The following is a 144179-nucleotide window of genomic DNA, read 5'->3' as shown; positions in this document are numbered from 1 at the left end:
CTAGAGAATCGGGAGTCCACGCTCCGTACGTGGGATGTCTTCTGCGGCGCATTTCTTCAAACGTTCGCAAGCGTCACTCGCAAAGAGAGGGCCGCTGCTCTACTCGAGACCCGGGTTCAGCTACCAAATGAAAAGGTTGGAATTTTCACAGAGGAGATGACCCGCCTTTTCCGTCACGCTGACCCAGACATGCCTGAGGAAAAGAAAGTTCGTTTCCTCATGCGAGGGGTCAAACAGGAGCTCTTCGCGGGACTAATGAGGAATCCACCGAACACCGTCCAAGAATTTGTATCCGAGGCGACCACCATCGAAAAAACGCTGGACATGCGCACCAGACAGTATAATCGTCGCCTGACTCCAGAATGCGCTGCTGCTCAAGCCAGTGACTCCGACGACCTGCGTGAAACGATCCGAGCGATCGTGCGGGAAGAGCTGCGCAAACTGTTGCCTTCGGCGCAGCCTCAAGTGGATTCGATCGCCGACATTGTGCGAGAAGAAGTCCGGCAATCGCTTCGAATTCCCGAAACACCGCCGCCCGAGCCAGAAACTATGAGCTACGCCGCTGCAGTGCGCCACAACGCTCCTCCCCGTCCACGCCAAAACGCCGCCCCGTCACACTTCCGTCGCCAGACGCCACCGCCGCCACCACCCCAACCGACGTCCTACCGTTCCCCAGCGGGCCAGCGCAGTGCACCGAGGAAGACTGACGTCTGGCGCACCCCTGACCATCGCCCGCTCTGCTACCACTGCGGCGAGGCCGGACACACATACCGCCGTTGCCAGTACCGACAGATGGGACTGCGTGGCTTTGCCGTCAATGCACCGCGTCCGCAGCCAGGAGATCGGCCACGTGACATCGCCGACTACCTGGCAGGAACTCAATGGACACCACGAAGTCCTTCCCGTTCGCCGTCGCCCAGCCGCCGCATGTCACCGCACCCCCGGCAGTACTCTGGCCCAACGCGGGGCCGGTCTCCTAGCCCGTATCCGGGAAACTAAGGGCAGCAACCGATGGAGGTGCGGTTGCTGTGCGACGAACTACCGAAGATCCTCCGACGACGACGCCGACGCGACGGAGCTTTTTGAACACAACCCCAACCAGGCAAAGCCCTGAAGGCAAAAGCTCACTTACCGAAGGTGGCCGGACGACGCAACATGGAAGCAGCGGAACAAGCCGACGCAGCCGTGACCCGACGCCACGCCCTAACTGTAATGCGAGACGGCGAACTAGCGACCTCGACGTTCTTATCGACGGCCACAGTGTGACTGCTCTCGTCGATACTGGAGCCGACTATTCTGTCATCAGTGGGTCGTTCGCCGCGAAGTTAAAGAAAGTTAGGACAGCTTGGAAAGGCCCTGAAATCCGCACAGCCGGAGGTCATCTCGTAACGCCTGCAGGAATCTGCACAGCGAGAGTCACCATTAATGGCCGTATTTATCCTACAGACTTCGTAGTCCTACAGCGTTGCTCGAGAGATGTCATCCTTGGCATGGACTTCTTATGCCTCCATGGTGCTGTCATCAACCTAAAAACAAGGTCGATAACGTTATCCACAGAAGAAGCACTACCGCCGCGCACGCCGTCAGGACACCATGCCTTGAATGTGCTGGAAGAACAAGTCACCATTCCGCCTCGCTCAAGCGTCATTATTTCAGTCGGCGCTCCTAAATCACCTGACTTGGAAGGCGTCGTTGAAGGCAGTCAGCATCTGTTGGTCACCCGAAATATTTGCGTCGCAAGAGGAATTGCAGAGCTGCGGGGAGGCAAAGCAACGGTTATGCTCACGAATTTCAGCAATGAGTACAAACATGTGAACAAAGGAACAACGGTCGCATACATCGAAGAAATTGTCGAAGCCACCAGTGCTTTCGCCCTCGCCGATTCTGCGGAACCTGCTCAGAGGAACCAAGCCCCTCCCATAGCTTTCGACGTCAATCCCAGACTTCCGAACGATAAGCAAGAACAGCTCAAGGCCCTGCTCTTGCAATACGAAGATTGCTTTTCGTCGTCATCGAAAATTCGGCAGACCCCAATCACGAAACATCGAATCATAACCGAAGAAAATGCCAGACCACTCCGTCAGAGTCCGTACAGGGTTTCGACGCGAGAACGTGAGGCAATGAAGAGACAAGTTGATGAAATGCTGCGAGATAACATTATCCAGCCGTCCAAGAGTCCGTGGGCATCCCCCGTGTTGTTAGTGAAGAAAAAGGATGGGACCCTACGCTTCTGCGTCGATTATCCCCGCCTGAACAAAATCACAAGAAAGGACGTGTATCCTCTCCCACGAATAGACGACGCCCTTGATCGGCTCCATAACGCCAAGTACTTCTCGTCAATGGACCTCAAGACTGGCTATTGGCAAATCGAAGTCGACGAAAGAGACCGAGAGAAGACGGCGTTTATAACACCGGACGGCCTCTTCTAGTTTAAGGTGATGCCCTTCGGTCTTTGCTCAGCGCCTGCAACTTTTCAACGCGTTATGGATACAGTACTGGCAGGATTGAAGTGGCAGACTTGCCTTGTGTACTTGGACGACGTCGTCGTGTTTTCCTCGAGTTTCGACGAGCATCTTCGGCGCCTTGAAGCTGTACTTCAAGCCATCAAGACGTCCGGACTCACACTGAAGCCAGAAAAGTGCAGATTTGCGTATGAGGAGCTCTTGTTTCTGGGGCACGTTATCAGCAAGTCTGGAGTTCGTCCCGATCCACGGAAAACAGCCGCTATCGCCGACTTCCCGCCGCCCACTGACAAGAAAGCCGTGCGCCGATTTCTGGGCCTGTGTGCCTATTATAGGCGGTTCGTGAAAAACTTCGCCCGCATCGCCGATCCTCTCACTAACCTTACCAAGGCCGACGTGGAGTTTAAGTGGGAAACGCCGCAGGAACACGCTTTCCAGGAGCTTAAACATCGCCTCCAGACGCCTCCGTTACTTGCCCATTTCGACGAATTCGCCGAGACAGAAATACATACTGACGCAAGCAGCGTTGGTCTTGGCGCCGTTCTTGTGCAGAGGGCTGACGGACTTGAAAGGGTTATTAGTTACGCCAGCCGATCGCTATCCAAAGCAGAAGCAAATTATTCCACAACAGAAAAGGAGTGGCTCGCCATCATCTGGGCTACGTCGAAATTTCGCCCCTACCTCTACGGCAGGCCCTTCAAAGTTGTGAGCGACCACCACGCCTTGTGTTGGCTAGCCACCTTGAAGGACCCTTCAGGTCGCCTCGCACGATGGAGCCTGAGACTTCAAGAATATGACATTACTGTCATTTACAAGTCCGGCAAAAAACACTCCGACGCTGACTGTCTCTCTCGTGCGCCTGTCGACCAACCGCTACCCGACGACTCGGATGACGACTACTTCTTGGGAACGATAACTACCGACGACTTCGCTGAACGACAGCGGGCCGACCCGGAACTTAAAGCCCTAATAGAATACCTCGAAGGCAGGACCACCGAAGTCCCGAAGGTATTCAAGCGCGCACTTGCGTCGTTCTTTCTACGAAACGGTCTTCTACAAAAGAAAAACTTTTCACCGCTTCGAGCTAAGTACCTCCTTGTGGTGCCTTCAGCTCTGCGACCAGAACTCTTGCAGGCCTTGCACGACGATCCGATGGCAGGGCACCTCGGTGTTTCCCGCACGCTCGCGAGGATACAAGAAAGGTACTACTGGCCACGTCTTACCACCGACGTCACTCGTTATGTGAGGACATGCCGGGACTGTCAGCGACGCAAGACACCGCCGACAAGGCCAGCGGGACTTCTGCAGCCAATTGATCCACCTTGCCGACCTTTCCAGCAGATTGGTATGGACCTACTGGGGCCGTTCCCGACGTCGGCTTTCGGAAACAAGTGGATCGTGGTAGCTACCGACTACCTCACCCGCTACGCCGAGACAAAAGCCCTGCCAAAAGGCAGTGCATCCGAGGTAGCTAAGTTCTTCGTCGAAAATATCGTCCTACGTCACGGTGCCCCGGAGGTCCTTATCACCGACAGAGGAACGGCATTCACTGCCGACTTAACTCAAGCGATCTTGGCATACAGCCAAACAACCCACCGCCGGACGACAGCGTACCACCCACAGACCAACGGCCTCACCGAGCGGCTTAACAAGACGATCGCCGACATGCTGCCAATGTACGTCGATGTCGAACACAAGACGTGGGACACCATTCTTCCGTATGTGACCTTCGCATACAACACGGCGGTGCAGGAGACGACGCAGATATCTCCATACAAGCTGGTCTACGGAAGGAGCCCGGCAACGACGCTCGATGCCATGTTACCCAACGTCACCGACGAAGAAAACCTCGATGTGAGCGAGTACCTTCAACGCGCCGAAGAAGCCCGACAACTTGCGCGTCTTCGTATCAAGAATCAACAGACGACCGACAGCCACCGTTACAACCTTCGACGACGCTTCGTGGAATACCAGCCCGGTGAACGTGTTTGGGTGTGGACGCCGATACGCCGACGTGGACTAAATGAAAAGCTTCTGCGACGGTACTTCGGACCGTACAAGGTGGTTCGACGTCTCGGCCCACTTGATTACGAGGTTGTCCCCGACGGCATCACGAACTCTCAACGACGCCGATCGCGACCTGAAGTCGTCCATGTCGCGCGCCTCAAGCCGTTTCATGCACGTAAACAAACTGAAACAGTGTTTTTTGTATTATTGTTGTATTGTAATTTATTCATTGTACTTTCTTGCATTATTATGTACCTTCATCTTTAGTTAAAGCATCGGGACGATGCCTTTTTTTAGAGGGGGGCAATGCCACGTTCCATTTCACAAGTTCTTGTTATCGTTCCGAAACACCACACGATTCTCGGCGCAAACCGCGCCTGCAGGTTTCGAGAAGGTTCCGGACATTAGTAGATCATTTCGATAAGATCACGCCCACTGTGCGAACGGTACAGATTGTTCTGGAACCTACGCCACCGCCAGCGATAACGCTAGAACATTCGACGGCAAGGGTATAACTGCCGACGCGCTTCGCCGCTTGTCGGTTGTTGATCGAAGGCCGACGCTGCGTTCGCCGCTATCAGTCCGAGACTGCTATCTGTGCAAGACTGCTGCTGTAATTAGACTTTCCCTTTACTGGGCACAGGTTCGCCCAAATAAACAGTTAAATCCCAACACGAAGTTTCCTGTCTTTGGCCACGTCACGACCCCGTGACAATACACCAAATAATTAAACGTATTATATTCGAATGCCTCATATACAGTTCAATGCTTGTTTGACTGCTTTCTCCTCGAGTAGTGCCATAATAGCGCTTATAGAAAGGTTTTAGTAAAGATTTTATATTCAAGTTACGAAGAGACTTGTGCCAGTCCTGCTACCAGAATAAATCAGGCTGGTGTAGAATTTCGCTCAGCGGGCTTGGTAGACAGCAGTGCTTGGAAATTTTGTAGCCTCGTGAAGTGTGAAGCTCAAGGAACGGCTTTCAGCTGTCTCATAATAGAATACCGAGTACTCTAATTCATTAGCCCCCCTTTCTAAACACGAACGGAGTAATTACAAGTTCGCATCACCAAGTTTGGCACGGCGTATGCTCTCTCATAGTCGAATACAACGTACTCTAAATCACCGAATATTTATTCTAGATAGAGTAGCCCTTAACCTTCCTCCGTCGTAGTACATGGTACCGCTATCTTCGCCTTTTCGTGTGAGCACTCGAGAAGGAGATTGATGTTCTGTAGATGTGTGCTTACATTTATATGCGTGTTGAATCCAGAGCGTTAGTTCACTGTCTGCTTGTTGCAGCACTGCATGAACCATGCATATACTGCAACCAGCCCAACTATCCCTTATCTAACACCAGGTGATGTTAGGTAACAGATACACGCAAGCACCGATGGCACTTCAGGACACACAATGATCGGTGCCTCCCCTGATAAGTAGTCACAGGCAACCTCTTCGAGAATCCGTGCATGTAGGGTGCAGTTCTACTAAACGATCTAGATCTGTCACTTCGGACCATAAAGTAGCCTCTCGAGATGCTTCTTTGAACCATCCGGCAATGAAATTTCTCGAATATTCAATGGTTAGCAATTTTATGTAACAATACTAAAGATTTAGTTTTTAACAGCATTCAGTCTTCCACGTATTCAGAAAACCTCCTTAGTTTGATTTGCCACAAGGCAACTCGGTGAATGCGCTGCCTAAGGGCAGGATGTTTGAATAGCATTTGGGCTGCCTTGAAGGTTTAGATTGCAGTGCAGCTCCAAGAGGACGTGACAAAAAAATGCTCATGCGTCAAAAAGTAAATGATTCCACACCATTTTGAAATAGAAGTTACTATCTTGCTGCAACATGAGAACAATATTCACTTGCCATTACAACTTTCATGCACCGGCGGCGTCGCGATTGCGTTGACCGAACGACGCTTGGCTAAAATCATAGGAGTTTTTTTACAAATTTACCTAGAAGAAGACCGGGCGCTAGTGCGCTGCTGGATGCAAGGGAATGACGGGATATGTGAGCTTTGAAGTTGACTCAGATTTCTGTACCCCAAAGACGCGTTTGGCTTCACCTTAAAATGATTTATTTCTTACTAAAAGAGCACGTAATAAGCTATTTATTTATGTCATTGTGCAGAAACCTGTTTTATTTAACACTGGAATAGTCTGCGCCGATGTACAATTCTATAAAGTGTGAGAAGCAACCAGTGGCCGCAAAACTTGGCCGCCAGACGACAAAGCAAGGGTTCCCTCTCCCAGATTTCTGCGGACATCCACCTTGGTACCCCTGAAACTTGGATTTATCGTCACCGCCAAGTTCTCCGCTTCGCCTAGACAACACCTTCGTCCAGGCGGGTCCAGTTTTGACAACTTGAGGGGCGTCCTTCACTCCCGGCTACAACGCCGCCCCGCTAAGGGCTCTCAGCCCGGCGATGGCGGCCGCTAACGTGGTTACGGGCTATGATCCTACCTCAAGCCAAGTGCTGTCCATGGAGATTTCATCCTCCGTAAACACTATGCCATCAAAAGACGAATACCTCGACGACATGGTGAGGCTGTGGCAACGCAAGCAAGCGAAATCGAAGTCTGCGTCTCAACAACAACGAGACGCCACAGCGGGCCACCATTCCCCAGCCTTGCAAGGAACACCGGCGCGCCATCCCTCCGGTGGTGTGCCTACCTCTGCTCCGTCCTCGCAGCCAGCGAAGCAACGCAAGTGGCGTCCGCGTCAAACTCCTCGCCTCTCTCGCGACGAGGGGAGGCGCTGCGGTCACCGAGGTGAATGGACGCTCTTCCCGTCAGCTCCGTTCTCATAGAATGATTTCGCAGCGAATACAGCCAGGCACCGCTCGGATTTATATACCATCTGATTTTTCTCGTCACCGAGAATCCGAAGAGACCATATTCTAAGGTGGGTGATCATTTTTTGAGATTTTACGACCGAAAACCAGCCACCACCAAGTACCGTCTACTACTCCTACGACCGGCGCTCCGCGTCGATTGGGGCGGCCTCACGATAGCCAGGCCTCGGCGTTCGCGCCATACAGGCCGTAATCATCAATAATGGAGGTATCGCAGCAGAATGAAGACGCCACCCGACGGGAAGACGAAGACGTCACCCAACAAGAAGATGACACAGGACACGGGTGGACAGAAGTTCGATACAGAAAACGTGCGAAGAAAGGTAGCCAGGAACGCCGTGGTAGCCCTAGCCTTACCCGAACACCTAGAACGCGCGGTGCAAACCTGATATCCCGGATAACCAGAGCCAGCAAAATGCCAACACTGCCGACAGGTGACTTCAAGATAGTTATAAGGCCAAGAGGAGGACTGCAGGTATCCAAGCTCAGCTTAACGGAGCTAGACAAAGCTGTGTATGAAGCGGCCGAGATCCCTTATGAAGAAAGAGAGACGGACACGATTTGTCCGAATAATTTTCAGAACATCTTGGTCGTTAGCACCCCAAACCAAGACCATGCAGATAAGTACCAAGGCATCAAGCTCATCAAAGCCAACGACAAGTTGTATGAGGTGGGAGCATACGAGACGGCCCCGGAACTCACTGCCAAAGGTGTAATCAAAGGAGTTCCTTTGAACGAAACCCCACGGGACATCACCGCAGCTATTATTACAGCCCGAAATCCTACGGCCATCGCAGCCAAACGTCTTGGCAACACCACGACAGTGATAGTCCTTTTTGACGGCAGCAGAGTCCCGACGCACGTTATGTACAGAGGAGTGCTCACACGCTGTTCACTATACAGGAAACAAGTTGACTTTTGCAAACAACGCAACAGACTTGGGCACAGGAGTGACGTGTGCTGGAGGCCAAACGACAAGCTATGTGCGGGTTGTGGAACGCCTGATCCGAGCGAGGACCACCACTGTCAGCCACGATGTCAGCTGTGCGGCAAGGATCATCCCACGGCTGACAAACTCTGCAAGGCCAAGTTCAAGACACCCTACATCGTAAAACAACGCAAGTGGTACCGACAACTTCAAGAGACGCTCGAGGAGAACTACCCCCCTAACACCAAGCCAACCGAACGCGGTAGGTCCAAACTCCGGATGAGGGCAACGCCTGGGTCCAGATCAAGGTCCTGGTCCTGCGCAACGCCCCGCGGCCACACCACCCAGTCTCCGGGACCGAGAAGGTGCACTACATACCGTTCCAGATCCAGGTCTAAGCCAAAGGGTGGCAATGGCCATCAAGGGAACCCGGCATTCACGGTGAGCTGGTCAGACGTGGCTAAAGGGAGGCGCCCTGAGCCTTCGGGGGAGACTGCGCATAATGCCAGTGATATAGCAGAGCTGAAAAAAGAAAACGCTGAGCATAGGGAATTGATATCACAACTTACTCGGGAAATTCAAAGTCTTAAAAACTGCACAAATAGAACTTCTAGTCAAATGCGTTCCGCGGCCCAAGAGCGCCTCGAAGAAATGCCAGATAACCGAATGGACGAGGACAGTACCCCGCCACCTCTTAAAAGGAAAGCTCAGGTGTCTAATGACAAAACTACGGCGCAAAGCTCGAACATTAATCAAACATTGTCCGAAATACAGAAAGTTAAGGAACAGGCAGAGGCAACCAACAACCTCTCGCTTGCAATATCTATGATCATGAATAGACTAGATAAACTCAAAGCTAACGTAGCCAATCTCAACCCTAGGACATCTCCGGTACTTCCAGCTACAAACCTTCCGATAAGCACTGAAGGAAATTCACACTTATCTCAGGGCACCGCATCAGTCGCTATATCAACTAATTTCATGAGGCCTGCCTCCTTTCACCCTCCTCCCTCTTCGATAGCCAACTCAAAATAGGGAAGCCGAGAAAACGAGACTTAATTATTTGGCAGTGGAATTGCAGGAGCTATGAGGGGAAAAGAGCAGTCTTGCAAGAACACCTTAGAGACAGAACCAAACCGGATGTTCTAATTTTGCAGGAAACCCATGCTTTAGCTAAGCTACCGGGATATCAGGCGATCGGCCCCTCAACAGGGGATATTAGAACACTAACCACTCTAGTAAGGAAGGGACTCGTAGCAATCTGCCACGACACCCACATGACAGAAATTGAACATATACTCGTACAACATGCCTCTAAAAGAAAAAAATCTCCGAGCATATTTATTCTGAATTTGTACAGCAATCCCACACGCATACGACAACGCTTCCTTCTTCTCTTTAAGAAGGCCGTAGATATAGCGGGACCCAATCCACTCGTCATATGTTGAGACTTTAACGCTCCACACAGTGCTTGGGGATTCGGATACACAAGAGCCAAAGGAAAAACGCTATGGCAGGATATTCAAGAAACAGGCTTAACTCTCATCACTGACCCCGACTCCCCTACGCGTATGGGAACTGGGCTTGCAAGAGACACCACTCCAGACTTAACGTTAGTTCGTAACGCGGGGACCGCTAAATGGAAAAACACATTCGATGATCTGGGGAGTGATCATCGAATATTAGAAATCAGGATAGAAACCATGGCTGCCGCAAAAACTCAGAGACAGATTAGATGGACTGACTGGGATAAGTTTCGGAAAGTCAGAAACGCGAAAAAACAAGACGCTATCAGCAATATAGAAGATTGGATCAAAGATGTCAATAACGACGTCAGCGAGGCAACGCGGAGTATCACTTCAAGTCCACCCCTAGAGGAGATTGATAGCCGTCTCGCACACATGTGGGAGGCCAAACAATCACTGCAGAATAGATGGCGGGGACAGAGGCACAACAGGTCCTTGCGCAAGCGCATAGCCAAGCTGAACAAACAGATCGAAGAACATTGTAAGCAGCTAAGCAAACAGTAATGGGACCAAGTTTGTAATAGTCTCAATGGCCAAATGAATGCTGGTCAGACATGGCGCATGCTCAAACACCTGCTAGACCCAGATAACACCAAATCAGCACACAAGCAAATCTTGCGTAAACTGGTGCACCAGTATAACGGCAGTGAGGAGGACTTTATCGCTGAGGCTAGCAACACGTACATTCCCGCCATGCCTGTCATAGAGCACGGACCATATTCCGGAGGCCCGAATGAGCTCTTAGATGAGGAGTTTACTGTGGCTGAAATCAGGGCCGCGCTACAGAAGCTAAACACCAAATCTGCACCGGGACCAGACGGTATCACTAACAGAACACTACGGAACCTTGACAACCAAGCCATAGAGAACATCACGCAATATATTAACGAGTGCTGGACCAAGGGCACTATACCAAAACAGTGGAAAAAAGCTAAAGTAATCCTCCTCCCCAAGCCCGGGAAACCCCCCGATCTTTCGAATTTACGCCCCATATCACTAACGTCTTGTGCTGGGAAGCTGATGGAACACGCTTTTCTAGACAGGATCAACACTTACCTTGAGGAGAACGAAATCTACCCAGATTCCATGTTGGGGTTCCGCACACGGCTCTCCACGCAAGACGCCATGCTGCAAATTAGGCAGCAGATTCTAGACAACAAAACAAGAGCTACCCGGGCGATCCTAGGGTTAGATCTTAAAAAAGCCTTCGACAAAGCATCGCGTACGGCTATCTTACATCAGATCTGCCGGTTAAGCTTAGGATCAAGAGCGTATAACTATGTCAAGAACTTCCTAACAGACAGAACGGCATCTATCGTAATGGGAGAACTGAGATCTGAGGAAAGGCCTATGGGCAGTGCTGGTACCCCGCAGGGTTCGGTCATATCGCCAATGCTGTTTATTCTCATAATGATAGGACTCCCGGCGCGGCTGAGCTCAATATACGGAATACATCATTCTATATATGCAGATGATATCACCATCTGGGCGTGTGAAGGTAGTGACGGAGAGATAGAGCAGAGACTACAACAGGCCGTCACCACTATTGAGGAGTATCTTGATGGTACTGGCCTCGAGTGCTCGCCAGATAAATCCAAACTCCTCCTCTATCGCCCCACACTGAAAGGCAGATCACCCAAGGGATACAACCGGGACCGTGCTTACGAAGAGATCCAAATTCACACCAAAAACGGCCGGACTATTCCTATAGTGCAACAAATCAGAGTCCTTGGACTCATCATAGAGTCTAAGGGTACAAACGGTGAAACCGTCAAGAGCTTAGTAACCAAAGTCACCAACGCAATACGGCTAATCAAGAGAGTCACCAACAAACACCAAGGCATGAAAGAGACTAACGTCATCAGGCTTATTTATTCATTCGCCATAAGTCACATTATATACGTAGTGCCATATCTAAACTGGTATACAGCCGAAAAACTCAAAATTAACGCACTCATACGAAAGGCGTACAAACAAGCTTTGGGCCTTCCAGATAGCACCAGCAACGAAAAACTGTTTCAACTGGGCTTCCATAACACTTTAGAGGAGCTGATAGAAGCGCAACAGATTGCCCAGTTGGAGAGGCTAGCCAGCACGAACACAGGACGGAGTATCCTTGACAAGTTGGGGATAAATTACCATAGGCAACAAGGAAGCAAAGTGTCGGTTTTAAAGGTGATCAGGGAAAAGATTCAGGTCCCCAATCTGTCCAAAAACATGCACCCCGAATTCAATCAGGGCAGAAGAGAAAGCCGCACTAGAACTCTGCTTAAGGCCTACGGCAGAGACAAGGAAGTGTTGTTCGTAGACGCAGCGGAGTACCCTAGTCACAAATCCTACGTTGCGGTAGTAATAAACACCAACCGCAAATGCGTAAACGCGTGCTCCATACACTCGGATAATTCAGAAATCGCGAAAGAGGTGGCCATTGCACAGGCCATAATTTCCCCAAAGTGTACGTATGTAATCAGCGACTCGCAGTCAGCAATCCGTAACTATGCACGAGGAAGAATATCTCCCGAGGCAGCCAACATACTCCTCCGCAAGGCAAATCTCTTATCATCCGAGGAATTCGAAGAAAGGTATATTATATGGTTCCCAGCCCACACCCCGTGTGCGTCCCCCATTCCCAACCTCAACGAGGAAGCTCACCGCGTAGCACGAGGTCTCACTTACCGCACTCGCAATGGAGCTTCACATGAGGTACTGGGAGGAGATGAGCGGTGGGAGAGGGACAGAATGTTTAGGTTCTGCGACATTATCCAATTCTACCAAAAGTCTAGGCGCAGATTTCCACCTCCTAGCACCACATTAGACAGATCTCAGGAGGTTGACTGGAGGCGACTTCAAACTAGAACATTTCCCAATCCAAAGCACCTAAATCGCATCTACCCTGAACTATACCCAGATGACTCGTGTAAACTATGTAGCAAGAGACGCGCCTCCCTAGAGCATATGTTATGGGAATGCACACAGATAAAGGACGCCAATGTAGTCTCCCCAGAACAGCTTGGGGCGCGGTGGAGAGCCGCGCTGATCAGCTCAGATCGCACAGATCAAATATGGGCCATCCAGCGGGCACGGGAGGCGGCTGAGAGACAGGGTCTCTCCACCGCCCCTGGTGCGGCTTAGGCCCACGCCTCAATCCGCTGGTTAAATAAAGTTTGCTCACTCACTCTCGCGACGACTACATCGTAGTAGCGAAACCTCGCGTTCCCTGCGAGCTACGCACATTCGTCCCGGCCGATCGCGCGGGCGACGCCATCCGCAGCTACCTCGGCGACCGGACTACCACGCAAATTTAGGCGTGGCCGATCTGGGAACAAAACATCTTAGTCTGTAGCACCACAATTTGCCTATGGCACAGCGACTCCTCGGGGACTTCCAGCTGCAAGTGGGGGATCAGCAGCTGCCCGTTCGGGGCCACGCCAAGGCACCAGGGGATACATGCAAGGGCGTCATCAATATAAACCCTGCTGAAAGCCCACAGAAGATAAACTCAGAACTGCATTGGCCTCGAGGTACTATCCTCGCGGTCCGCAAACTCGGAGATTCCGCGGCGGCGGTGGTGACTTTCGAGGGCACGAAGTTACCCCGCTTCCTCTTCTACCACTGCGTGGCGACGTATATCCGCGCCTACAGGAGAACTGTCCCTAATTTTACCAAGTGCGGTACTATCGGTCATCGACCACCTCAGTGTCCTCACCCCGCTCCAACCCAGTGTGCCAAATGTGGAACCCCCACACCTGCAGGTCTCAATACCCACGACTGCCACCCCAAGTGCCTCCTCTGCCACGGCGCCCATGAGACTGGGACCAGTGGCTGCACGACAAAATATCGAAAATATCGGAAACGCAAGCAGCCCTCAACATCTCCTCGAGGGACCACCTCATGTTCGTCACAGCCAGACAGCGGCACCAACCTGCATCATTCGGCTCCACCACTCCACGCCGACACTCAGGCATTCCCACCGCTCGAAGCACCAGCGGCGGTACCTCAGGTGAGCAGTTGGGCAGGGAATGCTGCTTCTAAGCCTCTCTCACCCCCTTCTGTCGATCCTCCTTCTCCCGAACTTGCGGCCCTTCGCCAGCAAGTTGCGGCACTTCAAAAGCGAAATTCTTTTTTAACTAAACAACTCGAACTCTTAATTAAGTGACTTCAACCCCAACAACAGTGTACTGCAAGGCCATCCGGTATTGCCTCCTCTGTCCAGGTGGCTACGCCAGCTACGTCCAAGCTTAGTCCTCGCTCTAAGTCCACTCCCATTAAACTACCGGTTGAAGCAGCCATGTGTACTCCAGCACTCGGAACCGGTGCCACATCTACTCCAGAAACTCTTAAGGCTCCTGGGGTACCTCAGGTTCTGTTGCCCGCTAACCAAACTCTCCCTAGCGAAGAGCGCGCCCCGCGTGTAGAGGAACGCCTCACACGCGTCGAAGCTTCGATTAATCACGTCCTCACCAGCTTCTCGGTCCAACGCACAGTAGTAGAGGTTACCCAGGCTACTCAAGCCTGGGCAATCACCCAGTTTCAACCCAAGGCATCGCGTTCCCGCTCCTGCTCGGTGAGCAGTGAGGGTACAGCTCCACGGCGTCGTCGTCAGGTGGCTACCACCACCCGCTGTCGGACAATCCGGCCTCCGTGCCTCTCCCTGCCTCTGAGGATTCCGAGCGGGACATGGAGGACCAAATATAAAACCTAAGACAGCTACCAATCGTACGTCCCGTTCAAACATTGCGTCTAAATTCGAGATCATACAGTGTAACCCTGGAGGCTTCAAGAACAGGCGAAAGCGTTCACATCTTTCCCTTTTCCTCAGCTCACTTGGCTCTCAGCCGGCCGTCTTGGCACTGCAAGAATTTGGCCCTGCTCCATTCCTTTCTGGATACTGCTCCTATGTAGGCGGCACCACCACATGCCTCCTCGTGCATAAAGCTTACGCGGCGATACAGATTGACCTCGATCTGGATCTTCCTTACGACTACTGCATGATATCAGTGCTGTCTCAGCGGAGGGGCCAACCATCAATACATATCTTAAACGTGTATGGTCTCTCTCGCCTTGCGAGGGCTTCGTTTGCGCATCTCTTCCATCGGGCGCTGCGTTTAGCGGCCCGACAACCACTGGTGATTGTCGGGGACTTTAATGCCCCCAGCCCTCACTGGGGTTACCACTACGAGAAGGCCCAAGGCAGAGAGCTCAAGGAGCTCATTTCCTCGCTGAGCCTGACGCTTCTTACCAACCCGGCACAACCCACACGTTCCGGCAACTCGGTCACGCGGGACACATGCCCCGACCTCTCCCTCACCCGTCACATCCACGATGCTACATGGAAAAATTTAGGCGAAACCCTAGGCAGCGATCACTTCTTACTCCGCATTTCGTTCACACCGTGGCAGAAATTGCGCCAACACTGGGGCCAAGCCCGTCTCACCGATTGAACTCATTTCAGAATGCAACCATTCCCCGCCGTCCTCTGCTCGACCGAAAATGCAGCGTGGGCATCATACGCCCTCCATATGAAAAGAGCGAACACTCGCACCTTTTCAACCTCTAGTTTGACTCCTGCAATCGATCCACACCTCCTACATCTTTGGCACGCTCGCCGCGGGCTCGTAAGGCGCTGGAAACGCAACAAACTTAATCGGAAACTTCGCGCTCTCATTGAGGCGCTCACTGCAGAGGCGGCCGCATACTCTACACAACTTTCCGATGCTAACTGCGCTGTTCGAAGGCTGCAAACCAGATGAGCTCTAAGAGTGCGTGGCGACTCTTAGAGCTCATCTGGCCTTTAGAAGCCTTCTCGATCCCTCCACCACCAGAGGAGAAACGCAACGCCAGCTCCACCGTGCTCTGCATGCCTTTCAGGGCACTGCGGATGAACTCGCGCGAGAACTTTGTGACCGCTACATCTGCCGCACAATTGATCCCGCAGGCCCAGCATATACGTATTCCGGCGCCCCTAACACCGACCTCGACGCCCCATACACGCTTTCTGATTTACGATTTGCACTCACGAAAATGCGACGGGGCACGGCTCCTAGACGCGACGGAATCACAGTATCGCTCCTGGCAAATCTTCCCGACCAAGCGCACCTCTCGCTACTCCACCTTATAAATTCGGTATGGGACGGGTCTCCGCTTCCAACGGAATGGACCACATTGGTCGTGACATTCATACCCAAATCGGCAAAGTCCGTTACTATTGAGGCACTGAGACCCATCTCACGTCTTGCGCAGGCAACCTCTAGGAAATCATGGTTCGCGAACGCCTTTCCGCCTACTTGGAGGCAGGAGGACCTTTGCCGACACGATGTTTGGCTTTCGCCCGCATCTGTCGGCGCAGGACGTCCTGCTCCAGCTTCAACACGATATCATAGAGCCGACTACTATGCGACATAACGATAAAGCCGTGCTCGCTCTCGATCTCCACCGGGCGTTCGACAACGTCAAACACAGCACTATACTCACTAACCTGTCTACCACAAATTGCAGGCAGAAGACTTTCAACTACATTCGCGCCTTTCTATCACATCGCACCGCCTTCATTTGCCTCAATTCTATCGAACACGGCCCGTACTTATTAGGCACGCGGGGTACACCTCAAGGGGCAGTCCTATCTCATCTGCTTTTTAACCTGGCGATGATAAACCTCCCCTCTCTTCTAAGCGAGGTCGAGGGAATACAACACGCACTATATGCGGACGATATCACAATCTGGACCAACACCAGCTCCTTAGCGCAAATCGAAGAACGCCTGCAAAAGGCTGCCCTTCTGGTGGACACCTATGCTGCCGTGATTACAGAGGGCAAACACGTCGATGACCTCTCCTTTCGAGCAGACACAGTAACGCACGCTGAAGAGGTTGTTATAGCTCTGGCCGCCTCTCACCCTGCCTCACGCACCCTCCTGACGGACTCGCGCTCGGCCTGTTCTCAGTACCTTCAGGGTTCCATATCCCCGCTGGCGGCTAGCCTACTACAGGCAGCCTTTTGGCGCTTTAACCCTCATCCCATTCGTATAGTCTGGACCCCAGGCCACTCGGGCCTGCCCGGCAACGAGGCGGCACATGCCGCTGCCCGCGCTTCTCCTGTCCGGGCCGTTGCCCCTTCATGTCCCGAGACGTAATCTGACAATACCAACCTGACGTGCTTTCGCGAAATTTTGGCTTATTACCGGGCTTCGCGCCGCCTCTACCCGGACCCCGCACGCGGTTTGGAGAAAGCAGACGAACGACTGCTACGCCGCCTGTAGACGAACACCTTTATCAGTTCGGTGGTCGCAGGGCACTTTTTGCCGGAAATCAATGGCACCTGCTCGACCTGTCGTGTCATCGCCGACGCATATCACGTCGTAGCATCGTGCCCAGTTAATCCCGTCCCTTTCTCATCCCCTTTTCCTATCCCAACTAGAGAGGCTTGGGAGGAGCACCTGCTCGGCTGCTCTACCTTGGCTGCACAACGCTCCTTTGTGGAGCGCGCACGGGCAGCTTCCAGCTCCACTGGCGTCCCGGAATAGGGTCTTGCCACTCTAGCACGCCGATGGGCCACGTTGGCACTCTCTAGTAGACTTTTTCTGAAATAAATATTTTTCATTACCACCACCACCACCCTCCCTCACTTTTATGTCATCTGTTTCTTCCGCCGCTTGGTTGAGCCGTCAAGGTAAGTGTACTTTTATTTTATATTATAATACTTGTAAATGAGATCCGCGCATGAACATTTTGTTTTAGATAAGCTTTATCTACGTAGTCATATCCCGTTTTGAGCCGAAGCCTCACTCAACGCCTGCCAACACAATCCTCGCAGACACATATACCGTCAATCCCAGTGCTCCAACGGGGTGCCTCAAAAATTTGCATAGACAGTTCCACCAAACTTTCCTCAATGTATTTTTGTAACAAACTCTATGGCTAAAACCTAACACGCGCCTTCCGCTCTAGTGACGTTGAGCTTTTGCGGAACGGGGAACGGGGCGCAAGATCGCAAAGCTAAATCTGTCTAATGCACCGCAGAATAATAGGGGCATCACGTCAATGTTGCGTAATTGAGCATGGTTCGGGAATGATTGTTAGATATACGGGGGGGCCAGTTACAGTTGAGCAGCGCGAGCACTCGTTTTTAAGGGCGAAGCTCCTTATGCCTCGGGTCGTGCGTCCGCTTTTAAAGGGCCACTCACCAGGTTTGACACTTTTGAGCTGACAAGCGCAATGCGTAGACGAGGCGTTCATGATCACGTCTGCCAAAATTTGCAACGCTACGCACCACGGAAATGGGTCAAATTTCAAGATGGAAGCTGCTTTCTCTCCCCTCTACCGGCGCACGCGTAGAGACTGAGAACATGACGTAGGCGTAGGATTGACCCTACGTGCACAGTGATGCGGCGACGTTGGTCCTCTACGTAGACGACTCTGCTCTGACGTTGTCAACAGTATACCACGTGACATGGCAAAATTATTTAACACAACATTCGTAGTTTATGTATTTGTTGCTTTAGGAGATGAATAAAACTTGAAATAAGTAATGAGACGCAATAAAAATTATGCACGTTTTTCATACATTTTTTCCCCTGAAATGCTATACGAGATGCGGCGCTAATGTGCCAGCGTTTCACATTCGTTCGTGTCCCCATGGTTAGCGCATTGAGCAGACGACCGCCGTGGAACGCTCCTACGCGTTCGCGCACTCATTGTGCTCATCTATTCTACCGCGTCTAAGCCAGAGTTTCCAAACAATACCGCAGAAACACGCAGAAGACCACAAAATAACGCTGGTCAACAAAGCAACGCCGCTCACGTGCAGGGGGGCTGGGCTTGTTCGGGCACGTCATGCGCACGTCACCTCCTGGTCAGATGCCGGAGAGGGTGGGAAGAGGTTTGGCTTGCGATGGCTTTTCCCGATGGCTTTTTGCGATGGCTTGCGATGGACTTCGTTTCGCGCCGCTTCAAAAAACCTGTTTTCTCCACTGGCAATGAATTGACTTAAAAAATTTTTGTGGCAAAGCGTTTCTCATCGGACACCCAACAACTTCCACTGTCCAACCAAAATTCGGTATGGGGTCTGGTGAGTGGCCCTTTAAATGCGAAGCATTTATTAGCGAACTTCGGTGACTTTGAGCGTATCTATCTATCTATCTATCTATCTATCTATCTATCTATCTATCTATCTATCTATCTATCTAGCTGCCAACGACATTTAGCTTTCCTGGCTGTTTCGATAATGATATCGATACCAAACTTGGTATGGCAATACATGACTGGACGAAGAACATACTTGACTAGTCATAATGAAAATCATGACATGTATGTCATGAATGTCATGATTTCCATTTCATGGTCCTGCAGCTCTTGCGGTGGTTTCTTTCACAAGGCATATTTCAAAACTGGTACGGTATGACATGATTTCCTTACGAACGCATTTGACAGACCCTAACATGAAAGTCATAACATGCGTGTCATGTAACAACATGACTTCAAGCAACGCTCATGATGTGCTAGGGGCCATTTCGCTAGCCTCACATATACCAAGTTTGGTATTATGATACGTGAATGATTGATGAAGCTATGTGACTGGTGCAAACATGATAATCATGAGATGCGTGTCATGTGAGCACATGACTACATACCACAGTCAAGGCACCAATACATTTCGACGTGACGCGGTGCGTGTGCTCGCCGGCGTTCATTCCGTTGCGCCACGCCGGCGTTGCCACTCTAGGCGCCGGTCCTGTCCTATACTCGCAGGCGCGCGCCGCGCTCCGTTGCTTCGACGCATGCGCGTTTTAGCGCGTCCGGCGTCCCTCCGTCACGAAAAGATGGAGATGCAGTGCTGTCTGGGTAACGCATCGGCACGAAACGCAGCATGTCGCATTTTGCGCCGGTTGTCGTCGGGCCACGCCGATGCACGCTGGTCCCGTCTGCCGTCAGACTATACAGTGCTCGCGTTTTGCTAACGTAGCGTGGCTTTCCCCAGCGTGTGCGCGCGTCAATGCTACATTGGAGTATACTGGGCCCTTTATGCGCTCATGGCCGTTTTGCTAGCTCCACATATACCAAACTTGGTGTTACGTGACGTCAAAAGACGATGAAATATATGACTGGTGCAAACATGATAATCCTGACACGCATGTCATGTAAGAACACGGCAACATGCTATGCTCATAGCGTACTCGCGGGCGTTTCGCTAGCTCCTCATATACTTATTTTGGTATCACGTGACGTGAATAGATGACGAAGGTAAACGACACATCCAAGCATGATGATAGTCCAAGCATGATGATGATCCAAGCATGTCATGATAATCATGACATGGAAGTCATGTACGGCATCATTTACCTCCACCTTGTAACGTTGTGCTGATTTTAAAGTAACATATCAACATTTATTATTCATGCTTCGCCTATCATCGATTCCAACTGTACGTAGGATCTGCCATTTTTTTTTCTTTTGAGGCATCTCTGCTGCCAGCGGTGACACCATGGCACAGCGCACAAGCATCATGATGATCTCTTGTTCTTTTCTCGAATCGAAGTGCTTGACGTTCTTGGGAACGCTGTGCGACAACAGACGAAAACCACAAATGCGGTGCGCTCGGTTTGCCCGCTCACTCAGCTGGAGGCGATCAGCTGATCGGTGGCGGTCTTCAGAGTTCTCGCTGTTAACGAGATCTGGACGTGACCCTCCAGTTTTGCGACTTCCAGTTGCTCGCATGCAGCCTCTGCCGGTGTGAACATCAGTCGCTTTTTGGCCACTAGTCGCGAAAGGTCACGCGACTGCTGCTAGTCGCTGGTGTGCACCAGCCTTTAGAGTCGGTACTCTACGATGGGAGCCGTCCCATTGTAGGGGATCAATCAGCTGTCCCTACACGAACAGGTCACAACCTCGGAATATGTAGATATTGTAGGTAACGGTTTAGAGAACTTGGCACTCTACTGTGCGAGGCCTGACAGTTGATGATGTCCTTAAAAAAATAAAGGTCGCTGGCTGGCCCAGACAAGAATGAACGATACTCGTTTTCAGAAAGCCAACAAAGCGCAACGAAACAGTCTTTTCTTGAAAACCTCGGCAGTCGCCCTGGGAAGAATTTGGAGTTTACAAGAAATGCTTCTTCGCTCTCTGTGTAGCAACGTCAGCGACGTAGTTGTAATCAACTGTGACTTGGGTAACCAAATATTTTATATCACAATTCCTTATTTATTGAAATTACAGCGTTAAAACACAAATATGCCGCTCCAGGCGTAATATTTTAAGCCATACTAAGAGGCCATTATGTTTGCTGAACGTGTAACGGGCACTCAGAATTGGTTGGTTGATAACTTCATTGGCAGTACTCCAGTACTTTTGCCGACAAGCCTTCATGTCTTACTATACTATGGTATATACATGGTATACACAGTGAACTAGAATATACCATGAACGTGAGGTGGTTAAAGGTGGAAAGTAGACAAAAAGCGCAAGCCGTAAGAAAGTGTGCGTGTGCCTACTCTCGTTCAGTCCTTGGAATGTCCGCTGGATGGCGGTGCTTCTATATGAGCATTATATGATGAAAAGATGCAAGGTGGTGGTACTTGGAGTGTTGAATAGGTGGACGAATGGACACACAGACAGATGCATGGATTGACGCAAGGATGGCTGCACGGATGGATGGACGCGTGGACGAACGCAGGAGCAGATCCATGGACGAACGCAGGGATGGACGCACAGATGGATGTGCGGTCACACGAACAGACGCACGAACAGATGCACGCACGGACGGGCGGGTGGACGCACAGGCGGCCACACAGACGCACGCATAGACGGACGGAAGCAAAAACGAATGGACGGATGGATGATTCGCCCCACTCTCTATCATTCACTCCTTGAATATGCTGCCATTTTTATCAGCAATGCTGATATAGTGGCGTTTTTTCAAGTGTCATCATCAGACCGAAAGTTATTTTAGCATGGCGTAATCAAATCTACGTTATTTAATTCAATGTTTGTTGCAATGTTGTTATCTTCTTGTTTCTAAAAGCAGTGTTTATGATAAGCTTTGGGCTGAGATCTTACAAAGAAGTGATAATAAAGGTTGAGCCAGTTCTGCAGGCACAATTAATAGGCCGTTTAGGCTGGCTCGTTTAGGCTGCCTCCATTGACCACTAACGCTCCAACCACCGATGATGGATTTTTAAACATTAGGCATTTGCTCTGGCCTCATCAAGTTTGAACCCCCAGAAAGGCTCTGTGCTTTCCAATATCAGAGCACCTATTACTACGTAGTTTACTACTCCATGCTAGTACTCTAAATCTATAACCCCTTTCTCTAAACAAACAGACCAGCAGTATGGAGGCGTTGCCTCTGGGGCGAACCGGGAGAGCGTATTGCTCTTTCATAGTAGAGCACATCACACTCTAAATCGTCGAACATTTGTTCTAAACACAGACTGGCAGTTTTTCTGCCGGCGGCGTTGTAACGCAACTTGTAATAGGGACGGCTTACTGCCCTCCCATAGTTGAGTAGGATGTACTCGAAATCGTCAAATATCTCGTTTAAGCATACCGAGGCAGAGAGCTCACAATTAATGTGCCTGATGGGCACTTTACGTCGTTTCTTTAGAATAGCACACGAGAGGGAACCGATGGCACGTACCATTCGTGCCTAAATGATGAAATCTTTGCATTTATTGCCAAATAGTTTACCAGTCTGTGAACTGATGCAAATGTATCCCACAGATATCTGTGAATGTAATGCAGTGAAATAGTAAATGATGACCAGCCTCAAAGATGGCACCCAAGACGACGCTGGTTCATGAAAACCACGTTTCAACCCGCTTAGGTCAGATGCTTCAGAGACCTCACTTAGTTTAGTGAATGAAAGGCATTCCCAACTGTTAACCACCTTGCGGCATGGGATGTGGCGCCCTCCGCCTCATGTCCGTAACGCAGCCGGACGGAAACCTTCAGTCATGTTCATCACGAATGTTCTGTGGCCAACACTTTCTGACGTTTGGTGATCAACATGATTGAAGTTATGATAAAATTACAGTCGCGTCATCGAGATACTGTTCGTTGAGTTCATAATATTTACTGGTGCTTTTTTATTGTGGAAACATAGAATGGCGCACCTGCGGAGACGTCTGCAGAGGTTGATGTTTTTTTCTGCTACATCACTTAACAACCTTCATGTTAACACATCTGAACGAAGAGCTAGTCACTTCGGTGGAAGAAGCGTTCCTCCTGTTCTGGCGAACGTGATCTTTTCTTGTTAGAGTTAGTACTGTTTGACTAAAACTTCCATTTTGTATAGTATATGTATTTTTTTTTGTTCCTGTTCATGAAGTGTACGTACATCTGCGCGTAGTCGTTTTGTGCACGCTAGAAACTTCTTTTACAGGTACAAACAGTTTTCATTGTACAAATGTATGTATACTAAGGTAAATAATGATTTTCTTCTTTCTTGAGTACAAAATATTATCAAACGAATAAATTTTTGTATGCAAGGTTCGATCAGAAATAAATTTCTTTTTAAACCAGTGTGCCGTTTGACGTACTCTAAATATTCGAGCATTTGTTGTAAACACGTAGCTCTTGGCCGTTTTTCTAGCGCAAACTTTCTGATATCTAAATCACTCGCCTTTGGTTGCAAGTACTCCGCACTCTTCTATGCTCGCATACGTATCCTTATAATTATGTGCACGTTGAACAACAGCGGTCACATGGTCGATGCAGAGCTGGAAGACGTAGAATCACAAAGCACAGGCGGAGTGCACTGCTAGTACACTTCTTTTACAGTTGGCAGTTCGGTGAACACGCACAAACTACGGTTTTCAGACACTCTCCTACTGTCTTCCTTCAACACTAAACAAATATAACTTATGCATTGACAACATACGTTGCCTTTCAAAACGAGAATGTGTCGAATTGTTTTTTGATTATCAACCTAGCTTTGGTGTTTCTTTTTTTATAAATGTCTTTTTTACTGAATTTTTTATTCCTTTGCTTTCTGTATGCCTATTTCAATATTGCGACCAGTGAAAATTCTTGCCAATATTGCTGCTGCCATTATTGTTCGGAAGGTGGGACCAGCCAAGCTGCCTATATGCAGCTTTCACAGCACCATCTTTCCTGTTTAAACATGTCTTGTGTCTATTTGACATTAAAGTTCACTTCACTTCACAAATGCGTCTTTGAGTGCTGCATGAATCGTATTATACTGCAACAAGCCTAATTATCTTTTATCTCACACCAGGTATTCAGACTAAACAGGAGTATTCGAGTATGATGTGTCTAACAATCCTGTCGTGCTTTGGTACATGCACATGCGATTACCGTTAATGCTTTCACGCTCCGCGGAGCCTGGGGCATATATATTAACTTTTTTTTCTGAAATGCATTCAGTTGCGAGTGTAGCCATGGTGTCACGTTCCATATGTGCCTTGCTGCGACGCGCACCTCCGACGACGTTACGAAGGGCACCTCGAAATTTCACCGCTGCAACCACTCTTTCGAAAGACGGCGACGCCAACACGGTCCCGAAGGCGCCACTGCTTCGAACTCCGCCGGGAAGGTCACTAGCCGTTTGGTAGCGTAGGTTTCTCAGCTCGCGACTGCTTCTGCGCAGAGCTGATAGACGAGCGGACGAGACGAAGGTGAGTTAAACAAGGTTCATGTACAGGATATATACAGAGGCGTTACAAATTCGGCACTGGGGCCGACAGAGACGCGAAGAGCCGAGCTCTTCTCTCTAACACATAGCTCTACTCTCAAATGGGTCTGCTGTCAAAGGGGTCCGCTCTCCACGCGCCGCAGAGCTTCTTTTATATGCCCCGGGTCCAACCCAAATGTCCAACCAAAAGCGCCGCTGGTCGCGAGGTCAGAATCCTCCAATGAGGTCGCCGCTGGGCCGCGTCCTCCTTTCTAATCGAATCTGGAGAGGCTGCGCTGCAGGTGGCTGCACCCAAGGGCGAGTGACGTCGCCGCGCATTGCGTCATCCGCCAGACAGGAAGACGCCGGTTGTTTACTCGTCGGGCTCGCGGCTGAGATGACTCACTGCACGTGCGCGCCCGAAAGGTGCCGTGGCGTGATGACGCCGTTGAGTTGTTGATCGCGGCAGGCGGGCGACGCGGGCTGGCCTTGCGACGCGGGCTGGCCTTGACACAGATTGCCTTTTTCAGAGGCACGGATGTTCGCTGTCGACTCGCAGGCATAACAGCACCCCCGCCGCCAGACGATGCGCCGGAAAGACGAGCTGCTTCCACGTGGCTCGGATGTCAGGCGCGCTCGTTCGCCAAGTACCTCCAGGTTCACCTCCAGGGCCATGGGGAGAATGCAGCTCCAGACTCTGTTCCGGGAACACATCCTATTCTTGAAGACGGATCCAAGCTCCACTGGCTTGTCGCCACAACTTGTCGATCAGCTTCGCTCGTCTCTTCCGACGAGCTTTGGTCTCAGCACTTGTCGATGGTTCTGCAACTCGTCAAGAACGGTTCGACAACAGACGACACACGACACAAGCAAGTGCCCTCGCTCACCCGACAGAACACCAGACAAAGTATAGTACAACATATACCTAGCTACGTGGCTATCAGAATTTTGTTCCATCTACATCAAGGGGCACATGTGGGACACAAGACTCCTAAAATAAGAGCTCAATTTTTTTACACGTACAATAACGCAACGAATTAGAATACCACATAAAGTTGGCTCCTTGAGACCACTTTGAACGAGAGCGCTCAGCTCAGGTCGTGATGAGGTCAAAATTTTGCCCCGAATCGCCAGCGAGAAACCGAAAGGTGGAAAAGGTACTAACTAAACGCACGGCTCAATGCGCCTGCATTAGCGTGTAGCTTTCTTTTTTTTAGCGCACGTCGAAGTTGTGCTGTTGGAGCATCATGCTCCATCTCAGTAACCGGCCACTTTTAGGCGACGATACCTATGCGGTACTAACAGGTGCTCATACTTGCGACGTTGCACAGGGGAACAACGATACGGCTTGGTACGGATTGGCTCCTCACCAGCTAGCTCGATATCGTGTTCAATCACCGTCGGGTTTCCGGGACGGTCCGAAAACACGTCTTCACGTCTTCAAACTCGGAAACAATCGTTCTCAGGTCCTCCTGCTCTAGGTTCAACTCCTCCAAGGTTACCTCCGATCCCCTTTCGATTACATCACTGGAACTCAAAATTTCTGCTCCCTCTTCCTCTGAAGCATTCAACAGTAGATTTACGACCGCTTCACGTTCAACGTATGGTTTCATCAAGTTGTAAATTTTGTTCGGCCACCTTCCTAATTTCACTTCATAATCGGTATCAGAAAGCTTCGATACTACTTTTGCAGGCCCTTCCCGATGAACCTCAAGCTTGTTCTATTTGGACGACCGCAGCAGCAATACCTGACTTCCTACTTCAAAAGCACGCTTCTTCACCGATTTGTCCTAGTACTCTTTCGACAACACTTGTGAAGCTTTCATGTGGCTTTCCACTTGCGCTTTAATCGAGAGGTCCTCACGCTGCTCTCGAATGAGCATCTCCCGATCAACCCTCGACAGCTCGCTCCAACTTTCCGCTACAGGCGAGAGCGTTGCGCCCCTCTCGCTCTGAATCAATGGCGCCATGTCGTCTCCCCCCGCTACGGAAACCGCGCCAGTCGCTTCGGTGACGGGCCGCTCGCGTGACTGCTCACATGACTCACGCGGAAAATTTCCTCTCTGAGATTCCGTCGACCCGCCGACAAGGTCACTTGAGAGTTCACCGCATTGAACAAGATCAAGCTCCTGCGAAAGCTTCCGCGCTTGCGATCGCGTGAGGGCCATGTGCGCTAAATTGGGGAAGAACGATTTACCCTGCTCTTTGAGAAGCTGCTCTGAGTTGTTGGAGAAAAGATAAGGAAAACGATCGGGAAGCGCGGCAGACACAGCCGCTTCGGTGCGAAGCTTACTGAACGGGCCTTCAATGACAACCGTAGCGATTGGTAAGCAAGCACTCTGCTCCTCGGCGACTTGCCTAATCCACGCGCATTCTCCTTTATAGTCATCCAGAGACACCAATGAAGGATGAAAAACGTCCATGGTTGCCGCTGAGTCACGAAGTACTAGACACTTGTTCCCATTCAGATTGATTTCTTGGATATACGGCTCCAACAACCGTATGTTCTTTTCTGATTCTGGGATTGTTGCAAAAGCAAACTTTTGCTTACAGTTTATCGCGATGTGCCCTTCCTTTTTGCAATTGTAGCAGATTAGCGGCTTCCGTTTGTTTTCCGATTCCAGGATAGTTGCAAACTTTTGCTGACAGTTTATCGCGATGTGCCCTTCCTTTCCGCAGTTGTAGCAGATTTGCGACTTCTGTTTGTTTTCCGATTCTCGGATAGTTGCAAACTGTTGCTTACAGTTTATCGCGATGTGCCCTTCCTTTTTTGCTTTCATCCTTTTCAACGCGCACTGCCCTGCTATGCAACTTTCGGCGAGTATAATACTCCTCAGCTAACTCTACTGCCTTGTTCAGCTGTACTTCACCAATTTTGTTCTGCAGCCAAAGTTTGACATCCTCCTCGATGCAGCGGTAGAATTGCTCCAATGCAACGCATTCCACCACTTTATCGCGGTCGTCATAAACACCTTCGCCCTTGAGCCATTCAATTAAATCGGCTTTAAGACGAAACGCGAAGTCAACATGTGACTCATTCCCCTTTTTAGCATACCGGAACCTTTGCCTGAAAGCCTTGGGTGACAACTTGTAACGTCTCAAGAGCACTTCCTCAACCTCGTCATAGCTCTCAAACGCTTCCCTCGACAAGCAAGTTATCGCGTCGGACACTTCGCCGGGAAAGAGAGCTATCAGGTTCTGCGCCCAAAGAGACCGCTCTAAAGCGTTTCGCTCACAGACGTGTTCAAACTTGACGAGATACTTCGCCATGTCCTCGCCTACTACGAACGGTGGCAGTTGGTCCCGAATTCTATAACCGCTGACCTGAACTGTTGGAGAAGCTACGCTAGGCGCCTGCGAACACTGTAGTATTGCCAATTCTATTCGTTTCAACTCGAGGCGCTCCTGTCTCTCGGCCTCCTCGCGGCGTTCTTGCCTTTCAGCTTCTTCACGTTCGCGAGCTTCTCGCCTTTCAGCCTCCTCGCGGCGTGCTTTGATATCCACCCAGGCCTCATCAACTTCCTCAGCCGACACTCCCTCATCCTTCATGACCTCAAGGATCGCTTGCTTTCGTTTCGCACGGCCCAAAGTAATGCCGAGTTCCTCACAAATTTCGATGAGTTCCTTCACTTTAAGGTTCTCCATCGTTCACTAACCTCTTGCTGTTTGCCCCTGTTAACAATTTACTTGCCGTACCCACTATAGGTCAACTAGCAAGACACGCAAGCAATTTTTCACACTCCCGTGTTTACCCCCTCCGCATTAACTTTGGTTTTAAAGCACTTCGACTTTGCTTGAAACAATCAAAGCTCACTTCAATGCTTCACACAGCCCTTCTCTAAACTACTACAACCTGAGCTAGAGTAGTCTGGTGAACTGAGGGGAAAACATCAGGCACTCACCGCATCGATGTCGCTCACGCCGGTCGATCCCGCAGCTGCCAACCACTGTTGCGACGCGCACCTCCGACGACGTTACGAAGGGCGCCTCGAAATTTCACCGCTGCAACCACTGTTTCGAAAGACGGCGACGCCAACACGGTCCCGAAGGCGACACTGCTTCGAACTCCGCCGGGAAGGTCACTAGCCGTTTGGTAGCGTAGGTTTCTCAGCTCGCGACTGCTTCTGCGCTGAGCTGATAGACGAGCGGACGAGACGACGGTGAGATAAACAAGGTTTATGTACAGCATATATAGAGAGGCGTTACAATTTCGGCACTGGGGCCGACGGAGACGCGAAGAGCCGAGCTCTTCTCTCTAACACATAGATAGCTCTACTCTCAAATGGGTTTGCTGTCAAAGGGGTCCGCTTTCGACGCGCCGCAGTGTTTCATTTATATGCCCCGGGTCCAACCCAAATGTCCAACCAGAAGCGCCGCTGGTCGCGAGGTCAGAATCCTCCAATGAGGTCGCCGCTGGGCCGCGTCCTTCTTTCTCATCGAATCTGGAGAGGCTGCGCTGCAGGTGGCTGCACCGAAGGACGAGTGACGTCGCCGCGCATTGCGTCAGCCGCCAGACAGGAAGACGCCGGTTGTTTACTCGTCGGGCTCGCGGCTGAGATGACTCACTGCACGTGCGCGCCAGAAAGGCGCCGTGGCGTGATGACGCCGTTGAGTTGTTGATCGCGTCAGGCGGGCGACGCGGGCTGGCCTTGACACAGATTGCCTTTTTCAGAGGCACGGACGTTCGCTGTCGACTCGCAGGCATAACAGCCTGTTAATCCCTTAAAAGGTCGCTACTGAATCATACATTATAATTACCAATGCCTGCTCGTGCCGTTGCTTGGTTCATATATATTGTCATAAATTGGCCTTTAACTACAGTTTATCTTAACCCGACGGTCCCGCTGCGGTGGTCTAGTGGCTGATGTACTCGGCTGCTCACCTGCAGGTCGCGGGATTGAATCCCGGTTGCAGCGGCTGCATTTCCGATTGAGGCGGAAATGTTGTAGACCCCTGTGCTCAGATTTGGTTGCACGTTAAAGACACCCAGGTCGTCGAAGTTTCCGGAGCCCTCCACTACGGCGTCTCTCATAATCATATGGTGATTTTGGGACGTTAAACCCCACATATCCACCGTCAAATCTTAACCCGACGTGACAGCTGTATCATAGGAGCACATATGTAATGTTTATAAAAATGGATAGCCATCCCTGCATCCTGAATTGACGCTTCATAAACATTATAGTCTATTTGAAAGGCAGCTGCGAGACCTGGCATGACTCAGGATTTGGAAGCAGAATCCCAAGATTGGATTGCTCCTGGGACCTTGATATATTTTTTTACAATCGTTGCGTCAACGCAGCCAATGCCAGCTTTTACTAACGCCTTACCCAAGCGTTTTATTGCCGTTCCTGGGTAGATATAAAGTTTCTATAATGTGCGGCGCATACCAGCATTCGTGTGGCACATACCCGCCTGCAGGTACGTGACACTGTTTGGCGGTAACTGTTTGACGGCGTACGAGATGGCGTTACGACGTGATTCATGCCGTGACAGGTGAGCAATCACGAGAGCACCCTGACGTTGGTGGCTAGATAAATTGATATTTATTTATTTGAGAAATTGCTGCCCTTTAAGAGGGCTATTGCAGGAATAGAAATATACAGTACAGAAAAAAGTTGCAACAGAACAGGTACATGAGGGGTAACAACAGGATAACAATAAAAATATTTATAGCAATAAAGAAGTTAAGCTTTTGTTACTCAATGATTTTTAACAGGAATTGTCACAGAATCATACAGGGCGAGTGATTCTGAAGTGAGTACCTAAGAGATTTCATAATTCTCTTTTGCGGGGGAAGAAACTATACCTAAATGCATGTGTGCATGAAAAAAAAACGTAGCAAGATTGAGCTCATGGAAGTTACGGGTAGAAGAACGCTTGGCAAAATTTTTTATTCTACATCACGACGTACTGAAGGAGGTTGCAAAGCAGGTTCCAGCTCACGTAATGCTAACGACGGTGAGAAGTAGCGATCGTACCTGCGAAAAACTAAAGCGTGTTTTGGGGGCATGTGTAATGAGAAAAAATACGGGTGCGCGCGGTACTAAATACTGTTCAACGGGCGCCGAGCGTAACTTGTTTTACTGAATAAGACAAGAGAGCAAGTTGCACAATTTCAGTGGGTAATTTCAATAAACATGTGGCTATCACTGTTTTTCATATGTATGGTTCAACTGTGTGACAGACAGTGTTCCTTGTTTACATGTCTACTGCTAAAGTCACGTTTGTCAATATGCAGTGCAAACTTACTTTGTTGCTGTTTTTCTTTTTTGCCATTTGAAGCCTCTCGGTCGCCTGGCGACATTGCGGAAATATTTATAGTACCGTTACGCTGCCGTGTGTGCAAATACCACCTCGCAACAGCAGTGAATAAGCGCCCATAACCTGCGGGCGAGCACTGCGACCACCCTCACCCCGCCAGCAATGCAGCGGCCGTATGTCTCCGTGCAATGATGACGATAGCTTAAGTAGTGCCGTCTCAGCGTCAGATGCTTTAGTTCACAAGACCATCACTACCATTATTTCCGTTGCACTGTCAAAGATACAGTTTCTCTTCTTTGAATGGTAGTATAGGTGTTCTGTGGGAAAGCGTTGCCCTGCGTACGTGTGGTCGGGCTTTTACTGTCTCGCTCAATGGAGGTTACCTCCAAAGTGCTGCACAGGGATGGGGGAGGGAGAGGAAAGAAAGTATGGGAGAAGAAAAATAAATAAAAAGGAAGCATCCCTACCTATTCGCGCGCGCGCATCGCCTCTCTGCCAATTAAGCAAAGCCGTCTAGGAAAGGCATAGGATGGATCTAAAGAAACATCACGTGACATTCTTTATTGTGAAGTATAAAAAACAAATCCTCGGCCTGCACCATATAGCAGGCAATGCCAATTAGAAAAGAAAAATGAGTATGGCAGAGCCAAGTGAAATTTTGAGGTTTATCACGTGACATATTCTTCATTGTGACGTAAGAAAGAGAAATCGTGAGCCTGCACCATAAACTTATAGCAGGCAACATCACGTGACAGGCTCACGGGCTCATGTAGAGTTCAGGGTCGCAGCCAAGTTCAAGCTACGAACGCCTGAACAGCAAAAAACTTTCCAACAGCAGCGCCGACGGCTATTTACCGAGAGAACTCGTGTTTACCGCGCATATGCAGCAGTGCGGTTACAAGAACAGGACCGGAGAGCGATGCGCAAGCAGCAAAAAACGCACCGAGGATCCGGAAGCTTTCAAAGCCGAAAGGAAGCTTCAATGGGAGTCTAATAAGCGGCACTTTGGGCAGAACAGCACCTATATACGAGGCGATGACGGAAATAAGTTCACCGGGGCCGACCCCTACCTTTAGCTGGTGTTTCTCGAGGGACTTCTACTAGGACGTCTGCAACCATATGTGGCTAGTAATTTCAGCTTTGCTGGTTAACCGTTGGTACGGAGTGCTTAGGCGGTGTTTTTTGAGAGTGAGTGAGTGAGTGAGTGAGTGAGTGCGCGTGCGCGTGCGCGTGCGCGTGCGCGTGCGCGTGTGTGTGCGCGTGTGTGTGTGTGTGTGTGTGTGTGTGTGTGTGTGTGTGTGTGTGTGTGTGTGTGTGTGTGTGTGTGTGTGTGTGTGTGTGTGTGTGTGTGTGTGTGTGTGTGTGTAGTGCACGACACAAGCGAATGTCGTGCACTATACCACTGCAAAGGCTTGCTGCTGTTCGGATTCATTTGACGTCAACAGTGCATTGCACAACCAAAAGTGTAGTTCTGCGACCTTATTGGACATTACAAGCGTATCGAGGTGCTTCACAGAAGAAAGTTATAAGAGAAAAAACTGCAGAAACTCCTTTTGGTCACGTACGCCTACTTCGTATGCTCTACGTTCACACCTATCAATGTAAATTTGCCTACATTACCAAGGTACTTTCACGGGCATTGACTGAAAGTCAAAATCATCCCACTGTGGTGATCAACACAAAAATGACAAGTGGAGCATTCGTGGTACTAGCGTTGTGATGTTTTCAGCGTTCCTCGGATAGCACAGATATATTGAAACCACGTCTTTGGATCCGCTCCAAGTATGATGTTCGGTCCAGGGCGACGCCTGGGCTCAGCACTCCGCCCCTGCGCACCACATTATCGAGTGTTTATATGAGAACCACAGGAATTTATTTTCTGCCACAAGCGGCAGGCTAATAGTCGCGTCAAAGCACAAATTAAATTACCTTACAAGAGCATGAGAGGCATGAGAGACTTGAGAAAACCATGGCGGCACCTCTGACTGGTTTAGTAACGGCTGTCACACTTTTTGAGAGCTCCTCATGAAACACACGGTGATGTGCAGTAGATTCCGAAGCCACTAACGGCGTTAAAATATCTAGACAACAAGACAATTAACTTCACAAGTTGCTGAACAGGACATGTAGCGCTTGACGAAAATGGCTAGTCTGTAATCGCGGACATAGGCGTATTGAAAAAGCAGCCACAAAATGCCACTACAGAAGCTAATGTTCAGCCTGTGCTTCCCGCGCCAGTCTTGAGTTGAACTCATTGAGGCATTGAAGCACCTCGTCTTCGTGTCACTCTCCCACACGTGCTCCCAAGCATTGTCCTCGAAGATATTGTCAGCCCTGTGAGTAAGCTCTAACAAAGTCCAAAACAACATGGGAGTAGACGTGTACTTTGGAAACAACGAGAATAATAATTAATAATTGCCTTCTTCCTCATACAAAATAAAAGAAAAGAATGCAGACCAAAAGCTACAAAAATGTAGCTTGAGTGCGGCTGAGGCTCAGGAGCTTTCAGCTCATATTCTTGCATTATGCTTCCGCAGTTTGTGTAAGCAACGTGTTGAATTAAAATTCATCCAGCCATCTTAGGTGAATGCACAATGAACCCTAAGAGTTGATGTATACATATTGCAGCGATCGACTTGAGAGCCAGATGGACGGATGGACAGTTTTCTAGTAAATGTGCAGAAAAATGTTTACGCATTTTAAATAAACATAACATTGAAAATTCAATAGATCAGTGCTACTACTTTGGCTTGATTATCAGACACACGGCCAGGTGTGAATTTATGGTGTAAACGTATGGTGAGAACGTCAAGTGTGAAGACACACGCTCAGCATCGAAAGTCGGTACTGTAGTGGCCTAATTATGGATTGTTCCAGCGTAAGCATGTCAGCTATATAAACAGAAGCTAAAGTATCACGTAAGGAGCTTTAGCTTGAGACGATCAATGCATGCCTTAACTGCAGTAAAGAATGCAGCTTAATTCACTCACTTCACTATCATCTTGTCTTTCTCCTTGAGCACAACCACTGCGGCTTGCACCATGCACACAGCTGTTGTCAGATACGCTGGATCTGCAATTTTATGAGAAAGCATGAAGTTACACCTGCTTTTCGTGAAAACGTCATTGCACTGCGGCATCAAACGCTTGACCGTAGAGCTGCTCAGAGCAAAAGTGGTGAAAGCCATGAGGCTGCATTCAAGTGAAATATTTCATAAAAAGTATAAAAATAAAAGAGTGACCATGCCTTTAAAATAAAGAAAGCCATGCATGGTTTCTGAAGACGTGGAAACAGATTCCGAAGCAAACAAGTAGTCTTCGTGTAATATGGTACGTTATCAAAGATGCAGTGCCGTTCCGGGCAGTCCACTGAAAAGTTTTTTTCTGATTGCCGGATGGTCCAATCCGGCTGGTAATTTCCGTTCGCTTTTCGATGAAAGTAGAACGCAAACGTTCACTAGTATTGTCAGAGTACTTCAATCCTTTCGAATACTGAGATTACAGGGGAGAGTGTGTGGTCATTACGCTATCGTTGATGTTATCAGAAGATTTTGAGTCGCATGTAAGAGTGAAACATTCAGCCATATTTCGTAAGCGCTTTAGGAAATACTCTTTAGACAAGTGTCAATCATTGAGCCTAAGAAGACAGCACAAGGACGGTACGAATGAAAAGGGAACGAAGACGGCCGCTGATCGCGAAATGAAAAGTTTATCGACAAAGGCAAGGATGTATAGGCTTTCAAAAAACTGAAAATAGATTAGACTACAATATTTAGTAACTTGTGTGACATCAAATGGTGGTTTATTCTTCAAACAAATCAAGTGGCAGAGTGCTTACACATTGAATGTTCCTTTCGTGGACGGCAACAGCCTCGGGTATTTCTCGTGCGCGCCTTGAACGATGGCGCTTTAGGAGAGTGACGTCAGACTAGGGGTGCACCCCTGTCTGGCACAACGTGCGACTATATTATGACCAGCACCCGTTTTTAAAGGCCGGTGCTGGTTTTTTATATACCAGCACCACTAGAACACGTGCTGGTTTTCAATGCGAAGCATTTCTTAGCGAACTTCGGTGACTTTGAGCGTATCTATCTATCATTCTATCTAGCCGCCTACGACCTTTAGCTCTCCTGGCCGTTTAGTTAATGCCAGCAATACCAAACACGGTATGGCATAACATGACTGTATGAAGAACATATTTGGCTAGTCATAACAAGACGATCATGAATTCCATGATTTACATTTCATGGTCCTGCAGCTCTTGCAGTGGTTTCGTTCACATGGCATGTTGCAAAAATGGTATGGTATGACATGATTGCATGTCGTACGCAAGTGACCGACCCTAACATGAAAATCATAACATGCGTGTCATGTAACAACATGACTACATGCCACGCTCATGCGCTCGCAGCGGTTTCGCTAGCATCACATATACCAAATTTGGTATTACAGTACGTGAATGGATGACGGAAGCGTAATACTGGTGCAAACACGATAAAGATGATATGCGTGTCATGTAACAACATGACTACATGCTATGCTCATGATGCGCTCGTGGCTATTTCGCGAGCTTCACATGTACCAAACTCGGTATTACGTGACGCAAATGGACGACATAGGTAAATGACGCATCCAAACGTGATAATCACGACATGCGTGTCATGTAACAAGATTACTACATGCCACACTGATGATGCGCTCGCGGCCGTTTTGCTAGCTGCACAAAAACGAAGTTTGGCGTTACGTTACGTCAGTGGATGACGAAGGTATATGACTGGTGCAAACTTGATAATGCAGAAAAGCGTCTCAATTAAGAAAATGACAACATACCACGCTCAAAGCGTGCTCACGGCCGTTTTGCTAGCTCCACATATACTATGTTTGGTATCACGTGAAGTGAATAGATGACGAAGGTAAACGACACATCCAAACATGAAAATCATGACACGTAAGCCATGTACGGCATCATTTACTTCCACCTCGTAACATTTTGATGATTTTTGAGTGACATATGGAAGACGAAGTGTTGCTGTAGCTGAGTGTTTGCCGTTCATCTTTAGACTTTTCTCCTATTTTCGCATTTATACTGGGAACATAGTTCCCTATTCGGCGGTGATGGAAGTGGACTCATCTGCACACCCTCCCGATTTGCCGGCGACAGCGCTGGCAGCCTCAAGGAAGCAAAACTGCCTTTCCAGTGACAGCGAGGCTACCCTTAGTAACACTGCCGAGAGCGCCGACAGCTCCGACGACGATAACGTGACCGTCATGAGCCAGAAAGCAAAGCGGAGGATGCTCAGGGCATCCATGGACGCATGTGTTGAGAGGGCCCCGCAAAGCCCACCGAGGTACACCGTCCTATTGCCTACGCAACCATTCATCAACATGAGACTACTGAACAGGCAAGCTGTATCTTCAGAGCTCGAGGCACTGTTGCCGAACAGTATTAAGGATATCAGAACAAATCTCCGGAAAAATGTTGTACCAGTGGACGTCGCTGAAGCGTCAGCGTTAGATTCACTGAGCATAGTCACCGTCCTCGGTGGCATGAATGTTCACGCTATCATTCCTCTAGGAAATCAGGCAACTACGGGTGTCATATATGACATCGATGTGACCATCTCGAACGAAGATCGGCCGATTCTTATTAAGCCTGCTAATGATGCGCCCCAAAGACTACAGGTGTGCCGTCTAGGAAAGTCGAGATGTGTGAAGATAGACTTTAAGAGTGATTGCCTGCCGACACATGTTAGGGTGGGTCATTTCCGACATGCTGTGCGGCCATTTGTCCCTAAGCCGCTTCAGTGCTGAAAATGTCAGAAGTTTGGTCATGTGAGCACTATCTGTGGAAATCCTACAACATGTTCTCGTTGTGGTGCACCCACTCTGCGGACAACTGTAAGGGTAATTCCTATAATTACCCGAATTGCCAAGGACCCCATGACGCCACATCAAAAGAGTGTCCGAAAATAAGGCCAGAGATTTCGGTTTTGAAGAAAATGGTGAGGGACCGTTCGACTCACCGAGAAGTCGTTGTTGTCGTCAGGCGACATTGTTCTCGTCGCAGACGCTCGTCTAGAAAGCCTGCCCACAGTATCAAGCCTTCTGTAAAGCCTCCTTTCGTTGAATCGGCGTCACCACCACCACCACCGGACAGAAGGAACACGTGCACTGAGAATGCTGCCCCTAAAAAGGAGGCTCTGGAAGAGGCATGGCTATCCCTTCCAAGGATAACCCCTGCATAAAAACTGGAACGTGCACCGGTAGCACCACTTTCAGCATCTCGCCAAGATGAGGCGACAGAGCGTGACCATGAAATTTGACGATGATCAAGTCTCTCATCAATGCCATTCGCACGCTTATAGGCAACACGAACACGCCTACAGCACGATGCGCAGGGCAAGTATTGGATGCCCCGAGTCTTGTGCTTGCCAGCTTTGCATAGACAAAATGGCTCGTTCACTGCCTTCATTCCGAGACGAAGTACGTAATGCGACAGTTTTACAGTGGAATTCCAGAGGACTTAAATCACGGATCTCATGTTTTCGACACTACGTTTTCCGCAACATATTTCCTCTATTAGTAATATGTGAACCAAATTTGTCAAAAGCGATAAAGCTTTCTGGCTACGAAGCCTTCACTTCATAGACTTGTGGTGAGCCCAGCAAAGTAATTATATATATCCGCACAGATTTAACCTACATTCCACATTTGGTGCAACCCCATAACGGAAACGGAAACCCCATAACGTATGCCTCCACGTTGCAAAGAAGGTAGCCTTCACGCTTATCGGCGCATACATTATGCATCTGGCCAGTTTGATGGTGAAAAACTACATGACATCTTGACCACTACACCTGGGCTCTGGATTGTTATTGGTGATGTAGGGAACTATGCGAACGACGACGAAGCAGCATGAAACGGCAAGCCACAGCGTTGGTGCACGCGCGACCCGAGCTTGCGTTTGTTTTGTATTTTCGGCCTGTTGGCGTTCCTCGCTCTTCTGGCGTTCCTCGGCCTTCCAGTAGGTCTGTACGTGAATAAACTGCGTGACATCTGGTGGAGGTGTGTGGACTCCCGTACAAACCTGGAACTTCGCTCCCTTAAACTTCCCCCTCTACGTGACACGAACATGGCCACCGAGACGCCTCTCCAGGTGGGACCTTCGACCGTCCATGTCACTTGCGGTGCCGTGTATCCTCAACGAGACCCTCCTATCTTCACGGGCTTCACTGAGTCGGACGTCGAAGATTGGTTGGCGAGGTACGACAAAGTCGGCGCAAGTAACAAATGGGACGACTCAAGTAAGCTGGGCTACGTCACATTCTACCTTGCGGACACCGCGCAACTGTGGTTTAATAACCACGCAGCTGACATTACTACGTGGTCTGCATTCAAGACGGCTATTACGGACGTCTTTGGACGACCTGCGGCACGCAAGCTTCAAGCCGAGCACCGTTTACGTCCCCGTGCGCAGCAACCAGGCGAGACCTACACGGGCTACATTGAAGATGTGTTGCATCTATGCAACCGCATCAACTCTACCATGCCTGAGGAAGAAAAAATCAGGCACATATTGAAAGGCATTGACGACGGCGCCTTTCAGATGTTGCTTGCAAGAAATCCCCCCACCATTGCTGTCCTCGTTTCCCTCTGTCAAAGCTTCGATGAATTGCGTAGGCAGCGCACAATTGCTCGTCAAGCCCTCACGACGCCAGACACGCTCGCAAGCTTGAACCTAGCTGCCCATCCTACCGACCAGCAGCCGCTGCTTTCGACAATCAAGGACTTCGTCCGCGAAGAGGTAGCGCGCCAGCTGTCACTGCTGCCACTGACACATGAGCCCACGCAAGCTTTGGCACCGGACCTCCAACACGTCATTCGGACCCAAGTCGCTGAAGCCCTTCCGCCGGTGCATCAGCAACCACCAGTCACAACGCCTCTCACGTACGCCGCCGTCGCTGCTCGGCCTACGCAACAGCGTATGCCGTATGCTCAACCTGTCACGCCACCCTATGTCGTGCCTACAACCCCAATTGCGGCGCCGTATCCCTACGCGAGATCTTCAGCTCCATTTTACCGTCGCTCAGACGCTTGGAGGACGCCGGATAATAGGCCCATCTGTTTCGCCTGTGGTATCGCTGGACACGTCGCCCGCCACTGTCGCCGAGATCCCCCTCCAGTCGACGCCGTGGGCAGGCCAATGGCGTCGTCGTCTAGGACGCCATCAAGGTACACCACTGACGGTCCTCGACCCTACGCAAACCATCGGTCACCATCGCCACGACGACGCTCCCTGTCACCTATGCGTCGCCGACCTGCTACGGAAGAGGGAAACTGATCGCTGCAGCTCCGGAGGCAACAGCTGCATACAATTCGAACTGCCTAAGGCCTCCATCTTTCTCGCCGCAAAACGTTATTGACGTCAATGTTGAGGGGACCGCCGCACAAGCGCTTATCGACACAGGGGCCGCCATTTCCATAATCTGTGAGACTTTATGCCGCAAGTTGAAAAAGGTGACGACGCCTCTTTCGGGCCTGATGCTCCACACGGCCAACTCGCAGTGCATAGAACCTACAGCTGTGTGCACTGCACGTGTCATTATCCGAGGTGAACTTTATGCCATTGAATTTTTTGTGCTGGCATCCTGCTCCCACGAAGTCATTCTTGAATGGGACTTTCTTTCGCGTCATCGGGCCATCATAGATTCCTCACGTGCAGAAGTTGCCCTTACACCGCTGCCAACCTCTTGTTTGGTGGATTCTCTTTCTGAAGCTTACAAACTTGTCGTTGTTGCAGACACGGAAATAGCACCGAGAACATCCGCCCTTGTAGCCCTGACCTGTACGGCCGCTCCTGCCGGAACTGTTTTGTTCACTCCGTCTGACGTATTTACCCGCCGCCGTAGCCTACACCTGCCCTTTGCCGTACTCACCGTGGAATTCGGTGCTACCACCATGCTCGTCGCGAACTCGCTATCGTCGCCAGTTACCTTACTTCGCGGAGAATGTTTGGGTAACATACAAGACGTTAACTTCTTGCGCCCTCTAGAGTTCGCCGAAAGCCCACCTCACCTCCAGCTCAATGCTATGACGCCACCTGTGGCCACACTGCCCGCGCCAGACTCATTCCAGCCCTCTGTTGCCGCTGAGCTATCGCCGACACAAAGAAGCGAACTCTTGTCCCTTCTTCGAGAGTTCCGTTCTGTCTTCGATTGCGCTCAACCATCTTTGGGTCGCACAGCGAACATCACGCACCACATTGACACCGGTACTCATGCTCCCTTACGCCAACGACCATATCGAGTTTCAGCGGAAGAGCGCCGTATTATCAACGAGCAAGTCGACGATATGCTCAAGCGTGGTGTCATCCAGCCATCGCAGAGCCCTTGGTCGTCCTCTGTTGTACTTGTGCGCAAAAAGGATGGGTCTATCCGATTCTGTGTCGACTACCGCCGGCTCAATAAGATAACTCGGAAGGATGTGTACCCGTTGCCACGAATCGACGACGCTCTCGATTGCTTGCAAGGGGCAGAATATTTCTCCTCCTTAGATTTACGCTCAGCATATTGGCAAGTTCCAATGGCTGATCCTGACCGATCGAAGACTGCATTTGTAACACCTGATGGGCTGTATGAGTTTAACGTCATGCCGTTTGGACTCTGCAACGCCCCAGCTACCTTCGAACGGATGATGGACACCATCCTTCGCGGCTACAAGTGGAACACGTGCCTTTGCTACCTAGACGATATCGTCGTTTTTTCTCGCGACTTTTCCACTCACCTTGTTCGTCTTCGTGCTATTCTCACAAGTCTCACCTCTGCTGGCCTTCAACTTAACATCAAGAAGTGCCATTTTGCCGCACGTCAGCTCACTATACTGGGTCACGTCGTCTGCAAAGAGGGTGTTCTCCCGGATCCGGCGAAACTCCGCGCCGTGGCCGACTATCCGAAGCCCAATTCCATCAAGACACTTCGAAGTTTTATCGGCCTGTGCTCATACTTTCGTCAATATGTGCGCAACTTCTCTTCCATCATCACGCCTCTTACAAACCTGTTGACAACTTCCAAAGGCATTTTTGCTTGGTCAAAAGAGTGCGACGAATCCTTCACCGCGCTTCGGCGGTTATTATTATCACCTCCAATACTACGTCATTTTGACCCTGATGCGCCTACGGAGGTCCACACCGACGCCAGTGGTGTCGGTCTTGGTGCTGTATTGGCTCAACGAAAACCAGGGTACCAAGAATACGTGGTCGCTTACGCGAGTTGAGCCCTCAAGAAAGCCGAGTGTAATTATTCCGTCACGGAGAAAGAGTGCCTCGCAATTGTCTGGGCTTTGACGAAGTTCCGCCCATACCTTTATGGCCGCCCTTTCGAAGTCGTCACGGACCACCACGCTCTATGCTGGCTATCAACGCTCAAAGACCCGTCGGGGCGCCTTGGTCGTTGGGCGCTCCGCCTACAGGAATACGACATTCGTGTTGTATACCGATCCGGCCGCAAGCACTCCGACGCTGATGCGCTATCCCGCTCGCCGCTACCGGCTGACCCAGCCTCCTCGTCACCTTCTTCAGCTGTCATAACACCAATCGACTTCACAGACATGGCATCGGAACAACGCAAAGATGTGTGGATTTCCCAACTCCTCGCCTTTTTGACTGATCCGTTAGCTAATTTAGTGTCAAGAACTATCCGCCGTCCAGCCACACATTTCGCTATTCGAGACGACCTACTCTATCTGCGGAATTACACGTCTGAAGGTAGGAAGTGGCTGCTAGTGATACCCAACCACATGCGCTCGGAAATCTGTACTGCTTTCCACAACGACCCGCAAAGCGCTCACGCTGGCGCTCTCAAAACGTACAACCGTCTACGTCAGCGGTACTACTGGCGCGGCATGTACACATTTGTCCGCAAGTGCGTACGTGCTTGTGCTGCATGCCAGCGACGTAAAGTCCCACCTCAACGCCCTGCCGGTACACTTCAGCCTCTGCCTTGTCCAGCGCGTCCGTTTGACCGCGTCGGTATCGACTTATACGGACCACTTCCCACGTCGTCTTCTGGAAATAGGTGGATAATTGTCGGCGTGGACCACCTCACGCGTTACGCGGAGACGGCAGCACTACCCGCAGCAACCGCGAGGGAAGTTGCGTTTTTCATCCTGCGCAACTTTGTTCTTCGCCATGGTGCTCCCCGCGAACTTTTGAGCGACCGGGGGCGTGTTTTCTTGTCTGACGCCATTCAAGCGTTGCTCGCTCAGTGCAACATGGTTCATCGCCTGACGACAGCATATCACCCGCAGACGAATGGCCTCACAGAACGATTTAATCGCACTCTCGGTGATATGTTGACGATGTACACAGCTTCAGACCAGACTAATTGGGACAATGTCCTTCCATTCGTCACGTATGCGTATAACACCGCTACGCACGCGACAACAGGGTTTTCCCCTTTCTTTCTGTTGTACGGACGCGAACCATCGTGCACGCTGGACACTATCCTCCCATACACGCCCGACTCCTCTGAGTACACTGCAATTTCTGATGCTGCCAGGTACGCAGAAGATTGCAGACGATTGGCCCGTTCTCTGACAACCGAGGACCAAGGCCACCAGAAGCTACGGCTTGACACCGACCGACATCTCTCTACTTTCACGACTGGTGCTCTCGTTTGGCTCTGGGTTCCACCGAGCACTCCTGGCCTTTCGTCGAAATTACTGGCACGATACCACGGGCCCTACCGCATTCTCGCCCGTACGTCACCCGTCAATTATGAGATTGAGCCATTGACACAGTCTCATGACTTACGCCGTCGTGGCCGAGAAATTGTGCATGTGAGTCGCCTGAAGCCGTATTAGGACCCCGCTATAGTGACTACGCCTTAAGTCGCCAGGTTGGCTACGCTATTCACCGGGGGCCAATGTAGGGAACTATGCGAACGACGACGAAGCAGCATGAAACGGCAAGCCACAGCGTTGGTGCACGCGCGACCCGAGCTTGCGTTTGTTTTGTATTTTCGGCCTGTTGGCGTTCCTCGCTCTTCTGGCGTTCCTCGGCCTTCCAGCAGGTCTGTACGTGAATAAACTGCGTGACAGTGATTACAATGCTCAACACTTGCTTTGGGGAAGCACAAAGATTGATTCCAGAGACCGGAAATTTGCTGAATTCGCCTCACGCCACGAAGTTAACGTTATGAATGATGGCAGTCCGACGTATTTGCGTGGTTCGAGATATAGCAGTTGCTTAGATCTTGCATTGGTGTCACGGTGATTCACCCAACAAGTGCGACGGTTCGCTGATATTGAGACCCACGGCAGTCATCATAATCCAACGTATCTGAAGGTCACAGGTTTTGCGAATTCCTCCTCATCAACAGAAGAGTTAATTGAACAATGTACAAAAAAGTGTTGAAGATGCATGCGATGATAGCGCGTGCGACCTCGGGGAGGTAATGAAAAATGTGATAGAAGAGGTTACTTGCGCCTTTAAATACACATCAAAGCGTGCAGATTTTGATATAGAACCTGAACGACTACGAACGATTCGTAGGCGGGCTGAGAGGAGGTACAGGCGCACTAGTTCGATTCATGACCTCAGAGACGCTCGACGTCTACAAAGGAAAAACCAACATCGAATGGACAAGCTGGAGGATTAATGGTGGACGAAATTTTGTGAATCACTCGATCCTCGCAAGCCTGCGTTCCATATATGGAGGACGGTGCGTGGGCTTGGCTCGACTCCACAACAACGTCCATTCAGCACATTGGCTCTCCGTCAAAGCCACCTGCAGGTAGACGTTGCTGAAGATTTCTGCGTGAGGATTGCGGGCACTGTGGTTACCATGAGTGACGAAGTTCTCGGGGATGTTCCTGTAGCACGAGTTTCTGAACTGAATATGCTTTTCTCACTCGAGGAACTAGATGCAGCTCTAGCCACCTGCAGACGTTCATCGTCACCGGGGCCGGACGGTATTACATACGCTGCTTTATGCCGTCTTGGAAGACGCGGCCGAGACCAGCTACTAAAATGCTACAACCAGTCATGGAACGATTGCGTCGTTCCTGAAAGGTGAAAACTCAGCCGCTTGGTACCAATCCTCAAACCTGGGAAGTTACCGCTTGATCTGACATCATATCGACCCGTTGCGCTATCCAGCTGCGTGGGGAAAATAATGAAAATAATGGTTCTGACACGCCTCGAGTAGTACCTTGAACGCTATATATACCCAGAGGCTATGGCTGGTTTTCGAAGAGGCCGCTCTTCTATTGATAATGTCATCGACCTCGTAGCCTCTGTGCAACAACAGAAATACCTCAAGCGCATCTCGGTTGCCATGTTCCTAGATGTGAAAGGTGCATATGACAACGTAACGCACGATGTCATCCTAAATAACTTGGCGAACATTGGAATCGGTGGAGAAATGTTTCGATGGATTCGGAGCTACCTACAGAGAAGATCCTTCTTCGTGCTTACTGCGGAAGGCCGCACTGTTGATCATTATACCGCTCGTGGCGTTCCACAAGGCGGGATTCTTAGCCCTATGCTGTTTAACCTCACGATCATCGGCCTTGTACAAAGTCTACCACGATCAGTCAATCTCTCTACATTCGCTGATGATACATGGATCTGGGCTTCAACAGTGACACGACCCCAGGTACGCGCACGGCTCCAAAAAGCTGCGAGAATAACGTCAACGTACCTCCGTGCTCGACGCCTCACAATTTCCACCAAGAAGTGCGCCTTAGTCCCTTTTACCCGCAAGCCCATGATCTATTATCCTGTTTCCATCGACAACGTGAACCTTTCGTATACAAGACGTCATCGATTCCTGGGCGTCATTATCGATAAAGATCTCTCGTGGAGTGCTCACATCTCGCACTTGAAGAAGAGGCTCAGCTCTATCACACACGTGATGAGATTTCTCGCTGGTCAAACGTGGGGCACATCAGTGTCATCTATGCTTCAGCTGTCCAGAGCGTTCTTCTTGGGATATTTGCGGTATAGCACGCCCGTGCTTTTCAACGCCGGAAAAACTAACATCAGGGTCCTGCAAAGCATGCAAGGCCGAGTCCTCTGCACATGCTTGGGGCTACCTCGGTGCGCTAATACGTTAGCAACGATTGGTATTGCTAAAGACCATCCAATCACGACATATATAACTGTCGACACACTCCGGACACATATCCGTCACATATCCAGAGTGCCTAACCACCACCTTGCTAGCTTGCCACTAGAAAGACCAAAGGCAGCGTTTTTCAAAGTTGTTGCGGCTTACCAGAATTCCATCTCGTGGAGATTCTCACCCGCAACCATACCACTATCTGCAGAGTGGTGCATGAAAAGACCCACTGTGCACCTTGAAGTGCCGGGAATATCTAAAAAGGCAAGCCTGTCATCTGCAGCCCTCAAGCAGATCTCACTGGACATTTGTCGTATGCTAACTGAATTCATGTTTACACGGACGGTTCGGTCTCGGCAAGTTCGACAAGTGTTTTTGTCATACCATCTCGATCAATCACTATCAACTTCAAGACATCACACGTCGCGACATCTACGCGATCCAAGCTCCCCACTCTTTGAGCCGCTGTAGAGTTTGTTACGCAAGAATTCCCCAGTAGATGGGCCATATTTTGTGACTCCAAGGCAGCTCTTCAATGCGTGCGAAGTCTACGACATGAAAACTACCACCAGGTGGTGTATCGTATTAATTACATTTGTCATCGCACCGCTGATCAAGGACTTGACATTGTTTTGCAATGGTTGCCGGGCCACTGTGGCATGACTGGTAACCACCTCGCCGACGACGCTGCCCGATGTGCCCACGATGGAGCACCCACACTGCTAATACCCTTGTCAAGAGTAGACGCAGCTAGAGAACTTCATCACATCGCGCATAATGCCACGCTTGCGCACTAGAATTCTCCACCTAACTCCAATCAACGCCCTAAGAACCCTAAGTCATTACTCCAGAAACAACTGCCACCCAAGATTTCTCGACGTGACGCTACAATGCTGTGCCGGCTGTGGACTGGGGTAGCGTTTACTAAGTCATTCAGCCATCGCATTGGCATGGCAGATTCATCCATGTGTGAAAGCTGCAAGTGTATAGAGACTATGGAACATCCCTTGTGCCAATGTGCCCAATTTGATAAAGATCGCCGGACTCTCCAGTGTGCCTTGAATAGACTCGACGACCGGCCATTTAATGAAGCAAAGATCTTAGGAGCCTGAACGCGCAGCACATCAGCACAAAAATCCACACGAGCCCTCCTGAGATACTTGACAGCAACTTCATTGAGGGACCACCTGTGAAACTCGGCATTGTGTGTGTGATGTGACATGTGTCTATTCTTCTCTCTCTTTTTTACTCCCCTCCCCCTCCCCATGTGTAGGGTAGCAAACTGGACGCATAGTCTAGTTAACCTCCCTACCTTTCCTACATTTCTTCTCTCTCTTTCTCTCTCTCTAGAGTGACATATCAATCTTCCTCACTCGCGCTTCACATATAATCGATTTCCACTGTACGTGATCTGCCATTTTTTTATATACTGGCAGCGCTGGTACATGCAAAACAATGAAAAATGACAGAGAACTAAGAGTGGGCGATCCCAGTGTTAATGTTTGGATTCCAATAAAGGGTACAAACGAAATCTTTTTTTATAATTTATCGAGGTTTAACATTTGCCATACATTAAAGAAGAGTACTTTTGCTAATGGTAGCGTTCTATAGAAGAAGTTGAGAATATTATTTTCGGAAAACATTAGAGAAAAGAAATATATGGAAGGCAACGAGATATAAAGTGATCCATAAATATTGAAAATTGTTATACTGATGTTTTATTATACATTCTGTAATTGCATACTGAACCTGAAAATTAAGTACATGGAGCTCAAGTAAAGCACATTTTGACGACATTCATGCACTGTTTTGAATATATGCTACAGTTCTCATATTCCAGCACCGTGTTTCTTACATTGTAACAAAATAAATCCAACCTGTGTACTGCTGGGGCAATAATGTACACCGCTACCACATATAAGAAATTCTCATTTTCTAAAGAGCAGCTGTGTTACTAAGCTCTTGAGTAACAATGAACCTTTCTAAGTTTGTTTCGCATTATCTCTTTACCCTAACTACACGTGAAAAATATGTGCAAAATCATTCACTATTTCCTTGGAGGCAGATCTCTCCATCGCAAACTAATGGGTAGCATACTTAATCTTGATGCCCGTTTGCATTCACTTGAACAACAGTGTAGTGTTCAATAAAGTTAATAGCAGCCAGTCTCCATGTGTAAAATTAGTTAACGACTAAGATGAGTAGGATTCATTGTATATCGCAAAATAGCAAGCATAAGTTCTGATTGGTAAAATCAATCATATTAAACTGCTAACAGGTGCTGCTGCCCGAGCGCGCAGCTGGCGACAGTTCACACTAACAAAATGTAAATGCTAGTGTAGGCACGTTGAAATACCCATGTAACGTTAGCGGGCGAATACACATGCTTTTCGAACAGCTCAGGACGGGCTGCAGTCACTGAAATGCGTGCACCTCATTCTAGAAATAACCGAAATCACTCACAGCGGAAGGACATGGGAGAAACGTATGTGGTTTTGGGGGCCTGAACATATCTCTGACAAGCTGATATCTCCAAATTTTTGGGAAGCGAAACACCCGCGGTTTACCGAGAAGGGCTCAAATGATACCAGTTAATCGGTCTTGCGGCGTGTCACTCCACGAACCAAAGTCCGAGAGTATTTCCAGGGCTGTCTCGAGTTCGTGAAGCTCCGCAAACTGTTTGCTGACCCAATGTGCACTCAGACCTATCAATATGGCGCAAGAACAGAAGTTGAACGCTTCGCGCGTCGATCAACATTTTGGTTGATGTATAAGCCCGAGAGATGAGCTTTCGCGTGGCGGTGCTGTGTTGCAATTTATACGTATCTGCTTTCACTGCGTGCGGCCACGATTTCAATTCCACTGTTTTGTGTGATTTGCCTGTTAATATCACATATATGCATGAATGCATCAGTGTACATCTACTTACCTGCAGTAATTAGTAGTGCCGTGTCAGGTTTGCCAGACGCAGTTGCGGTTTTTTTTTTCAAATATATTGCTACGAATGATGGTTTTCATTTTTACAAAAGAATGTTGTGAATGCGAATCATCGGCGAGGCAGAAATACAGACGTCACGCAGGCTCGACACAGGATTTCGCATCTGTGCTCCTGACTACATGTTTTTTTGTACAGTCACTGTATGCTAAAAGGTCACACGACTTCATGATTGCGAACCATGACACAGGATCAGTTAACTATTTACATGGGGGGGTTAACAAAATGTGGAGAGAGTGGCACGTTACTTTTATCTAGATCCAGCCTTGGTGGCAATAATATGATACTAGGGACGTTCATGATTGTAATATGAATGAATCTATTGACTTTTTACTGCTATCATGCAACAACCATTTCAGAAGAGAGACGAAACACCCAATGACGTAGAACCTGCACAATTCGTATTTCATCTAATCACCCCTGCGTATCTGTGTCTGTTGCTAATAAGGTAACCTCCTCGTCCAAAGAAATTAGTAAAGAATAAGCGTCAATTTATTGCATGCACCCTGAAAATCTTCTACTGATGAACAATAGCTCACGCCTCCCCCCCCCTTGCCTGTCTAAGCGTGAAAAGCGTGCAGCCGTTGTATATTACAGAATAAACATGTGGCTATAGTGGGCTCAATCTTCTGAACCAACAATAGTGACAACAACAGAACAATAAGTGAGAACAACGTGCAGGGCCGGCACACACCGCACACTTTCAGTCACAGTCAATCCTCTCTCTCTCTCTCTCTCTCTCTCTCTCTCTATATATATATATATATATATATATATATATATATATTGTAATGACGAAAACCGAAACTGGAACTCTCTCTGGCACAGACTCGCATGCTAGGAGGACGAAGACGAAGCAGAATAAGAACAGCCGGCCTGCAGCAAAGGCGTTGTGTCTTATTTCTCGTCCTTACAATGGCGCAGTCGATGAAGAAGACGTCATACGTCCCGGCTTCGTCATCCAGGACGCCCGCCGACGTGCAGATGCGGTAAGCGTCGCTTGGGGACGGCGTCAAGGCCTCCTCAGCAGCTGTTCACCTGCCGCCACTGCCACCACCGTTCGGGGATGGCGCCAAGGCCTCCTCGGCGGCTTTAGTATACCCATCACCGGTATTTCTTCATGAAAAGGGACACCGTCTACGCGTCCTTCGCCACGGATTGTGCCGTGAGCACAGGTCGACAAGTGAACCCTGCGGCACAAGCCACCTGTCCGTACCCTCGTGGATCATCGGCAGCGTGGTTCTCTCATCGTAAAAACGCTGTTCACGCTTCCTCGATAATGGAGCCGACAGCCCTCCTGCAGCCGGGAGCACCTGTGCCGCCATTCGGGGACGGCGTCCAGGCCTTCTCGATGGCTCCTGGGCAGGCTTGCCCCGGCCCCACCACGACAGTACATGGCCTGTCGTTGACCGGGAATGCCGTTCACGCTTCCCACTGCGACAACGTCCTGCTCAGTGCTTCATCGGCACCTCAGCCGCTCAGGGGTGCTGTTCAAGCTCCCTCGGCCGAGGGTACCACAGCAGTGAGTACGCTGATCGGGGAACACGTCCCCACTGGCTCCGCATGTGGGCCGCCCGAGAGTGCCACCGAGCTTTCGCGCACCATTGCGCGACTCCGCCTCGAGGTCGGCGCCCTGACAGCGTCGAGTTCTGCGATATTCCCTGCTGCCTTGCCGGGACTTCACATTATCGATGAGGCGTTGGCCGCGGCCGCCTCGCAAGACCATTCAACAACTTCCCCCGAGAGCCGCAGCAAGCTCCAGTATACTCTCGCGGCTCTTTCACACCAACTTGGCTGTGTGGCGTCGCTATTTTCTGGAGCTTCGCCTGCCGTGACACCACCACCGGCTGCCTCCGAGCTACCCGAGTTTCGCGGCTTCCAGGACGATGCCGTCGATTGGGTGGCTACCATCAATGCTCTCGGAGCTCGCAAGGGATGGAGCGACAATCAGAAGTGGTGCGTGGCCTTAGACCGCCTTCAAAATCCTGCTGCTGCGTGGCACAGGTACGAAGGCGTGCGGCAGCAGTCCTGGGCGGACTGGAGCGCCAAGCTCATTGCTGCGTTTGGAAGAATTGAGTCTGACCTCACTGCTACCTCTCATTCTACCCTCGCCACTACCGAGCAAGGGGCTATTGAGAAGCACAACGACGAGGCAGCTGCACCCTCTGCCAACCTGCCCTACCTCGGAGATCAACCTCACGAGGCGCCGCGCCCCCCTACAGCTGTGCCGCGTGCCCCCTCCCCGGACAGCTTCCCAGAGTACCCTGCGGCAATCATCGAGACAAGCTGGACGGTGTACTCCTCCGGGCAGATCTCTGACTCCGCGTCGACACCTGACACACAATTACCCTTGACCCAACTTAGGACCGCCTATAAAGCACAGAAGCCAGTGAGCCAGCCTCCAAGCTGGTCAGCCCCAAATGGCCTGGATCCATTGACCTGCTGCGTGACGACGGCGGCTCTTTCACAACCAGCCGGAGACCAAGCACACGTCACAACGGCCAGTTTGACCCATAGTAAGGAGCCGCACCATCCCCTGCCACCTTTGCCGTCATTGGCCGAGTGCGTGGACGCTCGTAACTTGCCAAATGCCGTCTCCCCTAACGAGCCACAAGTGCCTACTCCACCTGAGGAGGATGCCATCGAAGTCATTCCGGTGCAGTTCACGGTTGCTCCGGATGGCGAGGCAACTGGCCATGTCGACATGAACGCACGTGACGGATTGGCAAAAACCTCCACTTCGACCAGCAGTGCATCAGCGAAGACGCTAGAGCACGACTTGCGTCGCAAGTCTACGCGCAAAGTCTACACAGCGATGTCGCTGATATCTATCGATATAGCCCATCGTACCTTCCCTCGCTCTGAACAACGCAGGCGTCCCCGCTCAGTGTGGGCCGCAGTACTGCATACTGGTGTCCCTGCAATGTCATCCAAGCAGCGAAGGGGTAGTCATCGCGATGGTCCGCCACCAATGCGATCACTCCGCACCAGCCAGTATCACCTGCTGGGTTTACATTCTCCAGGTGACTACATTAACTTGCCGCGCGGACGCGACCTGCAACGACCACCTCGACACAGCCAGGGTCGTCCACCAGAGTACAGGACAGTTCCACAGGACAGCTCGAGGCGTGCACATGACAGACTACCACGGCACTCCCAGTGCCGCCCTCCAGAGAAAATTGCCCTTTGCGCGCTAGCAGTCATGGCCGAGTGTAATGACGAAAACCGAAACTGGAACTCTCTCTGGCACAGACTCGCATGCTAGGAGGACGAAGACGAAGCAGAATAAGAACAGCCGGCCTGCAGCAAAGGCGTTGTGTCTTATTTCTCGTCCTTACAATATATATATATATATATATATATATATATATATATATATAAATTAAGGGAAAGAAGTGTATACCTAAGGGCTCGTTTTTCCGTGTTTTAACACAATATTTATGAGATCTAGCAGACAGTAATGCCAAGGAATGTACAGGGGAAGTTATTAGAACCAATGGAATGTAAAAAAGAAGAAAGAAAAGTGGATGAAAAAATGACCAGCCGTGAGCAGTCCACTTTTCTTTCTTCTTATTTACATTGTATTGGTTCTAATAACTTCCCCTGTACATTCCTTGGCATTACTGTCTGTTAGATCTCATATATATATATATATATATATATATATATATATATATATATATATATATATATATATATATATATATATATAGAAAGTATTAATTCAATGGGCCAGTTACTCTTCGTGAAGGGATATGGCACAACGGGAGCGTTGCCAACAAAGATAAATCCCAATAGTCTCGGGAGGGGTCCTCTCTTCGTCATAGGATGAGTTATACTAACACAGACGTTCAAACTTCGTTGCTGCCGCGTCCCTCTCGCCTTGAAACATGTTTGCGAGAGTGAGAGAGAACTAAAAAAAAGCACTGTGAACACTGAGCACGAAACCAGACTGTGCACATCCAAATGTCGGTGTAAGTCCACATACGCTTCTTATCCTGTGCTGGACAGCTCTAGACGTGTGTCGGGTTACCTAAGATTGTCGCCGTGGTGGCGGGAGGGGCCCGCGACGTGGTGCGTAAGGAAAGAGTTTCCCCTTAATGGGTTGGTTGGCTCTTTGCCCTTCATCTATCTCTCTCTCTCTCTCTCTCTCTTACCTTTCATCTTCGCCCGTTTTCCCTCAATGGCTGTCAAGTGGTAGGCGAGCGTAAACACTTTGTATATACACGAAAAATATATATAAAGAAGAAAAAACACAAGAAAGGGCAGTGTACACGTACGAGTCAGAAAAAAACAAGCATCGTCTCCAGCTATGAATCTGTCACCAATTTCCTCCAGGCTTACTTCTCGGAGACAGGAAAGTCTTCCGGGATCCTCGTTTATGCCGGCTACTAATGTTCTAAATTGGAAAATAAAGTAAGCCTCACGCTGTTCGCGCTCGCACATGTTTGAGAAACCTGACTGTAAAAGAGTTACGCTGATATTTTCAGAACTGTGGTTTGGCAAACGCAGATGTTTAGATAAAGGCAGCTTCGGCAATGAATTGGCGTGGTACTGGTGATTATTAAACCACAGCCGAAATGGCGTGTCTGTTTGGCTGATATATTCTTGTCCGCAGATGTTGGAATGTAGCATGTATATTACGTTACTGGAGTCACAAATAAGGCTTTGAGTTATGCAGAATTTGAAATCCGAGAAGTTCGCTTTGGATTCACGTGTTGTGACCATCTGTGGGCATACCTTGCATCGAGCTTTTCCGCGGGGATGGCACCCTGACTGAATTTCGGAGGTGTTTGCTTCAATTTTCGTCAAGCCATCTCACGTGGCGTACCGCAGGGATAAAACCTGGAGGACATCCTTCTCAGAGCAAACACAAACCCCTCCAAAATTCAAGAGTACAGTATAGAGTAATTAAACAATTCAAGGGTACAGCATCAAATACTTGTGGGTATTCTTTATGGGACATCATCGCAGCTGTTCAGTACATTTCTAAACACAAATGCAGCTCTTCGGTACTGAACTTGAGCGCTGCAGTGTAATCCTGTTAAAGAAAATCTTACCTGGCCCTTCCATCCGGATGGTGACGGAATGGTCCATCCTTCCCCTGGGATGGTCGCCAGGATGAGCCAACTTTTCCTTCCATCCGCGGCCACGGGCCGTCAAAGTGAAAGAACAGCCCAATGCCTGCAGCATGATTATTAGTCAATGCGCCTTGAAAAAGTTGAGGCTCCCGTCGAAACGCCGGGAAAACACAAGAAGTTGTTATGCGCTCTATATATATATATATATATATATATATATATATATATATATATATATATATATATATATATATATATATATATATATATATAACCTGCGACGAAGGGTGCCGGTTGGCCCGCGGCAAGTAATAAATTCATCCACTTTTTTATTTATTCACATATGCATTGGAATTAGGTCTATCAACTTTCCTTATACCTTTCTTGCATTATTGTCTATGAGATCTCATCAATATTGTGTCTAAAAATAAAAAACTAGCCCTTAAGTGTACACTTCTTTTCTATATGTTCTCTAGCCGCTAATCTTCTTGCGATGACGATCGTAAACAGAACATTAAAAAAGAAAAAAAAGACCTGGCCCATTTTTTGTGCGATTCCTGCGCAAATCTTTATTAAAGCTCGTCGGTAGACCACGTTTTCTTTTTATTTGCACGGGGACAAACAGCGCGCGCACCAGCGACAACGCAGCAGCACCTGTATGCACCGTGGCTTTTGCCTACCACGCGAAAACAAACGCGTGACGACAGCACCACCACATGTATAGTAGAATTTGTCTATACACTTGCTAAACACGTTCATAGTCTTTTAAAGCACAGACAAAGCATAATTCACTTTCAAAATTTCAATTCGCCTAGAGTTATGCCAACGCCAGTGCAAACGCTCGCTTCTCAGAGGGAGCCATCGGTCTGCCTTAAAGGTACACTCACCAGGCCCCATACCCAATTTTAGTTAGACAGTGGAAGTTGTTGGGTGTTCGATGAGAAACATTTTGCCACAAAAATTTTTTTGTTCATTACGAGCAGAGAAAACGAGTTTTCTGAAGTGGCGCGAAACGAGGATGGGAGAAGGCGAGCTCGAAACCCTTGCCGCTCCTCCGCGTAGCCCTCGCAAGCCAAATCTCTTCTTCACCCTCTCCGGCATCTGACCAAGAGGTCACGTGCACATGACGTGCCCAAAGAAGTGCAACCCCCGAGCACGTGAGCGGCATTTCTTTGTTTACCAGCGTTATTTTGTGGTCTTCTGCCTGTTTCTGCGGGATGGTTTGGAAACGCTGGCTTAGACGCGGTAGAATAGATGAGCATAATGATTGCGCGAACGCACAGGAGTGTTCCACGGTGGTTATCTGTTCAATGCGCTGACCGTGGGGACACGAACGCATGTGAAACGCTGGCTCATTAACCCCGCATCTCGTAGCATTTCACGGGGGAAAATGAAAGAAAAACGCGCACAATTTTTTTTATTGCGTCTTATTATTTATTTCAAGTTTTATTAATCTCTTAAAGCAACAAATACATATGCTATGCATGTTGTGTTAAATAATTTTTGCCATGTCACGTGCCACTGTTTGCAACATCAGAGCAGAGTCGTCTACGTAGAGGACTAACGTCACTGCTTTGTCGTGTACGTAGGGCCATTCATACGCGCACGTCATGGCCTCATTCTCTGAGCGTGCGCCAGCAGAAGAGAGGGGGAGCAGTGTTCATCTTGAAATTTGACCCATTACGGCAACGCGTAGCGTTGCAAATTTCGGCAGACGTGATCATGAACGCCTCGTCTCCACATTGCACTTGTCAGCGCTAACTTGTCAAACCTGGGTAGTGGCCCTTTAATTTAGGAAGTGGTCGTGATGCAATGCTAATGAGGGGTCGCGCAGCTCGCTCACACGCGCCTCCGAGCACCTTTCTTCCGAAGGTGCGATAGACGTTTTTCCCGCACCGATATCATATGTCTATCAGATTCGCTGCTTCATGCTGCTTCTTTCTGGCTCGAGACAATGCCACCGCCGCATCACAGAGCAGCGCATGGATAAACGTTGCAGTGAGGCTTCCGCATTAGTTGCCCCGATAGCGCCCCCAACGGCAACACCCTTTTTTAAAACACCCTATATTTCACAAAGCCAGCTTGACTAATACTTTAAATACAAAGAATGCAAGACGCCGCCCCTCGGATATGTAAACAGCTTGATAAAAAAAAATTACTTCGTATGATGTCCTTCATGAGGCACTGCATGGGGGGCTACTCTCCCCCAGAACCGCAAAGCACACCTGAAGGCTAGGCGATGGGAGAGTGCGGGGAAAGGCTAGAGGAGAGTATGGTGAACAGCTCGACCGGGCGCATTTGGCCGGCATTGATAAAATAGAGGAGGCGTTGGTTATGCGAACGGTCACATGGCTGAAGCGCCTGTGGTGCCCTTTGCACTTTCGCTCGAAACCAAGCACACGTAAAACACTCGACAATCGCACGTTCCACTGCTTACTCGGCTCTCACTACACCGATCAGCACGAATCATGGCTAACGCTGCACCTTCCATTAAGCACACTTTTCAGTGACCACAAACAAATATGCGGTGAGGTACTGGTTCGGCAGTAGCACTGGTATTTTATTGGCGCAAATGCATGAGCTGGGCTTCTTCAAGGTGTGACCGTATTATGATATTGCGCTTGTCGTCGATACATGTGCTCTCTTGCTCGAGAGAAACTTTTCCGGTATGTCCGTCAACTGGGTTCTCTCTCTTATCCGGTATTCACTCTCGCAAGCTCATCCGCAGCGGCAGCGCCGCTTTTACGACTGTCAGTTGCCGTGCATCCTACTAAAAAAATCACAAACACAAAATTTCTTTCATGGCATCACTGGTGAGGTAATCAAATATAATGAAATTACGAAAAATTGAGAGGAAGAGGGTTGCGCGGAAGCCCTCATTCCCCACTTCGCATGCAAGCGTAATGCGCTCGTGCCTTCTTTCAAACCGCTGGCCGCTTGGGTGATGCTGCCACTAGTATAATTTTGTTAATTATCTTTTTAAATTTTGTTCCTGTGTTCTGAAGAGACGAAAGATTAGCTCATGTATTTGTTAGTACGACAAAAGTTAATCGACACGAGTAATTGATTGATTGATATGGGGGTTCAACGTCCCAAAACCACCATGTGAATATGAGGGACGCCGTAGCGGAGGGCTCCGGTAATTTTTCCCTCCTGGGGTTCTTTAACGTGCACCCAAATATATGCATATGGGCCTACAGCATTTCCGCCTCCATCGGAAATGCACCCGCCACAGCCGGGACATAGAATTTGTAGTAAACATGCGATCTACGTCCGACGTTGATACAATGCACAGTATTGGTTTAGCATCTCATCGACGCTCAAGTATACCTTTCTGTTGCTGCTCCACACACATTCCCAGCCAACAACTCTTCTGTGAGTAAAATGAGCTTTTTTACTGCACGTTCTGTTTAAAAAACGGACATACACGTAGTGCAAAAATGTATATTTATAAAAACAGCTTATCTTACAAATGATGTAGGCACATAATCAGCAAAATGAGCCCAAAATATCCAAGCCAATGCAAAAATTATCAACAATCGCGAGTAGGAGAAGTCGCATTTATCTTGGTCACCTTGGTTCTGATGGCACGCATAGTTTTCTAACAGAACTTGAGCATTGAACGAGACTGAAGTTCAGAGGCACAGAGAGGCTTGAAGCGATCAGATGTTTTTCGAGAAAGAACGTTGCTGAAAACAGTGTTTCGGCAAGCGGAATTGCCTTCGTCAGGGCAACAGCGTTGCCTTGACGAAGAAAAGTTCACTTGTCAAAACGTTGGATTCATCGACATTCTCTGCACTAAATTTTAGAAGCGTTTGGTTCATCGGTGTATTTGAGTGGAAGTATTAAAAGTAAACACTCACAAATTTTCAATCCGCAGCTGCAAGAATTTCATGAGGAGGAAGCGGCCTACCAGTGCGCATTTATTACTCATACACGCAAAAAAAAATTTATGCCAAGGGCAAGTCTAAGTCACAATACAAAAATTAAAACAGCTTATTATCATTTGACACCATTTGAACTGCACGCTATATGTTAAAGATGCTTAAAAGCTAAAACTGTGTAGCCGAGCCAAGTCGAATTCTTTGCAAGCTTTTCAATAAACAAATTTTTTCCAAAGCAGGTTGGCTTGACCCATTAGTCAAGCGACACTGCGCTTCTCTCAGTCCAGCCAGGCTTGTAGACAACTGGGTTTACTCATGTGCTCATGCAAAATTAATACCTGCTCAATTAATAGGTCCTAATTCTTGTGCTCACCCGTTGCCTTTAGGGAACGTTGAGGAACCTTCGTGGAACTAGAAATCCCCGGGCTAGCGCACCACACCACCGCGGAAAACATGCCTTGCCTGATTTAGCCATCTTCGTTGAATGCAAGGTAGACTTGTTCGGTGTAGCTCACTGCGGCTTCCGTTCTCTGCCCGCCACAACTTGCTGTCTTATCTTTCCCATAGTTGTCACGCTGGCCGCACCACCAACGAGCGAGATAACTGAGTGCGATCGAACTTCTAATATCGCTGAGCGAGGGGAGACAAGGAGCGGAGGCAAGCCAATCACTTTCCGCGCTTCGCCTGATTTAAAAATAACAAAGTAAGGAACAACAAAAGACTTGTAAACAAAAGAGAAGTTCTTTGCAGTGGTATCAAACTTTTTTCTTCGTAAAAACGTGCGCAAGCCAATAAATGCGAACATTCACATCAACTTCACTCCGTTCAACCGGAACTTAAGATGCCCAGTAACCGGTATACGAGCGTGAATGTTACTTGAAACCAAAACTGCCGCCGAGTTTCCGGAACCTGGTTCGAATTGCTGATCCTTGTGATGTATTTTCTCGTTGAATTGTTGGAGTGTGTCATTCTCGTTGTCGTTGTTTTTACCTGTTTAACAGCTGCCAACTTCGAGATGAGAGAATTGTCGCAATGATAAAGGCACCTACGAGCCATCGCCACTCGCGCAAAGAACGCAGATGTGCGTAACAACCCCCGTAGAATTCTGTTCGCATAATATCGGGCCTTGAATCGTCCATCCCCGTTTAGTGTTAGTCGGAACTAAGGTTGAATTCTTCTCGTATGGGCTGACTTTGTTAAGCATAAATTTGCATATCTGATACGCCCCAACAAGCAAGCTTATGCCAGCCTCTGCTTTCAACAAAGAAATCGCCGTCAGATCAGTGATAAACTTCTTTTGATATATCAACTTTTCTGCAAGCTTCTTTGTTGACGGAAGTTTCATCAGCTGCTCACAAATGAATAGAACGTCCATGGCTTCTACGTCATGTCCGAAATGGTCATAATAGTTGGTTCATCAACGTCACCTTTACAAGGTGCCCCGTGTGCTCAGATTTGGGTGCACGTTGAAAAACCCCAGGTAGTCGAAATTTCCAAATCCCTCCACTACGGCGTCCCTCATAATCATATGGTGGTTTTGAAACGTTAAACCCCACATATCTATCTATCTATCTATCTATCTCCTCCAAATACTATTGCGCTCACTTCAATGGTGCGCAATGTTGGCAATTGTAGTCTCTTAGACGCGTCTTAACAAATGAAAGCTTGTCGACTTCCATTGCCAAGTAGCCCTCAAATAAAGCTAGGGTCGCATTTCCTCCAAAACTATGCAGGGAATGACCACGTTTTTTTTACGTTGCGATGACGACTTATTCTTTTTGCCCTGGTTATTCTTTATGACCCTAGTTTCGTTTGAGTGCATTTTTTAGCATATTCAGCGTTGCAAACAACCGTTGCGTGCCTTCCGGTAAACTTTTAACGAAGTTACACGACGATGGCGTTCTTTAGAGCGAAGTCCCTTGCTTTACATTTGAAAAATCTCAGGGATTTGGCTAAGCGGCTCTTTTTCTCGTGTATGGCAAGGTCGGAAGAGCATGACTTCGCAGAGTGGTTTGAAGAAAGAAAAAAAAATGGCAGATCCCACGTACAGTTGGATTCTATGATATGCGAAGCATGAATGAGAAATATTGATATGACACTTTAAAATCAGCAAAACGTTATGAGGTGGAAGTAATGATGCCGTACATGACTTCCATGTCATGATTATCATTTTTGGATGAGTCGTTTACCTTCGTTATCTATTAACATTACGTGATACCAAATTTACTATAAGTGGAGCTGTCAAAACGGCCACGAGCACGCTCTGAGCGTGGTATGTTATCATGTTCTTACATGACATGCGTGTCAAAATTATCATGTTTGCACCAGTCATATACTTTCGTCATCTATTGACATCACGTAACACCAAGTTTGGTATATGCGGAGCTAGCAAAATGGCCACGAGCGCATCATGAAGGGCCCATTATACTCCAATGTAGCGCTGACGCACGCACACGCTGGGCACAGCGAAGCTACGTTAACAAAACGCGCGCACTCTCTAGTCTGACGCAAGTCGCGACCAGCGTCCGTCGGCACGGCCCGACGGCAACCGTAAAGTCCCTGAAAAATAAACTAAAGTAGCGCCATTCGTGTCAATGTGCAGACTCCTCTCCCCTCGCGTGCATTGCAGATAGTAAACGACGCTAGTTGAGGGGCTGTATGGCTCCTGGCCGCAAAGATGAGCTTGTGCTCATGTTTCCGTTAAAGCGCATCTGGGCACTGCGGTTCTAGGTGATGCACCGAAAGAATGATTGAGAAAGAAAAATTATATAAAAAGTAACGTTAAATACGACGATGTGACGTGTATATAAGCAAGTGGCAGGCAAAGGACATCACCGCAAGCAGGCAATACTCAACGCGATAGCCCACCGTTTGGATGCAGACGCGCTCAGCGGTGTCGCTCTCGATGGCAGCGCCACTGCTGTCTGTGTGATAAACTCGGCGGTGCTAAGAATCTGCAGCATGACGCACTAGCCTTTGTGAAGGTATCGCCAACGCCATTTTGTTTGTCCACTTTCGCGGTGTTTGTTTGTGGCTAGGCGTGCGCGCTTGGTATTGTTGTGTAGCCGGAGTTCGACCGCGCATGAGGGTGTGCACGCTAATCCTGCACGTTTCGGGATGCCGACCTGTTGCGCCAGCGGTTGCAAAAGCAGGTACAGCAGAGGAAAGAAGCTACTTTCGCTTCCGCGAGGAAAAGACAATGCCGCTCGGCAAGAAGTGTGGCTCCAGCGTATCGGAAAGACTGACTTGGACCCTGTATCGTCGCGGCTTTATGAGGTTAGTACCGGCGAGCTAAACTCTATCGTTTCGCTTGTATTCGTGTTTATAGTGTTGCGGTACTGTCAAGCTCGAGCATCACACAAAGAGAGTAACCGCGTCGATGATAAACGTGCATGCCAGTTGAAACGCGTGCCGCGTTTAGTGCCGTGTAAACGTTGCGTCTCTGGCTTGATCCATGCCGACCGTGGCGGCTGCATTTTCGATTGAGGCGGAAATGTTGGGGCCTGTGTACTTAGCATTATATGCAGCAGTGCCCGAGCTGCCCAAGTGTCTGGCATATCCAGTGCGCCCGCGTGCTTTCGCATTCGTAGTTTCCTGGTGGACACTCTAGAGGCGCTGCTGTGGCTGCTGGGAGAGGAGGTAGAGGCGAAGGGTTGCGGTTGGCGCTACTTTAGTTTATTTTTCAGGGACTTTAGGCAACCGGCGTGAAATGCGACATGCTGCATTTCGTGCCGATGCCACGCAGTAACATTACTCTATGCCGATGCGTTACCGAGACAACACTGCGTCTCCCTCTTTTAGTGACGGAGGGACGCCGGACGCGCTGAAACATGCATGCGCCAAAGCAACGCAGCGCGGCGCGCGCCTGCGAGTATATGGCAGAACCGGTGCCTGGCGTGGCAACACCGGCGATCACGCGCACCGCGTCACGTCGAAACTTATTGGCGCCTTGACTGTGGCATGTAGTCGTGTTCTCACATGACACGCATCTCACCATTATCATGTTTGCACCAGTCACAATACCTTTGTCATCCATTGGCGTCACGTAATACTAAATTGGGCATATGTGAAGCTAGTGAAACGGCCAGCGCATCATGAGTGTGGCATTTAATCATGTCGCATGACACGCATGTCATGATTATCACGTTTGTATGTGTCGTTTACCTTTGTCGTCCGTTCGCGACGAGTAATACCCAGTTTCGTGCATGTGAAGCTATCGAAATGGCCGCGAGCGCATCATGAGCATAGCATGCAGTCATGTCGTTACATGACACGCATTATGGGCAGTACCAGCGCACAAACTCAAGGAACAAACCAGCGCACAAACTCACGTACGCGAATTTGCCTTTGCACTGCCACACGTGTGGATGCAGGCCCTTGTTCAATGAAATGACAGTGCTCTTCAAACATAGCGATCAGATCACAAGAGAATTAGTGGAAGCATTCTACATCAAAAAAGAAGGGTAGTCTTGCGTCAGTCAGACATCAATATCTTAACATGAAAAAGAAGAAATCTTAATCAGTAGCATGTTTGTTTGATTGGAATATGCCGCGCTTGCGCAGTTACCCGTAGCACAAAATTGTTAATGACGTTGACACGATCCTTCGCCGGGCCTCTGCGCATGTTCCGTGCGTTTTTATCTTATGTGTTCAGATAACTTGTATATTTCAATAAATTCTTCAGTTGAGAGTAAGCGCTTGTTTGTGTCGCTTTTCTTCGTCCCGTGAGTTTGTGCGCCGGTACTGCCCATAATGTATAACAAACTAGCCCAACTATCAGTCCTGCTTCATGACACGCATCTCATTTTTATCATGTTTGCACCAGTATCATAGCTTCGTCATCCAATCACGTTCCGTAATACCAAATATGGTATAAGTGAAGCTAGCAAAACGGTGGCCAGCGCATCATGAGCGTGGCATGTAGTGATGTTACATGACACGCATGTCATGATTTTCATGTTAGGGTCTGTCGCTTCTGTTCGCCATGCAATAATGTCATACCATACCAGTTTTGAAACAGGTCATGTGAACGAAGTCACCGCAAGAGCTGCAGGACCATGAAATGGTGTGACTGTTTGACATGTAATGCATGACATTCATGACATACATGTTATAATTTTTAGTTATGACTAGTCAAATACGTTCTTCATAATCATGTTATGCCATACCAAGTTTGGTATCGATCTCATTATCGAAACGGCCAGGACAGCTAAAAGTCGTAGGCGGCTAGATAGATACGCTCAAAGTCGCCGAAGTTCGCTAAAAAATGCTTCGCATTTAAAACAAGTACCCTTCTGATTCTTGGCGGGGCTGGTCAGAGCATATGCTGTATGTAAAGTTCTGGGGAGCATGCCTTGCCGATAATATCAGAAACGTGACCATAGGTGTCCACAATGGCACTTCTCTCACAAGCCTCTACCACTATGCGGACGTAATGAAGAAACTCCTGAAGATCCGTCATGCTTCAAGTGTCTGGACGAACGTATGGCGGCTTGGTTGCTTGAAGTACTCTACCGAGTTGTCACCGAGGATCGCTATTGTGAGCACCTCGATGAGAATGGTGGCATAGGAGAGCTCCGGGCATCCGAGTGCCTTAAGTTCTGTAATTTTGATGTGGATGGTGTCCAATGAGTTGCGCGATGAAGCCACTTCGCTGGATGACTTTACTGGCTTGAACATTCGCAGGTTAGCCAGGTATCGTTGTTCAATTATCTTCTTGTTTTTTAATCTGTTTCTGAGAAGGGTGATGGTGTCTTCGTAGAACCCCTCCATGGCTTTAATGCGTCGATGGCCTTCGATGCCTGTCCAGTTACTACGTTCTTCAAATAGTGGAACCGTTCTATCTTCGTCAGACTCGGGTTTTTGTGATCAGCGTGCGTAAACATGTCTCAGAAAGGTGCCACTGCGTTGGGAATCCGTTGAAGTGAAGCATCTGAAGTTTGCAGAGAAGAGAGCCGCCGAGCCAATGTCTCGTTTGATCTCCAAGGACACGGCTTTCTGCAGTGGTGGTACTTTCGTTCTCAATGTTGTTAGTTGAAGCACTGTCGTGTATTCTTGGCGCTGACGCCTTGTGCTCGCCCACGTAGTGACAGAGCAACGACAGCGAAGCAGCAGCTTTCTCCTCGTATTCTGCTACGGAAGCATAACCTTCGGCGACTTGGTTGTCGTGAGCTGTGCTTCAAGTGCTTAGTTGAGCGCCTGCGGAAATTCGTGGAATGCGTTTAGCCCGCCGTGGACCACACGAAGATCCTATGAGGTGACATGACTGTAGTCGTGTGCCGTCATGCTTCGTTTAATAAACGCATGTGCAGAGCTCACTTAGTCACTCGCTTGCCTTGGATGCGCTCTATCTTCGTTGCGGGCGAACTCTTTTTGTAGTCTTGCTTGGATCGCAGAGTCCCGGATTTCTCGGCACCACAAAATGTAGCATAAAGGTGTATTCGCCGGTTGAGGGGAACAATACAAAGCTTCATTGATTCAGACAAATGCAAAACGCGTGCATCCTAAGAAAACGTTTTGCACAATGGGTGAGCTCTCCTCATATGCTCACGTCCTTTTCTTTCTTCAACCACACAGCTAAAAATATTCAAAAGAGCTATGTGTAAACTCCCCTAGGGCAATCCTACAGCTACAGCTGCAATGTATTTGCTACGCTGTAAACTTTTCTAATTCTGGGACTTATGGAAATAACCACTATGCCATTATTCGTAATTCCGCAAACAAACCAGATAGATACCCGCTACTCAGAAGCCACCATGTGCACTTTGTTGATGTTCTGGCTCAAGATTCAGAAGTAAAATTTGTGAGTCAGTCGAACTGGATGGGAACCTTTAGAACACCCATTGGTTACGCGATTTTCGTTGTATTATACCAAATTGTCCTTTTAAATTTCTACCGCTCTAAATTACATACCCTAACGTAATCTGATTACGTTAATGTTCTTCGGTTCACATTACTCGCTGCAACTTTCGGATCATTTTATGGTTATGTGAAAGTTGAAGGTTCACTTTTCGCGAACGCCAACCTGTCCTTTCATGCATTCTATTTTACTAAAGTTTATACCACAACTACCGTATTACAACTCAAGGCCACAAATATTGCTAGTGCAATTTCTTCGGCTTCATTGTCGCTTGGCATAACAAGGTTGTATATAATTAACAAGCTTGATAGTACACAGAAACAGAGACATCGACTCAAACAGCAATGGTATAAATGTTCAAAAGACGGTTTAGTATTTTACATACCTGTTCCTTGGAGTGTCCGCCTTGTTTCACGCAGCCAGCAGTAAATATTCCAGGAAACTGCAGCAAAGAAAGTAACACCACGCTTGACGTCGCTCCAACTATGCAGCATACCCTCAGCATTATTTCACTCGCTACGTCTAGCGGAGCTACTACACACCTCAAGAAAATAGTGGGTCCGAACCAACCTTTTGATATCAAGACAAAACTTGCTGAATTCAAGCATTGCTCTGGATACCTGAAAATATTTTAGTGTAGGTCCACCTTTTTTTTCAGTATTAACGAAACGACCCCTTATTTCTCACACATGAAACTCGACTTGTAGTCAAAACTAGCAAAAAAAGTTGACATAAGAGATTTTTACAGTCGGTATCTTTGTAATTCAACCAGTGCCAGCTACACTGATATATTCTATGTGTCCAGAAACAATAGGCTGACACACTGTAAACAAATAAGAAAGAGCATTAAGAAACCGAAAAAGAACATTTGGAGATAGCAGTGAATACAGGCGACGACACTTCGCACTCTGTCCGAAATGCTGCACACGCCGAAACGTTTCTGTGAACAGATAAAACTTCGGAAATGACCAGAGCGTCGTCCACAGAACAATAATCATGAAACGGGATTTCGTTTTTACTGGCAGTTGTAGGCACTGAAGAACTGAACATACGCATCATACTTGCCTTCTGACTCAAAGACAACAAACAGAAAACAACGCAATGAGATCGAGTAGAACATAGAGGAGCTCCCAATGAGGATGAGCATACGTGAGCGTGATAGATTTTGATAGAGACACGAGTGCTAAGAGAGAGAAATGAGAAAAAAAAGGAAGGCAGGGAGTTTAACCAGATGCTAGTATCCGGTATGCCACCCTACACTAGTGTTGGGGAATAGGGGGTTGAAAGAGAAAGGGATAGTTAAAAAATAAATAAGAGAAAAACACCGACACACACGCACACACAAAATCAGTCCACTCAGAGGCGTTCCGACAGGCCAGTAGTTCGCAAGAAGCCCAGTAGCGCTTGCACGGCTTTCTTCTGTGACGATGAGTCATGACGATGGCGCAGTATACTTTCTTCTGACAGCGGCTGGTCATCTAACCTGTTTAGTTTATTGGAAAGCTGTTGTCTTTCCAGGTCGTATTTCGGGCAGTCACACAGGATATGTCTAATGGTTTCTTCATCTCCGCAGTGTGCACAGTCGGCGGTGTCGGTCATACCTATGCGGAACGCGTACGCACGGGTAAACGCGACTCTCAACCATAGTCTGCACAGAGCAGTAGCGTCGCCTCGTCGAATTTTTGTTGAAAGCTGCATGCTTAACGTTGGATCAAGGGATCGTAATCTTGCATGCGTAAAAGAAGGCTCACTCCAAAGGGCCATGGAGAGTTGGCGAGCGAGCAAGCGGGGCCTCGTAGCAGCGTCCGTCCTTGAGAGAGGTATTGACTGGCTGTTGTCTTCTGTATGGGCTGAACGGGCAGCTTGATCAGCTCGTTCGTTACCGATAATTCCACAGTGGCTTGGCAGCCACTGAAATACAACGTGGTGCCTTTTCTCTGTTATATGATGTAGCATTCCTGCTGTTTCAAATACCAACTGCTGGTGTAGACCACGGCGTAGATTTGACAGAAGTGACTGCAGTGTCGCCTTGCAGTCGCAGAAAATCGTCCACCGTTGCGTGCTTTGGTCCTTAATGAAACGCAGCGCAGCGCGAAGCGCTGCAAGCTCTGCTGCCGTTGTTGTGGTTGCATGAGCTGTTTTGAATTTGATGGTTGTGGCGTGCGTAGGAATAACGACCGCCGCAGTTGAGCTGTTTGGCAGGACGAAGCCATCGGTGTAGACGTGGGTGCCGTCTTGGTACTTCTCGTACAGCAGAAGTAAGGCGAGCTGCTTGAGGGCTGGTATTGAGAAATCTCGTTTTTTCTGGATGCCTGGTATTGTCAGGTTGATGACTGGCTGTTTGAGGCACCATGGAGGAACTGAAGGTCTCGCCGCGGGCGTAAAACCAGTTGGTAGAGAGTCACCATGTGCGGTTATTGTTAGACAAAAGGAAGTATGAGGTCTATCTGCTGGTAGAGAGGCTAGGTGGTGATGGGGTGTCCGGCCCACATGCCTTATGTGTGTCCTTAAAGCTTCAATTTCAATATGGGTCTGCACGAGGTGGTCTTTGGCTATAGCTATAGTCACCATTGTTGAGGCACCCTGAGGCAGACCTAGACATATTCGAAGAGCCTGTGCCTGAACGCTTTGTATCATGCGTCGACTTGTTTTGCTGGCGTTTGATAATGCAGGCAGACTGTATCGTAAAAAGCCAAGGAAAAGCACCCTATACAGTCGTAACATAGCATTATGCTGCATTCCCCAAGTCTTTCCAGCGAGAAACTTGAAAATATGGCATATTCCTGTCAATCGCTTTTTCAAATACGACACATGAGGGCTCCATGATATGTCTCTGTCGACTATGACACCCAGAAATTTGTGAGATCGACGATATGGTATATTTTGACCGTTAATTGACACTCTGTAATTTGACATGGGTTTGCGCGTAAATGCCAGAAGAGCGCACTTTTCGGAGAAAAATTCTAGGCTTCAATTGCGTAGATACAAATCAGTTGCAGTAGCAGCTCTCTGTATTCTCGCTCGTAACTGCAGGCGAGTTACCGCAGATGTCCAGATGCAGATGTCATCAGCGTATGTTGATAGATAAATATTGTTTCGTAGGTGCGTATGTAGAGCGATTATAGTGTTATATTGAATAGCACGGGGCTCAGTACACCACCCTGAGGGACGCCACGACAACTGAAATGTGCAGACGTGTTCCCGGTCTCTGTACTCACAAAATAGGATCGCACTTGGAGATAACTGCGTATCCACTTAAACATTCGGCCACCCACTCCAATCTCTTCTAGTGCGGTGAGGACGGCTTCATGTGTAACGTTATCATAGGCTCCTTTGACGTCAAGGAACAGAGAGGCGCAAAGGCGCTTATGGCCTTTTTCGTGTTCAACGTACGTGATTAGGTCGATGACGCTATCGATCGATGATCGACCACGTCGAAAGCCAGCCATGGCATTTGGGTAGATCTCATGATACTCCAAGTACCATTCGAGTCGGCCGAGAATCATTCTCTCCATCACTTTACCCATGCAACTAGCCAATGCAATTGGGCGATAAAAGGAGAGTTCCAATGGTGATTTGCCAGGTTTTAGCAGTGGTACTAGACGACTAGTTTTTTAACTTAAGGGGACAGCGCCCTCTAGCCAACAATCAGTATATAGCTGAAGTAGAGCTATTCTCGCGCGCTCACCCAGATGACACAGGGCTCTGTAGGAGATTCCGTCAGGTCCTGGTGCGGAGGTACGTTTGCGTGAAGCGAGTGCTGCCTTGAGCTCCTGAATGGTGAACGGGAAGTCCATACAGGAATCATGTGGTGGCAGACAACTGCTCGAAAGTGGTGAGCTGCTAAGTGCTGTAGTTTGCCCTGATAATCCGGCACAGAAATATTCAGCAACGTCCACATCTAGTCGATTTTGGTGAAGGGCTAAGGCCTTGAATGGTGACTTATGAGCGGGGGATGACCGCAAACCTCTAACCGTCCTCCATATCTGCGATAAAGGCTTATGAGGGTTGAGTGACTCGCAGAAAGTATTCCAGCGTTCAAATTATAGCTTGTCCAACCGACGTTTGATCTTCTTCTGCATACGTCTAGCAGTCCGTAAATCTTCTATGTCCTTCGTGCGCCGGTACCTTCTTTCAGCTCGTCGTCGCAAGGCTCGACGCCGCTCCAGCTCTATGTCGATATCCTTGATTCTTACAGGGCATGGGATCGTACACGCAGTCTCTTTTACAGTGCTCTTGATGGCCTCTTGTAAATAGGATATGTGTTCTTGGAATTGGTCTTCCAAACGAGACAAATTTTTTTCAGTCCACTCTTTTAACCATGTCGCGCACTTTAGGAGGCGACAATCCTCTGATCTTGATGTACGTTGGAATGTGATCACTCCCATGCGTTTCTATATCCGTGAACCATTCAGTATGTTTCACTAGGCTTCGCGAAACGAAAGCCAAGTTGAGACAGCTACTGTATGTTGAGCCACGTAAAAATGTAGGACTGTCATCGTTCAGTAACCAACGTTTGTTGTCGGAGGCAAAAGACACCAAGTTTCTGCCCTTCAAGTTGGTATTCTGACTTCCCCATAATGTATGATGAGCGTTAAAATCCCCAATGATAACACACGGGTCAGGAGTTAACGCTACGATGTCTCGTAGTCTTTTTCGATCGAAACGGCTTGATGGTGATAGGTATGCGCCAACCACAAAGATGTTGAGCCTCCTCTTCTTCACTCTTAAGCATACGTATTGGTTTCCGTCATGAGGTGGTACAGGTTGAAGGATGTAAGTGAGGTCTCGGCGAATGTACACCAGAACCTTGCTGCTTTCAGTAACAGTAGACGACATAAAAGGTTCGTATCCCGAGAGTCGTATTGCACTCGATAAGTTAGGCTCACAGATGACGATTACGGGAAACACATTGACGTACACAAAGGGACGAAAGTCACCAATACGCGATCTCAGTCCCCTGGCATTCCACTGCAGTATTGCTGGTTTACGAACCTCATCCCTGAAAGACAGTGGTGGGTTAGCCATGGTCTACTCTAAAGCTTCTAGCACTAGACTAAGCGCATCGAGTACTTTCGCATCCAGTACTGACTAATCGCATCCAGTACGAGTGCTAAATACTTTCATTTTGCAAAGCGCCTGAAATACATCACGCGTACCATATTAGAGTTGGAAAAAAATGGGCCGATGCTTCAGCTTTGCCTCCCGGGGTAGAACGCAATATTGTAATTTGGCCTCGTGTGTATCATCTTCTCAACTACTAGTCTGCTTTATTTCTCGGGGCAGTGGCCTGATCCACAGAGTTTCATAAAATTAACTAGAGGAGACTCTGTCGCTGCGATCATTCAGCGACCATGGGAATGATGGGTAGCAAAAACATTTGCCTAGTCTTCGTACTCGCGAGCAGTGGATCGTATTTGCGGCTTCGTTTATTGCTGTGTTTCAGTTTTGTTTTGAAAGAAAGATTCAACCTTTCTGAACTTCGTGACCCGCTTTGAAAAGTTAAGTCTAAAAGAACAAGGTGGTGAAGCGCAACCGCTGAACATTTGCTGCTTTTTGTTTCCTCAGAAAACAGCTCCAAGCCACACGAACACACATGAAGCCGAAAGCAGGCCAAAAGTACAAAGACTAGACAAATGTGTGTACTACCCTTCATTCCCATGCTCGCTGAAGCGCCGTGCGTTGCAGCTCCCATAGACACTAGCGCCAGAGTTTCCTCTAGTGTAAATTAGGAAACTCCATGGCCTGAGCCGTGCCGTGAAGAAAGAAACAACTGTGCGCTTAACATTGGCATTTGTATCATTGCATGTATCATTGTGTGTATCAAGTATCTCTACTATCATTGCATGTCAACTGCAAGCAAAGTTTTTAGGTGCCCCCTACACACAGACACTCACACAGAACTTTAATGGGCTCTGAGAAATGCTACTCCTTCAAAGCAATGTCACGGGCCGCTCCCACGTAGGAACGGGAAGGCCTAGCCTCACCGCCACATCGTGTGCCCTCTGGGCAGCCAGTAGCTGTGGTTGTAACTGTGAACTTCGTAAGGTTGAGTCACAATCTTCTTCTGTGAGCCGGCTTGGGCTACGTAACGAGTAGCACCGCCAGAGCTTATGTTCCATGTCAGTAACCTCACCCCAATCAGGACAAGCAGAGGCAAAAGCCTCTGAGCAGACCATGCTGAGGAAAAATAGACTTGAAAGTATCCACTAAGCCATGTTTTTTTGCGAATTAGTGAAAAGTTTACAATGCGTCTGTAGGGCAACACGAGAACCTACACCGCCGTTCACTTAGCTGCTGGTTCTGCTTCTGATGAGCAAATACGATCGTTTTGTCATAGGTGGGCCTTCAAAACATTCACATGCTACTTAGTTCACATTATTGGGTACAATTATAAACACTGATGGTTTGGTAACGGACCATTGCCATTGTATTCAGTTTTACATTCCACAATATACTCCACTTGTTCAGCAGCATCTTTACTTTTAAGCAATGTTCATGACGGGCTGCATTTTGGCAAAACGATAAAATCGAACCAACAGTTTCTGAGATTTCTGGTCATGCTCCCGCCGCTAAATGAACAGTATTATCTTTGTAGACATGCTTTACCAATACCATATTTGCCGTACTCACCCGCATGAGCAGCCAGCGGCCGCATCTGCACCAGCTGAAGAGGAGAAAAATAAGGGCCAGTAGAGCGAGTCCTACGCCCTTTAAGACGCCCGGCACACAAAAATACGTCTGAACTTGAACCTGCATTGCGAAATATTACCTCTAGGTAACTGCAAAGTCAATGGGCTGCAAAAAATGCGGCAGTGTTTCCAAAGCAGTACTTTTTTTATGGGTTAGTATGGTTGAGAGCTTCTTTTTGTCGGGCAATAGAGGGCGTACTATAATTACACTATTTATATACCCGGCTATGACAGGAGGACCCACAATACGTGCGTAACTCTATCGCCTCAGATACCAAATGCACAATCGGTGAAATCTTTAGCTATCATACATGAGGGGCAGTTCTTTCTGTTTATTTGCCGTACGACTAAATTAGGTTCAGAAAAAATAGATGTGGACAAGTGTATGCCACATCTCACATGTCAACGACGTAATTTTCCGTAACTTCGTTCCATAATATGGCGCTATTAGACAAAAACGGGGCCACTGCGCACATTAGTTGAAGTTTTGGCCGACTGTACAAGATACTTAACTAGGCGTAAGCATATAGGGATTCGCTTGATGTGATTGTGGCATGACGCTGTTACACAACTTGTGCATAAGGGATACTTTGCCAAAACGAAGAGTATGCACCAGAACAAGAGGGCGTTCCCGGCGTAGGTGCACGTACCAAATAGATTACCAAAAATAGTAACAGTGGTGAGGATGTACGGCGAAAATAAAGAACAAATACAATGCGTCAAAAAAGGCTGACATAAACAGGTGTAGATTAACCAGAAACAGCAGTGAAAATGTCCAATGAATGTGTACACCAGCACGTACAAAAAGGGGCAAACATGTGCATAACAACATGCAGCAAGCAGGAAAAAATGAGAGAAAGTGGTAACTGCAGTGAGACATATCTATTACGAAAAATACGCGCTACAGACCAGTTATAATGTCCGAAACGAAACACTGCAACTCAAATGGCTTATTCGTTACGTTGTGAATGTAAGAATACTTGCATTTTCGTCTATACCAGGTAATACTGGCAAATTTTTCTATTAGAAACGATTTTACCACCTCTGTTTTATTGTGAGGTTCAAAACCACATTCTAATATTGTAGTCGTTAGTTTATTAAGTGAGTGTCCTAGTATACTTACGTGTTCGAATAGAGGTAGGTCGGGAAGTGTGTTAACGCCCACTTTCGGTTATTGAATTGCAATCTTAATGGGGTTTCAGTCTGACCCATAAACTGATGTTAACAAGCTTATCACTCAAGCAGATATGTGCAGTTACTGGTGCCGCAGTCAAAGTTTCCTTTGTTTCTCATTGTAAGATTTCGCGCTGTGTTCTTAACTGATACTGTGGTCGTCATGTGGATGCACACTCTGCAGCGTGCCTCGCGGCAGTGAGGGCAGCCAGAATGAACGAATGAAACCGTTGTTTTGGATGACGTCCGCAAGTCCTTCACCCGTGGTATGCTACGTGTGGTGGATCATGAAAAATGTTCTTCGGGTAATCAGCCTGCATGAGCATTTCGCCATGCTTCTTTGAGGTGCAGTTAACGTTTGGTGTCGATGCAGGGTGAGTTAATACCATGTTAGCACATGGGTACTTTGCAGCTTGTTTGCTCAAGTTAGGAAGCTCGTGTTGGTCTGCTTTAGTTGCACGGTCTAATGGTCCCATCAAATACATCAGGTGGGTACTTCTGTCCAGCAAGCGCATCGCTCTTTTTGTCGCAGGTAAAGCAGAAGTCGGCATCTTGGAAGCACAACCTCGCAAATCGAAGGGCTTCACTGTATGGGGTGCTTTGTTTTGTTATGCTTGACGTGGCTGCTTTTAAAATGAAGATCGCGGAGCTTGACTGTGCCACTTCGTTGTTAGTTAGTTGTCAGATGGCGCATCGGCATCTCGAGAAAGCTTATGGTGGAGTGTGCATAGGCTAGCAAGAAGGAAATCAATAGATGAACGTTATTGAAGTCAGCAATCGAATACTTACGTTCTGCCTTTCTATGATGCCATAATAAATATATACGAAGACATTGTAGTACAGTGACTTAGTGCACATCTGTCGAAAAATTGTTGTCTAGTTGATCATTGGGTATGTTTGCGTAATTTGGGCCTATCTTCGTGCGCTTCGTAACGCTCAACTGTACGTAGTGTGTGCCGTTATATTCAGCGCTCTTCAGTTTCCTGACTATATCAACTAGGGTGTCAAGTGTTCAGCTGTCAAGAGGTTCAATAAAGCCTGATTCATCATAAGTGTCAATTACTGATCGAACGCCATCATCACAAGTAACCTTAATGTAGAGGATAGCCACAGCCAATGTGACGAGTATCGAGTTGTCAGCTAGCCACTCCGAGGACGAAGATGTCCATTAAAACATTGTTAGTGTCCTTAAGATGGGATGAAAATCAGGTAGGAATACGGCTATAAAATTATCGACATAGCTAGAAAGCAGCTTGGTCAGAGTGCCAATGGTCGACTATGGTATCTTGTGTAGAAAAATAATCTATCTGCAACAGGATATAGAGGTATCAGTGACTGTATACTTTTGCTTATGCAACCATCTGCAGTAACGTCCTTGTGTGTGTAGGCAAGCATGCATTGCTGTTCATCAATTTGGTCATATTCTGGACATTTATGCCGAGGGCTATCACCAAACTCTCATATCTCCGGCAATTCAGTCGGAGGTGCTCAATATTACTAACGTGCACCCTTTGTCGGCTCGCTGATGTCCGAGAGGCATGTAACTTCCTAATATATTCTCGTTTTTCCACGGACAGGTTGTGCCTCAAGGAAATGCTCTGGTCACAAGCTCAGCCGAAATATACATATCTAAATACTTGTCTAGTTGGTGTGCTGCCGTTCAACGTTGACAAGAAGGTTAATTTTTTTCTTTACGCTGCTGTACCATGATTGATTTTACGTAATCGTATCTTCCGAGCGAACTTATCGACATTTTTGACGAGCTGGATCATATTCATTATGCCCACTATAAGTGGGTCAGAAGCTGAGACCGTGAGACAGAACATACATTTCTGTACGAGACGGTGAGGCGACTAGCACTGTTGCCGCTAGTGGAACCAGAACAATCGGAAGACTGATTCATTGTACCATTGGCTGTGACACCAGTTGAACGCTATCGAAAATTCTTTTCCCCGCTGTATTTCGCTCAAATATTTACTGCCTTCTATCACTCAGATCCTTCAAGCGAATTCCAAGGAAGGATTCAAAACTGAATGCTGAAAATTTAAGTGGCTGTAACGCGACAGACATCAGAACAATACGCTAGAAGAAATGTTTGAAGAGCATTCCAGAAAAAAATCACAGCATATTCACGGAGTGAATGATAATGAGTTGGACGAAGCGTCCGGTAGGGCGGACGGACGCACAGATGGACAGACAGACTGACAGATGGACAGAAAAATTGAAGTGCCGCCATGCAGTTTTATAAGATCTTTCAATCAACTACAAGTACTACCATCTAGTGAACAGTTCAAGACTAAACTAGAGGTGGCTACCTACTAGTACCATATTTTATAGGATGTACAGACACACGCCTTAAAGAGCTTCACCCCTAAAAAAAGGTAAGGACCACTTCACTGCTCACCGGCTTTAAGCCACATAGTTGATGCCGAAACATTTCGCTGCGAGCCATCACCGGCCGGTCACAGCCCAAGTACGGCACACACCAGCTCTCAGCCGCATCATTCCAAAACAATGCGTACCTGAAAATAAAATCACTTAAAGTTAAAGGACCTACGAAACAACTTCGTCAAGGTCTTTCAAAAAGTGCATCTCGCTTTCGGATAACTCTTCTGAAGAAGGTACGCCCACTGCAGTTCTATTATTTGCATCTTTTTGTTTCCTCTGTTTACCACTTTACAGTGGACCAACTCGAAGACATCGATTGCTCTATGTAAAACTTGGCTGATAAGAGAAGTGTGGGAAACGAGGTGAATGCTTTTAAGTGTGGCAGCAGGGGCTTGTCGGGTAGTTTATTATCGAAACATCGTTGCAGTGCAGTCAAGGACACGGACAAACGGGACAAACATCGAATGACACCCGGTACAAAGATGTTTTACATGCAGCTGCAAAGTAACATTCAGGAACGTTGTTATAGAGAATAAGACTAAGTTAAATTTAGAAGCTCGTAGCATATCCGCCCTTACTTACGTACGCGTCTGCAAGATTCGGTTACCTTGTGCGAAAAAGATATCAAGCAAGCATATACGTACGAGGCGGTTTTTCGTGTGGGAAGATTGTGCATGTGTGAACACCATAGCGCTGAACGTCGAAGATTATTGTCAGTCTATGCAGATCCAACGAGAGGCTGTCGTCTGGTGGCGGTAAATCTGGTCGAGCGAAATATTCTTACCATACAGTATGTATTTCGTCAAAAGAAGGTATTACGCATGCACTATGATTATAGAGATTCCACCACAAGAAAAAAGTTATGGAGACGCCTTTTTATTGACGCATATGCTCGTCAAAGCGAATGAACCAGCGCTGTATCAGGCCTCCCAAAAAATGTTCAAGCTCACCAAGAAAGCCTCGTTATTGATAACGTGGCGTGCCTTCAACAACACACAGAGAAGTGCAATGGAAAGCCACAGCCTTCTAGCAAACTATAGAAAGTTAAAAGTCTTCCTACACTAATTAAAATATGCGCCATAAAAACAATAGAAAGTTGCGTAGCCACAGACGCAACTTCAGATGTGAGAGTTACTAAAACCTACTCAGGGCACCGTGGTTATGAACTAAGCTCATTGCACGAAGCGACCTACCTCGTTCAAGCTACCGCGTAAAAAGCACCATTCAAATCACCTCACCGGCGACCAGACTCGCTAATTCGTTTATTTTTCCCAAAGACTGCGATAGTAAGTTGTCGATCGACACCCAGGACCTTGGTGAATGAACGCGCAATCATAAAGAAGACGTCGAAGTAAGACGTCAATACGTTCAAAGGTACGGGTCATCCTCTGAACCCGGCAAAGATAAAGCACAGAGTCTGCCAAATACACCTGGCACTGGTATGTAATGAATCGAGTGGATGTAAAATCATAACAGTTTCGTAATAAGGTGTTCCTTAGCCAAACACTTCACTACTCCGGTTTATGCACTATGGGCATCCGAGGGTCGGTCGCCTTCAATCTTACTCACCTTCGAGCCAAGCGAGATTGGCGTTCGGGAAGTGGTTTGGTAAACACCCTCTCGCGGTTCTGCTGCCGAAGTGGTACAAGTTCTGACGCATGCGCCACCATGTGGATAATGCTCTCCCAAGTGCCGTAGTTCACATTCATGCCCTGCACACATATTTGCGCACCACCATCATCGGGAATTTTCAGCTGCTGGCACTATCGAAGATTGAATGGCTGAATTATCTTTGTAATTTGCGTATCTCTACATTCTATGACCCATTGATGTTAGAATTGGTTACGTCTGCCACACATCAAGTGAGTGTGTCTACAATGGTGCTTCAATAGTTGTGGTTGAAGCTGTGGAGTGCTACCACACACTTTATTTTTCATTTATTGTACTTTACATGCCCCATTTGATTATGAGGCACGCCTGAAAGCGAAACGGCTGGTGAAGCTTGACAAACCCCGAAGCTTTGTCATGTTCCTCATGTTAGTGTTTTTCTTTTTGTGTCAGCCGTTTGTACCACCAGGACCAAGAAATTAACCCGAATCCTAAGATTTAGCCGCGAAACGCGTTAGTCATTATCACAACCAGTATATGATGGCGGCCACCGCATGGACTCCACAGAGTGAAGCATTCATGTCCTGGAACGTACCACAAAATCACAATTAACTGGAGACCTGGTCGTTCGGCGCACCAACAAGCGCGGGTTGTCATCCAAAGACAGAGTCACAACTCGGAGTTGACGAACAACAAACGTATTTTATAACTCGGGCAGGAACAAACACTTAGCACGCAGTGGCACGCACACTAGATTGATAAGATAACAACGAAGCTAACTTGCGTTTGATAGAACCTGGAACGTTAATTTACTATCACTACGTATACAAACTCCATAATGCAAACAGAATATTTCAAAGTACTTAGGACCATTTATATTCACCTGGCTAGTTTGCGGTACGGTCCACAGCGTAATCTTGCGTCATTTTTTGAAAACAGTTCTTCCGGAAACACAGGGCACACGTTGACTAAAGGGCTTGATGTGGCTACCCTTCCGCAGTAGGCTAGCTACACGAAAACTTGCTTGTATATAGGCTGACTCCCGTCCTAGATTTATTTCATAGTGTTGCCCTTCAACCAGCTGCACTGGCTGACAGTTCGGTTGCCCGTATTCACTTATTTTCATCGGAGGCCGAGTTCTGGATTGTACAACGAAATAAACCCGTACACAGTAGAAAATTATCTTGAGAATAAGCAACAATTTCCCTGAAGGTTCGTGTTGCGACAGCTGACCCGTCGGCAGATGCCGCCTTGCTTGACGTTGTGGGATGTCTCAATTTTTCGAACTCTTCTGCTTTGCACGTGCGCTAGGTTAGAGCGGCACTCGATGTCTGAGAGGCACGCTGATAATAATATGTTTTGGAAGCTTGAAAAAAGAGCTACAATTTTTAGTTTTACTCACCAATGGACCTTGTTTTATCCTCATGTAGGACTCAACCTCTTCCAAATCACCTGCAGGAAAACATAAGCATGACTAACTATTCAAATCGACCTAAACTATAAACTCGCTGTCCTATGCAAACGCTCATGACGTAAAATCTGGAAAAACAGAAACAGCCACTCAACGGTCGCACATGCATACGTTAGTTAACTGATAGCGCCCTGCAAATTGTCCGATTCAAGGACTCTGTAAGCACCTAATTCATTGTTGTGCAATATTAAGCCTTTTCCTCCCATTGACGGGTATATTTTTTCTGATATTTTGAAGCAAAATGACCCATGGAAACTATACTCATCATCAAGTAAAATTGGGCCACATGAAACCAATGCAGCGCCACCAACCGTGCGGCAATCACTCTACTTGTAGGGTATTCACAGAATTTCGTGGGCAGCATGGGTTAATTGGGCAACAATACAATTACGTTATCAGATGCAAGACAATTTCAGCATTTGGCTCAATGTCGATCAATAAAAAATACGGATATTAACGGAACACCTCCGATGCTGACATTCTTGAAGAGGTCCCCTAATTAATTCTTTCTTTGACTAAAATTAGGTGTTTTTTATTTCAAGGTTTAAAATGCATTGCGAAATATACCGAGTACTCTAATTATTATTAACCTTTTCTAGACACACTGTGTCTATGTCCTCTTGTTTGTACGTGCCACTGAAGTGATTTTGTTACACCAAACAGCTGTACTCATCTGAAGAGCTGTCACTAGTATGCAATAAACTTAGTTGTTTTAAACACAGCTTGAACGCTAGGACAGTCTTCATTATTCGAGTATTTATATGTTTAAACTTGAACAGCTTCTTGCACTCCCATAGTAGTACACCACACTTTAAATCGGGGAAATTTTTTTTGTTCTAAGCAACTTAGTGTGCAAAATGTAACTGTCTTCTTTCGGCGAGTATTGCATCGTCCGACTTTGAAGCACATATCGTACTGGACAAAGCGGCTCAGAAGCTCTCATTGCCCTTCGCAAACTTGTCAACCACGTTTTCTAAACATTGTTATGCACTGAATAAAGGTTTAAATGCAGAGAGAGAGAGAGATAAAGATACAAGGAAAGGCAGGGAGGTTAACCAGACGCACATCCGGTTTGCTACCCTGCACTGGGGAAGAGATAAAGGGGAGAAAAGAGGTTGCAGAAAGATGAGAAGGTAAATCATAATGTAAATTAAATGTAAATCATTATGAGAGCGCCGGCGTAAAAGACCATGGTGATCGATGAAGCAGCGTCGTCGTTCTCCTCCTCTTCTTCAGCTTCCCGTGGTTCCCGCTTGTAGGTATACAGTTTTTTTCTAATAATCCTCCACTCTAAGGCGAAGCCCTCCGGGTGAGTCATTCCAGAATCTTTCGTGTGAATGACTTCAGGCGGCCAACATGCGTCACCTGAGTCTTGGTTGAACGACGGCCACTTAAAGTGAGGCACGCTATCTCGTAATTGACCTCTCTTCGGCGATGTAGTATAACGAACAGTCGGTTGTAGTCTGAAAGAAGTTTTTCGTTAAAGCCAGATCACAGTACGGGAGTCCAGAGCTATACAAACTCACTGGGAACATAGGTGACGTGTCGTCGTTGACTGTCGTAATGTGTTATACAGTATAGTCTTGCGCGGCCAATGTACGTAAGCGTGCAAGTAGCCGAGTCTCTTTTCACGACACAGCGTCTGGGTGATAGGCATATCATCCGGGCTAACAAAAGGAAAGATAGTGGCCAGCGTGTGGTGCAGTGAGCGAGTGTATAACGAAGGAACAATGGGCTATAACCTGTAATTTCATATTTCACAGAGTTGAAGCGTAAGTTACGAAGGGGTGTACCAGTTCTTGTGGTCAGATGCGACGTACATCGACAATGTTCGGTTTGTGTGCTCATTCAGTTCATTAGTTTGTGGGTGACAGGCTGTCAAGCGTCTCAACTCAGACACACAAGAGTAAAGTAATTATTCGATAACATTGGCAGTGAACTGGCGACCACATTCTCTTATTACTCAGGAAGGCCCGTGCCGGATAACGATGAAATAGAGTATAAACTCGGAAGCCTAGGCTGCCATCGCGGAGGATAAGGCCGCCATCTCGCAATACCACGACATGTAGTCAGCACATACTATTATCCAGTCGTTGCCTCTTGACGAACGTGGGAACGAGCCGATCAGGTTTATGCCGACCTTTTCAAAAGGAGTGCTAGGGGGCATTATCCGTTCCACGTGGCCGACCGAAGCGGAGGTAGGTCGCTTTCATGGCTCTGACATCTTGTACAACTAGCTACATAGGTCTCAACTGTTCTGCATATTTGGGGCCAGTATAATCGGTAATTGGTGCAACTTAGTGTTCACACGGACCCTGAGTGACCAGACGTCGAATTATCGTGCACAATACGCCGAATATACTTGTGCAGCAAGTCAGGATCCACCAGTAAGAAGCGAGCACCCGTCGTTGACAAGTTTGTTTTGTAAAGAAGACCATCTCTGATGCAAAATGGGCCTTCTGTTACCGAGCCTTGCGTTGGAAGGAAAAGACCTTTCAAGGTGCAGTCTTTGCGCAGCTCAGCAGCGAATGTCCATGCATCGGGGAAGTCAGCTGATAGGGAAGCCACAAGATGGTCAAAGTTGTTAGCTTCGCAATCAGTCGTACGTAGGGGCATCCTGGAAAGGCAGTCCGCGTCCGCATGTCAGAGGCCACTTTTTTTTGTACGAAACAGTGAACACATATCTTGTAGACGAAGGGCCCGATGAGCGAGGCGTATGAACAGGTCACGAAGGTTGACCAACCAGCACGGGGCATTATGATCTCTGACTATGGTAAACGGGCGACTATAAATGTAGGAGCGAAACCGTTGCAAAACAAATACTCCTGCGAGATATTCCTGTTTTGTTACAGTATAGTTGCGTTTGGGATTGCTAAGAGAACGTCTTCAGTACGCTACGACATGTTCTTTCTTGTCAGAGCATTGAATGTGAACGGCCCCGATGCCGATACCACTTGCGTCTTTGCGAATCTCTGCTGAAGCAGAAAGGTCTAAGTGCTTGAGTATTGGTTATGAAGTGAAGAGAAACTTCTGGCGAAAAGCGGCATTACACACAAGGGTCCACTGAAAGGGAGTGCTCTTGCGTAGAATATTCGGCAGGGGGTACAGATATCCGCAAACCGGGGTATGAACGGCCGGAGACAAGAGCAGAGCCATACGAAGCTACGAAGTTGTTTCACAGATTTGGGTAGCTCAAATGATGCAACGGCTGTTGTCTTCTGTGGGTCAGGCTTTACACCATCTTTATCCACAATATCTCCTAACACTAGAGTTTGGTGCTCTGTGAAATGACATATTCTATAATTTACCCCAACCCCCGCCTTTTTCATACAGTCGGGCACAGTATCCAGACGAGTGTTGTGCTCCTAAAAATCACATCAGACAGGTAGCGCATACAATTATGCCATTTCAAACCCCACAGTATAATGTCCATGAATCTTTTGAATGTCGCAGGTGCATTACACAATTCGTATGGCATCACTTCGAGTTCGTAAAGGCCATCTGGGGTAACTAATGCTGTTTTTTCCTTCTTATCTGGTTGCATCGAAATTTCCGAATAACCAGATTTAAAATCAACGAAAGAAAAATGCTAACAGTCTAGGGCGTCACTATTAGGTGGTAGCGGATAGACGTCCTTCTTTGTAACGCAATTCAGTCGGTGACAGTCTACACGGAATCTCCACATACCATCTTTCATCTTCACAACAATCACTGGTGCAGCCAACAGACTCACCGATTCTTGAATCACCCCCTATGTTAGCGTCTCTTGTACTTACTCATTGAAACTCTTGCGCTCTTATCGCACCACTTTGTAAGTTTTCTGCCGTATTGGAGTCAACAATGAGGTGTTCATCCGATGACGTATTCTAGAAGATACACTTGAAGTCTTCTGGCTACTTTTAAAATGAAGTCGAACATTTTAACAAGCTTGAAGGAGACGTCGAGAAGGGTGCTACGTTCGCTTTGGTGTAGTGATGGCTGAGAATTTGTAGGAGTTTTGAACACTCAAAGGCAACATGTCTTCTAGGCGCTGAGAGAATACATGTCTGTTTTTGCGTGCATCAATAACAAGTGCAATAAGTTAACGCGGACGATTCGGGTTTCAATACAGCGAGTTTAATTCCAAACACTGCAAGCTGCATTGAGCTATTGATTGCCCACACACATGTGCTTCCGTTAGCTGCTGACACCACACAATGGAAAACTACAATTTCTTTTTCACACAGGCTAAACGAATTGTTTCGTGTATGGCGTCGAATATGGCAATGTCGTTATAAGACAGTGGAACGTCCATGGCATAGAAGGCAAGAAGGATCATGTCCAAGGAAACAACAAACGAGCAGTCATCACGGGATGAATCCCCCAAACGCGCAGCAAGAAAACTACTGCGCGTGGAAAGGTGCCCACTCCTGTAGTCGACTGTTGCTCTACACTCCAGCAAAAAAAATCTATTCCCAAAATAACATGCGTGAATTGCACAATAACATAAAGTTTTGTGGGAAACACTTTGCTGCACTAAGACGCATTGGCAGTGCAAACTCTCACAGGACACAACGTGATACGACTCACACCGTGGAATGTCACACCACTTTTCAAAGAAAACATCCCCTTTGGCCCAATAATGTTTTCAATATTTAGACTCATCACACAGTCACTCCGGAATCTACAAGGGCCGTGGTACATACGTCATCAACAAACACGTGAACACACTGACGAAGGAATACCAGTTCATAATGTCCGAGGTCCTGCAGACTAGTTATCCGGTGGTGCTGATTGTGTGCGACACCGCGGCGATGGGGATCGTGGAGCACGTGGAGTTGATTGCGGAGCCACGCTTCGATCGGAGGCCGGTGACGGGTTGCGTAAACCGGCAGGCGTGCGTGATGGTCCTGGCATAGAGTACCTGTGGTCAAAGGCTTGGTAGCCATGGGCAGTGGTTCTCGCTCGTATGAAGGACGACAGTTGGAAAAACGTGATATATTGCCGCAATCACTTGCCATCCTTATCGCTTTGCTTGTGACGCACGTGGTTAGTATGTATCTGCGCTCCATCATGAAGGCGCGATCCGTGAACTTATCGTCTTGCCCCGTTTTATCGGAAAACACCCCTCGCGAGTAAGCCAAGGGCAGCCGTGGGCATCGGTGTAGTAGTTCGCCAGCTGTAAGGCAGTTCACTTGTTTCTTTCGGGCGCAGGTCAGCCCAGTGAAATAAAAGCTTGTTACGGCTTGCTCCCGATCCTGTCGTGCACGTTCCTTCATCGTCGCGGCTACGTGACAACTGGTGGAGGTGCGGGGTATGCACCAGGTCCCTGAGCCGACAGCTGCACGGAAAGACGAGGCCCCCAAAAGCAGCGACGCGACTCGCAGTAGCCGCCGCCTACAATGGTTGCTACCGGAACCCGGAACACTGCCGGAGTACACTCGACAGAAAAAAGAAGACTTCACGTCAACCATGAGCCTACCAGCTGCGCCCACCCCTGTCATCTTGCAACAGCCTCGAGTGCCTCCAACCTTCCACGGCTCGCCTGCAGAAGATGCAGAAGATTGGCTCAACCAATTCACTCGGGTGGCTTCACTAAACAAATGGGATGACGAGATGAAGGTGAGTCACGTTTTCTTCGCACTCGACGGCCCCGCTAAAACGTGGTTTGAAAACCACGAGGCCTCTTTGACTACGTGGGAGGTGTTCAAGACTGATTTCTTGTGGACGTTTGCCAACATGCTGCGCAAAGAAAGGGCTGAAATTCTGCTACAATCGAGGATCCAAAAGCCTAACGAAACTGTGCCTATATACGTCGAGGAAATGAAGCTCCTCATCCGCCGTGTGGATCCGAACATGGCAGAGGAAAAGCAGGTGGGGCTTCTAATGCGAGGAGTAAAAGAGTCCCTTTTCGCTGGCCTAGTTCGCAACCCGCCGAAAACCGTTGCCGAGTTCACGCAAGAGGCATCCACCATTGAGAAGGCCTTAGACTCCCTAAACCGCCAGTACAACCGTACAGTGCACATAACTTTCATGGACCCTCAAGCAACGTTTGCAAGTACCAGCGATTTCCGTGAAATAATACGCGAAGTCGTCCGCGAGAAGCTGCGGCTACTTATACCATCACCCTTGCAGCCTCCAGAAGCGTCACTCACGGATGTCATACGCGACGAAGTTCGCATTGCTTTGGGTGTTTCTCGGACGGCGACACAATGTCAAGAAAACCAGGGAATCAGTTATGCTGCCGCAGTACGCAGCCCAAGGGGTACCGCCAACATGCGCCGTGAGCATTACGAACCACCCCAGCGATCGCCATCACCCGTCCACTCACCTGTTTTTTTGGAAGCGCCGCGAAAATCAGACCTCTGAAGAACCCCCGACCAACAACGCCCACTATGCTTTCACTGTGGTGAGCCAGGGCACATCCTCAGATACTGCCCTTACAAACGCATGGGACTTCGTGGTTTTGCCCTCAACGCACCACGACCGCGACCCGGACAGCGATCACGTGAAGTTGAAGACTACTTGCGCCGTGCCGAGTATCCGCCCACCCGTCCATCACGATCACCATCACCGCCATACAGCCGCTACACATCGTCAGGCCGTGGCAACGCGGCGGCAGCGCGAGGAAGGTCCCCGAGCTCTCGTAGGGGAAACTGAGTAAAGCAGCCTTTGGAGGCGAGGTTGCTTGCCGGCGAATGGACGAAGAACCTCCACTGATCATACCGCACGACGACGGCGCCCCGATGAAGACACCACGGCTGCTACGACGACACTTCGCACTAAGCTCGATGGCACGCCCCAACCCCACTTGCAGCACTCGCAGAAGCCGTGATTCGACACCAAGACTGACGTCCAACTCGAGATTAAGAATCTTTGACCGAGACGTACTTACAGACGGCCTTTGTGTAACAGCACTTATCGACACAGGAGCCGACTTTTCTGTAATAAGCGGAGCCTTCGCAGAGCAACTAAAGAAGGTAATGACTAGATGGGATGGTCCCGTGATCCGCACAGCCGGAGGCCATCTCGTGTTGCCAGCGGGACGATGCACAGCACGAGTGACTGTCAGTGGACGTACTTACCCAGCGTGCTTCATAGTCCTGCAGCAGTGTTCCCGCGATGTCATCTTGGGCATGGATTTTCTGACAGAACATCGAGCAATCATCGACCTTCAATCAAGACAGATCACACTTTCCACGGGCCAAACCATTCAGTCGAAGACCACCCTAGGGCACCACGCCATCCTGCGTGTTCTAGATGAAGAAGTAAGCATCCCGCCAAGGTCAAGCGTCATAATACCAGTGGTTACAGGCAACACCGAGGATGTTGAAGGCGTGATCGAGGAAAACGGGCAGTTCCTCTTAGACCGACAGCTTGGCGTCACGAGAGGTATCGCTTACTTCAAGAATGAGCAAGCTGACGTGCTCGTAACCAACTTCGGCAGGGAACACCGACACCTCAACAAAGGCAGCACGATTGGCTTCTTAGATGAAGTAGGGGACATTCCAGGCACGTTCGCCATCTCCGACAAATCCCACCAAGACTCTTCAATGAAAAACCAGCCGCGTGTGTTCGACATCAACCCTGAGCTTCCCAGCGACAGGCAAAATCAGATCCGCATTCTCCTAGAAAGCTACGCTCACTGTTTCGCAACCTCCTCCAAGGTGCCGAAAACACCCTTGCCAAGCATCGGATCATAACCAGCGAGCACGCCCGACCTCTCCGCCAAAGCCCGTACCGTGTGTCGCCGCGAAAGCGTGAAGCAATTCGGAAACAAGTGGACGAAATGCTTCGCGATGACGTCATTCAACCTTCGAAAAGCCCTTGGGCAGCCCCAGTCGTTCTCGTAAAGAAAAAAGGACAAAAGCCTCCGGTTCTGCATCGACTATCGCAGGCTAAACAACATAACGAAGAAAGATGTCTACCCGCTCCCAAGGATAGACGACACCCTAGACCAACTCTGTCATGCCAAGTACTTCTCGTCCATGGACCTCAAAAGCGGATATTGGCACATTGAAATCGACGAAAGGGACACAGAAACGACGGTTTTCATCACTCCGGACGGGTTATTCGAGTTTAAGGTCATGCCATTTGGGCTTTGTTCCGCACCGGCAACGTTTCAACGAGTAATGGACACGGTGTTGGCAGGCCTGAAATGGCAAACCTGCCTCGTGTATCTCGACGACGTTGTAGTCTTTGCGGCAACCTTTGACGAACACATGCGAAGACTGAGGGCCGTACTCAATGCAATCAAGTCTTCAGGACTTACCCTAAAGCCGGAGAAGTGCCGCTTTGCATATCATGAGCTGTTATTTCTTGGCCATATCATCAGCCCTGACGGTGTACGACCCGACCCCCAGAAGACGTCTGCTATCGAGCATTTTCTGCGGCCGACAGACAAGAAAGCCGTACGAAGGTTCCTTGGCTTGTGTGCTTACTACAGAAGGTTTGTGAGGACTTTTTCATGCATAGCTGAACCTTTGACGAAGCTAACAAAGGCTGATGTATCATTTCAATGGGAAGCGCCGCAAGAAAAAGCCTTTAAGGACCTCCAGCGTCGTTTACAGTCCCCTCCCATCTTTTCACACTTCGTCGAAGATGCCCAAACTGAAATTCATACTGACGCAAGCAGCGTGGGCATAGGCGCGGTCCTTGTCCAGAAAAGCAACGGGTTCGAGAAAGTGATTGCATACGCTAGCCGTTCGCTGTCGAAGGCGGAGAGTAACTATTCAACTACTGAGAAGGAGTGTCTCGCAATCATTTGGACGACATCGAAATTCCGTCCTTACATTTACGGACGACCATTCAAGGTTGTGAGTGACCATCACGCCCTCTGCTGGCTTGCAAATTTGAAAGATCCCTCCGGCCGCCTCACTCGATTGAGTCTTCGTCTCCAGGAATTTGATGTCACCGTAGCATACAAGTCTGGGAGGAAGCATTCGGACGCAGACTGCTTGTCAAGGGCCCCTGTCGATGAAGCCCCAAAGAACGATGACGACTATGACAGCTTCCTTGGATCTATCAGTAGCGGCACTTTTGCGCAACAGCAACGCGCGGACCCTGACCTCAAGCGTCTCTATGAATACCTGGAAAGCAAAACTTCATCACCCCCTGCATCATTCAAGCGCGGACTCTCATCCTTCTGTTTTCAAAATGGCATCATTGTAAAGAAGAACTTTGCGCCCAATAAGACTACGCATCTTATTGTCGTTCCCAGCAACCTTCGAGAAGAAATTCTACAGGCTTCCCACGACGAACCGACTGCTGGACACCTTGGATATGCGCGCACTCTTCGCCGAATCCAAGAGAAATTCTACTGGCCACGACTGCCCACCGACGTCGCGCGGTACGTAAAGACTTGCCGTGAATGCCAACGAAGAAAGAGGCCACCGACCAGGCCAGTCAGCCTGCTGAACCCCATACCACCCCCAGCAAAGCCTTTCCAACAGATTGAAATGGACCTTCTCGGTCCCTTTCCGACATCAACTTCTGGCAATAGAATGATAATCGTACCAACTGACTACCTCACCCGTTATGCCGAAGCAAAAGCCTTGCCGAATGGAACAGCAGAGGAGGTCGCAAAGTTTTTTGTAAACTGCATCCTGTTGCGACACGGTGCCCCCGAGGTCCTCATCACGGACAGGGGAGCAGCGTTCACGGCAGAGCTAATGCAAGCTATTCTGCACCACAGTCAAACCAGCCACCGGAAGACTACTGCGTATCATCCGCAGACAAACAGCCTCGTAGAACGGCTGAACAAAACTATCGCTGACATGCTTGCCATGTATGTCGATGCAGAACACAAAACCTGGGACAGCATCCTTCCATTCGTCGTATTTTCCTATAACACTGCAATACAAGAGACCACACGCATGACGCCTTTTAGCGTCGTCTACGGCAGAGAGGCAGCTACAACGTTGGACGCCATGCTCCCAGATGTCACAGAAGAGAACCTCAACGTCGCCACCAACCTTCAACGTGCCGAACAAGCCCGACAACTTGCACGCCTGCGGAATAAGGAACAGCAGTCCATCGACGCTCGACGCTACAACTTACGCCGCTGCCATACGGAATACAAACCCGGTGACCGCGTGTGGATTTGGACCGCCATTCGCCGCCGAGGACTCAGCGAAAAGTTGTTGTGCCGTTATTTTGGACCTTACAAGGTCATACATCGTGTTAGTGAACTGGACTATGAAGTTGTCCCCGATGGCGCGACGACACCGCAACGGCGCCGCGCTAACCCAGAACTTGTGCATGTCGTGCGCCTTAAACCTTATTACACGCGGTAATAGACCATACAGTTTGCAATGTCAACTGCGAATTTTGATCTTCCTTTTTTGTTTTCGTGTGTTCTTATGACACTGTTCTCGGTTTTCAATGTTTGCTCTTTTAAGCATCAGGCCGATGCTTATTTAAAAGGGGAGTAATGCCGCAATCACTTGCCATTCTTATCGCTTTGCTTGTGACGCAAATGGCTAGTGTGTATCTGCGCTCCATCATGAAGTCGTGATCCGTGAACTTATTTTTGTGCCGCGTTTTATCGGAAAACGCTCCTCGCGAATAAGCCGAGGGCAGCCGTGGGCACCGGTGTAATAGTTCGCCAGCTGTACGGCGGTTCACTGGTTTCTTTCGGGCGCAGGTCAGCCCAGTGAAATGAAAGATTGTTGCGGCTTGCTCCCGCTCCTATCGTGCACGTTCCTTCATCGTCGCGGCTACGTGACAATATGGCCCAAGACACCACAGCTGTAGCACACAGGCAGAGGTCGAGACGCTTGCGGCTGCTCAGAGTAACCAGTCCTCTGAGTAGGCTTAGGGGGGGTAGTAACGCCCATCATGGGCACCATAGCCAGCCGATATCCGCTGAGAGAAAAAAGGTGGATGCAAGCGTCGTTCGTCATTGTAGGGCTGTCGGTACAAAAAAAAGTTTGCCGTGTGCCTCCGCACGATTCTTTGGGATGTGCCGAGTTAGCCATTGGCTGCCATGGAGCTAGAGAAGCTGGAGTTTGTGTGGGTTGTGGGCCTCGCACGCAGCCGTCCTGAAAGTCGCTAGCGCCTTTAGGAACGTGGGAGATTTACTGACATCGGAGCAATTCTCTTACAATCTGCCGAATTATCGACGCGAGGTCATCTGCCGAAATGGTGTCGGCACTAGCCACCGTAAGGATGTTAGAGATGTGGCCAAGTTTCGGTGCTATTTGTCGCATTTTCAGCATTTTGAATGCGTGACAATGCTTCACAACGTCGGACACAGTGGTCATGATCTATTTTTCGATTAAAAATTATTATCTTTCGCCGTACCTTTAAAAACGTGTCCAACTTCATGCTCTTCAGCCATCCTGGCATTCACTGTAGTACAGTTTCAATATTTCTTCAATGTACGCGGTACATGTCTCTCATGGAAGCTGCGTCTCTGAGCCAATGTCTGCTCCACCCACTTCTCCTTCGTGGTGGATACTCCAAAGCACTTTTTTAATTCTTCAGCAAAACAATCCCAAGATGTGAACATGTCTTTGTGACACCCGAGAGCTGTGTCAGTTAGTGAAAACATGGCTGAGTTTTTCTGTCGTGTCCTAGCAATGTTTTGCTTACCGTCTTATATTTCTTCAGCCAGTCGCCCACGTCTTCGGCAGACGTCCCACAAAAGTTCGGTGTAACCCGGCTGTATGGCAGGGAGCCCATCGGTATCGCCATCGAAGCACCGGGGTCCTGGTTCTGGGACATCTCGATAGGCGATGGCGGTAGTCTGGCAAGGCGGTGGCTGCGGTGAAGTCTAGGTAGTAGTGCTTCCATCGTCGGGTTCATCGTACCCACCTTCCACCAATGTGTTATGCGCAAAGGAAAGGTTTAAAGGAGAAGTTTAATGAGAGCGGAAGAACGAAAGACCATGGTGATCGCTGAAGCAGCGTCATCATTTTCCATTTCTCCAGCTTGCCTTGGTTTCCACTTGCAAGTATGCTTCTTCGTAATAATATTGCCACAGGCATGGAACGAGGTTTAGCCATGCCAATGCGAGTATGTGCCAAGTGTGAAAGAAGAAGAGGACGGTTGGTGTGTGCTCGTGCTCTAACGTACGGTTCGGCTCGACGTCCAGTGCTGCTCCTGTGAACAGACGTTGTGGTCGTTCTGTGATCACGTGACATTTTCTGGTGGAGGTGCTGGGTAGTGTTGTATGCACTGCAATCAGCAGCAAGGTCCCGACACTAGCCGCGACTTGGAAGAACCAGCTGACCTACGGCGTAGCAGGCGACAACTAGGCCTACCTCCTGAATTCGGACCATTTCCTCAACTCGGCAGTACTATGGCTAGTGCGGGAACGCAAACCCAAGAAACATCAACGCTGCCTCTTCCATGGTTCTTCAACGTCCCGCGTACTCCGAAGCCGTTCCACGGTGACCCTTATGAGGACGTCGACGACTGGCTCGACGACTACAACCGTTGCGGCAGCGTCAACGAGTGGAACGAGCAGCGAAAGCTTCGGTACGTCTACTTTTATCTCGAGGACTCTGCGCGCACTTGGTTCGAAAACCATGAAGCCACTATGACAACCTGGCCAGAGTTTTGCAACCAGTTGCGAAATACTTTCCGAAGCTCTGACCGGAAGGAGCAAGCGGAACGGCTCCTCAATTCCCGAAACCAGCGTCCGAACGACAGTGTTGCCATGTTCGTTGAGGACATGACGCGGCTGTTCAGGCGAGCCGACTCTTCAATGACGGAAGAAAAGAAGGTGCGCTTCCTAATGCGGGGAGTGCAGGAGCAGCTGTTCGCGGGACTAGTGCGGAACCCTCCCGGCACTGTAGAGGATTTCCTCCGCGAAGCCACGACAATGGAGAGAATGCTAAGGCAGCGTTCGTACCAGTATGAACGTCCTGGCAGTCTTTGGTCAGTGTCGTCGGCCCTACACACACCTGACGTCACGACTGTAAACGACCTGACGGAGCTCGTGCGCAGTATTGTGCGCGAGGAGCTGCAAAAGCTGCACGTGGTGTCTTCTCCGCCCCATGTTGCTGCTTTAACGGATGTCGTTCGCGAAGAGGTCCGGCAGCTGGTGCACCCCATGACGACTCTGCGTGCAGCCGAAGTCCAACCCATGACGGCCCCGCGTCCCGCCGAAGCTCCGCTATTAACGTACGTGGAAGCACTGCGTACTCCTGCACCGGCTGTTGGCTATCCGTCCCGTCCGTCCACCCTGCAGACGGCACCGTCGTTCTACTCGGGACCACCGCAGTACGGAAACCCACCCTTTACACGGAAATCCAACGTATGGCGTGCTCCCGACAACCGGCCTCTATGTTATCACTGTGGTGAACCAGGTCACATCTACCGTGAGTGCACCTACAGGCACATGGGTCTTCCCGGCTTTCGCCCGGATGTTCGTCGACCCAGAGATGGTGAGCGGCCCCGTGCTATCGCCGAATACTTGGCAAGCCAACAATCCTCAACCCTTCTGCGTCGCCAATCCCGCTCACCATCTCCACGGCGTTCCACGTCACCTGGCCAACAATCAACCTTTGCGGACGTCCTTGCAGGAAGATCACCTAGATCCACAAGCCCACGCCGGGGAAACTAAGAACAGCGACCTCTGGGGGTGAGGCCGCTGTTGATCGACCGTTACAAGACCCTCCCCCGATTTGCCTGCCGACATCCGACGACATTCTTTCACCGACGTGTGCCATCGACGACAAACAGGTCTCTGCTCGTATCTCTGTTCTTGTCGACAACCACCCGCTGACCGCTCTGGAAGATACGGGTGCCGATTATTCTGTTATAAGCGCTGACCTCGCTGCACAGCTAAGAAAGGTAACGACACCTTGGCGACATGGAACCAACCTCTGGACTGCGGGAGGTCACCTATTGACACCGCTAAGAATGTGCACTGCCCGCCTCCGAATTCGTGAGTCGACGTACATTGTTTCCTTCGTTGTGTTGCGCGAATGCTCCCAAAACCTGATTCTCGGAATGGATTTTCTCCGCGAGCATGGAGCCATTATTAACCTTCGCGACCTGCTCATAATGTTATCTAACGACCATACAGCCCCACGAAAGGATGCAGTTGCGCCGACCACTACACTTCGAATTGCTGACGACACCATCGCACTGCCGCCGCGAGCCAGTATGTTGGTAACGGTGGAGAGCGACTGTGACAACAAGAGTAGTGGCATCGCGGAAACTAATCTTTCGGTGCTCTTGGCTCGGCAGATTTGTGTCGCGCGTGCTATCGTCAAACTGAAACATCGGAGGACTCAGCTTCTGATCACGAATTTCGGCGGCCAGTACCAACACTTGGCAAAGCGAACAGCAATCGCGAACTTTGAAGCCATCGATGACGCAGAATGTTCCACTATCGCTCCGATTGCCACTGCTGCCGAAGGTAACACTGATATAGCCAGTACAGTTGATGTGAATTGCCAGCTATCCTGTGCGCAGCAACAGCAGATACGCATGATTTTACGTACGTACAGTGACTGCTTTGCGTCCACCTCCAAAATCAAGCAGACCCAAACCGTGAAGCACCGCATTATAACAGACCCTACCGAACGGCCTGTACGACAGCACGCCTACCGCGTGTCGCAAAAAGAACAAGAGGCAATACGTTTTCAAGTGAAACATATGCTCGACGACGACGTCATCCAACCCTCGAACAGTCCATGGGCGTCACCCGTCGTACTTGTTAAAAAGAAAGATGGCACTCTTCGATTTTGCGTCGATTACCGGAAGCTCAAAAAAGTGACGAAGAGAGACGTCTACCCCCTCTCACGCATAGATGACTCACTGGATCGACTTCATGCCCGATATTTTTCCTCAATGGATTTACGCAGCGACTACTGGCAGATCGAGGTCGATGAACGTGACAGGGAAAAAACAGCATTCATAACTCCCGACGGCCTCTACGAATTCAAAGTGTTACCATTTGGATTGTGCTCTGCACCAGCAACGTTCCAAAGGATGATGGACACCGTCCTGTCCGGTCTGAAGTGGGAATCCTGCCTCGTGTATTTAGACGACGTCGTTGTTTTTTCCAAAACATTTGAGCAACATTTACAACGACTTCAGTCCGTCTTCGTCGCTATTCGATCCGCAGGCCTATCTCTAAAACCGGAGAAGTGTCGTTTCGGCTACGAAGAACTAAAGTTCCTCGGCCACCTTATCAGTCACGATGGCATTAGACCAGACCCAGAAAAGACTATGGCTGTTGCTGCATTTTTTCTACCTTCGAACAAATGGGATTTTCGCCGATTTTTGGGTCTCTGCGCCTACTACAGGCGCTTTGTCCAGAGTTTTGCCAACATCGCTGAACCTCTTACCCGTTTAACGAAGGAGGATACTCCTTTTGTGTGGGGTCCAGAGCAGAGAGCCGCTTTTTCCCAGCTTCAGCAGTGCCTTCAGAGTGAACCCTTACTAGGGCACTTTGATGAAGATGCCACCACCGAACTTCACACTGATGCAAGCAACATCGGTCTTGGTGCAGTACTCGTCCAGTGGCAAGACGGCGCTGAACGTCCCATCGCTTATGCTAGCCGCCTTTTGTCATCTGCGGAAACTAACTACTCGACCACGGAGAAGGAATGTCGTGCTGTTATTTGGGCGATAACAAAGTTCCGACCGTATCTGTATGGCCGTCCATTCAGAGTAGTTACGGACCATCATGCCCTCTGTTGGCTGGCCAATCTCAAGGACCCTTCAGGGCGCCTCGCGAGGTGGAGCTTACGCCTTCAAGAATTTGAGGTTACAGTCGTCTACAAGTCGGGCCGCAGGCACACTGATGCTGATTGCCTTTCGCGCGCACCCCTCGCGACGACATCGAGGAACGATGATACCGATGGCCATTTTCTTTGTGCAGTCAGTGAATCTGACTTGGCCCACCAACAGTGGAATGATTCAGAGATCCAACAACTTATCAAATACCTTCAAGGTCGCAGCTCGAGTCCACCATCGGCATTTGCACGTTCAGGGTCATTTTGTCTCCGCAACGACATCGTCTACAAAAAGAACTTCGAACCTTATGCGACTGAGCACCTCCTCGTCATTTCACCAGGGCTACGTGCTGACACTTTATCGGCCTGCCACGACGAGCCTTCCTCCGGCCACCTAAAATTCGCACGTACCCTCGCCCGGATTCGGACTCGCTACTACTGGCCAAAGCTCACCCAGGATGTCAAGCATTACGTTAAAACATGCAATCATTGCCAGCGCCGTAAAGCCCCACCTGTGCGCCCTGCTGGTTTATTACAGCCTGTTGCACCCCCGTCACAACCGTTTGAACGAATCGGCGTGGACTTGCTTGGGCCCTTCCCGAAGTCACATGATGGCAACCGCTGGATCGTAGTCGCTACTGACTATTTAACGAGGTACTGCGAAACGAAAGCCCTACAACGAGGCACCGCCAATGAGGTTGCGTATTTTTTTATCAACAACATCGTCCTCCGCCATGGAGCGCCAACAGTTCTTATCACTGACCGTGGAACAGCCTTTACAGCCCAATTGATGCAAGACGTCACGAGACTTAGTGGAACAGCTCATCGCAAAACAACCGCATACCATCCACAAACCAACGGTCTGACGGAGAGATTAAACAAGACGCTCGCTGACATGCTATCTATGTACGTCGACCGTAATCACAAGAACAGGGATGCAATTTTGCCATACGTGACGTTCGCTTACAACACTGCGGTTCAAAAGACTACGGGTTTCACTCCATTCCGGTTGCTTCACGGCCGAGAAGCAATTACGATGCTTGATGCCATGCTGTTGCCTGACACGACCGATATTACTACTGATGCGAACGACTTTATCCGGCTCGCCGACGAGGCCCGCCAGCTTGCACTTAAGCGGATCCGAAAACAACAACGAATCGACTCGCAGATGTACAACTCCCGTCATCGCCATGTCATTTACCAACCCGGTGATCTGGTCTGGCTGTGGATCCCCGTTCGCAAAAGGGGCCACTCGGAAAAGTTACTTCACCGCTACTTCGGTCCTTATAGAGTACTACGGCGCCTCACAGATGTCAACTACGAAATTCTGCTTGAAGACATAGCTCAGCGATCTCGATGTTCCCAGCAGGCCGACATTGTTTATGTGTCACGGATGAAGCCACACCACCCCCGAGCCACCTGACACTGCTTCATCACGCGTCTTTGTGCGTGTACGCGACTACCTTAACTTTTAATCAGCATTGGTCATCGGGGTGGTAGTTTTTTTTTTCGAAGGGGGGGGGGGGGGGTAATGCCACAGGCATGGAACGAGGTTTAGCCATGCCAATGCGAGTATGTGCCATGGTGTGAAAGAAGAAGAGGACGGTTGGTGTGTGCTCGTGCTCTAACGTTCGGTTCGGCTCGTGTGAACAGACGTTGTGGTCGTTCTGTGATCACGTGACAATATTGTACTCTAAATAACAGAAAGGCGTCGTATCTCATCACTAAGAACATCATAAAGTGCATGGTAGCTTTCAGAATTCAGAAGACGCGGTAAATTGTAAATGTAGTAGCGTTCGCTGAAGGCTAGGAAAACAGTAACCATATGAAACTACTTCAAACAAAGCCTGTGCATGCTTATTATGTGCGTCGAAACGCGTAAACCCGCCACCGCCGTCGCTTTTTCTCATGAAGCAGCTCCGAAACTTTTCACAAGTACGTTGTTGTCCAGGTTTTGTACGTAAGGCGGACCTTAGCGTTAAACTGCGATAGAAAAGACGACTACCACAGCAAGAACCATACTTGCCCAGACGCTGACGCTGCCCGGAACGAAAATAGCAGCCTTAACGTTGGTGGCCGTGTTAGCTTCAGAATAATCCCAATTGTTATCGTTAAGTACTGAAGCCTATATTTTCAGAAAAATCCCACTTGTTCGCATTGGGTACTGAAGCTTTTCAGAACAATCGAAAGAATAAAAATAAATATCACAACAATTAAGCGATCGAAACGAAAATGTTGGATACCCCGCCCGGGGCAGTGCGCGCGAAGCAGTGCTTACAAGTGTAACGGGTTGGTGATAGGGAAATACAAAAATAAGGAAGCGTGGCATTGCCCCCACCCCGCTGCCCTGAAAAAGCATAATCTCGATGCGTTAAAAGAATACACGAAAAATCAAAAATGCAGGCACAAAAACAATAATAAACAAAGTAAGACGTTTAGTAGAGTGTTCCCTCACACGTATGAGATGCCTTGAGGCACGCGACGTCGAAGACTTGCGATCAAGTTCGAAGGCCTTGGAAGTTTTTATTACCGTCCATGACATACCACGTAGTTCAGATGCCGAGACGTCGAAGCAACTTGAATGGCCCCAATTATCGCCGAGAAAACTGTTTACTTAGTTCATGCTGGTTTACAGGCCCTCGCAACGTGTCCGTCTTGTTTTTTTTAATGTCACACCATCGAATATTTTCTTTGAAATCATCATTTCCATGAGAAATCCCTGGACATGCTATAATGAATCATGCATCAGCCAAATGAAGAGCTTTTCTTTTTATCCTCGCATGAGGAAATTGACTTTCTTTTCTATGGCCACCTTAGGGTCATTGGCGTGAAATCAGGCTAATTCGGCAACTGCCCCATCATCCCGAGCAATATCACAGCCTTTTCCTTGCACACTACGCTAGCGAAAGTACCTTCAAAGTTGGTTGCGAAACTCGCCCAGATACCGTGTGCTTACCAAAAATGAAACTTTGGAGGAACCCTGAATTTTTACTTTAAGAGCCGAAACAGATAGCAATATTCTGACCCTAAAGCATACTTCAACCACTTATGGAACACTTTTTATTGCATGGTGTTACTCGAGAAGTACGACTTGTGGATCACTACAATGCACTCGAAGAAATTGAAAGTGGCTTCTGTCAGTGAAACTTTCGCATATGGCGGCATTCCGTGTGTTGCATGTTTAACTATATTATACGAGCAATACGCTTGATATCTTCCCAAACTTATAGAGAACCCACTACGTGGCATTAAAAGAATACGCGCCGCAACGTATGTAGTTTTTTTATTAAGGTGGCCAGCTTCAAACAATCAAGTAGTTCAAACAATCACATGCCCGTACGCCAGATGCTCGTACCACAGAATAATGCTGCGATATTGTTTGATGTACTGTGAGGCATTTATGCAAAACGTGCGTTTTGGTAAAGCATTAGGGTTATTCTCGCTTAATTTCCAAGCAAAGGAAGGCATTTTAACTACACTTCCAAGCAAACGCCTGGCTGTGTGATAGAATACCTGCTTGTTACGCAAACGTCCTGGGGTCAATCCTCGCCCGGTTCAGATAAATTTGAATATTTACTTTATTCGCAGCTTTCTCTAGTTTTGATGACACACAAGAAGATACTTTTCTTGCTCACAACGAAGGTACGTCCAGGCCACAAAATGAGCTCTTTACGAACGAGGGGCTCGTATAAGTATCACGAAACTAATGAATTTTCTTTTCCTTTATTTTTCACAACAGCAACTTTCCTATATAGCTTACTAGGAGTGAGTTCAAATGAGCGAAGTGAAAGTGCGATGCAACGACTCACCACGGAAATTTTCTCTCATGAAGCAGAGACACATTTCAGCGGGAATGCTGCCAAATCCACATGCCATCAGGACCAAGGCATTCTTCTTTCGAGCCTCGTCATAGAATTCAAGCAGCATTTGCTCCATGTACTGAAAGGGAAAAAAATACAAGAAATTTAGCCAGTTCGATTCGGCAGATACTAAGCATGTACTCAGCAGAAATAAAGTATTGCTTGATACAGTGTTGCAGTCCTATAGTTAAATCCCCAAAAGAACGGTTAAGGTCGCTCTTCATAAAGCAGCATTGTCATTAAAACCGTGCATGTAAAGCTCTGCTGTTTCTTTTTGTCTAGTTTTGTAGATGCCTCTGCATCTTTCTCCCGAGGTTCGAGTGTCATCATAGGCCAGTCGCTACAACACTAGGGTGTGTCACGCAATATGGCGTCCACAGTGACTCGACCTAAACTAAGCTATGAATTCCGTCTTTGCTGCGGTCTGGGGTCTCAGCTTTGGCGTGTGCACTTCGTACCATGCATTCTAGCGTGAGAGAGAGTCGATGGCATGAAATGAGGAGCTAATCTTGGCACATAATGGGAAAGCACTATCGCTCACTTGCACTTCTGCACTGACATCGATGTGATGTGTACCGCTGTTGACACAGGCTGCTACCACCGGACGTCCAAAAAAGCGGTACTGAAAAATAAAAATAAAAATACCAAAGATTGATTGTAAAAGGAACAATTAACAGCTACACGCACACACACACCCACACGCTTATACATATATCTGCATTCATACATACGTAGCTTCTCGTACAAAGAATACAAATGGACGTAATCCTAGGGTTACACGTAACATCATCCACAACACAGGTTAATAGGCTAAGAGAACACTTGAGAACGAATTCTTAGCCAAATAGCAAGAACGCGCTCACGTTAGTCATAAAAATTATGAAGGCAAAAGTGAAAACAGCTAACAATAATCACTTTCGTAACACCCTCGATACCTTTCAGAAGTTTTCTCAGTGAAAATTCTGGTAAATAAGTATTACATTTCTCCACAGCCCAACCCCAGTGCTGAGTCAGCGCTGAAAGATGGAAACAGAGCTAACGTACTGAATAAGTAGTTTGAATCCATTTTCACAGCCGATGACGGTCACCTAGTGCTCTTTAAAACTTCTGATGACATACCTCTAACATAGCATCTTCAAACATAGAACAGTATTATAATATGCTACCCCGGCTTGATTTCCGTCTACTAACAAATTACTAACCATCACAGAAAGAGTGCAAAGGAAACCTAGTTAGGTTAATTTTCAATGAATATCCCCTCACATACTCTCCAAGTGCTTTATTCAAATCAGCCGGATCAGTGACATTTGAAAATCGCGCGATGTTCGCCCAATTGAAATCGCTTCATTAATTTTTTATTTATTTTTATTTACAGTACCTTACAGAGCCCTCTAGGGGCACTGTGTAAGGGGGTGGTACAGATCATATGTTAGAAAAATATATATACATATATACATTTCTTCGCAAGCTTAATGTTAACCGTTCTAAACACATCTCTACTGTAGAGACACCGATAACTCGATTAAGGCATTTATCCTAATTGAACATTGTTTATTTTTTCATTTCGAAAGTGCGCCAAACGGCACACATAAATATATATACTGTTGGAAGCCAGTTTCCACTATAAAAATAACCAACAGTTTTCCGTATAAACAAGGTGAGGCCCATATAGCCGCACATCCTAGCCTGGGGGCCTCGTCGGATGGAGGGCCACTGCTCTCAGTTAGCGCCATTGTACCTGGTTCAGGCCAGGGCATGTTCAGTCAAATGTTTAATTGTAGCCGCGGATGCTACAGTGGTACAGAATGAGCAAGTATCCCTAAATGGTATATGCAAATGTTGTGGCCCGGCATATGTGACTGACGGAGTAAGCGCCGCCATACGAAACTTCCACAACACCGCCCCATCCTAGCGGGTAAGGCCACCGGAGAGGTTTGAATCACATGGTGGAATTGAGTGTCGTGTGGTGTGGCAAAAAATCTCTTGCGGTGGAGGAAAAGACGCTGGGGATAGTCCCTCGTATACAACCTAACGGCCGTTTGGTTGTATACGAGGGACTATAGTTCAGCTGTCAGCTCATAATGAGTTCACGTGCTACGTGACGCCAAACAGGCTCATAAAGAGTGAGCCACACTCGTCTCCATGGCTACATTTGTCACTGACTGACACTGTCACGTTTAAATTCACATATAAACCCAATGAAGTTGCTGGTGGATAGCCGCCATGGTTGCTCAGTGGTAGAGCATATAACGCGTTATTCGAAGGTCGCAGGTTCAGTTCCTGCTCGCGGCAAGTCATGTTTTCACCCACTTTTATTTCTTCTAATTATGGGTCTAATAACTTCCGATATTCATTCTTTGGCATTATTGTCTGTTAGATCTCATTATTATTTTGTCAAGACACAGAAAAACGAGCCCCCTAAGTATACACTTCTTTCCCATATATATATATATATATATATATATATATATATATATATATATATATATATATATATATATATATATATATATATATATATATATATATATATATATATATATATATATATATATATGTATATATATATATATATAGAGCCCCTGCGGTGGTCTAGTGGCTGAGGTACTCGGCTACTGACCCGCAGGTCGCGGGGTCGAATCCCGGCGACGGCTGCGGCGGCTCAATTCCCGATGGAGGCGGAAATGCAGGCCCATGAGCTCAGATTTGGGTGCACGTTAATAACACCAGCTGGTCCAAATATCCGGAGCCCTCCACTACGGCGTCTCTCATAATCATATAGTAGTTTTGGGACGTTAAAACCCCACATATCAATTTTCTGCGGATCCAGTGCTTTCTATGCGTTGAGAAACGACGGTTGAAGGTGCAAAAAGTGTTTATTACTTTCAACATTTCAGCAGGAAGGTCTGCCTTCGTCGGGGAATACCCTTATTTAGGTATTCCCTGACGAAGGCAGGCCCTGCTGTCGAAACTTTATAAGTGATAAACATTGTCGCACGTTCGTCCATCGTTTCTCAAGAAATGTGTCCGCTATTATTGAAAAGTTTCGGAAAGGTGGTATCAGCACGATATCAGCGGTGTTCAATTTACTGTGGCCGTAGGCACCTCCAGGTGCGCGCAAACATTACTTCAGACAGTAAATATAGAAACTAATACAATGAACATTTAAATCAGCGTAAGTAGACGGTCAAGTTCAATGGAGGCATTCAAGTCTTTCTTCCGAATAGTAGGTAGCCACTTCAAAATTTCTCAAATGCCACCACTGGTAATCACCGCAGGACGATGAAATCTGACCAGTTTAGCAGGCTAAACCGAAATCTACGCTCCAAACATGGCATCCACCAATCATTTCGAAGCACCCTCAATGAGGACACTATTTCTCTCGCATTGGAGGAGAAGGATCAGTGAACGTCGATAAGGGACCATTGGGAATAAAAGCGCTGCGACGAAACAAAGCATGTAGATTGACAGTTCTATATTGACTGCATGTAGATTCATAAGAGAGAGGCAAACAGTGTCGTCATTAAGGGGGCTTTTTATCAAAATGGTTGATGCGCTGCTTGGTGCGTTCTTTTCGGTTTTCACCTGCTAAATTAGTCACATTTTATCATCCGTTGTTTATTACTGGTGACCTCTTTGCGGAAATTTTCAAGTGGTTATGGATTGTTCGAAGAAAGTACTTAAGTGTCCCGTTTGACTAGAGCGCTTATCTGCGCTGGTTAAAATGTTAATCGCCTTTATTTCTATGCTTACTGCAATATTATTGCTTGTGTTGACTGAAGAAAAGTTTTGCCGCAGTAATGTGAAAGCCACCGGCAGCATGCAGGTGCCGTCTTCCGGTAATTTTTCAAAAATTGTAGACATATTTTCTAAAGCATCCTGTATAAACTCTCAAAACATGTCCAAATTGCTCAGAAAAAGGAAATGCTACATTCACTTGCGGCTTCATAATTCGCATTTCTGACGTGCCAGCCAGTTTAATTTAACAACTAACGATTAGAACATGATGACGATGGTGACGTCTAAACCCGCCGAGATTGTCTATATAATTGCTGTTGCAATAAAAACACGTGCTTTTCTCTTCAAATTTTTAGTATACCTTCAGAAGAATAACGTGCAAAAGTAAAAAAAATTATATATATTTGATTGTCTAAAGAAACATTTCAGTAGAAATAAGCAGCTAATGCACTTCAAGTTGTACACGCCACATACACAGTCACATCGCAGGGATAATAGCCGGTACAGACAATTGTGGGCTGCAAATGCAGGCGCTGATTCCACAGGCCTGCTTCTGCCGGACTTACCGGTCCGACAGTGTTGAGAACCAGGCGCGTTCTCTGGGCCATGGCCAGCAGTGAGGCGTTGTCCTCCGCGTTAGCCATGATGATAGGCACTCTGTCCAGGGCATCTTCTGCGCACCGCAGTGTCGCCATATTAAAATAAGGAAATTATTGACCACTGAGCGGCCATCTACTTACGAACACGAAGCCGGACATTGCAAGCTAACATGAACTAAACCTTAGATTTACAGCTGTAATGACATCCTTGTAAGGGAAGTTTCTACCTGCTTGCGTACTATGATTGCCATCACTTCCCCTCCTTTTTATATTCCTTTTTTTAGAAAACTTGCATGCTTCAAGATAAAAAAGCTGGCCTGCAGGCCTTTTCTGTAAGTTTTAACATGGTATATGTAACAAAAGTCCCTCCTCTAATATGAAGGTTGTAAAATGACGGCTATAACGATCCCCTAAATGAAGAAGCAAGCAAATGGCCCAAACGAGAAGGGAACTTTCATGTTTTTGAATATGTAACCTTTTTTGTAAAAGAGCCAAATCTATAAAACATAACTTGGCTAAACTTCATTGTAAAATAAAGCATGCCTTAGTGTTTCTCACGTTTATCTCTCTTTCTCGTTATTTAAATCAGCCATAATTTAAATGGTGCCGTTCATATTTGTAACTCAAAAAAAGCTATTTCTCATCGCAGTGGAGCCTAATCTTACAGTTATTTTTAATAAACTGACTCTAATGCATTAAACTAGCGTTGTGGCAACAACTGGGACCGAAGAAACCGACGTGGCAGCATCCACGGAGTCTGTTTTGTGTGTGACGAAGTTACTTTTACAGATGATAGTCTTTCTTAGAATACTTGTGTGTATAGACAAATTGCATAACGAATAAGAGTACTTGGTTTTCTACTAAGGCAGAACAGAAAGCCTTCCCAGTTACGTGAAATCAGGGTGCATGGCACGGCAGAATACTTCGACGTAAAAAGTTTCATCTTTCTGTTGGTGTCTGTCCACCGACTCAGCTACGGCACACGTTTACGGTGTCCGTAAAGCCCCCCATCTTGATCTGGTGGCTGCGTTCATACTTGTGAACATTGCCAATCAAAAAGCAACTATTATGCATATTTGAGGCGCAGCATCAATAAAGAAGTGTTAGGCAGTGTGTCATTTCATTTCGAAAATGCATAGAGAGGTACACGAATAGTTTTTTTAGAAACTGACTACATAGATAGATACATCAATAATTTTTTTAGAAACTACCTTAAAAACCACCTAGAAAATATATGAACAACCTAGAGTCCCAATGTTCCACTAGCAGCCAGACCACACTTCTGACAGCTAAACTGTCGCCCGAAAAGGCTAATCTAGTGAGAAAAAAAGCTATCTTGGCCACACCAGGTCACCCAATGCTGCCACCTACCAGTGGCTCTCCAGTCTAAAAAGCACTTTTGTATCTTCCCGTTACTTCCAGATGGCGCCATGTGATGATGATGATGAGGAGGAGGACCTCGTATGAATGGCGCTCCCCCGCAAAGGGGCATGAGCCAAGGATCGTGCACCAGGATATATGTCACGCAGCGCCTCCAGACAGAAGACTACCAACTTTTTATTGAGATTTCACTGCACAAATGCTTTTCCTTGGACGAGTGGATACTCACTAAAGATAAAACATTATAATGCAAACTTGTAACTCAAAGAGTCATATGCCGGCTCTTCTCCTGCTGTGCCTGCCTGTCTGCATCGGCTTTCTTTTTAGTTTTTGTTGTGTAGTTTCATAATGTCTATTCGTCCATTGCGGTATACTTGAAACGGAAGACAGTAAAAATGAAGTTATTGGACACTGATCTATTCTTTGAAGAAGAAGTCATCCTAAACGACAAGGCGTAAACTAATTGTACTGAGTTTGTGGTTCATTGTTCTTCCTGCCGGTTTAATGGTCGATACCCAGTAATAGGTAGTAGTCACTGCGTAGGTACAAGCAAGCAAGAACGCAAGCAAGCAGAAGATCAACAACAACAAGGTGAGAGTACGATGAAGTGCCTGCATTGCAGTTTGCCATTACTTTCACAAAATCAAACGAATACGACTTTCAGTACACATTACAGTGATGACCTAAACGGAAACAAGTCTTTTTCATCCATTCATTTATGTTCAAGATAACGACTATATTGTCTTATCTGAACACGTTAAATAATCATTGAACTCTTTTCATTTAAGCGGGCTAATATTCTTCAGGTATCAATATTTAGTTCTGAAAAGGTCTTACAAATTCACATCATTTCTTAGTCGATACACCTGGGTGGGTACAAGTCATGTTAGAAGTATTATCATCAGTACGCTATTCGAGTATCTTGCCTGTTTCGGCCAATAATGCGTGAACCTCGCGGAGCCTTTTATGCTTTCATAGACGATGAACGCAGACCAGTTCAGACATCTGTCAGGTCCTGCGCCGTCCGTGGCAGCCGCATCCAGAAAGCGGACGCTCTCTTAATGCGAGAACGAGGGCACTGATACGTCACTGAGGGACCATCTGACGATGCTTTCGACCTTGTAGTGGACTGGAAGGCGAAGAGACGTAACGCTAGTACTTCGTGTTCTCGGAACACACAGAGCGAAAGAGCACCATGAAGGCCTGAGCGAAACCCCATCTTTTTTTGTTCCGGATGACCCAAAAAGCAACTTGGCAGGCCTCAACAGGCAGTCTGTTCATCTTCCACCAGTCTATGTCATAACAGGCAAAATGACCCGTGCAAGATGAAATCATCGACATCAGCTTGAACTTGCGTAAGGACGTCGGGGTGATTTCTTGTTCGCATGCAGCCACGCAGAACATATTGCCACGTTCCATTTCCCAAGTTTTGTTATCGTCCCAAAACACTACACGATTCTCAGCGCAAACCGCGCCTGCAGTTTTCGAGAAGCTTCCGGACTGTAGTAGATCATTTCGATAATATCACGCCCACTCTGCGAACGGTACAGATTATTCTGGAACCTATGCCACCACCAGCGATAACGTTAGAACATCCGACGGCAAGAGTATAATTGCCGACGCGCTTCGCCGCTTGTCAGTAGTTGATCGACGGCCGACGCTCCGTTCGCCGCTATCAGTCCAAGACTGCTACTGTAATCGGACTTTCCGTTTACCGGGCACAGGTTCGTCCAAATAAACAGTTAAGTTCCAACACAAAGTTTTCTGTCTTCGGCCAGGTCACTACCCCATAACATCTTGTGGAGGTGCTGCTTCTTTGATGTTCCGGACGCCCCCTTCAAGCCGCGACCCCAGCCCAAGTGCCAAAGAAGACACGGACGCTAACCCCGAACAGCGAACAAGCCGCAGGCAGAGGGGACTACAACCAGAGTACGGGCCCTTTCCTGAAGCAGCCAGGCAGACCCGGATCCCGACATCAACTACTGAAACCATGACCGCCCCCGTGCAGCCTGCACCACTCCTGCTCCAACAACCCAAAGAGCCGCCAACTTTCCGCGGTTCGCCACTTGAAGACCCGGAAAGCTGGATCGAAAGGTTCGACCGCGTCGCCGCCTTCAATGACTGGACAGACGATGACAAGCTCCATCATGTGCATTTCGCTTTAGAAGATGCTGCTCTCGGACCTAGTTCGAGAATCAAGAGTGAAGCTTTACAATGTGGGACGTCTTTCGCGCCAGGTTGCTCACTACTTTCGCAAGTGTGGTCCGCAAGGAGAAGTCCGCAGCTTTTCTCAAAACCCGCATGCAGATGCCAAACGAAAACGTGGCGCTATTCACGGAAGATATGATTAAACTTTTTCGCCACGCTGACTCCGACAGAAGAAGGTCCGTCTGCTCATGCGAGGAGAAAAGCAGGAAATCTTCGCCGGGCTGATCAGAAACCCGCCAACGACGGTCGTCGAATTCATTTCAAGAGCATCTACGATAGAGAACACGCTCGAGATGCGCACGCGGCAAATATAACCGTAGCTTCTCGTCTACAAGCTACGCCGGCATTCAAGCGCTTGGAACCACTGACTTGCGTGAGACGATCCGAGCGATCGTGCAAAAAGAGCTGCGAAAACTACTTCCTTCAGTGCAGCCTCACGGGCAATCCATCGCGGTCGTCGTACGCCAGGAGATCCAGCAATCACTGGGCGTTGCTAAGCCTCAAGAGCCTCAGCTGCAAGCCATGAGCTATGCTGCTGCAGCCCGCCGCCACGCCTCTCCTCCGCGCGCACGCCAAAACGCTGCCCCATCGCACTTCCATCACCAGAAGCCACCGCCGCCACCGCCGCCACCGCCGCCACCACCCCCACTGACGTCCTACCGTTCGCCAGCGGCCCAGCGCAGTGCGCCGAGGAAGACTGACGTCTGGCGCACCACTGACCACCGCCCACTCTGCTACCACTGCGGCGAGGCAGGAAACACATACCACCATTGCCAGTAAAGACAGATGGGACTGCGTGGCTTCGCCGTCAATGCACCGCGTCCACAGCAAGGAGAACGGCAACGTGACATCGCCGAATACCTGACAGAAACTCAGTGGACACCACGAAGCACTTCCCGTTCGCCGTCGCCCAGCCGCCGCACGTCACCGCACCACCGGCAGTACTCTGGCTCAACGCGGGGCCGGTCTCTTAACCCGTATCCGGGAAACTAAGGGTAGCAACCGATGGAGGTGCGATTGCTGTGCGAGGAACTACCGAAGATCCGACGGCGACGACGACGCCGCAACGGAGCTTTCCGAACAAAATGCCAACCAGGCTAAGCCCTGATGGCGAAACCTCACTTACCGAAGGTGACCTGACGACGCAACATGGAAGCAGCGTAACGAGACGACGCAGCCGTGACCCGACGCCACGCCCTAACTGTAATGCAAGACGACGAACTAGCAACCTCGACGTTCTTATCGACGGCCACAGTGTGGCCGCTCTCGTCGATACTGGAGCTGACTACTCCGTCATCAATGGGTCGTTCACCGCGAAGTTAAAGAAAGTTCGGACGGCTTGGGAAGGCCCTGAAGTCCGCACAGCTGGAGGTCATCTCGTAACGCCTGCAGGAATCTGCACAGCGAGAGTCACCATTAACGGCTGTATTTATCCTACAGACTTCGTAGTCCTACAGCGTTGCTAGAGAGATGTCATCCTTGGCATGGACTTCTTATGCCTCCATGGTGCTGTCATCAACCTAAAAACAAAGTCGATAACATTATCCACAGAAGAAGCACAACCACCGCGCACGCCGTCAGGAAACCATGACTTGAATGTGCTGGAAGAACAAGTCACCATTCCGCCTCGCTCAAGTGTCATTATTTCAGTCGGCGCTCCTAAGCCACCTGACTTGGAAGGCGTCGTTGAAGGCAGTCAGCATCTGTTGGTCACCCGAAATATTTGCGTCGCAAGAGGAATTGCAGAACTGCGGGGAGGCAAAGCAACAGTTATGCTCACGAATTTCAGCAATGAGTACATACATGTGAACAAAGGAACAACGGTCGCATACATCGAAGAAATTGTCGAAGCCACCAGTGTTTTCGCCCTCGCCGATTCTGCGGTACCTGCTCCGAGGAACCAAGCCCCACTGATAGCTTTTGATGTCAATCCCAGACTTCCAATCTATAAGAAAGAACAGCTCAAGGTCCTGCTCCTGCAATACGAAGATTGCTTTTCGTCGTCATCAAAAATTCGGCAGACCCCAATCACAAAACATCGCATCATAACCGAAGAAAATGCCAGACCACTCAGTCAGAGTCCGTACAGGGGTTCGACGCGAGAACGTGAGGCCATGAAGAGAGAAGTTGATGAAATGCTGCGGGATCACATTATCCAGCCGTTCAAGAGTCTATGGGCATCTCCGTGATGTTAGTGAAGAAAAAGTATGGGACCCTACGTTTCTGCGTCGATTATCGCCGCCTGAACAAAATCACCAGAAAGGACGTGTATCCTCTCCCACGAATAGACGACGCACTGGATCGGCTCCATAACGCCAAGTACTTTTCGTCAATGGACCTCAACACTGGCTATTGGCAAATCGAAGTCGACGAAAGAGACCGAGAGAAGACAGCGTTTATAACACCGGACGGCCTCTTCGAGTTTAAGGTAATGCCCTTCAGTCTTTGCTCAGCGCCTGCAACTTTTCAACGCGTTATGGATACAGTACTGGCAGGATTGAAGTAGCAGACTTGCCTTGTGTACTTGGACGATGTCGTCGTGTTTTCCTCGAGTTTCGACGAGCATCTTTGGTGCCTTGAAGCTGTACTTCAAGCCGTCAAGACATCTGGACTCACACTGAAGCCAGAAAAGTGCAGATTTGCGTACGAGGAGCTCTTCTTTCTGGGGAACATTATTAGCAAGTCTAGAGTTCGTCCCGATCCACAGAAAACAGCCGCCATCGCCGACTTCCCGCCTCCCACTGACAAGAAGGCGGTGCGCCGAATTCTGGGCCTGTGCGCCTATTATAGGCGGTTCGTGAAAAACTTCACCCGCATCGCCGATCATCTCACTAACCTTACCAAGGCCGGCGTGGAGTTCAAGTGGGAAACGCCCCAGGAACACGCTTTCCATGAGCTTAAACATCGCCTCCAGACGCCTCCGTTACTTGCCCATTTCGACGAATTCGCCGAGACAGAAATACACACTGACGCAAGCAGCGAAGGTCTTGGCGCCGTTCTTGTGCAGAGGGCTGACGGACTTGAAAGGGTTATTAGTTACGCCAGCCGATCGCTATCCAAAGCAGAAGCCAATTATTCCACAACAGAAAAGGAGTGCCTCGCCATCATCTGGGCTACGTCGAAATTTCGCCCCTACCTCTATGGCAGGCCCTTCAAAGTTGTGAGCGACAACCACGCCTTGTGTTGGCTAGCCACCTTGAAGGACCCTTCAGGTCGCCTCGCACGATGGAGCCCGAGACTTCAAGAATATGGTATTACTGTCATTGACAAGTCCGGCAAGAAACACTCCGACGCCGACTGTCTCTCTCGTGCGCCTGTCAACCAACCACCACCCGACGACCAGGATAACGAATACTTCTTAGGTACGATAACTACAGACGACTTCGCTGAACGAGAGCGCGCCAACCCGGAACTTAAGGCCATAATAGAATACATCGAAGGCAGGACCGCCGAAGTCCCGAAGGTATTCAAGCGCGCACTTGCATCTTTCTTCCTGCGAAACGGTCTTCTACAAAAGAAAACTTTTCACCGCTTCGAGCTAAGTACCTCCTTGTGGTGTCTTCAGCTCTACGACCAGAACTCCTGCACACCCTGCACGACGACCCGACAGCAGGACACCTCCGTGTTTCTCGCACGCTCACGAAGATACAAGAAAGGTACTACTGGCCACGTCTTACCACAGACGTCACTAGTTATGTGAGGACACGCCGGGACTGTCAGCGACGCAAAACACCCCCGACAAGGCCAGCGGGACTTCTGCAGCCAATTGAACCACCTTGCCGACCTTTCCAGCAGATTAGTATGGACCTACTGGGGCCGTTCCCGACGTCGGCTTTCGGCAACAAGTGGATCGTGGTAGCTACTGACTACCTCACCGGCTACGCCGAGACAAAAGCCCTTCCAAAGGCAGTGCATCCGAGGTAGCTAAGTTCTTCGTCGAAAATATCGTCCTACGTCACGGCGCCCCGGAGGTCCTTATCACCGACAGAGGAACGGCATTTACTGCCGACTAAACTCAAGCGATCTTGCCATACAGCCAGACAAACCACCGCCGTACGACATGTACCACCCACAGACCAACGGCCTCACCGAGCAGCTTAAGAAGACGATCGCCGACATGCTGTCAATGTACGTCGATGTCGAACACAAGACGTGGGACGCCATTCTTCCGTACGTGACCTTCGCATACAACACGGCGGTGCAGGAGACGACGCAGATATCTCCATAGTAATTGGTCTACGGAAGGAGCCTGGCAACGACGCTCGATGCCATGTTACCCAACGTCACCGACGAAGAAAACCTCGATGTGAGTGAGTACCTTCAACGTGCCGAAGAAGCCCGACAACTCGCGCGTCTCCGTATCAACAATCAACTGATGACCGACAGCCGCCGTTATAATCTTCGACGACGCTTCGTCGAATACCAGCCCGGTGAACATGTTTGGCTGTTGACGCCGATACGCCGACGTGGACTAAGTGAAAAGCTTCTGCGACGGTACTTCGTACCATACAGGGTGGTTCGACGTCTCGGCCCACTTGATTACGAGGTTGTCCCCGATGGCATCACGAACTCTCAACGACGCCGATCGTGACCTGAAGTCGTCCATGTCGCGCGCCTCAAGCCGTTTCATGCGCGTCAACAAACTGAAACAGTGTTTTTTGTATTATTATTGTATCGTAACTTATTCATTGTACTTTCTTGCATTATTTTTGTACCTTCATCTTTAGTTAAAGCATCGGGACGATGCCTTTTTCAGAGGGGAAATGCCACGTTCCATTTCCCAAGTTTTGTTATCGTCCCAAAACACTACATGATTCTCAGTGCAAACCGCGCCTGCAGTTTTCGAGAAGCTTCCGCACTGTAGTAGATCATTTCGATAAGATCACGCCCACTCTGCGAACGGTACAGATTATTCTGGAACCTATGCCACTGCCAGCGATAACGCTAGAACATTCGATGTTAAGAGTATAAATGCCGACGCGCTTCGCCGCTTGTCAGTAGTTGATCGACGGCAGACAATCCGTTCGCCGCTATCAGTCCAAGACTGCTACTGTAATCGAACTTTCCGTTTACCGGGCACAGGTTCGCCCAAATAACCAGTTAAATTCCAACACAATGTTTCCTGTCTTCGGCCCCGTCACGACCCCGTGACAATATATATACTACGTAACGTCACAAAGATGGCTGGTAACACTGTCCGCCAAAATAAGCTCCAGCATCGTCACCGGCGTCATCTATGACGTTGACGCTGCATTTCCTAGTTCTGACTTGTGTGACCTAGTGAAGCCAGCCAAAAGCTACCGTCATTTTCAAGTTCGGTTACTTTTGCTCATTTGGTTACTTCATGCTGTTTGAAAACAATTTTTAAAAGCAAATCTAGCTTTGCCCGTAGAGATGGGCTACTTCCAACACCCTGTTAGACCTTTTGTGGCGAAGCCACTGCCATGTCGTATCTGCATAAAGCATGGTTACTTGAGAAGCGTAAGCGATGGCAAGCAAGTATGTTCTCGCTGCGCTAAAACCCATCCCGCGGACAGATGTGAAACTGATGATAAGAAGTGTTGCACCTGTAATGAACCCCATAGAGCTTCCTCGAGAGATTGCTCAAAAATGAAAAAAGAGATGGCTGTATTGAGACAAATGGCGACGCGCAATACATGGCTCCACGAGGCCACAGCAATCGTCCGAAAGAGGCACCATCGGCGGCGATGTTGCCCCTGGAAAATAATGTCTCTGTCGGAATAATGCCTCGGACGGACGTATAGGCGCGCGGACGGACGCTTCGCCCCAGTCATCATTATTCACGCCGTGAATATACAGCGATTTTTAAAGACGATAGTCTTTCTTGGGGACCTTCGACGTAAAGCTTTTGGTCTGTCTGTTTGTACGCCCTTGACGGTATCCTAAGAGGCAACAGAAGATACTCCAAACGGCCGACCCCATCCGCAGCGCCCACCAATATTAATCAAAATTCAGCGTCGGTACATGGGCGATTGCCAATTAAAAAGCAACTATTGCGCATATCTGACGCACCATAACAATCCGTCAATATTCTGTATGTGTGTCTTCCACTAGAAAAGGCATACAAAAGTAATTCTAAGTACCGTAGCATTTATCACGCTGCGCTGACCATCCAACTCTTGCACGAAAAGGCAAGTGTTTCCAACGGTTTCCTAAGATGACACGGTTGTGGCACCTACCCGTCGCCTTGCGTTCCACACCTTATCACCACCGATACGGGCGCACACGCCGCGCGCTTCGTTTTCCAAGATAACTGCCAGCTGGCACTGATGTATCACGTGTGACGTGACTTGATGCGCTCATTCACCTCCGCTGCACGCTCGAGGCACTCTAAATCAGCGCCTCCAGAATACCATTCACCAATTTTTTTGCGCAGAACATCAAATAAACATTTTGTTCACTCTCTCTAGACGTAAGACTATCGTCTTTCGACGACATTTGTAGTGTAACATGCAGATACGGGGCCAAACTTTTCCTTAATGCTCAAGCGTTAAAATTACCCATGTCTGCTCACACCGTTGCTGGGTAGACATATACTGTCAGTCACCTGTGGTACATACCTGCATACTAGAGGCACATACCCACCCCCGTTTATGCGTCACACGTCTGGCGGAAAGAGTTTGCCGACGTACGCGATGACAATTTGATAATATTCATGCGATCATCAGCTCGTCATCGTTGTCGAACTATCCTACTCTCCTTTACTAATTTTAGTTTATCAAAAGTTAAGGGGGTGACCACGAGAGCACCAAGAGGTGAGCGGCTATATAGATAAGTATATACGTAGATAGAAGCTCAAGGTAACTACATTATGAAAAGAAATGCTTTACATAAAGTAGTAGTGACGCAATGTATGGTAAACAAGTCACGTCATTTTGTGTGCACTAGGGTCAAACTTCATCTAAATATTGGTTTCCTAGGGCCCTCATTGCTAACGACTCACGCTAAGCATCGCCTTAACAAATTTTCTTTAGTACAGTGGCAGCTGAAATATTATGGTCTCATCATCAGTGGTGTCTATTTATGTCTACTGCCATATGATTCGCCTTGCTTATACATGAAAACTAGTTTTTGGAACTTTCATTCTGCTTTGATGGCACCTTCCGGAGCTGCGTTAAACTTCGCAAACTCGCGCGCGGTGGTCCGAAACACAAAGCGCAATGGGCACCTGACTGGCAGGTCGTGTAATCGACTCCCGGTCGCATTTTTGATGTAGGATAAAATGCTTGAGGCCCGTGTGTTTAGATTTAGGTGCACGTTAAACAACACCAGAGGGTGGAAATTTCTGCATTTGTATACTACAGCGTCTCTCAGATTCATATGGTGATTTTCGAACGATAAACCCCAACGATTAGTTTTGGCTTTGCACGTACGCAAGTTGCTTGACGTGCAGATTGTTAGATACTTGTGAGCTTCAATTTTAATAAGAACAAATGACGACTAGTTGTGGCAAAATGACATTTCAGTTGTATTCATTGGCCACAAAAACGTTATTGCACTGTACACAGTGAGCACCAAGTGTCATTAAGAGTTCAAACAGTGTGTGTAAACTGCCTGCCTTATGTTTTGTTCCCTCTTATTATCAGTTTGTTCCCCGTTATGAGCAGTTAAATCACCGATTAGGGTTATGCATAAAGCCATGCAGATTGCAGTCCGATAAGTTACTTCGCGTACTGAAACACACAGCGCAAATAACGATGGAAACACAGAAAAGAAACACAAATAGCAGTTTCCTCGCCGAATACAATAATGATAGTAGACACCGCGTGTTCGCAACAGAAAGTGGGCCACGGGAATAACTGATTTGTGAAAATCTAGCCTGCGCACTACTACGAATCATTGGATTGCTTTCTCATCTGGAAGGCACGCGCCGCCACGCGTACATGTGTTGCCATTACACTGGATACAAAGAATAAACGTGCGCAGCTTTGGTCTACGAGAGAAGACGAGGAAGTTGAGAATGTTAAGGGCAAGATGGCTGCTTGTCTGATTTTTCGTCTTAGCGAATAGTTTTCTTACATTTATGGTGCCGAAACCCGGGACAGCACATCGTTCCCGCGGATACAGACGCCAATGTTAGGCGTTAGCTCTTAACGGCATGTCAATCAGAGGAATCGTCTAAGTGCAACTACAGCAGGCAGGGTGACACTCCGTATAGGAATCTCTCCCTACCCACAGAACATTGATGAGGAGCTCGTCGACATAGCAATAGAGGTCCACAGGCAAATCTCATTCGCACCGGCGCCCAAAAAATATGCAACACGACTTTCACACTGAGTGACGTACGGCCATAGTCGACTGGCTCCGAAAGCAGTTCACCTCAGCTTCTAACATCGCGTACGTTGGTGCGGCAAGTTTAGATTAGCAGAGACACATAATTGCTGTTGTCGAAAACAACATGATGCTACCGACGAGTGCCTCTGTGCGCACGACCTCGGATACAAAGGCAGAGACGACGGCCATAGCCGTAGCCTTAAGGTTTCAGGGTCGTAGAGGAGAGTCATCAGTTATTGTATCCGACTCCCAGGAGGCCTGCCAGCTCTTTTTAACTGGCCGCCTTCCTGCAATCAAGCTGAGGCTGCTAGGACCAAAACTTACTCCCCACCATCGCTTGATCTTGTGCCACGGACACGCAGGGCTCGAAGGCAACGAAAGGGCAGACGCTCTTAGCTCGCGCGTTTTGTAACCGAGTGGAAAATCCACATTTTTCGTTGATTGCACCAATTCTACCTAGGGAGATTCTAGCTCACCAGTGCTTCAAGCGGCAAAAATGTGGAACACCTCACAGGTCTTTTAAAGGGGAAGAGGCCACCAACCTTAGAAAAATTCAGACGAATGTATTTCCGCATCTACTGAAGCTACACGCGATACATCTAACTCTTTACCCGGCATTGTGTCCGTGGTGTGGCTGTAGGCAGACTCTCTACCACAAATCGGGAGGGGGGGAGGGGCTAACGTAAACCAAGAGACATTGCCAAGTTTCCTGGCAAACCTCTAAGACCTACTATGGAGCAGTGGGAGGCACACCTCGCTAGCTCGGACCCAGGAGTGCAGCTCGCACTTCTAGATCAAGTCTGGCGGGCGGCTAAGGCCAGTAGTCATAAGGCCCCAACCATAGAAGCTCTAAAATTCTCCCTTCCTTTTTTCCTTGAATAAAGCTTCACTCTTCCTCTTCCTTAACGGCACCGTCTCGTTGCCCGTTTGACACTGTACTCAATACTTTCACCAATGATAAAATGACCCTCACAGCTCCACGCACAGCAAGATCTTACTGCAACACTTTTCAAAATATATGCAGGTGCAGAGGACCAAAACACGTTAGCGATCGTGTCGCTGTTCACGAACTTCTAAAGCGCGCATTTCTATGCCCCACAAGGTCCGCACTGATTATAGTAGCTGCTGCCTGTCTAACAGTTGCGCTAAAAAATAATTTTTTCGTTAAAATCAAACACTGCCATGAACTACTTGGACAATGGACCTCCATAATATTGATCGGTGAACTGTCATATGTGAAACGTAAAGACTGCGTTACCCTTATATAAACCTATTTGTTCGCTCTTCGTGTTTGTTCCCTCCGCCACACGGCATGCTTAAATCGCCGGATCTTTAACTCCGCTTCCTGATGACACTGGTTCCGAACAACTTTTCCCCCCCGATGCTTGGCGACCTATTTGAAGCAGCCTTGTGGCCCCCTGCCAGGAACTGGTTTCACTAGCGGTGAACGCGCGCGGCGTCTCGCCCTCAGTACCTGCTCCGAGTGGCCCACGAAACAGAAAAATCGTCTCCGCGGTGCGCCTGCAACGAACTACGCTGCAGTGGAAACAGAGTGCCATCTTTTGTGTTATTTCCGTGCTCTCGGTGATGCGCGGAAGCGCCTGGTCTCTGAGTACCGTCTCCTCGGAGTGCCTTCTATAGCCCTGCAAGACATCCTCCAACCCAACGACTGAGAGGAACTTGGCCACTCTGCCCTTGAGGCCGTATACACTGCTTCCTTGATGACGCGATCTTTAACGACGAGCTTCATTTCGAAGCCTCTCGCCATGCTTATTCGGCTACGCCTGCAGAGGTCTTCACGCATGTTGATATATATATATATATATATATATATTCATAATCATATGGTAGTTTTGGGACGCTCAATTAAGCCCTACATTGCTATTTTCACCGGAAATAGCTGATACGAGTAAATCCCTTGAACATCCAAAACATAGATGCACACCGTTGCGGGAAATGCACTGCTACGTTTTCCTAACGATGCTGCTGAGTGTGCAGTCACTGCGAGGTTAACGAGTGCCAATAACGACGATTATCTCTTAATCCGACAAAGGCGAGCACCTATTACACGCACCGAACAAGCTACATAAGCACAAACAGGAGCCAAGGGCGAAGCCCGAAATGTCGCAAGCCAGCGAAGAGATCAAGGTATCGACGTAGCACGCATCGTTTACGAAATAATTTTAGTGTTCACGCGTAAATACGTATAAAGAACCCTCTACAATACGAACTTGTATATCCTACACAAGAACGTCTCAAGAGAAACGAGGCAATGCAGCAGCGATGAGGCGACTGACGAAACTTGGGCACGGTTGCTGGGACGCACGTGCTTGGCGCGTAAACAGAAAAATTGGCCAAGGTCAGAGATACGCTTGGCGCTTGAGTTCACCGGCCGCGCTTGGCACCCGCCCAAGAGACTTCACTGCGTCGTCGCAGTCAACGTATATATTGAACTTTCACTGCATTCCCTCTGCTGCGCTGTTATAATGGCATACAGGGGGGTGGATAGATGTCGATTGTGGCGCCAGGGTGGGCCACGCGAGTTTTCTGAACAAAAACTGGCGACACGCGGAGTGGAGTTACGAGCGCGTGTTTATAAAGTAGGTCGCGGCTAAAACACCTCCTTGGCATAGAGCAGTTCCGAGTTCGATTCTCACACGAACCGAACAATATTATTATTTTATTTGCGCCATTTGGGATTTCTGCCTCACGGACAACGCTCACGACCAACGACGCCGACACCGGAACTGCTGCGAAACGACCTCAATAAGGCTAGCCTTTTAATGAAGAGTCAGGTATACTCCCGCGAATACACTCCCACGTTTTCATCATATACCCAATTCCGATGAAGGCGGAAATGTTGTATTCCCCTGTGCTCAGATTTGGGTGCACGTTAAAGAACCCCATGTAGTCGAAATTTCCGGAGCCCTCCCCTACGGCGTCTCTCATACTCAGATGCTGGTTTTGGGACGTTAAACCCCACATATATATCTATATCTATCATATGCCGAATCCGATACGACGGGGATTTGAACCGAGGTTTTGTTTTTTGCCTTTTTCTGTGGCCCAACAAGCGGCTATAGGCTGTGCGTTTAATTTAAACCAGGAAGCCATGTGTAGCTCGACGTCACCTTTAGACGATTCAGTGGGGTTTCGCGTGCCGAAGTTACACCGTACTTGGATATTGGAAGGGCTGTATCTGGGCTAATTAGGATTACCTGTGGTTCTAAAACGCGAGCCTAATACCGAACTTGTTTATTCGCTTAGTCCTCGGTGCGCTAAGATAAATCTAGTTTTCATCTGAGGCACTGGTGATTTAAACATAATAAGAGCAACAATCGAATGGGTAAATTTCGGCAACCTGGTGTTTATTAAACGCATCCAAATCTAACCACAAAGTCTCTTTAGCATTGCGTCTTTATCGAAACAGTGCGTAGGAGAAAATTTGTTCCTGAGGAATGGCAGGCGAAGAGGGAGAGGGATATGTGGTCATTGTCCTAAAGTGAAGGCCGGACAGGCAAGGGTGATCGTGTGGCGTTTTGTGCTCTGTCACCCATGGCAGAAAGAAATTTCAGGGGTGCTACGCCACTGCACGTGAATGCGGCCGCCACGGCTGGGATTCGATCCCGCGACCTGCAGCTCAGCAGTCAAGCACCAAAACTACAAGACCACCGTGGCGGGTTATTGGCCAGCATACATTGGTAACCAGTATTTGGAACATTCAGTGTTCGGTCCCGTTATGTTAGCGCGCGTGCTGTTGCGTCAACAAAACAGCCTAGTCTGCGAAGCTCTGCGTAGAACTAGCCTCCCACCTTTCAAGTCGAGGTCTGAGGCGGCCATGCGCAGGGTGCGCCGAAGTTTGTCAGCGTCCCGTCCCGCCACGCCCCAACGAAGACCCTCGCACGAGCGGTGCAGCTCCTGGAGCACATAAGTACCCGTTACACCGGTGGCTCCGAAGAGGACGATGTCCAGCTCCCTCGACGCAGACATCCTGCCGTTGCGCACGCTCAACACCGTCTGCTCTTGGCACGCGTCACTCCCTCTGATCGAAAAACGTCCTCGCCACTTTTCGCTCGTCAACCTTTCACTTGCGCAAGTGTTGCTCCACACGAGAATGTCTGAGCGGTTGCTTGTTTGGGTAGAATCCCGCAAACAAGGCAATCGGCCGACGTATGTAGTAGGTGTGCCAATTTCGCAAAGTTCCGTCACTGAGGCTATCATTGGCTTAACGCGTCTGCGCAGAGTCAAGACCAGTGCTGTTGAGCAGTTTTGAAGTGACAGCTCGTGGGAGCTCAATGATCGCACGGATCTTCATAACACTATCACGCGCCCAAAGGAACTGACAAGGGAATTTTGCCAATAAGGAAAAACGTGCGCAAACTCACAGACTACTGGGTAGCAATTATTTTCCTTTATGTGCATTTTGAAATATATTTCGTTTCTTTCGTTTGTAGATATCTCGTTGCTTTCACTGGTTAGTTTTATCATTTCTTTCCTTTACGGAGTCTCTTATTTTTATTTTTTATCTCTTGCCCGAGACACTGCAACACCTCAGCTACAGCGGATTTACACTGTTCATTTCTATTCTAACAGGATACGCGTCCACGCTATTATGCGGCCGAAAATCCTCCTGTGATTCGATAAAACTTACCATCAGGCAGTGCCACTCAGTCGAAATCAATTCACAGTGTCCCAATAACACGTGTCACGCACGATATCTTCGCACGTAATGCGCCAGCATGATATGCGATTCTGAAACCTGCCTAAGTTCTAAACGGCAACATCGCTGGCATGGGCGTGAGTTTCCTGCGGGAAACGGAGCTCACGCGGCTGCTACCGTGATCTAGCTACAGTCACGCGATAACACCGCGGTATCGGCGTTGAAGCAGCTTTGGAGCTATGCAGGCGTGAAAGAATCTCGGCTCAGAAACACCGCTTCACGGAACCTATGCCGCAAAAGCATTTGCACGTCCTTAAATAAAAACAGCAAGAGGTAGCTATCATCGAGTTTCCGCCATGCCACAACAAGGCAAAGGCATGGACGCTAATAATTCACCGCGGCCTTGAGTATTTTTTCTTTTTTTTCCTCTCAAACATACGTAGTTGGTTGGCAGGCTTAGTAGATTGGGACATCTCGCGACGAAATGGCCGATGATCTTTTCAGAGGTGGCTGAAAGGAAGGAGAAAAAGAGAACAAGGTTGCGTCATTTCTCGCGCGCTTTTTCCTTCGCCTGACCTGCTCACTATTCGCGCCCTGGCAGTTTGCTCGTTTCTTAAGTAGGCGCGCATGCTCCGGGGTGCGGAGCTAGAGTGGTTGTGTTACAGGGCAAGCCAAGTGACCCCACTGCACTTACGGCCGGCCCCCACCTAATAACGCCCCATTTTTTATATTCTTTTATTGAATTCTAGCGACGCATGTGCACTCATACAAACAACACACACAAACTTAAAAAAATAGCGGTGTATGAATAGAAAAGCCATCCTGACGCGTGCGGAGGACACATTACATTCTTCGTAAAAAGGCTGCGCGATGTTGAACACGAGTCACGTTGTACGATAGACTTAAACGGTCGCTATAAAAGCATTAGAGTTTATGAAAACAGAAAAAGCCAATGTGTTTTTCTTGAACCATGAAATCTAAGATAATGCGACATTCAGAGAAACAGCACGAAACCGCAAATACCCAACACAAATGCACCAATAATTCAAGAGGCATTCGTGGCTCTGGAGTTACAAAAACGCGAAACCATCAATGTTTCAAACTCCGATTGTGACAAATTCTCTGGAGAACGAAGTAGTAGAGCTATACGAATTGTATGAGTTATTGTGAACCAATTTTTGGTCTATGGGATTTACTAGGCAAGCGCGCTCATTGACATATTTTTTTAACATACAACACGGCACAGATAAGGCACGACGCATTGCACGCCGTAGTAGTCCCATTCTTCTTCTCTTGCCTATGCCACGGCACGTTCAACCATGAAGATTTTCGTGCCGCAATCGGTGTTTATTATGCGCATTGCCATTGACTCTGTGTCGATCAGTTGCCTTTCATTTAGAGATATTTTTCACACAATGTTATCATGAAGCGCAATCATCTAGTAATCGATGATAATGTAGTGATTACGCAACAAAGAATGAAACGAAATTAATTAGGAAAGAAAATTGTAAGGGCCGAGATTTTCGAACTAGCGAAACAGCACATTGATGAGGCGGTCTTCTCCCTAAATTGGAACGAATTGACAGCAAGCAGTGGCTGTAAAATTGATGTACATATAAAAATTGAGGAATAAACTTTAAAATCAATAAACAATAAAACCAAGTACATGCGCACATTAAAAATGAAAATTACAAAAGAGGGAAAAATTTATACGTACGCGGCAGCAGTGAAAAAAGAGAAAAGTTGAAGACGCGCTATTGCTATTAACTCCGAAAACTGGATTCGGTTATGAGAAAGGATTCATTATTTCCAAAATTGGCCAAGCACGACATATCTTCCGCACAAATATTGAAACGAGCACAAGGGGTTACATACATGTGCCAAATTTCGCAGAGGTTCATTCGCAATTAGCAAAAAAATGGCAGCATATCCACGGAGTGAATGATGGAGAGTGGGGCGAAGCATCCGTCCGTTCATTCGTTCTTGCTTACGTCCGTCTAAGCGTCCGTCTGTGTGAGCGTCCGTGTATCCATCCGCCCGTCCATGCGTCCGTTCCTGCGTCCACCCATGCCTCCATCCGTCCGTGCAGCCATCTGTACGTCCGTTCATGCATCTGTTTGTGTGCCCGTTCTTCCATCTATTGAAGACTCCAAGTACCACCGTCTCACATATTTTCATCATATATTACCCCTATTGAAGCACCGCCATCCAGCGGACATTTGAAGGACTAAACTAGAGGTGGCACACGCAAATTTTCTTACGGCTTGCGCTGCGTGACTACTTCCCACCTTTAACCACCTCGAGTTCATGGTATATACTAGTTCACTGTATTCATGGCCCTGCGGCTCAACACTTGCTAAACCTTTTTAAAACCAAGGAGGTTACGCCCAACGAGTATAACGTAGCAACCATTTCTTGTCAGATAGTGCTCAATTTACACGCTAATTTCGCTGCTAATGGGGAAAGAGAGACAGGATAATTCGGCTTTTAGTTAACACGCACACTGCGAATTTTTTATTGTTCAACAACGCACAGGCGAAATCTCCCACCGGCATCACCTTGCAGGTCAGAACGTAAGACTGGGTAAACACTACGACTACGACTACGACTACTACGAGGGACGAACGGGTGTCGCTTTAGGAAGCTTCGCCCCTAAACAGTCACACTTTCGGCAGGGAGCTTCGCCCCTAAAAAGTCACAGTTTCGGTACAGTGGAAGAAAGAAGAGTGGGATAAGCACGAAAAACGACCAGTGGTTTCAAGCTTCTTGAAACGCGACAGTCAGACACAAAAGAGCTATGAAACGAACACACACAGGACGAGTTATAACAACTTTCACAGCCGGACACACGTGACACGCTGCTCACACGCAAAGTGTGGGACACCCAATAAGAAGGCGCAAATATACGCAGATCAAGCGCGAACTAAAAATGTGATTGCCATTGCTTCTTTTGTGTTTGAGCTGCACACTGCAGGTTTGCCTCTACACAACCCAACACTCTTAGATATTTCTATCTTTTTTTTTTCACCGTGGCGCGTTCAGCCACCCCTCCGCGTCTCCTTCCACGTGGTAACATTCATCGCATTTTAAAACCGGCGTTGCATATAAGGTAAGAAATGTTGTCACAACATTGTGCCGAATCTACATTGAACAATGCCAAAGAAACAATTGGGGAGCCTGTAGAAAATTCTGTAAAAATAAAGTAATGAAGTCTCACATTTTTCTGGGTTATCCCCTGATGAACGTGCAATGAACGTGGTGCCAATAAGTTGCCACCACTCTTGCGAATTGAAAAACATACACAGAGGATTCAACCAAGACGACAAGAAGGGTGAACCATTGCGTGAGTTGGTATTCCATTTTGAAGAAAAATGTGCGAGAAACGAGGAAGGGAAGAGAAAAAGGAAGAGCGCAAGCCCATGCTAAGCACTTAAGGTTCTATTGAAAACACAAAGATTACGAAAGTTGAAAAGTCCACCGTGGTGGAGCAGTGATTGTGGTTCTCGGCTGCTAACCAGAAGGTAGCGGGTTCGATCCCAGCCACGGCGGTCATATTCTGATGGAGGCCAAGCGGTAGAAGTTTTTGCAGTGTGCGGTGTAGGCGCAGCCTAATGGACACCGGAAGGTCGAAATTTCCGAGGAGATCTACTAGGGCTCTTTCATAATTATATCATATTTACATTGGTATTATAAAAAAGTAGAAAACCTGCACGAGCATAATCACAAGACTTCTACATTTGTGAATCTAGATAAGCAATTAGTAATTCGTACAATACCACGGAGGGCTCGGCGACAAAACTATCTCCTGCTTTTAAAATAAAATAGGTTTCAACAACTTCCCAAGTCGTACGATCTTTGTGCCTCGTAATTGCTCTGGTTACTCGGAAATCTTGTCTGCAATTAAACTTACGACAATGCATTGGCAGGTTAGTGGAAACTTTCCATTTCATATATAATCTGACATTGTTAAACCTTTCGTGTAGATGACGACCGCACTGGCCAATATAGTTGTTGCTACAAGAAGGAGGGCACAGTGTATGAATCCCTTATGACAGCCTGATAGGGCGTCCCTGTGTTTGCCTTCACGCTCGAAGCATTCTTGCGCAGTACCCTCCATCTTTCTATCAACAGCCCCACATATTCGGCATAACTTATTCCCGGTAGAAAAAAAAACTATATGAGTGTTATACTTTGCTCCCGCATTCTTCGGGAAGCACAACACACCATGCAGATAGGGAATGCTGACGAGCACCTTTTTATCGGGATTTATCACATTGCTAGCCGAACCTTTCCACTCAGATTTCCAGCTGCACAGAGTCATTTTGCATAGACGAGCCAGCATGGCGGCACGAAAACGAGCTTCCCGAAGACGCTACAGCTGCTTAGTAATGCTCTCTGCAAGGAGGTGTGGGCATGCTTTCTTCGAAGCTTCGGTCAATGAAGAATCTAGTAGCAACGCAATTTTTGACTAACTTGAAGTGGCACGACCAGACATCCAACCGAATAATCAGATCTAGAAACTTCATGGCACCTTCTTTCCGGAACCTCCAAAATGAAATTTAGTCCAGCCCCCCCCCCCTTTTTTTTAAAGTTTCAGATCATCTAATCTGGCACTGACACATTTGCAGGAATCAACAAGAATAAGATTACCATTCGCACACCTAAACGCGCTTACTGCATTGTCCTTTATGTCTAATACGATTTCTCTGTCAAATCTGCTCAAATTGATTTCGCTTAAAACTCAACAACCTTAAAACACACACACGACTGCTCAGTATAATTGTCTTCAGCAATTCTAGTCACACTACACCGCAAATAAATTCCCAGACACTGTAAAACAAGTTTTTATGGAAGTCCCAGCGCTGTTCTGAAACGTTTCCTCGTCAATATCCTTTACAGTACCATCACGCATGTATAAAATTAGTTTTTCATCCGACAGCGAATAGAATAAGTGTTCAACGTCCCCACTAACGAACCTATGTCTTCTGAGCTTGCTGAAGCTTACTGTGTTTTAAAAGGTTATTAGTAGTCGCCTCTATAAGTGGTATAAATGTTTGATCGGTCAATAGGACCTCTTTATTTTGCGCCAATATCAAGTACTAGTTTCACAAAGCTTTCATCTGTAGCATTCGGTGTGCTGCGCGTCTCAACGTTGTTCAGCTGTGAGTATATTTCCCGGATTACGAAACTACACAGAAGAAAGGACTGGTTGCTTGGAACAGCTCAGCCACATGTAGAAGTCGTGCACCGTACAGAGAGCTCGCACGCGTAGGGGTAAGTTGTCATTTTGTCAGGCGCCATCTGTTCATACATAGGTGTGTACTCGCGCTTTTCAAAGGGCTGCCGCAAAGCAGGTTTTTTGTCACACAATGAGTTGGGATGAGTGTTCGATAGCTGACGTAAATGACGAGTAGTGTTTGAATCAGAACAGCTGTTTGTTACTGGGTCACAAACCTTTCATTAGGGGCCAGCTCTGCACATGATTTTTTGTGATACATTTTTGTTAATTTTGTTAATTTTTAAATACATTAACGTTCGGCTGATGACGCGCAGGTTGCGGGTTCAATTACCGGTCGCGGCGGCCACATTTTTGAAGAATGTAAAAATGCTTGCGGCCCATGTGCTTAGATGTAGGTGTGCGTTAAGGAACCCCAGGTGGTCGTAACTTCTGGAGCCCTCCACTGCGGCGCATCTCACCGTCATATCGTGGTCTGGCGACGTTAAACTTGAACAATTAAAAAAAATAGCTAGAATCATGAGCCGCTCAGCAATCGCTGGCCTCATGTGTTATTTTCTGCAAGCTCCCATGCTGTCAACATGGGGTGAAACATTTTCATGGCAATAAAGCTTTACATTAGAGTTGACGTCAGCCGTTTTGTCTTTCTTGCATTCTTAGTCTGTGTTTCTTTAACCCTCGCGACAATTCCCCTTCAAAATTACGGATTCTTGGAAGCACAAGCGATACGAAGGAACAAAAGATATAGCACAGAAGGCTAACTTGTGACTGCATCTGAGTTTGGTTTCCTGCACATGTGCGTAATGGATATATACTGAGCATTCGCCCGAAAATAGAAGAGGCGTCTTCAATTGTGGACAAAAAAAAATGCGTGAGCGAAATTTTTAGTTAGACGCAAAAATGACAGCACAATGAGGGCTTAGCACTTTCGCCTTCCTTGTGGTAATTTAGTTTCCACGGAGAAGCAAACCGTTCCGAAGGCAATAGTGTGCACGGGCGTTCATGTGTTGTATGTGCGCACGTATATGTCTACGTGTGTTCGTGTGTGCGCACACACATGGGCGCAACACAAGCACGCGTACGAACACAGACATACTCTCACACATACACGAGCGCCCACAAGCAAATATTTTGATTTCATGATTGATTAGTGGGGTTTAACGTCCCAAAACCACGATATGATTATGAGAGACGCCGTAGTAGAGGGCTCCGGAAATTTTGACCACCTGGGGTTCTTTAACGTGCACCCAAATCTGAGCACACGGGCCTACAACATTTTCGCCTCCATCGGAAATGCAGCCGCCGCAGCCGGGATTCGAACCCGCGCCCTGCGGGTCAGCAGCCGAGTACCTTAGCCACTAGACCACCGCGGCATATTTTGATTTCAAAGAGCCTCCACTTCTTTTTTTTTTGTTTTCAAACCTTTATGGGATTCCTTCAGATTTATGATTTCACCAAACAAGCGCGCAACAAGCTAATTCATCAGCATCAGCAGTTTTGTTTTTCTTTTGTCAAAAAAGGGAGAGACCGGACTAAAAGTCACTCCAGTGGCTTGACAAGTGTTTCGACTCCCTATTACATGGCGCTGTAGAGAATATTAACTGAAAATGAATTCAATAGAACACTTAGAATACCGGGTAATTAAGGGCGATAATCATACTGTTTTTAACTAGCTATGATTCAGCTAATTAAAATACCTAAGAAGCTATGATTCACCTAAATAAAATACCTATTCACATTACACTATTGACGCACACATTCAAATACGTAATACGCGCGTACATTGCAGAATAAGAAATGAATTGTTTAACACATCACAAAGGTAAACAGAAAGAGCCCACAAGTTTCTTCGCGCGTGCTATGCTTTTCTTTTAAATGATCTTGCCTACGCAGGAATGCTTCATATATTTATCAGATGTAAGAGAAGGAATAAATCCATCTTTTGAAAATTGGTGCAATTGTTCAGGCACTGTGAAGCCTCACTGACTGTGTGCAACCGTGAGCCCTCGGGGTGACCAATTTACGAAACCACTTCACCCGTCATTACCTGATTGAGTATACAAGCACTGTCCTCAAGTGATGGTGGCTGGCATATAGACCGCTTCACATGGCGCTGCTCCCGCTTGCAGGGAGTTTGACTGTATGTCACAGAAAGTTGGCGGTGCTGGCGTGGGGCATGCAGATAGGCCAGATGAAAGACTCGCCAAACTCTCCCCATTGGTATATATGCCTCTGCCTTAGCCGAACAGTTATCCGTATCAACATTCACACCGGAATTTCAGCAGCACGAATTCATTAGCGTTATTGTGTCAAAACATTGTCACAGCCTCAATAGAATCAAGCCACTCTGTGTGGCATTCAAGCATTTTTTTGTAGAACATCAGCGCTTAGAACATTTAAATGCAAAACATTTTTCAGCGAACTTCGGCGACTTTGAGCGTATCTATCTATCAAGCCACCTATGACATTTAGCTCTCCTGGCCGTTTCGATAATGGTATCGATACCAAACTTGGTATGACATTACATGACTGTATGAAGAACATATTTGACTATTCAAAACATGAAAATTATGACATGCATGTCATGAATGTCAAACTTTACATTTAATGGTTCTCCAGCTCTTGCGGTGGTTTCGTTCACATTGCATGTTCTAAAGCTGGTACGGTATGGTATGATTGCATGGCGAACACAAGTGACAGACTCCAACACAAAAATCATGACATGCGTGTCATGTAACAACAAGACTACATGCCACGCTCATGATGCGCTGGCGGCCGATTCGCTAGCGTCACATATACCGAATTTGGTATTACAGTACGTGTATGAATGAAGAAGTTATGTCTTTGATGCAAACATGATAATCATCAGATGCGTGTCATGCAACAACATGACTGCACGCCACGCTCATTATGCGCTGGCGGCCGTTTCAATACCTTCACTTATACCAAATATGATATAGCGGGACGTGAATGGATGACGAAAGTATGATACTGGTGCAAACATGATAAACATGAGATGCATGTCATGAAACAACATGACTACATGCTACGCTCAGGATGCGCTCGTGGCCGTTTTTGCTAGCTTCACATGTACCAAACTCGGTATTACGTGACGCGAACGGACGACATAGGTAAGTGACACATTCAAACATGATATCACGACATGCGTGTCATGTACCATGACTACATGCCGCACTGATGATACACTCGCGACTGTTTCGCTAGCTTCATATATGGTAATTTTGGTATTATGAACGCCAATGGCTGACGAAGGCATGTGACTGGTGCAAATATGGTAATCATGAGATGCGTGTCATGTGAGAACAAGACTACATGCCACAGTCAAGGCGGCAATACATTTCCACGAGACGTAGTCCGCGTGCTCGCCGGCGTTGCGGCGCCAAGCGCCGGTCCTGCCCTATACTCGCAGGCGCACGCCGAGCTGCGTTGCTTTGACGCATGCGCATTTCAGCGCGTCCGGCGTCCCTCTGTCGCCAAAAAATCACAACATATCAACGGAGTGAATGATGATTGGTGGAGCGCAGCGTTCGTCAGTCTGTCTGTCCATTTGTTCTTGCGTCCGCCTATCTGTGTGATCCTTGGTGCATCTGTTCGTTTGTTCATTCGTCTGTCTGTCCGTCCATCTCTTTTTGCGGCCATTCCTGTCTGTCCGTCCGTGCGTGTGTCAGTCTGTTCGTCCGTCCATATGTCTATTGAAAACTCCAAGCACAGCCATCTCACATCTTTTTATCATGTATTCATCATATACAAGTGCCCCCATCCAGCAGACATTGTAAGGACCGCTATTTCGGGTATGTGACACTGGTGGTTATGTACTACGAGGGATGCACAAGCCACGCCATAAGGAGCTTCGCCCCTAAAAGAGGGAGACACAGTGTTGTCTGGGTGACGCCTCGGCGCGAAATGACGAAATGCAGCATAGAGTGCTCGCGTTTTGCTAACATAGCATCGCTGTTCGCAGCGTGCGCACGCGTGAACGCTACATTAGAGTATATTGGGCCCTTCATGATATGTTCGCGGCCGTTTTACTAGCTCCAGATATACCGAATTTGGCGTTGCGTGACGTCAATGAATAACGAAAAATATTAATGGTGCAAACATGATAATGCAGACATGCGTGTCATGTAAAAACATGACAACGTACCATGCTCTTATCGTGCTCGGGGCCCTTTCGCCAGCTCCACCTATACTAAGTTTGCTATGATTTGACGTAAGTAGATGATGATGGTAAACGACACATCCAAACATGATAATCAAGACACTGAAGTCCTGTATGGTAACATTTACCTCCACCTCGTCACGTTGTGCTGATTCTAAAGTGATATATAAACATTCCTTATTCGTGCTTCGCATATAATCGATTTCTACTGTACGTGGGATCTGAAATTTTTTTTTTTGAAAAACAAGGGCAGATCGGCCACGAGCGCATCAAAACGGCCGAGAGCACATCATGAATGACCCAATATACTCCTATGCACCGTTGCCGCATGCGTACGCTGGGCACAGCGACACTACGATAGTAAAACGCGAGCATTCTATAGTCTGACACCAGGCGCGACCAGCGTCCGTCGGCGCGGCCTGACGGCAACCGGTATGAAATGCGACATGCTGCCTTTCGCACCGATGCTTTACCCAGACAACACTGCGTCTCCCTCACTTCGTGGCGGAGGGACGCCAGACGCGGTGAAACGCGCATGCGTCAAAGCAACGCAGCGGGCGTGCGCTTACGAGTATATGGCAGGACCGGCGCCTGCCGTGTCGCTTGTGTTCGCCATGCAATCAGGCCATGCCATACCAGTTTTGCAACATGTCATGTGAACGAAACCACCGCAAAAGCAGCAGGACCATGAAGTGTAAATCATGACATTCATGATATACATGTCATGATTTTCATGTTATGAGTAGTCAAATATATTCTTCATACAGTCATGTTATGCCATACAAAGGTTGGTATCGATACCATTATCGAAACGCCTAGGAGGGCTAAGAGTCGTAGGCGGCTAGATAGATAGATAGATAGATAGATAGATAGATAGATAGATAGATAGATAGATAGATAGATAGATAGATAGATAGATAGATAGATAGATAGATAGATAGATAGATAGATAGATAGATAGATAGATAGATAGATAGATAGATAGATAGATAGATAGATAGATAGATAGATAGATAGATAGATAGATAGATAGATAGATAGATAGATAGATAGATAGATAGATAGATAGATAGATAGATAGATAGATACCGTCAAAGTCGCAAAGTTCGCTAAGAAATGCTTCGCATTTAAAAGACCGTTTAGAGTGGCACATTGGTCGAAAAATCGCGTAAACAGGAGGAGGAAGAAAGTTTAAGCGGAAAGACAGGGAGGTTAGCCTGTTCTTAGACCGGCTGGCTACCCTGTGTTGGGGAAAGGGGTGAGGGGAACAAAAGATGTTAAAAAGAAATGTTGCGAAAAAATTACAAAAAAATTCACGTAAACAGATGAAATGTTGCGCGGCAGATGTGTAGAATCCCACCAGTTGTCACACCACGTGAACTGCGTAACTATAGACATTGTTTAAAGTGGCCTACCCATTCAAAAAATGCTTCAAGATAAGTCATCTGGCCCCGCAACGGTGGTTTAGTGGCTAAGTTACTGGGCTGCCAGCGGAGAGTGTCCAGTGGAGAGTGTCCATATAATTGCTATCGCAATAATAACGACTGACTAGCGTAACAGGATAACATTTCCAGGCCTCAGTCCTTTGCACAAGGCCGGCGTGAAGTACTACGCTGCTTGCATCGGCTTGTACTTCTGTTTCGGCGCATTCGCCAAAATATTCAAGTATATGTGGTGTCTGCAGGCGTACTTTAGGTTCCTAAAATGCTTCCTTTTATGCCGCTTGCCAGCCCCGCCGCGGTGGACTAGTGGCTAAGGTACTCGGCTGCTAACCCGCAGGTCGTGGGATCAAATCCCGGCTGTGGAGGCTGCATTTCCGACGGAAGCAAAAATGTTGTAGGCCCGTGTAATCAGATTTGGGTGCACGTTAAAGAACCCCAGGTGGTCGAAATTCCCGGTGCATTCCACTACGGCGTCTCTCATAATCAAATGGTGGTTTTCGAACGTTAAACCCCACAAATCAACCAATCAAGATAAGTCATCTGTAACATCCGAAGGCCTCTTTCATGGAAAACCAGTTTCAAAGGACTAATACATTTATTTGTTTCTGTTTATTGAGGCGTAGATCCAAAAATCACCGTGCCACGCGCATCCCTCGTCTTTCTCTTCTTCTCCTGCGCCCTATGTCCACTTTTTTAAGGGCGAAGCTCCTTATAGCGGCACCTGTTCGTCCCTCGTAATCGTAGTAGTAGTCGTAGTGTGTAACCAGTCTCACATTTTGACCTCCAAGGTGGTGCCGGTGGGAGATTTCTTCTGCGCGTTGTTGAACAATAAAAAAAAATCGCAGGGTGCGCGTTAACTAAAAGCCGAATTCTCCTGTCTCTCATTCCCCCTTAACAGCCATTGGCATGTACATTGAGCACTATCTGACAAGAAAGGGTTGCTACGTTATACTCGCTGGGCAAAACCTCCTTGCTTTTAGAAAGGTTTGGCGATCGTTGGGCCGCAGTGTCATGAATACAGTGAACTGGTATATACCATGAACTCGAGAAGGTTAAAGGTGGGAAGTAGACACGAAGCGCAAGCCGTAAGAAAGTGTGCATGTGCCACCTTTCGTTTAGTCCTTGGAATGTCCGCTGGATGGTGGTGCATATGCGGAATATATGATGAAAAGATGCGAGATCGTGGTACTTGGAGTGTTGAATAGATAGACGAACGGACACGCAGACAGATGCATGGACGGACTCACGGATGCCTGCACCGACGTATGGACGCATGGACGGACGCAGGGGCGGATGCATGGACGAACGCAGGGACGGATGCACAGATGGACGTGCGGACGCACAAACAGACGCACGCACGGACGGGCGAATGGACGCACGGATGGTCACATAGACGGACGCATGGACGAACGGAAGCAAGAACGAATGGACGGATGGATGCTTCGCCCCACTCTCCATCAGTCACTCCGTGGATATGCTGCCAATTTTTTAACTCTCCCGTCCATGAATTGCTGCGGGCGCATTTCTAGGAAACACAAATGTTGAATAGGGCGCGTTAAAATTTTGCTATCTGCTAGCTTTAGGCGACATGCACGAACAATGCCGTCGCGTCCCGTAGTGTTCTTCAGAACGCGTGCGAGTTTCCAACACAACTTGGGCAGAGCATCATCGCGCACTATCACTATATTGCCGTACGCAATACTAGTAATGTTCATCACTGGCCTATTATGAGCGCTTCTAGTAATAAATATTCTTTATTTCAGCGATTCCAAAAGTCTTTCTGTAGCTTTTGTCGCTGTATCAAATATTTAAGAAGCCCCGTATGGGAGCTGGGGACCACGTCTGCAGTTTGCAAGTCGGGGAGTGCCGTCAATCGCTTGCCATGTAAGAAATGGGCAGATGTTAAGACTTCTGGTTCCTCTGGTGCAGAATACAGGTGCGTCAGCGGTGTGCTATTTATGATCGCTTCAGTTTCTGCTAGGACCATGCTTATTTGACCATAATCTAGAAGAGACCTTCCTAGAGCTTTTCTCAAGTTGTCTTTCACTGACCTCACCATACGCTCCCAAAATCCGCCCCACCAAGCAGCATGGTGAGCAGAGAATTTCCACGTGATGCTATGAGCAGACAGATTATTGCCGAACACACTTGCCCTAATAGTGTCATACACAGCACGAAGTTCGCGAGCAGCATGCTTTAAACGTTCACGTTTGAAGCACAAAGCATTGTCAGAGTAAATCAGTGAGGAGAATCCACGACGTGCAGTGAAACGCCGAAAGGCTTACAAGAAACTGTCTGCTGTTGAGCGTAAAACAAGATCTAGATGAACAGCGCGTACTACCGCGCAAAATAGCACGATGTATGATTTCGTCACCCAGAAGTGCTCTAGAAGTTCTGCTATAGTTGTTGGGACTCTTCCATGCAGAAGCCTCTGGTGTAAGCCGGTGGCGATAAGTTCAGTGGTGATGTGGTCACCGGGAAGCAGAATTGGGTATTTCATGTCCCCGTGGTACTCGACACTCCGAAGCTTTGTTTGAATTCTCGGCAATCCATCCTCTTCTTCAAGAAATGGGTGCAAATCCCGAATTGTTGACGCCTTGGGTAGATCTCGCCTAACCTGGAGGACTGCCAATTCAAGGCCGAATCATTGTTTTCGGGTAACGGTGTCTACTACCGCATTTTCTTTCGCATCGTCCTAAACGTCACTCGGATTGGGGGGTCAAGTGTTTGAATCATTCTTCGTCTTTTGCCAACCAAACTGGTCTTTGCTATCCATTCTCCTTGTGTGCAAGCGACTTTCTTAACGTGTATTGGGAAACTATGCCCGCGGCGTTTTCCTTCCAAGCGTAGAGCCGTTTGAATGCTTCCGTACGATAATTGTGCAGGTGGGTTGGTAGAACCTTCAAGAGTGTGTACACTTTACATCTTTGATCGCGCAACCCAATGGTTCCGTTGAAAGCATAGCAACCCGTTTCATCGTAAGAGGATGGTACATCTGCATTAGTGGTCTCTAAGCTTTCTAGCTACCAAAACTTTCTCAGATTAGAACCTGCACGTTCCTGCCTCTGTTCATCGTTCATGCAGCAATCCGTCCGAAGTACACAAACGTTTGCATTTGTCCGTGGATAAATGGTTTCAACGCTTAATGGTCCTTGGAATGTCCAACCCAGTGCTGTTTCAATGAAAAGGAGACCTTTGTGGTCGTCATGCCAACTGACGTCTCTTCCAAGGACTTTCCACAATTGCTGTGAGCCAATCGATAGGCTGATGCCTTGTTCTTGAGCTATGTGGGAAAAGCAAAGGGCATCAGCCACTCGTTGACCTGAAACCCTTTGATGAATTCATGACTTTGGGGTACCTCAATAATGGCTTCACAGATGTGTCCTATTTCATTGGCTTCAATAACATGCTGAACATCATCGTACTGGCTTTGCAAAGTTGCTTGAACTAGTCTTCGACGTGTACATCGACCACCTAGTTTGGTTCCAAACACGTCGATTGTAATGTTGATTTCTCCCAGCACATTAGGTTCAATTTTCTGGAAACGTCTTCTTTGATAAAAGAGCGCTGGCTACCATTACCTAGAATGCCTCTTATATAGCACGAACCATTCGCACCATTTATCCATCCTCTGAATGTTTGCAATCGTATTGTGTCAAGGCTCCTATTGCTATCTGACACAGCGTACATGGAGCTACTGCTCGTAGTGTGCTGTGGTGGCGTCATTATTTGAAGATCTTTACTAGCCTGTCTAGAGCACATCGAAGAATCGTGTCTTCCATGACAATGTGAGCAGCTCACCTTCCGTCTACAGTCTCTTGCTCGATGTCCTTTTGTGGCACATCTAAAGCAGCACCCAGTCGTCGACTAAAGATGCTTTTTCTCCGAGTCAGGAAGCTACGCGTCGCAGTCCAGCGTTGAGTGAGACTTCTGGTAGAAAAGGCAAGTCTCGTTCTTCGTAACGGCACTGTTGTAGAGGACTGCAACTAATGGTGTCGGCTGATTCATGGTAGAAGTAACTCGTCGCTAGTAGCTGGTCAGCTCTCTGCACGCGACCTCGATGCATAGGTACTTGAGCAACTGTCTAAGTTCTTCTTCCAAGCTCTGCGGGTTGTTTGCATTTGACGCTTCATATTGTCGTAGTCGGTGGTATTCCACCCTTATTTCCTGTGGAATCGCTTTCATTAGCACCTCGCACAACATGGCAGACTAGCAGGATTCTGAGACGCTGGGGCCTTTGAGCCCTTTTATATTGATTTGAACGAAGTCGCAAAGGCTTCTCAGTGCACTAGCATTCGCCGACGTAGTGACGGGACGTTGAGTGCGAAGATTTTCAAGATGCCTCTGCTCAATCATGCGCACGTCTCCAAACCACTCCTTAAGTATAGAAACGGCGTCCTCATAACTGTTGTCGGTTGTGAGTATGCCTACAATAGTCTTTGCCGCCGAGAAGAGATCGGAGGTAGTCAAACCGACCGACGTTATTGAGACGCGCGTGTTCGTGTACGGAGTGTCGAAGAATAGTGTCGAAAACATAGACCCGTTTGTTTAAATCTGTGTAATAAACAAGAACATATATTGCATGTGACGCTGCTTAGGGTCCAGCTCAATCCGGCGGGTGGCGTGACCACCCTTACTGCGCATTCCCATCTGCTCTCTCTCTCTCGCTTGTCTTACGCTTCCCCCTCTCCTCGCAACGCTGACGCAGGGAGCACCTGCTAGCCTAAAGTCGCGTCCCCTCTCTCTCCTCTAGGCACTGATTGATTGATATGTGGGATTCAACATCCCAAAACCACCATATGATTATGAGAGACGCCGCAGCGGAGGGCTCTGGCAATTTCGACCATCTTGGGTTCTTTAACCTGCACCCAAGTCTGAGCACACGGGCCTACAACATTTCCGCCTCCATCGTAAATGCAGCCGCCGTAGCGGGGATTCGATCCCACGACCTGCGGGTCAGCAGCCGAGTACCTTAGCCACTCTACCACCGCGGTGGGGCCTCCTCTATAGGCACTCCTACACGCAGCTTGTACATCACCATTGCGCATGCGCTTCCTTCTCTCTTCTGGCCTGCGTTCCCCCTCTCATGACTCACAACGCCGACGAAGGCAGCGTCTGCTACCGAGTTTCTAGAATTATTTATTCATTTGTTTATTTACACTGTTACATACTGCTGGCCGTTCATGAAGGCCTTAGGCAGTTGTGGGGCATAAATAAGTAACACAACACAAGTTGGGAAAATAGGATAAAACAGAAGTACATTAAGTATTATATTGTGAAGAAGTGACCTCGAAAACTATGCAAAAACAACAAGATCAAACAAACTTTGTCGCAGTAAGCGCTCACAAAGCCCAAACGACCCACATTACAATAAACCACTTAGCATATAACCCACACAAGCACTGATCCCGTACTCACATAGCACAGAAAAAAAGTTTCAGCATTCATTCGAACATGGCAAAACAAGGGAATACAGGACGTCACATCACGCTCACCAAGCGCCGCAGCGCCTACGGAGCCATATCGATTATCGCATGCATAAAAGAATCAACGTTATGCAGTGCTATCACATCAGAAGGTAAGGCGTTCCATTCGACGATTGTCCGTCGAATGGAAAAGTGTTTGTGCTCCACTTCAGCTCGGCCACTTTTTTTGTGTGATAAGACCGAGTTAAACGGCTAATGGCAGGTGCCGCGAATTAAGATGGATGAACCTGTAACATTGTGTTATACAATAAATAAAAAAAGCTTCTGCCTGTCGTGGTAGGGCCTTGTTTCAAGATCTTCTAGTCCTGCTTTCTCTAGGTGGTGCGACGGGAATGTTTTCCAACGATAACTGTTGTATATGAACCTTGCAAATTATCTTTGGACACCCTCCAGTTTCCGTTTATTAGAGGCTGCCCAGGGATCCCAGGCCGCCATAGCATACTCCAATATAGGCCTAACAAATGTCCTGTAGGCTAATAATTTTATTTCTGGTGTTGAATGACCCAGCTTGTGCCGAAGGTATCCTAATTGTCTGTAGGTTTTTTTTTTAGCAGTAAACACTATATGTTCATGCCAGCGCAAATCGGAGGCTATGATTACTCCTACATACTTATAACTGTGCACAAAACATATAGACTGGTTAGTGATGAAATACATAAGTTCGAGTGGTTGCTTCTTGTGGGTTATGGTGATTGTCACTGTTTGTTGCTATTAATTGTCATATGCCATGTACTACACCAGTTCGCAATTGTACTTAATGCTCTATTTAGTAGCACCTGGTCATTAGTACTAGATACTTCTTGGTATATTACACAGTCGCCTGCGAACAGCCGAATTTGTGCACCTATGTCCTGAAGAATATCATTGATGAATAGCATAAAAAATGGGGGACCGAGAATGGAGCCCTGAGGAACACAAGATGCCAACGGAGCTGAAAGAAAAGTTGTGCCAACAATGATTACACATTGCCGCCTTTACGACAGGTACGCAGTAATCCAGGCCACACTGCTTAGTATGAGCTTAGAGTGGGATACTCGATCAAATGCTTTTTCGAAGTCTAGAAATATTATATCTACCGGATTATGTCTGTCTAACGTTAAAGAAAGGTCTTGCATTGTTAAGACTGGTTGAGTAGCTGTAGACACCCCTCTACGGATTCCGTGTTGCTGATCATCAAACAAATTATTGCTCTCAACAAAGGCAGATATGTGCTTGAATATAATATGTTCAACCAGCTTCACTAAAGTACATAACATTGATATAGGCCTGTGTGACGAAAATAAAGGTCCGCTGATTTTGGTATGGGGACAATTTTAACAAATCACCAGTCATTTGGAAGTTCCGCACGAACGAGTGATTTAAGATATAACAAAGTCAAACACTTGGCGCACCATTCAGCTTATCGCACAAGGAAAGCATCTGGTATTTCATCAATACCAGGAGATTTCTTGGTATCTGAATTAAAAAAGTGCCGCCATATCCACGAAGTGAATGATGATGAGTGGGCGAAGCTCTGGAGGTAAACCTGGTAAACCATGAATCCTCTGTACATTTTGCCCACTCGATTTTATTACATCGCTCCCCCTAGCGTACGTCGCCGCACTAAATCGAACGATTGCCTTCAACCAATGACACGCGCCATATGTGACATCATTCCTATTTTATAAGATCTCGCGTCTTTCATCAACTACAAGTACCGCTTTCTAGTTTATAACATCTTGCATCTTTTCATCATCAGCTACAAGTACCACCATCTAGTAAACACTACAAGAACTAAAGGAGAGGTGGCTACATACAGGAGACGGTACCGCCATCTAGTGAACACTGCAAGAACTAAACTAGAAGGGGCTACATACAGGGGACGGTACCGCCATCTAGTGAACACTGCAAGAACTAAACTAGAGGTGGCTACATACAGGGGACGCACAGCCCACGCCCTAAGGAGCTTCGCCCCTAAAAGCGACGTCAGGACACCTTCCACACTAACGAGTATATCGTCAATAGGCAGTATTTCTTCGACTGATAAAACTGACTGCTCGTGCTGGCCAATTGTTCACTGGCCTCCCTGTAATATAGGCGCTCACTGGATGTTTATCCCAAGATAATGCAAGTGGAATTTTTCATGTACGTTGCTGATCAATAAAAAATCGCAGCGTGCGCGCTAACTAATAGCAAACTGCGGGTCTCTGTGTCCAATCAGAGTCTACTGTCTCTCATTGCCCATTAGCAGTGATGGACATGTTTCAGTAGGAAACGCCGGTCCATCACTGCATGCTTTGCGCCTCCGCAGGTTTCTCTCTTGCGCAACGCTACAATGAACAGCAGCGTCAATGTCGTTGCCAATCTAAGCGCTAGCGCTCACTGCTTCCCATCTAGGCATGGTTCCCTTCAGCGGGAGGTGGTGTGATATTTAGGGCGAAGCTTCTTAAGGCGTAGGTCGGTCACCACCTCTATGTATGCGTGTATGTGGTAACTATCTCACAGCATAGCCGTGGAGTGAATGATGATAAGTGTGGCGAACATTCAGAGGGTTCTATCAGCAAACCGTGAATCCTCCGCAGGCCGCATCAGTCCGTCGTCTGGCTCTTAGTCCGTCTGTATGACCCACGGACGGACGGATGGATGCACAGACGGACGCACGAATGGACGCACGGCCGGATGCACAGACGTACACAACACACAGATGGACGGACGCATGGACGGCTGTTCGGACGGATGAATGGGCCAACGCATAGACGGATGCACATGCGGACGGAAGCAAAAATGAACAGACGGACGGAATCGCAGACGACTCAGCGGCTTTTGCAATTCAGCTGTTACACGAGTGGGGGACCGGTCACAGAGAAATACAGATGAACGCATGCGTGGCATTACTAACCATCGTTTTATGCTAGCGAAACAGTCCCCAATGATGATGGTGATGATATGTGGGGTTTAACGTCCCAAAACCACCACATGATTACGAGACACGCCGTAGTGGAGGGCTCCGGAAATTTCGTCCACCTGGGGTTCTTTAACGTGCACCCAAATCTGAGCACATGGGCCTACTGCATTTACGCCTCCATCAGTCCACAAGGAGTTGATCGCAAAAACCAATCAGACCCGACAATTCATCCGAGTCCTGCTTTGCGTGGCTTTTTCAGTCTTGCACTTGTGCACTGTGACAACACGTGATGGTTTGGTTGTCATGAACTGCCAGATGGCGCTCATGTCACACGTGTGACGTGACTTGATGTGCTGGTTCACCTCCACTGCACGCTCGAGGCACTCTAACGCAGTGCCTCCAGAATACCATTCACCAATTTTCTTGCGCAGAACATCAAATAAATATCTTGTTCACTCTTTCCACGCGCAAGACCATCGTCTTTCGACGGCATTTGTAGATTAATTGCAGATACGGGGCCTTTTTTTTGCATATTGTGTGAGTGGACACTGCTATAACAACGAGCGCATATTGTTATTCAGAAACCCTGCAGACCTAGAACCGCCGAGTAGGATAAAATGCCAAGAGAACAGAATTCAATAAGTTACTGCTAACAATCACTATTCGTCATTTGAAGCGGTCCACTCAGGAGTACCGCAAGGGTCAGTCCTTGGCCCACTTCTGTTCCTTATTTATATTATCTTCCATTTCTTCTAACATTCATCTTTTCACAGATGATTGCGTTATTTTTCGTGAAACAACAAGTGATGACATTTCTTTCCTTCAATCTGATCTTAACACTGCAGTCGCTAGACTTTGGCACCCTCGTCTGCATACTACATTCTACGAATTTCGTATTTTGAATGAATGAACAAACAAATTGAAACTGAAACACCGTAGCAGCCCGGTGGAGCACATGGTGAATGGCCTTAAATATTGGCAAATGTTAGGTAATGCGCGTAACAAGATCGCCCAACACCCCGCTAACATACTACTTAATCAACGTTCCACTCGATCTGGTCAGCACATATAAACATTTGGGTGTCACGACGAACCTATCTTGGGCACCTCACATTGAATACGCCCCGACGCGTTGGTCTAGTGGCTAAGGTACTCGGCTACTGACCGACAGGTCGGGAGATTGAATCCCGGCTACGGCGTCTGTATTTTCGATGGAGGCGAAAACGCTGTAGGCCCGTGTGCTCAAATTTGGGTGCACGTTAAAACACCAGAGGTAGTCAAAATTTCCGGAGCCCTCCTCTACGGCGCCTCCCATAATCATATGGTGATTTCGGGACGGTATACCCGGCCTTACTATTATTATCGGCCCATTTCCCAAATTATTGGGGAGCAGCAAAAAACCCCAAAACCTATTTTATGGTAATTCTGCTTACGCTTGGACGCTATTGCGGCCATCGCTAACGGGCATCACTATAATTATCTAAAGCTGCTTCGTTTGAAAAAAAAAAGGAAAACACAGATTTTTAGGTGATGAACATGTGTCTTTTATTAGATTATACAGCAGCAACAAATTGCTTTGTCAGGGCAAAATGAAAAACTAAAACAAGCGCTCGCCAAGTGCGCTGCGAATGTTTTGGAATATGCAGTGCCTGAAGTATTAACCTAATGAAGAGCACATTTAAGCCCTAGCTTTGATAAAACCACCGGCTAAAACAACATGAATAACGCAAAATTTCATTCCGAAACTTGCAACCAAGTACTTCTCGGTTGGTTGCGTCATCTAAACGTCGTTAATGAACAGAGCACTCAGATGAGGGCTAACACTTGTTACTTACGCAATCTCAACATTCACGTATATAGTGCCGTCGTCGACGAATCCATCACGTTCAATGTCTGTCCAAGGAATTTCATCGGTGCTGTTATGGTCATTCATTGAGCTAGGTGCCGGCTTCCTCGACATTGTGTGGTACGAAAGTGGTACCGGTAGCCTGACGTCTCTGCCAGGATGCGTCGGGTGCGAAAGGATGATAGTTACTTCTTTGTCGAACGGCCAGGACAAGCGGTTATCCCAGGAACCACTTCGGAGCCGAAGTGTGAAGTGCACGCCGACATTCCCGTCGTTGTCCATTTCGAAAACGCACATAATTTCGAAAGAGTAACCGCCCAACACGATCGTAGCATGCCTAATGCGGTCGGCGGCGTCTTTGCGTAGTGACGTAAGCGTCTCGTAGACCCTCGAGAACGAGCAGAGAGTGACGAAAACATTCGGCCTCGAAGAAGCGCGGTGAGGTGTCATTGCGCGAGTTTCCCGCGCCGTGGTTGTCATAGACTTGCTGTCTGGACGCACGACTGGATCGTCTTGTTTGTCCTTGTTGCAGACCCGCTCAGAAATCGGCACGAGTGGCGCTGCCGAGCTTTCGTTTTCGTTATGAAGTTCTTGACTGCCCAATCCAAACAGAATTTCGAGACTATTTCTGATGACCCGCAGCTCTTCTATGGGGCTGCTGCTTGCTTCCCCAACACTCGCTGTCCGTACTTTCTGAGAGACTCCGGAACAGTGTCGTCTGTGATTAACTGCGACGTTGCGGTTCACAGTTTTCCAACACTTGGGGCACTTCACTCGGTCGGAGCAACAGTTCACGAGGTGCTCCTTTAGCTCGGACACTTTACAGGTGAAGCCGCAGCTGTTGGGGCAGAGAACTGTCAGCTGATTGAGCTCACATGAGGTAAAACTCAGTGGTATGACGTCCTGTTCGAGGCAATCTTCGTTGTCGAAAGGACAGCGTTCTTCGTCTTTTATCTGCGCTCTACAAGGTTCGCACAAAACTTGACCGCAGGACGCCATTAGCGTGCGGGATGGCACGATGCCGCAAGTGCCGCATACTCGATGACTTGGCAGTGCGTCTGTGAAGGTGACTTGTCGGCGCTCCAAGAAGTCGCCGAAACCAGACAGTGTGTATTCGAAGGCTGACATCTTGCCTGAAGATGAATTGGGGCTAAGACAAATTGTGTTGGCGCCTTGGCAGCTGGTGCGAAGACTGAGTTTCGCTCTGTCACCGTGGATCTGGCTACGCAGTTCTTTTATAGTAAGCCCACCAGGGAGCATATGTGTCGCAAAAAAAAAAGTGTGTGTGATAAATTGCGCCACCATGGGTTATACCGATAAAATGTGAGAGCTTGAAAGCTTCGACGTCCGATCGACTCTGAAAAGATGCATTTTCAGCGCACGCTATTCATTGCAAGAGCGCAGGCAACCTATTTTTCTCTTCCTATTTGATTCATGTTTGATGAACTGTGATGCTATACTGTAAGATTTGTTTTTTTTTTTTGCAGGTCATGAGGCAGAAAAAAATCTTTGAACTCTAGCCATCATTAGCACTTTGTTCCACGTTTCAAGATACAAAGTTTTGCTAATGAAGGGTTGGATTAATAAAAAAATTGGTTTTGCTGGTTTTAAGCTTCAGTTAATAATATGAGCGGGCTGCTTATTTGCTCTTTGCCCAAAACAAGTTAGCAGCGTGTTTGTTGTCGCGCTGAAGGTGTTGTGGCTTTAGTACCAGGGCGACTGCGCAGTGTTGATACTAACTTATTTGTTTACGAAACTCCCTACAGTACATGTGAGGCACTGAGTAAGCGATCATAGAATAAACGGTCAAAGTGGAACAGCCGAAACAACAACAAAATTATGTTGTCCCCATGCATTAGGAGGCGAATGAATAAATCACAGTGAAGTGGTGGTCCTCCAAGTAATCTCGACTTTTGTAGACTGGGCACGCCCTTCACGAACACTAGTGCGAATTTATGCCTTTCCTTTGCGCTTCTGCATTGTTCCCCGGCATATTGATTGATAATCGTTCTGTATTGATTTACCATCCACTTGGTACGTGTTTACTTGTGAAGTAGCGCGTAAAGACCAAGAACAAACGGAAGCAAAAAGAAAAGAGAGCCGCTGCACTCGCTACTAGTTTGTTTTGAATTGGCAGGCATGGATAACATCTTTGGTAAGCCGACTCTTGTAATCGGGAAGTATTTCAGCCTGAAGGAACAGCGGCACGCCGTCAAATTCTAAGCAATACCGCCTTATTTTTTTTCTTCTATGTGTGGAATCAAATGTGAGAGTAAACATTATTTGTTGGTGTTCTCTTGTGCTCTGAAAGCCGTGTGTTCATGCACCGGGTAGTTTAGTCTACCTTATTTACTAGCATAATTTGCGCACTTTTCTTTCGCGATTTTGAGGCCCCGAGATGGGGGTGCGTGAATTACACGGGGATTTTGCGAGCGTATAAGAAATATTTTGTCACAGTTCTAACGCGCACAATATATGCATTGAAAGAAAGAAGAAATAACTTGGAGCACAAATGAAGTGTACTTGTTAATTTTTAATGAATTAGCACGTCTTTTAACCTGTCAGGTCCGGTCACACGCGGTCCAGCGGGAATCACTGATCGCGAAGTGCGATTGGGAATCGTCGTCGCGGCCGCTGCCACCACCTTTCCAAAGTGCATTGTCCTCAGTTCCAACGAGCGCGTTCGAACGCCCCATTATCTCGAAGCTCTTTTGAAAATGCTGGGAAGATCTAGGTCCCAAGATATGGCGATACCGGAAGAGATAAGCTGCCAGAAATAATTGAAAAGGCCTCCTTCAACGGCAGGAATCTTGCATTAGCATGCGCGCACTCTCCTGCTTTCTCGCGTACCGATCGCGGCAGCCGTCACTTTGAAGTATGTCTACTTGAAGTGCGTTGCGGCGGCACGCTTCCCGTTTTTCTTGGAAAAAATTGGCGACCGCAAGCTTCAATTTCACTGTATATATAATTACTGTAGCTCATCACAAAAGAAGTGTCAAAACGCTTCAGCTGGATTGCAAAACCTGATTTTTTGAAGTCGACCCAGCCTGCGTGTCAGCACGGACGCAGAGAACGAAGGGAACAGTTGGCGCGACTGGCCCTCGCAGGCCTTTGATGCAGAAAGTCGTCCGTGCCATGACGCGAGTGTGCATCGTGGTGGTAGAGATTGGGAGATAGGGGGAGGCAAATGCTCGAGCATTTCCGGTAACCCTTCAACAGGTTTGTGTTCGGGTGCGGTATTCTAGGGACCCTAGTTAGGGAAAAGGCCGCGAAAGAAGGGACTTCGCACTCGCACCCTCTTCGACTGCGCTCGTCTGCTCGGTGAGGCGTGCAACCGGCCGAAGCATGGAAACATGCATCGAAATGTTCAAAAGTGCGTGCGCCGGCGAGCTGGCTTAGGTCGGTCGGGGAGCACGAAATATGCGAGTAAATATTTTTTTCGAAAATGTGGCAAAGTATTAGCGGTGCGCAAGTTATGCGAGGGCATAAACTACGTGCGTAAATACGGTATGTACGTTTCTCCGTTTGGCATAAAAAACCGTAAATAACCGCCATGCTACACTTCATAAACGAACAAGCATGCGTAATTTTGCATTGAAACCAATTCTTTTTTGCCGACCACTTCTGATTCAGCCTGGCACACATTTTCTATAGTGTCAGTCTCACTAAATTTTCTTCCCTACCAATTCGTTCAAGATTTTGCTAGATGTTCCCGAAGTCTTTTCTTCCAGATCCTCAGCTGGCATAAACTTGAATTTTTCGAAGTACGAGTCTTAAATATAGACAAGCTTACACAAATACATGACTAGGGAGAATGAAAAAAACACACAAATAAACGTAGCTGATCCTTCCCTATAGGAATTGTTATAACACGAAAGTGAAGCGTGTTCTTACAGAGGTATTTGAGCATTTCTTGTGCACTGTTTCATTAACAGTAACAAATTTCCACGTCACGTTAAGAACGGCAAGCAGCTGGAAACATCCGTAGCGCACAGCAAGCAGAAATCACGAACGAAATAAGCATGCACAGGACGAGCACGGAGTAACAACTGTCCCAACTCGACAATTATATCGCCCAGTTCAAACAAAAAGACGCACCAAACGAGCGCACAAGTATACACAGAACAAACGCGAACAACTGTCACAATTCTTCATGCGTCGTGTGTCAGCAGAGCGCTCCTTTTGTAAACGCAGCCGCGGCAGCGTGCCAAGTGACCTTCACCTCTCCCGAATTACGAGTCTGACAAGCGCACGCACAGGAGAGACCACGCTCCGTGGAGGCAGCTCTTTGTGCACGAGACGACCTTTAGCGCACCCAACGAGAGCATGGCATGTCATCTTGCCACTGATGACAAAAAAAAAAAACGCTTAAGTTTCGCAGCTCTGAGCACTGCCAATGGCTTGTCGTTAGCATTCTTGACAGATCACGCTCCGTGGCCTAGTGGTTTGCGGTTTGCGCCATGTGTTGAGGATCGAGAGGTTGCTCGTTCGATCCTGGGAGACATACCGTATTTTTGTGGGTATAACCCACACCAAAAATCCAAAAATTTCAGTAGCAAAGTGGAGGTGCGGATAATACGCGGGGTTTTTTCTATAGTGCTGCTTCACAGCAATGCTTGCTGGGCTGTGAAGCCCGTTAACAGTGTAGTGAAGGCTACGGAGGCGGTTTCCGCAAATTCGTGTTGCTCCGCAAGTAGCACGGCAGCTTGCGGCCGATTGTGGTTTCGCTTGCTTGCATCGTTGAAGCGTTTATAAAAACTTTGGCGAGAGACAATTCGATTGTTCAGTGTAAAATCTCACTGTCACACCACAAGTATATTTTTTGGACGTTCGCGGCCGCTCAGTGACCCTCCACATGTCCCTACGTCACAGACGCTATGTTTACTTTTGGAAAGAGCTTGCCGAAAAGGTGTTGCTGTCTAAGAAAGTTCCATAATAAATAAAGTAAGTTCCATAATAAATAAAGCAGTATTTATTTCAGCAAGGCAAATGAGATATCATAGCGCCTATAGAGATATTATCAATAAATTAATGTACTACTTTTTGACGCAGTAGCAGGCGTGCATTTCGGTTCTGTTGTTTCCAGGGTGCTGTTACAGTGTACTAGAAGGGGTAGTGCTGTCAAGTTGTCGCCGAGTGTGAGCGCTCTTTACCTCGCTGATACCGCTGGTTCTCCACATCTCGACCCGTTCGCCAAGCCTAAGTCAATCTGTTCTGTCACCATGAGTATTGTACGGTGGCAGGCCTTCACGGCACAGCAAAAGCTTAAGATCATCACCGTCGCCGAGGAATTCAGAAATCGTGAAGCGGGAAGACGGCACGATGTAGACTAGTCCTGCGTGCGACTGTGGAGAAAGAAGAAAGCCTACAAGCCGCGCACCGCGACCGTAGGTCATTTCGTGGCCCCAAGACCGGTGCCTACCCTGAGCTGGAGGCGGAGCTAGTAAAGTTCATCGAAGATGTGAGAAGCAGGGGTCACGCCGTGTCGACCGAGATGGCCCAAGTGGAAGCGCGGCGACCTTCGAGGGAGCTAGGCCTAACTCACGAGTTCCGTGCGAGCCGCGGATGGCTGCATGCACCGCTTTATGAGGCGGCAAGGGCTCTCAATCAGACGGCGGACTACAATATGTCAACGCTTGCCGGCTTCTTATGAGGAGAAGCTGCCCAAGTACCACAGATAAGTGATTGGACGGCGAAAGGAGCACAATTACATTTTCTCGCAAATCGGCAATGCGGATGAAACTTCTGTTT

At 48.0% G+C, this 144179-nt stretch overlaps 1 protein-coding gene across 1 annotated transcript; it reads right to left on the bottom strand.

The window, feature by feature from the left end:
- Positions 1-32079: 32079 nt before the first annotated feature.
- On the bottom strand, positions 32080-116937 carry LOC142771937 (saccharopine dehydrogenase-like oxidoreductase). The gene is made up of 12 exons (XM_075873942.1): positions 116507-116937; positions 100779-100885; positions 97016-97096; positions 96424-96553; positions 76869-76918; positions 75428-75570; positions 73875-73992; positions 70239-70358; positions 63991-64047; positions 52842-52965; positions 33658-33739; positions 32080-32495 (listed from the first exon to the last, which is right to left on the bottom strand). Exons 1-12 carry the CDS (start codon positions 116913-116915, stop codon positions 32393-32395), a joined length of 1524 nt encoding a protein of 507 aa, XP_075730057.1. The 5' UTR covers positions 116916-116937; the 3' UTR covers positions 32080-32392.
- Between the last annotated feature and the right edge of the window lie 27242 nt (positions 116938-144179).

The sequence above is a fragment of the Rhipicephalus microplus genome, chromosome 9 (genome assembly GCF_043290135.1).
Source record: "Rhipicephalus microplus isolate Deutch F79 chromosome 9, USDA_Rmic, whole genome shotgun sequence".
In the NCBI taxonomy this organism is placed as follows: Eukaryota; Metazoa; Arthropoda; class Arachnida; order Ixodida; family Ixodidae; genus Rhipicephalus; species Rhipicephalus microplus.
The sequence above is the reverse complement of the archived record's forward strand: the minus strand, read 5'-3'. Positions and strand labels throughout refer to the sequence as shown.

Coding starts and splice junctions, on each gene's coding strand:
- LOC142771937 (XM_075873942.1), bottom strand. CDS start 116,915: ATGATAGCCTCAGTGACGGAACTTTGCGAAATTGGCACACCTACTACA. Junction 76,919..96,423: donor CATGAGAGAAAATTTCCGTG/GTGAGTCGTTGC, acceptor GTTTTCCTGCAG/GTGATTTGGAAGAGGTTGAG. Junction 64,048..70,238: donor GCCGCTGGCTGCTCATGCGG/GTGAGTACGGCA, acceptor TCTTTGCTGCAG/TTTCCTGGAATATTTACTGC.